The sequence below is a fragment of the Balaenoptera acutorostrata genome, chromosome 18 (assembly GCF_949987535.1).
Source record: "Balaenoptera acutorostrata chromosome 18, mBalAcu1.1, whole genome shotgun sequence".
NCBI classification, from domain to species: domain Eukaryota; kingdom Metazoa; phylum Chordata; class Mammalia; order Artiodactyla; family Balaenopteridae; genus Balaenoptera; species Balaenoptera acutorostrata.
In genome coordinates, this window is record NC_080081.1 from 50,271,493 (window position 1) to 50,415,671 (window position 144,179).

Below are 144,179 nucleotides of genomic sequence, written 5' to 3' on the forward strand. Positions count from 1 at the left end.
GGAAATACTTGCAATAATGATACATATTTTTCTAAAATTCCATTACAACAATAGTCTTTTCTGCATGTTGACTTGACTTTGATAAAAGATCCATAGTTTTAACAACTATCTGAGTTACATAACAAGACTCAATTACACCAGCTGGTATTGACTGATGTATTTAATAATGTAATAAAGATGTCAACCATGACAGAATCGGTTACTTTGATATTAGGGCAAAGTGCCATTTATTCCACAAAGTTGGCTAATAAAAATACGGCCTACTATATGATGAGACCTGTCAAGTAAATTTATGATATGCCAAATTCATAAGCTCTCAAGTATTTCTTTGGAGTTTGGCAGAACGGGCAGCCTATAGCGTGCTCTCTGTTTGTGTAAGAAACAAATACATTGAATGGAGGGTGAGCTGGCTAGTAAGTGGTCCACATTACAAGTGAGTAATTGGAAATATTTCATGTTCTATATCCATCTTTTATCAAGAATATTTTTTTTGGAGAGTTCTATATTTCACATTTAATTTTTATGTTCACTTGCAAGTTTCTCTGGTCCCACAATTCAAAGAGAGTCTGTTGAAGGGAAAATTAGAGGCTGTGATTCAGAATTCAGTGAGTCTAGTCCCTGCAGAAACTTGGCAGAGGATAGAATCAGTTCTTAGTATGCCAAATTGAGTGGCCCTGGGCCAGATGCTAATTTTGAATGCACGGCACACATCACTTTGTGTCTCGATTAAGCCATGTCTGTGACTCCCATGCAAGCCCAGCAACAGATTTTGTGCAACATATATATTAGCGTTCAGCCCATCATACATTTAATTCTAGCTTTAAACATGTAAGAGAAATCACTTCTTTTAGGCTAATAAATTCTACCTCTTTGAAAAAAAATGAATAAGGAATTTTAATTGACGTTTTGTCCATGATTCCTTATTTAAAATTTAATAATCTCAATTTTGGTCATTTCTTAAGAAAGCACATTCAAGAAGAGAGATTTAATCTTACACAAATGTAAAAATGTGATAGGAATAGCATAAGATTTTTTTCCCCTTCCACTTTCTTCTTTAGTATGTATTAGACAGAAATGTATTCATGAATGTGGATTTGTTCATTAAGCTAATTCAATCATCTTAGAGAAGACTAATAAAAACTGCGGAGCACAAAAAATTAAATGTCAGTGTGTAAAACTGGATTAAAAAGTTTTATTTGATTATCAGTATTTTCACCTTATTTGAATCATACTGCTGTTTTATCATCTGGTGACCTCACCAGAATGTTCCTGTCTGGTTTCTACGTTGGAAAAATAAAGCCGTCAGTGTATATAAGCCTTCAGAAACATGACCCTTTCCATGGAAGCAGTTTTAGCATTGTTCTTGTTTGAAGTCATTTGTAACTAAATAAATAAATAAATAAATAAATTTTTAATGTAAAAAAAATAAAGTTACTGATGTAGGTTTTTTGTTTTTTTTTGTTTTTTTAAATGGGAGTTGGAGCTACTGAGTGATAGAGAGATTAATGTACTGACCTTGACCTTGAACTGTGCCAACTTGCGCTGTTTTCAGCCAGATTAAAAAGACCACGGTGAATCAGATACAGCTGGCTCTGTGAGCTACAATAAAATATAATATTCTTGTAAATCTATTGTCTGAGAAGTATACACAAACGTCTATACTAATAAGTTTAAAAAAAAAAAAACAATATATGAGAAACGTTGACCTTTTATTCAGAGAAAAAAGTCCATTAGTTAAACGATTGATTTTGTGCTTAATTTTTTTCTCTGCAGCATTTTATTTCCTTTCTGTGTTCCTTTTTAGTTTGTTTTATGCCACTCTGAGTATTTAGTCACCATTGGATACTTAACAGAGAAAAGAGAGGAAAAGGCAAGGACCAAATTAGAAACTCTTTTTGAATTGCTGGCTCTTATTCCAGCCAATCTTCTTCTGGAGTTGGAAATAATGCTGTTTTCTTTTTTTTTTTTTTTGAATTTAGGGGAAAAAAAGAGTTTAGTGTAAATTATATTGTTATTTTACATCATGCTTGCTTCAGCCTAAGGGAAACACAAATTGAAATAAAAGAAACTTTTGAAGCACAGTATGAAAAAATCTTGTTTTCATCCAACACTGGTTGACTTTGAATGGATCTAGTCTAAATTGTGGGTACCGTGGTCATATATAATGGAGATGAGATTGGGGAGGTCTGACATCTCTTAATTTATTTATTCCACCAGTGTAATGCTAGCCACCCCCTGTTTTTATTATACCAATTTAATGCCAGCCATTTCCTGTTTTCATTAGACCATTGTAATGCTAGACTCCTACTGTTCTCATTAGTGCAGGACTGTGTAATGGCAGCCACCTCATGTTTTCATTATAACAGAGCTGTATGGTGCCAGCTGCCACTTGTTTAACTTTACTGAGAAGCATTTGACCATGGATTACATAATTTTACAAGCTAGCAGCAAACAAGGTAAAGGCATCCCAGTTTCTGGTAAAATAGTGGTAAGTGCTTAAATGACTTATCAGCTATTAATGTGCAAGGAACAGTTGTTGGTGATGACTGGGAAACTACAATAAACTGAGTAAACCTTTAAATGGTTTTGTTATTATTGTTGCTTTGTTGTGCTTTGTTGTGCTTAGAATTGTCTGTCTGACAATGACCTTCACCAAGATTTTACAAAGATGTATTGTGGCTATGTGTAGATAGATTTGTATTGTGCAGATGAGTCCATTTGCAATAATGGATAGCATTCATTGAGAGTTTTCTATGTGTCCAAAATGCTTCTAAGCTTTTTATGTCTTATCTCATTTATTCCTTACAATTACTTTAGAAGTTACTCTTGCACACATTTTGATGGATGGAAAATGCATCATTTTGCAACCTCAGATCGCTGCATTATTAACTTTACCAAATAGGGTGATTGACAGATGTGTATAAGTTGGTTGAAATGATTAAAAACCGTTGTGACTTGTAACCTGTCAGTGTTTCCTGGGAAACAAAGTCCTATCCATCTGTTAGGGGACTCTCTAAATGACTGTAATAAGTCACCTTTAAAATGGCAGCTGTCACCCTAGGATTTGAACCTTGAAGCCCCCAAAGAAAATGCATGTATATAATGATGCATGTGCTTCAATGAAAAAGGAAAGTATATCGCCAAGTTTCATGCTCTTGATCACAGAAGGTCAGAAAGCAGTGCTTTGTTACATTAGGTTGTGATCTACAATTAGCACCCCCATCTGTCTGAGGCCAATAACAGTCAGAAAAGCAGGAGTGATGTTGAAGGTTGGTAAGACATTCTATGTATACTTGTCTTTTACATTTTCCAAAATGAATATACCCTCACAATGAACTTTGTAGGGCTCAATATCACCTGTGGAAATTACCTTTATTGAACTGCAAGCACTGTAAAGACAAAGGAAGAGAGAAGATCAAAACAGAAAGTCAGTGCACTAGTCATGAGGGTCGAAAGCATCGGGGTCTTTCATGTTCTCCGGACTGCTGGGTTCGGTATTGCTAAGTGAGGATGGGTGGGTGAGAAGTTTCTTATATTCATTCTTTTCTTTAACTGTTTCTATTTCTCTCTTGTTTTGGTGTTTCATCTAAAATAGGGCAGGTGGAGTCATAACATTTGCTGTGAAATAAAATGCAAATTCCACTATGCAAATAAACCATTAGAAGGTAAATTAACTTGAACAGTAGTGGTATTTCAGTGATTATATTGCTTTTTAATATAGAAAGATTCCAGCATAAATAAAACCCAGCAAGTTTCTGTATGTGCTGGGGGGTGACTGAGTCTCACTGGAAAGAACACCTCAGAGGTTGAGGCTATGGTTTTCTCTTTCACCCCTCGAGTGCTTTTCAACATGTTCCTGGACTGTTAGTAACACTAGCATTCACTACAGTGTATACTAGCTTTAGTTTTAACACACTTAGTGCATATTTAGCCAAGTTGTACCAAATAAAATCTCAACTGTGGATTGGCTATGATAACTACTGTTTATATTAATTATCCTGTCAATGTGCAGACTTTCAACTTTGCCACTGGAGTTCCTGTCACCCTTTTAACACATTACCATTATTATTTTTAAACCAGAGTCATTTCAAGTTCAAATTCATGAAATGTGCATTGGAACCACCCACCCTGCCTTACAGATGGTAAAACAGAATATGTGTCAAGAGAAATAAAACTTTTAAGAAACCATTTGCACTCACCTTCCCCTCACCTCATTTAGAAAGTCAATCTGAAATTTTTTGGCATTCCACATATTACTCTGAAAGATTCGGGTAGAAAGATGTTTAAGAAATCAATAGAGGCATTCATTCTACAGCATCCAGACATATTCATGGTCACCTAGCTTCTGTTTAAACATTGCTATTCCTTGATCTGACACCTCCTACCACCATCACGTTTTTTAATACCTGGACCCACAAAGTCCTAATGTCATGGGAGTGACAGATTTCACATACAAGTTAAGGACAGGTGACTTGAGGTTGAAAGATAAATTGATCATATCATTTGACCTCTTATTCCACTGAGATAGTCCCAGAGGCAGACTCTTCCCTCCCTTTACAGCTGGGGAATTTTGTTTTACCTTCCCTTCTTAGGAAATCAGCTTTCAACTGCTTCAGAAGGAGTAAACAGCCATCCCAAGCAACACCTTTCCATTCCATGGAGATTCTTCCAATATATGTGTTACTGGTACCGATTAGAGTATGAGATAATACTCCTGCAAGAGACACTGGCCTGCCAATCTCCAGAGCAGAATATACCCACAAGAAATTGGAAATAAGTCCTTATGCTAAGTAATTTAGGAGAATTTCCAGAACTCCTCTCAAAACTCAGGAAGAAAACATGTCAATCCATTTAATGGTCAATGTCCATTACCCAAAACCTAATGTTGTTCACTGCTCTTTCCCTAAACACCTCCTTTCTAAGGCAGAATTTCTCAACCTGGACATTAGTGATATTTTTGACAAAATAAATCTTTGTTAGTTGGGGGGAGCACTGTATTGTGCACTGCAGGATGTTTAGTTGCTACAGATGCCAGTAGCAACCCAACTCCCCCACCTCTTAACAACCCAAATTGCCTCTATATACTGCCAAATATCCCTGGGGGGCACAACTGCCGCCAGTTGGGAACCACTAATCTAAGGCAATTATTCCTTATTTTAGTGCCTAAATAATCAATAATTTAAATCTCCTCTCTGATATGCATGGAACATTATAGAAGCATTAAGACAGTACACCTATATCAGCCTGGAGGGCCCTGGATGAGTGGACTCAGACAAAAATATTTAGAAATAGAATTATTCTGCCTAACAGAATTCACACAGATACCAGACTGGAAAAATCTGGGAATGTTAAAAAGCCACTTTTCCATGGGATGAAAATCATCCATGCTCTTGGTCTTCGCCTTTCTCTTTTGTCTCTCTTTGCCTCCTAAAGCTTCAAACATGATTACAGATTTCAAAGGAAGAATTATTTCTGGGAAGTTGGAAACATACACATAAATACTCTGCTGAGGGCTTGAAGCTGAGAATTGCAAGATTCAGCAAAGTTGGCATTGCCCCTAGATGGTTGGACCCAACCCAAGAACAAGGTGCTATTAGGCAGCATCTTATAAAGAATGGATCACCAGGCAGCAGCAAGCTGTCCTAGTGTTATTTTCCGAATTCACATTCAGCTTGGCAAGCCTTTCACAGAGCTCTCCCAGCTGGTGAGCCTAATTCAGGTATCCTCAAGTTTCTTCTTCCTTGGAATAGAAATTCACATGACACGTCATAAACTCAGCATTCAGTACAATCCCCATCTTGACCTAACCCACCTTCCCAATCCTTTCTAGTTTTCTAATCAGAAAATACTTTGACTTTATTTAAATGTTTTTGCACACACTGCCTCTCTCTCCTTCCAGAATACATTTCCTGTACATCTCTGCTGCCAAAATCCTGTCCCACCTTAAATGCTCAATTCAAATGCTGCCTTCTCCAAGAAGCTGTCACTGATTCCCTCCCCACCTCTCACTTCCTCTGCTGAAAGTACTTGCTCTCTCTCTCTTTCACTCTCATTTTTTACCCACTGCAACTTGTACTTCTTTCATAGTACCAACTACAAACTGTGTTTGTGTAAATAACTTCATTTCCCAGTATATTTTAAATTTTATAGAGACAGAGACTGCATTTTGTTAATATCTGTATGCTCCATTGTATTCAAAAACACTATACATGCTCCATAAATTAATGCTGAATTGAATTGAAATGTCACATTCTCGGGAAGGAAAATCACCAGAGAGGCCACTTCTGACCCATTCATTTATTTCTTTTTCTCCTTTGCATTAGGAACACAGATTAAATTTTAGTAGTTATCCAAAATGAAAGAAATGATGAAATATGTACAATAGTTGAATTTTCGAGGTGTTTGCGGAAAAAAGGCAGATTGAGAAATCATAAGCACATCTCAGAAGTAAGGGTCTTTTCTTATCTTCAGTCAAAGCCAAACATTTCACATGATGAGCTTTTAAAATGAGAATTTCTTAACAGATAGGAATTACTAATAACAGAGTAAGATAATTCACTTTCTTTCACTTTTTCAACTTTTCAATGAAGTAGCTAGGCACACTTGCATAAAGATTTTAACGAAGACCCTGCATGCTAACTTATTTACCACTCTTTATACTGTTACATTCTATTATGCATTTTGTCAATTTTAATGCTCCATGTAGGTTACATCTAAAAAATGGCTAATTTTCCTATAGGTTAATAAAAGCAGTTAGAACATTTTGATGAGACTATTGGGTGAAACATCACTACCTCCATAATTGATCCATAAATATGAAGACATATGGAAAATACTTATATACTGATATCTATATGAACATATCTAATGGAAAAACAAATAGATGAGAAAGACTATATAATAGTTGATGTTGAGATAAAATTATGAAATTAAGATGAGAATAAGAGACTAGTCACATGCAAGACAGTAGATAATATTATAAAAATTAATGCTATAAAGATATATGTAAAAATCTGATTTATAATGGAAAGAATAAAATACAAATTCAAAAATCTTATGTCAAAGCAAATTATTGTATTGAAGACATTGTCTTTCAACTGCAAAAGTAAGGAGGAATAATATCAAAATATGATTTAATATTGCTAAAGAGATAGTGTTGAGATATTCAGCCGATCAATAAAATGAATGAATGAATATCTCATATCATCTATTTGAAGTTAAATTTTCAAAACATAAAATAGTGCTAAAGGTACATTAAAATTTATTTCTGGACCTCTTGAAAGTCAGGTTGGTTTTCTGTATATTGGAAAGAGAGATATTTAAAAATGTATGAGTAAGCAAAATTCAGGAAGGATCAGAACACTTCGCTTTTGGTTAACCAGCCTGAAAATGATAGCAATTGCTCTTTCTCTTTTTCATCAGATCATTGAAGACGGCAGTGGTATAATATTTTATCAAATGAGGATGAGGTAAGTCATAAATAAAACAACATGTTTTTCATCCCTTAACCACATTGTTACTACTCAAATTCTGTCTTTTATTCTGTGATACTGGCTTTTGAAATGATTTGACTCTCACGCCTCTATATGTGCATATGAATCCATATATATATACGAATGTAATATTTAAATGTCCTTTCAATATTATTAGAGTTTATGTAATTATTTCTAAGAAGCCAATTAATAATCTTATTAATTTAATATATACAAAATTTTATAATATAAAGGAATTAAATAAAGTCTATGGATTTCTTCCAGGTGAGAATATACCAACTTCATGGAAAAACAAATCTTCCATAATACTGTTTCAGAATATTTTGGAGATCATACCATCAATGCTGTGAAACATTTTTATAAATGACAGTAAAAAATTGAGGACAATCTTAAGAGAGGCTCAATTCTTGTGATGTCTTTTCTTTTTCTTGGAGACTACAATCCCTATTCTCTATTTTCAAATTATTTAATGTTGTTATGAACTATTAACAAAGAGGGGATCTAAATTATATGATGTGACAGTCAATTTAAAGGGGAAGGCACATTACTGGCATAATTTAATGTTTTAGGGATGATAAATTTAATATATTAGAGAGGCAAGATATTAGATAAGGCAAGATTGCAGAATTCACAAAATCTGGAACAAATAGAAGAACTGGTCATTAAGTTCAAGTGTGGGCTTAAGGCTTCCAAGCTCATTGCTCTTGGATAAGTCCATTGACCTCCTTGAGCTTCAGAACCCTTAATTCTGTAATGCCTTGTAAATTTGTGAAAGTTCTCTGGGAATTGGAAAATTCTCTATAAAGAGAATTTATCAGTATTAATTTAGGCTTGTGTAATTATTCTTTTATTTGGCCTGCCTGATGCTATAAACCCTTAGGGAAATAAGAACAATTTTTATATAAGTAGTGTTGAACACCAATATTTTATACAAAATATCATGATAATCTGTGTAAGTTGAACAAAAAGAGGGTTCCAAACTTGGTTCTGTTTGTTTTTTGACAATCTTTGAAAAGTATTATGAAGTAATTTGACTGAGTATTGTAACTTCAGGAAACTAGATTTTGAAATATATATCATAATCAAAATATAGTTCATTAGGATGCTATAGATCACTTATAAGTTGTTCCTCTCAAAGTGAAATGTTTCATTTGTAAGACCAAAAATAGAACACTTATTCCATCTAATGGGGGAGGTCAGCCTGTGTGATACAAAATTTGTAAAATCTCACTAAAATTTTCCCTCCTTTAATCAATCTTTGTACGTAAGATACTCATTAACATCTAAAATAGTTTGAAAAAACAAAGTTACTTTTTGATAACTTTCTGAAATATTAAAAAGGGGGAACAATGAAAGAAGTTGAACCCTCTTTTATAAATATTGAGAATTTAATCCCTAGTGTACAGTGGATTATCCAGAATTATTAATGTCTAACATGAACAGAAAATGATATATTTCCTTGGTGAAACATGTGCAACCATCTCCAAAACGATCTAATAAAGAGTTTGAAGATGGTCCATCAACTTAATGATCTATTTCTCTGTGCTGTATTGATGCTAGAGTGATGTTTGAGAATTTGTTCTCTTCATATCCTACAAATGACTGTTCTCTGTGATTGTCAAATAATTGTATTTTTGAGCATATCTGTTTTAAAAAATACCAAATTTGAGGGGATTTAATAGCTCACTGACATGGAGTAAGCCTGTGATACATGTTCCACTCATGACTTCGTCCTCATTGCAGCCTGGCCAGGTAGGGTTGTTCATTTGCATGACTCCCTAATCTCTCAGCCCTGGTCAGATGGTTCAGGTGAGTCAATTAACAGCTTGTTTGACTCTCACACTTGAAAGCAATGAATGTCATGGTAGGCATATGTTTTTTTCTCTTCTTAAAAGTTAAATTATTTTTGTTATAAAAAGGTAACAGTATCCAGGCAATATAAGGTCAATTTCTATGTTAGCATATATCACCTAGGCACAAGCTATAAATTCTCTGAGGATAAAATGTAATTGGCTTAGTTCTTTGTCCCTTGGGATTCTTGAACACCACGTGACACCTCAGTGGTGCTCAATGAAAAAGAAAGACATGTTAACAAATAAATGAGCAAAATAAAGAATAGATAAGCCATTTAGTATATCCCAATAAGTCTAAACTATAAAGATCTTCTTAAATATGGAAAAGCAATGCACTCTTCTTGATTTAATTTATGTTGTCAGAAGAAAAGTTAAGTTAAAAGGAAAAAGATCGACAGGGGCAGAATATTATGTTGGTTTGTAATTTAGGAGATGCAGCTCACTGAGTGTGAGATGGCAGAGATATAGGATGTGTGGAGTAGCTGAGGGAAAATGCAAACAAGCAAGAGTAATGTGTATTAGAACTTACCTCTTTGTTTCTCCCTCCAGACTGTGACCCAGGCACCATTCCTTGTTTACTCCTGGGCATAATAGCCCAGGGAAAATACACAGTAGGAATTCAATAAACGTTTGTTGAATGGGTAGAAAGAGAGGCTTATTATTGTAAGGTGCCACAATAAACATGTACTTACTTTAAAATACCATTTACAAAATGTGGTTTCATTAGTCATGTAAGCTTATGAGAGGTCTTTTAAAAATTATTTTTCTGAAGTCATTTAGGATCTTGTACCAAATTATCTTCAAACCAATCATAAATATGAAAAGCCACTAGTAACATTAGGCTATGACTCCATGGTAGTTATCTGACTAACCAACTTACCTAAGCTATCTGAAAGCCAGGTAACCCATTCCCACTGAGGACCTAGTGACAATATTGTTAAATAAATTTTTCCAAAAGTTTATTTTACTGGCAAATAAAGAACTAGAGCACAAACAGTTGTGATACCACAGTTGCTTTCCAAAATAATTATGATCAGGGTCCCTGAGGTACGCAATGTATTAATGAATTCAAGGGAAGGCAACGCCACTATTAGTAATAGCTTTTTATTCGGAGTCCTCATTTTCCAGATAGGTCACATTAAACACAGCCATTAAACAATAGCGTTGAGATAAATCCATACAATGTATGCTGCTTTGTTGTTGTTATTCTTGTTCACCAATCACTTGGTGCAGCTAAGAACCTTATGGAGTGATGGGGCTGATACATGGGAATAGCCAACCTGCAAAACACTGGGGCCAGGAAAGTCAGACTTTATTCAGGTCTCATTCAATTATGTTTCGAATCAACACATCTTGATAGCCAAAACTCTCATTTGAATTAGTGCTCCGATAAACGCTGTGTGTTGTCAAAAGAATATAATTAGGCAGTAATGAATGGGCATATATTATGCCAAACCTCAGTCTACTTGTTGACCTCAGCAACTTCTAGTCAATTAGGCAACAAACAGCTTTTAACCTGGTGGTAATAAAGCATACTGCTCTATTACTACATGACTTTTTATGGTGTCATTTTTTAAATTGAGCAGTACCTAGATCCTTTAAAGGGAAGTCATGTTTTACAAGATCTCAGCTAATTTAGAAAAAACAAAACACGTCAATTTTCCAAACAGGAATTCAATTAATTTATGGAGTAGTGAGCCAATATTTGCATATTGCCTGCAGTAAGGATAAGTATGTCAGGTTAAGAAATAATATGAAAGCATTCTTTGAAATTGCATGATATGTCTCTTTAATGTTTACTTTGGTATAGGTATAACTAACTGATTCTCACTACTTTTAATTTTGATGAAGAGATCTTTCATCATTAACATTTAATGAAAAAATTGTTTTGTTACTGATTTTTTTTTTTAGTTCATCAGTAAACAATTTTTAGAACTTTAACTTTCTTATGAAAATTTCTATAAATTCTTTTTCTGTGCTTGACTTCAGTTATTTAAGGACCTAAAAGACAAAGTATTCAATATTATTATTCATTTTGAATGTGTGGGATTTTTTTGAGGGGTTAGTAATTGGAGGATGTGAATTAAGATAATTTTTTCACATTCTGAATTGTGATAAAAGCCCCTTGAAATATCACTGTTTGATCATGCATCACCCCTTAGAGCAAGTTGCTCCCCAAAGGGGTAATTTTGGTATCTCATAGACTTCCATGGAAGCTGAGCACCAGAGGTCTGTGGTAAAGGCAGTTGCCAGCCAAATGAATAAAAGCAAGATTCCCTCAACTCAACTATAAAAGCTTAGAGTCTTGACTGCTGAATTACCACCAACTTGTAAATAAATAATCACTACTAAATACAGATAATGTGTTAAACAGCTAACACTAGTAAATCACTGGTGACAGAGACCCTAAAGGTAATCCCTCACACATTGGCACAACCAATTCTTAAAATCTGATAGTGTTTTAATGTCTTCAGATGCATATAATAAATTGAACAACTGGTTACTCAGCATTAAGAACGTTTTAAAAATAAATCCTACTCTCTTTGTTGATTTCATTTACATACTGCCTTAGATTTTACTACTTGGCTATCTGTCTAGTAAGAGAGAGGCAACACTTGGTAAGACTAAATGGAAATCAGTTTTCCATCAAATTTCAGCTATCAAGCTAAATCAACCTGTAGTCTCCTGGCAAAAAATAACATCATATAAGAGAGACAACACATTTCATATACATAAATTGTCCAAAATATAGAGAGTCAATTAGGTTTCACATGTACAAGATCCCTTCTTTTCTGACTTAAACATTTACAAATAATAAAAACCAAGAGTAGAGCTTTGGAAAGGCTGTTACTGGGAACCAAACACAGTTCTCAAGAGAATAAGGCTGATGGGAGTTGTCCATTCTTCCCTTTCAAAGCAGTTTTGCAAACAAGGTACAGTCTAAAATCTTGAAAGCATTTGATGGAAATATTTTCAGTTGGATTTTTTGAGGTTTAAAATTACAAAGCTGAATTCACTTCAGTGCTTGTTTTTGTTTTGTTTTTATTTTTAATATAAGGATTTTATGACATTTATGTTGTTTCTACACTGGCTTGGTGGCCAGGAAAGAAGGCACAGAATTCTCCACCAGTTTGCAAATAATGCATTTTTCTGCTCCCGTGCACAAACAGCCTTTAACTCAGCACCACATTTTCTAAGGTATGGGCTGGAAACTGTTTGTCATGAAGCTGTAAAATGCAAAAATTTTTAAACGCTGAAGGAAAATGTCAATCAAGGCATTTCCCCATCTACTGCTACTTCTGCAAGTGCTAATTTTATTTTTCCCCAATTCCTGAAATTTGAGGTTTCCTAGCCTCATATGGAAGTAAGTTTGAAACATGCTAAATGTCACAAGGAAAGGTGCAACAAAATGAAGGAATAGAAGGTGTATTGTTCTCAAGGGACACCAATAAAAAGAGGCAGAAGAGCACTGAAAAAAAGGCAAACTTTTTGTTAAGACCCAGACTTCTTGTAAAACACTACACAATGCAAGTAACCAGTGCTGGTACCACACATGCATTAAAGCATTTTGCATGGTTTTGAAATATAATGGGAACACACATCTTGAACCACTTAAGATACTTTTGAGAACCAATCAACAATATGATATCTACATAGGCAGCAGCTGTATGCTATTGAAAAAACATGAAGTTTCAGGTATTGGTACAAATGTAATTCTTGTGATTTAGCATGACTTTAATAAAAGCTTCAACGAAGGACTTGCACATAACCATGACTGACGGATGTAATTTTTGACCTTTCAGTTAGCTCCATCAGCTCACTCAAACACATTTTGAACAGATTATGTACTGTAGTACTTGGTAGACTCTACATTAAACAAGAGACTTTGCTCTGAGGCACTGCTTCCAACACTCCATGGGGAAATGGAAGCAGGAAAAAACAAAACTCATAGAGTTCGACAGCTACCAAGGCAACACTTGCCATTTACAATATAAGCCCAAATATTTTTGCAACACAACTATATATTAATTTAATAAAATACACAATATAGCTCTTATACACTCAACAATTTGGCTCATATGCACTGAATCTGCAATAAATCAATAAAAATATGTCATTTGATGTAAACACATTGAATCTTCTTACATTTGCACATTTAAATGGTCATGTGATTTGTGTACGTCTAAGACATTTTCGCTTTCCTGAGCTATTTTAGTGTCCACAAATGAATAAAACATATCATTCATGTTAATTGTCTCTGAATATCATCACTCAATGGTAACTATTTTTCAGAACTTTTCTAGGTCAAATTTAAAACATATCCATCATTATTTATATGTTTGTTGGACACTAAAATGCTAAAGAGGCATTTTAAACCTTTAAATTTTCTTCTTTCATGAAGTGAATTAGTCTATGTGTGTGCAGGACAAAATGGACTATACCTTTTTACATTTAACTTTTATACGACATGAGGTGTTTTACAGATGACTCAGTTTTTAAGTTTTTTTTGACTAATGATATGGAATGTTTTCTGTGTTTGTACGTGTGGCAGGTAACTTTATACAGAAATGTTTACCACAAATATGTGTTAATGTTTGGTGTAGCTTGGACTACTGCAAGGTCTTTTCAGGACTTTCAGTAGAAGCCTGTGGTGACTGCTAGAAATTCTACCGCAGATCACAAATTATGACCCTGCTTTGTATGGGGTTTATAGGTAAACAGTTACGTCAGAATAAATCACGGAGGACAGTCTTAGGGCAATGAGAAAAAAGCTTCCATTCTCACACTGCATACCTTCCTAACAGATTGTCACAAGGTAACTCGCCTCCTCATCCTCCTTTTTCTTCTCTCCTTTTTCTTCTCTGTTTTTCTTTCCTCTTTGAACATCGTTAATTCTGTCCTAATATAAGTTTGGTCAAAACAAAGCCATTGTTATTTCTGAAAAAGAAACAGCAGTGTAAAGAACATACTTGTGGGCACTTCAGATGTTCACTAAAAGCCTTAAAGAAGCATCGGTCTTTCTTTATCCCTGTAAAATGGAGTTTTCACCAGGAGGAGTCATTTTTAAATCAACAGAAGAGACAAGAAAATGCCAATGCTTTTTTTTTTTTTTTCACTTTCTCACAGCCACAGGGTCATTTCCCCGGCAGTCCTGCAGAAGCTTGTCGATTTCTCTCACGACTTCCTCTGCATCCACCGGCTCTCTGGCCAGATCCCTGTTGGAGTGGTCAAGCTGCTCCAGGACAGCGCCCATCTCACTGGAATCCCGGCTGGCTCTTGAATGCACATCTGCGAAGACCCTTGCCATCTGCTCAGAAGCCAGGAAGGGAGGGTCTCTCGGTTGCTTGCTGGGGGACAGATACTGACTGTCAGTGGGCAAGTACTGGTTGCTCGCCTCGGCCAGAGATCCTGGCTTTGCTTCGCAACCATCCAGGGAGCCTTTCGTTGAGGTGCAAGGCTCGATGCATGCCTTGGTTGGGCTGCTTGATGCTGAGGGGACCTCTTGGAGGAGAGGGCTCAGGGCACGTTTGGCTTTTAAATAAGGTTTCACATTGGCAATGAGAATCGTGTGCTCTCGCTTGTCTTTTCCAAATGTACAAAAAGTCTTTTTCCCAGTGGGATTCACAGTTTCGTAAGTCTCAGTCTCAACATTAGCTTCAACTGTGGGTACAAAGAGATTTGTGCGGTAATCTGCATTTTCAGCCTGATTGGTTGCAGGGAACTGTGGCATCCAACACCTGTCAGAATGACCAAGCACTCGGCATTCATCTGTGCAATTAACACAGTCTTCCGGTTCTGCAAAACAAAAGAAAGGACAGCAAATCCAATCATTAGGGTTGCCTTTACAGTTCTACAAAGGCTGAGATCAGCTCTCCCTGGGTTTGCTTGACCTCTGGTCTCTAAATTAAAAAGGAAAAGAAAACAATAATTAAAACATTTCAGGATGGTTGCATAAACCTGCTGGTTGAGACAATGGTTTTATTTAAGTCTATTCTCTAGGTATTAACGAATTCCCATAGCCTGGGAAGAAGTAAAAAGTGGCCACTGGAGAATCATTCTCAGTAGAGTAGAGTATCACTGTAAACTAATCTCCTGGGGATATCAGTTAGTCTTTGTTCTGTATAACCCATCCTGGAAACAGGGAACTTCAAAAAGGATTAACAGGTTTAATTTTTCAAATCAAATAACAGCGTAAAAACTGAATCACAAACTTCCATAACAAGTCTTAAGCTGCTATTTTTTTTTTTATGTTTTATCCTTATTTTGCTTGTAATTGTTATTTTGGTGACAATCATGAAATAAAGTTTTCCTTTAAAGCCTGCTTTTCCTACTGAAGAGTAGCAAATGGAATTTTCTATCCGAGCATGTTATGAATAAGCTTGTCAAAAACTGCACATTCCTATTGTAGTAGATTTGCGTATGGATCATGTAATCAGTTTTCTTCACTTCAGCTTTTTGTTTTTGGTGTAAGTAGGTGAAAATGTATTTTGTCAACAGATATAGTTCAGAATGAATGACAAATCATGATTTCAATTCTAAATGATAATGATTTCTGTGAGAATTTTTGCTTCTCTCTTTTGTGATAAGCATGTAGATAATCTAAATAAAGTACTGTTTAACAATCACTATTTCAAAGATGCTGAACAAGAAAATATGAAAGAAAATTCCTTCATTATGACAACAGCTGCATATGTCCATGAACTCAATATTTTAAAAGATAACTTTGAACTACATCTTCCCAGTTGTCCCTTTCATCTACAAATTGTTGTCTTCCTTATGTTTAATGATCCTTTTTAAATCAGGGACCTTTTTTTCAGGAAAGGATATTTACAGTTTAACTCTATGTGATGGGAATAGAATTCCCTACTCATTTGGGAACCCTTGGGATTGCCATTTAATTGATGTGAGAGGATCTCCATAATGTATAGTGTCCTGTGTGCAAGGGAAAAAGCAGCAAATTTAATAGCACTGATAAATTTATACAATTATTTTTCAAAGTCATATACAAAATCTGAGTTTGTACTTCAAACACACAAAAAATTCATTATCCAAAAAGAAAAAAAAATAAACCACACCTTAATTTATCTCAAAAGGTTTTAGGATAGAATAATTTCCTATGAAACTAAACTCTTTTAGAAAAGAATCAAAATGGTGTTTTGACAGAACAAAAATTCTGCAGTATTTCATAGCACGTATCATTATTCACACTTGAAATGTTAAAAAGAAGTATCTAGGTGGCTTGTCTCTATTTTAATTTTGTCTTGCTTTTAAACATATATTTACCTAGGAGTGAATAAAATATGTTAAGTTTATTATGTAATGAAGGCAAGAATGCTGAAATGTAGTCTCAAACTGAACTATCTACTCACAGACTCAAATACTGTCTATGATTTGAAAGGTTGTCAGACAGATGGACACAAACAGAAGCAGAAGAATCTAGGTATTTAAAATTTTCTAGAAGCCTCCCTGTGCAGATTTAAAGTAGAGCAGAATTTAAACAACAGGATATCAGAAAAATTTAATATCAGGTATCTGTTTTCATTACCTATTCTGAAAGTGACTCTTCGATATTATGCCTGTGTCAGAAAAAAATAATACATATCATTTCATTCAACTAATTTTATCCTTCAAAAATACAGTAGAAAACTTTACTATCTATTTCACTTGGTAATATTTTTGTATCTTTTAGGTTTGTGATTTTTAAAAACTTCATTTACAACTCATACACTCTCTTTGAAAGACACTAACATAATTTTATTTTCAATATTGACTGGCCTCAATTTCAGCAATTTCGATAGCCCAGCTTTGAATGAATTCAATATGAATTTAAGAATAGAGTGAACAGGACAGAATAATGCAGATTTATGAAAGTATAACTCGACCTTGAATTTGAAACCATCAACATAAAATGATTGTTTGCACTTCACTACTGAAACTCTACAGGTTTTTTTTTACTTCACTTCATGTCACATCCTAGGGAGCAAATTTTGAGTATTGATTACAACACATTATATGCTGTTCACCTTGTGATTAGACTGTAATTTTGACAGCAGCAGTTCACAGACAGTGAAGAAAATCAAATGGACCCTTTTGTACAAGCTGCAGAAACTAAGAACATAAAATGAACTACAACTGCCAAGGGTCAAATAAGAATTTTTGAGAGAGTAGAATTATTTCTGAAGTGACATAAATAAATAGATGACTAGGTAGACACATAAAAGAGACATAGGTAGTACATAATGAATGACTAGCTAGACCAAAAAAATAGACAAAATGGAAAAAATGAAAGAAAAAGAGAGGGAAGAAAGAAACCAAAGTGAGGGGAGAGAGCGAAGGAGTGAGGGAGGAGTGAGGGAGGAGGGGCTTAAGGAAAGGGGAGTCGTATTGGGAGGATTTCTGCTATGCGCACCTTCTATTATATATTTTTTAAATCCACTCAATAAACTAAGTGTGTATAATATAGAATAATAGTGTGGAGGATTTTCTCAAGCCCTAGGACTATAAAGATAGATAATAGCTTCTTTCTGTACCTTAGGGAAAACGAATCCCGGAACAGATATGTTGAATTATGAACTATGAAAATGAAAAAGAAGCAAATTACACAGACAGCCACTATTTTCATAGATTAGATATTTGTATCAAAAAACAAATTTAGGGATCCTGGACAGAAAACAAATTTAGAGACGCTTGATCCAAGATTCATTTTTTCTTCTGGACCAATCTGGGATTACAAAGAAATTATTTACCCTCATTTTTGTCCTTTCCTTAGTATAACATGATAACCATCTCACAGAATGCACCCCTTGCCAAGAAAGATGGGATAATTCAAATGGTATATAGATGAGAGAAACTGAGAGATAGGCATATTTATATTGCAAAGTGAAAACAACTCTGAAGTCCGACAGCTAGAAATCTGGGCAGTTCTGTCTATAGAGAAGGTTTACAGTGTCTAATCTTTTAAGTGTATAATTCCCTGAAGGATCATGTGACAATCAGAAATTTAAATACTTGTTTAACATTAAGAATCATTTTCTATACTACTATAGTCACATATGACTATTATACAAGCTCCCAAGGGGAGGGATCTAAACACAGTCATCGTAATTAGTTCAATTTTGCATCTTAATTTATATGATCTTTTTCAAAAGATATAGTCACTCAAATTACTGTAAGTACTTGCAGTTCAGCTGCCACCATAAACTATACATGCACACACACACACACACACACACGTATAGATCTTTATTTGCATGTGTGTAATAAAATTGAGGTTTCTCCAGGAAATAGTCCAAACAAAATTTAAAAACTCCAATGCATGTCCAATGCATTCCTGAAAATTAAAAATCAGTAACTACCATAAGAGAAATACAGATGAATGAATAAAACACACAGGAAAGTTATATATTTATAATATAAAGATAGCAGATATACATACAACATATATATATATTTATAAATATAAAACCTTGTATATAATTTACATGTATGTATAAATCTTTTTATTTAAAATCGCCAATAAACAACCTTTTAATCTTTCCCTGTCCTGTTCAACTATGAGTGTGAAACCTCTGACTGGATAAACAACTTGACTACTGATTTTAGAATTTTATATAATTCAAGTTGATTTAGACATAAAGATGTATGAAATCTGCAAATTCATATTAACCTACAAATCTGAAAGCTCTCTCTCTTTTTCTAACCTAGATTAAACTGTTTAATAACTTAAAGATATTAGGCAAGCAAACATTTTTTGCCAAAATATACCTTCAAAGGAACAGGCATTGTGAAAGTTACATATATATGAGGAAAAAAATATTTAGGTAAAACATCAAATTATCTGTTCCCAAATTATTGGATTTTAGCGATCTTCCACAAAGGTTACCAGAACTTAATGTCCACAATGTGATTTTAACCTTGTAATGTCACTGCATCATGAAGAGTACACAGCCATTTCAAGATGGGTAAGAGGAGCCAATAATTACAATGTAGAAGATTAAAATTTGAAGTCAAAACACTATTTAAACCATCAAAGATTAACAAAGATTAAGGGGCCTCTATTGAACATAGTTATTTTGGTAAAAGTCAGGGGAAAACCCTTGCGTGTTGTGACTCGGAACTGTTCACTGCAGAGGAAACACAGTTCGAGGAGCTGGTTTGAGGAGCCAGGTCATGAAATTTCTTTAGAGTAAATCTATCTCTTTACTACAATCTGTCTCACTCTCAGGAAGGAATTTATCACAAATCAAAAGATAAGCTTATTTTCCCTGTCTTCAAAGTACTATACCACATAACCCAAAGAGAGATACTTAGAAACTAATTTGTTAACACTTAGGGAAATATTAGAAAACATAAAAGGATTTCCTCCCCTTAGTTTCATTGCCTGTTTCCTCCAGAGCCCACATATCTGTACATCTGAAAACATGCATATTATTTCTAGAATAAGAGTTTCAGATATGCATCTGATTTAATTTTTATAATGAAGAAATAAATGTCTGTGTCATAGAAATCTGAAAACCAAAATCCATTAATCAGAACATTAGTGAGGAAATTCTAAATTGCTGTGGCTGTGGGGAAGGCTATTTGAGAGAGTTTTCTGTGCTTTATGACTGTCAACAAAATGGTTTTATTTCAGCTCTGTAAATAGCTTTAAATAGGAATAGTCCTCTTCCGTTAGTGTGGTGGTTGCTCCTGTTTCTAACAGCACCTTAAAATTGGAGTTGTTTCCAAGTAGATAGCTCTATAAATGAAGTTCATTTTTTATTTGTTCTCACTTTTCTTTTGTATTTCTACTTTACCTTCTTTCACCAATTTAAGCTTTCATAACACCTAATTAGCTGTCTGGGAAAGCAGAGAGCTGGCACCCATCTATATTTATGGCTGGCCCAAATGTTCTGGAGATTAACTCTACAGAACTTAAAGTTGATGCCCATCACAGATTATCTACCAGTAAACAATGACAAGCCAAGACCTTAGACTGACAGTTCGTGTATACCAGTTTTCTACTGAAAGGTTTTAATGATGTAACCACAGCTTGCTTCACTGCCTTTTTCTTTCTTCAGTGCACACACAAACACACAATTTTACACATGTACACACACTTCCCTATGAGCACAGCAAATTATAATTAATCCAAATATATTCTAACATATCAGAGATAAAAACACCAATACTAAAATAGAAATCTCATCAGAATACAGTCCAACAAACCTCTAATAAAATGTTTCTTTCATTAAATTGACATAATTCATAACATCCTGCAAACTGACAGTTTTCTGCCATAAACAGTTCTCTCCTTTTTTGGCAATGTTGATGATTATTCACTTACTTCCCTTTACCATCCTATAAACCCCCTACACTTGTTATGATGATAGGGTGAGTCATTCCATATAAATGGCACTTTAACAATCTATATTCATTCAAATTATTCCCATTTTTGATTTCTATTTCTCATTTACTAGCATATTAGTTAAAAATAAACCTTCTGATTTCACTCTATCTGACTATGAGGGGGTAAAAACTTCACTTTCAATATTACTTCTAGAGACAGCATAGGAAAGTTGTCTCAAAACGTCTTTCTCTGTGTCGGGGAAAAAAAAAGAAACAAGTATCCTAATATTATAATTTTATCACACGCTTTTTCTTCTGCTAGTATTCATATGACAGCTAGGCTTAATTTTAGCACAATTTTTAATAATCTTGGTGTATCCCTTATTCAGGGAAGAAAAGAGAAGGGTAAGGGAAAATGTGGCATCAGAGTACAATCACTTTATTTAGCCAAGTGATCTTTCATCTATTGCCTTGTATTTCCCATTCTTCTCACTTGTGCACAGTGATCTAGGCTGTTCTACTAATCAAATAACTGATATACAAATACACAGATGTGGGATATGTTTTTGCTTCTTATATTTTTTAATGTAAGATCACGTAACTTGTTACAATATGCTCATTTGCTCATTTCATGAGGATGCTTGTTCATGTGTTGGCAGTGATATAATGATAAAACATTGGCTACTGGACTCCAGGAACTTAAAATATTTCCTAATAATTGGTCATAAGAAATCAGAATTTAGAAACATAGTTCAGGTAATAAAAATACTATGAGAGAAATGTATATATTTTTAGGTGTATGTACTGCTGATCTGGCTTCCAGAATTTACCTGACCTGTGAAATGCCATTCTATCTGCTTTTAATAGGCAGAGAGCACATTTTGAAGAGGAGGTTATTATAATGCTATCAGATAGTCAAACCATGGCATCTTTGAAATACCAATCATCTGGCGCGCAACTACATCACAAAACGCTTCTGAATGTATCGCCACAACTTCATTCAGACACCAGAAACCACTGGCCTATATCACATTCAACTGAATCCAATTGCAGCTGGGTATTTGGAGTGCTGGGAGCATTTGCACTTACTATTCAGTGCACCTGCACACCTTCGGGGATGGCTTCAAGTGTTTGTGACCCTTTGGACATAATAATAGGTCTACCAGAATGAATTTTCTGGCATAAGTACTGACAACCACAGATAATGCTCTGAGATGAAGAAAAATGAAATTAAATGGAAACATATGTTAAGGAATGAAAGCAAAAGGATATAAGGAAATCTGATACGGAAGCACCAGAAAAAAAAAAGAAAAAGTGAGAATCTAAACCATGCATTGGGAACCTATGGCACAAATATAATTGTGTCCTGTGGCACAGTGTTCTGAAATTAACATTCAAAATTTAGCTGCCACCCTTCCCCAATCTCATACTGTAGGTGCAGCCATCACCTGGGGCAGTAGCAGATGCTTAGAAGTGAAGGCACAGATAAATAGGGCCATCTCTTTCTTAACAGGTACCCTCAGAAGAACTGGCTCTGAAACTCAATTCTATACTAAATGGAACACGTTTTTGTTTCTGTTTTTATTTTTGTTTTTTTGAGAAAAGGACTCTGACATAACCTCTCAAGGAAAAACAATATAACTCAAATGTCCCACCAGAGTAAAGACAGCTCAAATTCATTGGGAGTAGTAGATGTGTGTAATTCAGCAGTTAAAGGAATTATACTCAATCATTCATAAGGTAAGAATGAACTAAACATCAACTTTGTGAATTGGAAGTTTTCAAGCAAAGGCATCTTTGAAAGAATGTTGTGGAACAGGTGTTGTGTCAAGTAAAGGTTTGTGGTAAATGAACCCATGTTTACCCACCTCTAAAATTCTCCAGTCTGGAAGGCTGTATTTCTTTACCAAGGAATTTACAGTTTCATTAGAAACTAGAAACTTGATTTGAAACCACCATAGGAGAAATAATTCATGATTAGTTACATTTTGAACTATGTTATATGAATGTCAAACAACAGAAATACAGAGAAAAGTGTAGAAAGTAATATTGTGAAAGGCTTTTTAGAAGAAGTGGTGCTTGATTTGCAATTCAAGAGATGATCAGGGTTTCAACAGACAGTGGAGAGCAGGGATAGGGTGATCTAGGTAGAGATTAGAAAGTGAAATGATTACCACACAGAAATGTGTTTCACAGGGTGATAAGAGAGCAGATTTGTAGGTCAAAAGACGTATATTGCAATGCCTAAAAATAAAGTAACATGGGAAAACCTGGCTAGAATGTAAAAGAAAATGGAAAGGCTCTGAATAAAAGACCGAATTTAGTTTAACGGGTAATGGAACACTAATATGGGTATTTGAGCAATTTATTGTACATCTCAGAAGATTCTTGAAATACTTAGGAGCTTGACTGAGCAGTATTGAACAACATTTATGAGCCTAAAAAACTGCTTGGCCACAGAGCAAGTAGTATTCAAATCAGCATTACTTCTGTTACAGGCATCTAGCGTTTTGGCTCCAACCAGGATTATCTCCAACAGAGCACAAAGGACCTGTTATGGCTCTGGCACCATCATTCCAATTCCAGTCCTACCCCATTCTGCTTGCATCTCACTCCACTTCTCCTAAACTAAAGAAAGACTTAATGTATGTTGATTCAACTGATATTGTATATTAACAATATAAATCCTGAATTTTATAGTTCTGCATTAGAAAACTATTTTTTTCTTACTATATCTACTTTATCTCCCTTCCTGCTTTCTCAAATTTGCTATTATTATTAACCAACCATAAGATTGCATATGATCACGTATCAGAAAGATTAAAGGATTCTAGAAGGCCAGAAGAGGGAAGATCTGGAAGAAAAAAGATCATTATATGTATCTAGAAGAGAAGTAATAAACACTCCTACAAGGCAAGGAACATGGCCACAAATAAGGTAGATAGATGTTGAATCTCAGAAACCTTTCAAAATTTATTCTGGATCGCAAGAAGAATAAATAATTAATGAAAATTCCTGAAAATGTTCTCCAAAATACTCATTTCTATTTTGGATAAAGATTATGCCAAAATTTTCCAATTGCATTATATACTCTAGCGTTGCTCCCTGACTCTTATTTTTTAATCTGTTTGCCTCATCAAGTTCCTTATGCCCCTGGAGGATCAAGACTCTGAGGTCCTGGTATATTCTTACATGCTCTATTCCTTGAGAATACACTCAATAGTCACACTTCTGAATTTGAACAGAATGCTACCATTGATATAAAGGAAGATGAAATTTAAATGATATCAAATACTATTGGTAATCTATAATAAGAATGACCACCCCTTACAAATTACTCAATCCATTTATGAGAGTGTAGCGTCAGTTTTCAGAATGATCCCAGGGCCTAAACAAAATTATACATAATAGCTCTCTTTTGCTATGAGATACACAGTATTTAAAGTAACATCAGATCTGTCTGTTAAATACCATATTTATATAAAATTCTGAAGTTCTCTATTTATTATTGAGGGTACCATTTTCAATAAAATAAATAAATCCTACTTGACATATATCCACTGAAACATGGAGGTCAGAATATTTTCCCCTTAAGGGAATTTTGTAAACCAGGGACACTGTTATTGAAATTAAAATCTATGTTTAAATAATCATCTCTTTATAATTTTAAATTATGAAAACAGTGACTATTCTGAAAAACCTACACCTCAGCAACTATTAAGTTTCTTTCATCTCTCCTAGGTTTCTCCTTTTGGCCTTTTTTTTTTTTTTTTTTTTTTGATTCTACTACATTGTTGGGTCAAATGTGCCAGTTTCTCTCTTTTGTTTTAAGGTAGCTGCCTCTGTATTTTATGCTTTATCTGACAGCTACCATCAACATATGAATTAATTAATAAGTCCTTGTAATTTTAGATTCTTGAAAGGGTTAATGCAGCTTCCAAAAAAGCCTGATTTGTATGCAGTGAGAAAGCTATTCTCTGGCATGCAGTAGTTAGTAAAAACTGTTTGGTTTACAAGGACAAATTTAAAATTCTAGCGACTTAAATAATACTGTGAGTTTCAGACCCAAAACTATTTAAACATACTACTATGGAGGAGATGTTTTCCTTGTGCTTTTATCGCCTGTGTAAGCTAACCCCATCTCTAATAATGACACCATTTTTGATGACATGGGTGAATGCATCTAAAATTCAAGTCATTCTCCTAGCAAAGTGGTAATTCTTAAGGAAGGTCAATGAAAACATGCCTATTAAGCTGAAATCTTTGTAAGAAGGAAGCAAGATCGTCTTACTAGTTTTTCTCTCCTGCCTGCTATCTGATCTCTGTTGGGATGTATTTCTATTTACTAGTTTAAATCCTACTGTTCACCCTGTTTCTAGCACTTGTTTGTTTTCAATTGCTAGAGACAAGTAAACAGACTCAGTATCATTTTTAGCATTCTCAGAAAACAGAGTTAATTCAGATGCAACTAATCCTCTCTAACTTATTATTTACTAATCAATGCTTGCCAATGGGATTTGGGAGTCCCAGAAGATGGATTTTTTAAAAAGATTTTAATATTATTATATTTTAATGATGTTCTGGTCTCCAAAATCTATTCATTAACTTCATAGAACTCTACTCTAGAGATAGATCTAAAGTTTCAGTTAAGTTACCTTAAATTTGATGGACATGGTTCCAAAAGAACAGATGGGTGCCTTGCTCAGATGAGTATTTTTAAAAATGTAATTTTTTTAAAGAAATAAGTAATACAAAATATGTTTTCTTTCAAGATTTAAAGCTGTGGGAAAAATATATGAAACTATACTTTTCCATAAATAATTCTTACAAAAATTACTTATATTACAATAATTAAAAAATAAACTGAGGAGAGACCTTCAAGATGGTGGAGGAGTAAGACGTGGGGATCACCTTCCTCCCCACAAATACATCAGAAATACATCTACATGGGCAACAACTCCTGGAGAATATACTGTTATGAGAGAAAAAATAAGATACTTTTATTTAGAACAATAATAGACAAATTACCACCTATTTTGTTAAATGAAGTTTTATTAGAACACGGGGCCACAGTCAGTCATTTTTTTACATATTGTCTATGGCTATGTTCATGATACAAGGGCAGAAGTGAATCTCTGCAAAAGAGATTGTATGGCCTACAAAGCCTAAAATATTTACCATCTGGACCTTTAAGAAAAAGTTTGTAGACCTCTGACTTGGGATAGATATTTTGAGTCTCAAGCTGGATCTTAATACTTTTATTTTCCCTCTTTTAGCAAGATAATATCTGTGAAAGCCAGGTGTTGAGGATTTTTAAGAATGATTTTTTTAAAATTTCCTTAAACCTCATATACCAACCAAGTTCTAAATCTGCTGGTCTATTATACGGTAGAGTTTGTTCTAATTAGAGCTAAACTATGAACCTTCTTGCTCTATGGTAGTAGGATGATGTGATTTTCTAAACCATGGTAGAGACTCATCAATAGATCTTGAAATCAATTTTCTGGTTGTAACTAAATTTTTTTAAGTGAAATAGACAAAGGTAGAAAAATAGAGAGTAAAGGCAAGATTGCTTATAAAAGCTTTGTTTCAATTTGATAACACACACACACACACACAGACACACAGACACACACACACACACACACAAGTTCTGGTTTACCATATATCGACATCAATTAGAAAATGTCTGGAAGTCATTGGTTAATGAAATATGAAGCTTGTAGCCCAAGTGTTGTGGAGCATTAAGGGTGATGGAGTTAAGTGTGACTATACTGTTCCCATCTCATCCTTAGGGACCAAAGATTGGGAGAAGGAGAAGAGTAGAGGATATTTAATGGAGGACATTGGCACCCCTTCTGATCTAGTATTCTAGAAGGAGATCTCTTTGAAGACTTCTTTGGGCAAAAAACCAAGGGCATGCCAAGGAGATTTAGAAAGGCTGTGGGTATATTCTGCATTTATTCACTTCTAAAATGACCTGGATTATTGTACTAGAGTATAGATGAGGGTTGGAGCTGAGTCTGAAGAAATATTCTTGTTTTCCCAAGGTCTGCTTTGTGTTTTACAAATTTATCCACATGATTCATGGAGGGGAGGTAGAAATATAGAGGGCCCAATATACTGTTAAGCAAATAGCCCACGATGTTCAGTTACTTTGAGACTGAAAGTAAATGGCAGAGATGTAGGTCTGACACTCCCTTTTCCCTCTCCCAAAGCCAGATGACAATAGTGATTCCCAAAATGACCAGTGTAGGGGGGAGACCTTCAAGATGGTGGAGGAGTAAGACGTGGAGTTCACCTTCCTCTTCACAGATACATCAGAAATACATCTACATGTGGAACAATTCCTATAGAACAACTACTGAACGCTGGCAGAAGACCTAAGACTTCCCAAAAGGCAACTCCCCACGTACCTGGGTAGGGCAAAAGAAAAAAGGAAAAACAGAGACAAAAGAATAGGGATGGGACCTGCACCTTGGGGAGGGAGCTGTGAAGGAGGAAAAGTTTCCACACACTAGGGAGCCCCTTCATTGACAGAGACAGCGGTGGGGGGTGGGGGCAGTGGGGGATGGGGGGCGGGAATCTTCCGAGACACGGAGGAGAGCACAGCAACAGGGGTGCAGAGGGCAAAGCAGAGAAATTCCCTCACAGAGGATCAGTGCCGACCAGCACTCACCAGCCTGAGAGCCTTGTCTACCCACCCTCCAGGCCGGGTGGGGGCTGGGAGCTGAGGCTCAGGCTTCAGAGGTCAGATCCCAGGAGAGGACTGGGGTTGGTTGCATGAACACAGCCTGAAGTGGGCTAGTGCCCCACAGCTAGCCGGGACGGAGTCCGAGAAAAAGTCTGGAACTGCCTAAGGGACAAGAGACCATTGTTCCGGGGTGTCCAAGGAGAGGGGATTCAGAGCACCACCTAAATGAGCTCCAGAGACTGGCACAAGCCACGGATATCAGTGTGGACACCAGAGACGGACATGAAATGCTAAGGCTGCTGCTGCAGCCACCAGGAAGCCTGTGTGAAAGCATAGGACACTATCTACAACTCCCCTCCTTGGAGCATGTGCATTCCACCACTGCCAGAGTGCCATGATCCAGGGACAACTTCACCAGGAGAACACACGGAGTGCCTCAGGCGGTTGCAACATCATGCCTGCCTCTGCCTCCGCAGGCTCACCCTTCATTACGTACCCCTCCCTCCCTCCAGCCTGAGTGAGCCAGAGTCCCCTAATCAGCTGCTCCTTTAACCCCATTGTGTCTGAGTGAAGAACAGATGCCCTCAAGTGACATACATGCAGAGGAGGGACCAAATACAAAGCTGAACCCCAGGAGCTGTGTGACCAAAGAAGAGAAAGGGAAATTTCTCCCAGCAGCCTCAGGAGCAGTGGATAAAATCTTCACAATCAACTTGATGTACCCAGCATCTCTGGAATACCTGAATAGACAACAAATCATCCCAAAATTGAGGCTGTGGACTGTGGGAGCAACTGTAGACTTGGGGTTTGCTTTCTATATCTAATTTGTTTCTGGTCTTATGTTTATCTTAGTTTAGTATTTAGAGTTTATTATGATTGGTAGATTTGTTTATTGATTTGGTTGCTCTCTTCCTTTTTTTTAATGTATATATATATATATTTTTTTTCCTTTTTCTCTTTTTCTGAGTGTGTATGTGTTTGCTTCTTTGTGTGATTTTGTCTGTATAGCTTTGCTTTCACCATTTGTCTTAGGGTTCTGTCTGTCTGTTTTATTTTATTTTATTTTTCTTACTATAGTTTTTAGCGCATGTTATCATTGGTGGATTTGTTTTTTTGGTTTGGCTGCTCACCTCTTTCTTTTTTCCTTTATTTATTACTTTTTAATTTTTTAATATTTAATAATATTTTTAAAATTTCTTGTTTTAAAAACTTTATTTTATATTATATTATGATTTCTTTCTTTCTTTTTTTCTCCACTTTCTTCTGAGCTGTGTGACTGACAGGGTCTTGGTGTCAGGCCTGTGCCTCTGAGGGCGGAGAGCTGAGTTCAGGACATTGATGCACCAGAGACCTCCCGGCTCCATGTAATATCAAGTGGCGAAAGCTCTCTCAGAGATCTCAATCTAAACACTAAGACCAGCTCAACTGAATGATCAGCAAGCTACAGTGCTGGACACCCTATGCCAAACAACTAGCAAGACAGGAACACAACCCCATCCATTAGCAGAGAGGCCACCTAATATCATAATAAGGTCACGGATGACCCAAAACACACCACCAGTTGGGGTCCTGCACACTAGAAAGACAAGATCCAGCCTCATTCACGAGAAATCAGGCACAGTCCCCTCCACCAGGAAGCCTACACAAGCCACTGAACCAACCTTAGCCACCGGGGGCAGACACCAAAAACAACGGGAAATACAAACGTACAGTCTGTGAAAAGGAGACCCCAAACACAGTAAGTTAAGCAAAATGAGAAGACAGAGAAACACATAGCAGATGAAGGAGAAAGGGAAAAATCCACCAGACCAAACAAATGAAGAGGAAATAGGCAGCCTACCTGAAAAAGAATTCAGAGTAATGATTGTAAAGATGATTCAAAATCATGGAATTAGAATGCAGAAAATACAAGAAACGTTTTACAAGGACCTAGAAGAACTAAAGAGCAAACAAACAATAATGCACAACACAATAAATGAAATTATAAATTCTCTAGAAGGAATCAATAGCAGAATAACTGAGGTAGAAGAATGCATAGGTGACCTGGAAGATAAAATAGTGGAAATAACTACCACAGAGAAGAATAAAGAAAAAAGAATGAAAAAAATTGAGGACAACCTTAGAGACCTCTGAGACTATATTAAACACACCAACAGAAGATAAATAGAATGGATAAACCATTAGCCAGACTCATCAAGAAAAAAAGGCAGAATACTCAAATCAATAGAATTAGAAATGAAAAAGAAGTAACAACTGACACTGCAAAAATAAAAAGGATCGTGAGAGACTACAACAAGCAACTATATGTCAAAAAAAATGGACAACCTGGAAGAAATGGACAAATTCTTAGAAAAGCACAAGTGTCCGAGACTGAACCAGGAAGAAATAGAAAATATAAGCAGACCACTTACAAGCACTTTAATTAAGACTGTGATTAAAAATCTTCCAATGAACAAAAGCACAGAACCAGATGGTTTCACAGGCGAATTCTACCAAAGATTTAGAGAAGAGCTAACACCTATCCTTTTCAAACTCTTCCAAAACATAGCAGAGAGAGGAACACTCCTAAACTCATTCTACGAGGCCAACACCGCCCTGATACGAAAACCAGACAAAGATGTTAAAAAGAAACAAAATTACAGGCCAATATCACTGATGAACATAGATGCAAAAATCCTCAACAAAATACTAGCAAACAGAATCCAACAGCACATTAAAAGGATCATACACCATGAGCAAGTGAGATTTATCCCAGGAATGCAAGAATTCTTCAATATACGCAAATCAGTCAAGGTGATAAACCATATTAATAAAATGAAGGAGAAAAACCATATGATCATCTCAATAGATGAAGAAAAAGGATTCAACAAAATTCAGCACCCATTTATGATAAAAACGCTTCAGAAAGAAGGCAAAAAGGGAACATACCTCAACATAATAAAGGCCACATATGACAAAACCACAGCCAACATCATTCTCAATTGTGCAAAACTGAAACCATTTCTCTAAGATCAGGAACAAGACAAGGTTGTCCACTCTCACCACTGTTATTCAACATAGTTTTGGAAGTTTTATCCACAGCAATCAGACAAGAACAAGAAATAAAAGGAATCCAAATTGGAAAAGAAAAAGTAAAGCTGTCACTGTTTGCACATGACATGATACTATCCATAGAGAATCCTAAAGATGCTACCAGAAAACTACTAGAGATAATCAATGAATTTAGTAAAGTAGCAGAATACAAAATTAATGCACAGAAATCTCTTGCATTCCTATACACTAATGATGAAAAATCTGAAAGAGAAATTAAAGAAACATTCCCATTTACTATTGCAATGAAAAGAATAAAATACCTAGGAATAAACCTACCTAAGGAGACAAAAGACCTATATGCAGAAAACTATAAGACACTGATGAAATTAAAGATGATACAAACAGATGGAGAGATATACCATGTTCTTGGATTGGAAGAATCAACTTTATGAAAATGACTATACTACCCAAAGCAATCTACAGATTCAGTGCAATCCCTATCAAACTACCAATGGCAGTTTTCAAAAAACTAGAACAAAATATTTCACAATTTGTATGAAAACACAAAAGACCCCCAAAAGCCAAAACAATCTTGAGAAAGAAAAACGGAGCTGTAGGAATCAGGCTCCTGGATTTCAGACTATACGACAAAGCTACAGTAATCAAGACAGTATGGTACTGGCCCCAAAACAGAAATATAGGTCAGTGGAACAGGATGGAAAAGCCCATGCACATATGGTCACCTTATTTTTGATAAAAGAGGCAAGAATACACAAGGGCAAAAAGACAGCCTCTTCAATAAGTGGTGCTGGGGAAACTGGACAGCTACACGTAAAAGAATGAAATTAGAACACTCCTTAACACCATACACAAAAATAAACTCAAAATGGATTAAATATCTAAATGTAAGGTCAGACAGTACAAAACTCTTAGAGGAAAACATAGGCAGAATACACTATAACATACATCACAGCAAGATCCTTTTTGACCCACCTCCTAGAGAAATGGAAAGAAAAACAAAAGTAAACAAATGAGACCTAATGAAACTTAAAAGCTTTTGCAAAGCAAAGGAAAACCTAAACAAGATGAAAAGACAACCCTCAGAATGGGAGAAGATATTTGCAAATGAAGCAACTGACAAAAGATTAATCTCCAAAATTTACAAGCAGCTCATGCAGCTCAATATTTAAAAAAAGCAAACAACCCAATCCAAAAATGGGCAGAAGACCTAAATAGACATTTCTCCAAAGAAGATATACAGATTTCCAGTAGTAAACACGTGAAAGAATGCTCAACATCACTAATCATTAGAGAAGTGCAAATTGAAACTACAGTGAGGTATCATCTCACACCATTCAGAATGGTCCTCATCAAAAAATCTACAAACAATAAATGCTGGAGAGGATGTGGAGAAAAGGGAACCCTCTTGCACTGTTGGTGGGAATGTAAATTGATACAGCCACTGTGGAGAACAGTATGGAGGTTCCTTAAAAAACTAAAAATAGAACTACCATACCACCCAGCAATCCCACTACTGGGCATATTCCCTGAGAAAACCATAATTCAAAAAGAGTCATGTATCACAATGTTTATTTCAGCTGTATTTACAATAGCTAGGACATGGAAGCAACCTTAGTGCCAATCGACAGATGAATGGTTAAAGAAGATGTGGCACATATATTCAATGGAATATTACTCAGCCATAAAAAGAAATGAAATTGAGTTATTTGTAGTGAGGTGGATGGACATAGAGCTTTTCATACGGAGTGAAGTAAGTCAGAAAGAGAAAAACAAATACCATATGCTAACACATATATATGGAATCTAAAAAAAAAAAAAAAAAAAAAAAAATTGGTTCTGAAGAACCTAGGGGCAAGACAGGAATAAAGACTCAGACGTAAAGAATGGACTTGAGGGGCTTCCCTGGTGGCGCAGTGGTTGAAAATCTGCCTGCCAATGCAGGGGACACGGGTTTGAACCCTGGTCTGGGAAGATCCCATATGCCGCAGATCAGCTGGGCCCATGAGCCACAATTACTGAGCCTGCGCGTCTGGATCCTGTGCTCTGCAACAGGAGAGGCCGTGATAGTGAGAGGCCCTCGCATCGCGATGAAGAGTGGCCCCCACTTGCCACAACTGGAGAAAGCCCTCGCACAGAAACAAAGACCCAGCACAGCCATATATAAATAAATAAATTAAAAAAAAAAAAAAGTGAATGGGAAAATTCCTCTTATTAAAAAAAAAAAAAAAGAATGGACTTGAGGACACGGGGAGGGGGAAGGGTAAGCTGGGACAAAATGAAAGAGTGGCATGGACATATATACACTACCAAACGTAAAATAGATAGCTAGTGGGAAGCAGCCGCATAGCACAGGGACATCAGCTTTGTGCTTTGCGACCACCTAGAGGGGTGGGATAGGGAGGACGGGAGGGAGACGCAAGAGGGAGGAGCTAGGAGGGTATATGTATATGTATAGCTGATTCACTTTGCTATAAAGCAGAAACTAACACACCATTGTAAAGCACTTATACTCCAATAAAGATGTTAAAAAAATTAAAAAAATAAACTGAATCTAAATATCCTCAGTGTGCATCTACGCACATACACAAATGATAATAAATATGTGTTTTCACCAAAAATGCCTCCTGTGAAATGAAACTTTTCTGAGAAAACTATTAAAATTGATAGTGTCCCAAAGGTTACTTTAGAATAAAATATAGGCTGTTTGAACAAAAACAATTTGGCCTTTTTCTTACTAAAACAAATCTTACCATAGCATATTGTTGCTACTATTATTACAGTTCAAAAATATATGAATAGTAGGAAACGAGAGAGTGACATTTTAATTGACATTTTAAATAAACCTGTTTTCGAAATTACTTCTCAAAAACCATTCCGCCCTTATTACCTTTACTGTGCTGTAATTTTATCAGAAGCTGGTGTTTTTTACCCTGTAAGAGTGGGTCATCTCAAGAATGAAAATTTAAGCAAAATCAATAGACTCAATATCCATGTTCTAGAGTAAATACACAGAAATGTACGTTGTAATGGGTTTTACTGGCAATGACAAGCTATTTTTCTACTAACAGCTTTAATATTTTGTAATCATTAAACACACTGAAGTATAGAAGAAATTGGGGAAAAAAGGCCGTGAAACTCACATATAGAAGGAGAGGATGTGAGGCCTTCTGGATCACCCTGCTATGTAATGTAACCGAGGGTCAAAACACTATTGTAGAAGGCTATCCTTGAATCAGAGCAAAGATAAAAAGGTGTTTTAAAAGAATATGAAGTCTATCCATACATAATGCAGTATAAACATCAAAAGGTGTCTACAGATACTTTCTTATCTTGGAGAGCACTTTCTGAGCTCTGATAACCATACCCAAAGCAAAGAACAGATAATAAAAGTAAAGTGCATCTCCCATGAGTAATAACAACAGGGAAATAAACATAAGTGTTTGAGAATTTATTTAATTTTCAGACTTGTAATCTAAACTAATCTAAAAGAAAATCCATATTGACATAACAGGGAGAATTCATCGGGATGGTCTTTTCTAATTCAGGCATGTTCTGTTTGAGTTTTTCCCTTTAAAAATATGTATGCTCAGTCTCAGAAAGAAGTGATCCTTTGTGCTGTAAAAGTCATTTTTGAGTAGCTGCTTAACAGTTCCATTATCATAATGAAAATAGTCATAATCTGGACTACTTTGGGCCTTTTTAATCTGACCCAAAGATATTTGCTAGACAATACTATCATAAAAAAAAAAAAAGCAAGTCAAATTTGTACACATTCTTTCACAGCAAATTTCTTTGTAATCTTTAGGAAAATGGCAGCAATCTTGTAATTGAACTCTAAAATTCGTTTAGAGCACTGTAGGATTTAAGTCAGTTGGAGAATGCAGAACCTGCTACTGGACACATAGTTGGGATTATAATTTGTCTGCCTGAAGGAGAGAAAACTTGAATTTGAGAAAGTATAATTCTAACCTTAAATTTTTAGATGACTTAATTTTTGAGGTTCAGATGAGTGTGTTCCTTGATCTAAGATTATCTACTATTAAAATCCAAGTTCCACTATGGAGAACAGTATGGAGGTTCCTTAAAAAAACTAAAAATAGAACTACCATACAACCCAGCAATCCCACTACTGGCCATATACCCTGAGAAAACCATAATTCAAAAAGAGTCATGTACCAAAATGTTCATTGCAGCTCTATTTACAATAGCCAGGACATGGAAGCAACCTAAGTGTCCATCATCGGATGAATGGATAAAGAAGATGTGGCACATATATACAATGGAATATTACTCAGCCATAAAAAGAAATGAAATGGAGGTATTTGTAGTGAGGTGGATGGAGTTAGAGTCTGTCATACAGAGTGAAGTAAGACAGAAAGAGAAAAACAAATACAGTATGCTAACACATATATATGGAATCTAAGGGAAAATAAAAAAGGTCATGAAGAACCTAGTGGTAAGACGGGAATAAAGACACAGACCTACTAGAGAAAGGACTTGAGGATATGGGGAGGGGGAAAGGTAAGATGTGACAAAGTGAGAGAGTGGCATGGACATATATACACTACCAAACATAAAATAGATAGCTACTGGGAAGCAGCTGCATAGCACAGGGACATCAGCTCTGTGCTTTGTGACCACCTAGAGGGGTGGGATAGAGAGGGTGAGAGGGAGGGAGATGCAAGAGGGAAGAGATATGGGAACATATGTATATGTATAACTGATTCACTTTGTTATAAAGCAGAAACTAACACACCATTGTAAAGCAATTATACTCCAATAAAGATGTTAAAAAAATAAAATAAAATAAGATAAAATACAAGTTCCATGCTAAATTAAAATTAAATTTAACTATTTGACTTGGCAAATTTCTAATAAAATATTTATTTTAATGTTTATTCATTGAATTGATAAAAATATACATGATCACAGAAGAAAATTACCTAGCTAATTACTGTAAATATGGTCATTGTGGTAAGTACTACTGCATACTGGAAAAACTACTAAGTTAGAAGTACTTGGAAAATAGAACCTTCCTGTCTGTTGGGTGGTTCTTTTATTATTAAAAACATATATATCTGTACATAATTTTACATAAAATTCCAAATACAAATGATGTGTTGTGAGATTAAGCACTTATTTTAAAAGTACACAGTCTAACATTAACTCACTGAACCATAAACGTAACAACTGTAGCTATAGAAACCACATATTTTGGAGATAGTGATTTAAACAGAAAGATATAGTTATTCTGATTATTTTATAACATACATATACAATGATTATATTATATATAATTATTATAATAATAATCAAGGAAATATATATATATATATATGTATATAAATAGAAAAAGATCACATCCAGTAAGGTCCAATAACTGAGTTCTAAATTGAAGAATTCTATGACAGCATATATGCTAATGGAAAATATTCACTAGCTTCACTAGCTTGATACTTTAAAAAACTATACAAGTTTGAAATAGTAAGGTAACTCCAATATGCCAGATAAATATCAACAAAGAAATACAACTAAAAAACAAGCATGCATACACTTATGCATGCACCCTTTGTACACATGATGAAAAAACACATCATTCTTGTACCAGATGGAAATGAATAGAAGGAGCCTAGCCTAAGAGCAAAAATCTATTTAGTGGATATTAAACAAAAAAGGCTTAATCCACCTCACAATACCTACTGGTTTTCCTGGTGCTCAGTCACAGCGCCCAGATGGCTCTGTGTTTCAAGTTGCAAGCTGGCCATAATAAAGCTCAGGTGTGTACATATATATACACACACACAGGGAGCACATGAATACACGTACACGTGCACATGAACAGAAAATGGATCTCAGATTAAGAGAGAGAAATTTTTAAGAATACACAAAATAATGGATAGAAATTTACATTATAAAAGCTAAAATGCTCTATGGGGATAAATGTTGATTTGATTTTTATAGAATTGAAAAATAAAACTTTTTCCCAACTGATTATAATTTAATGAACGTGAAATCACAACTATGTAAGAGTAATAAAGATTGTATACAGGTGTGTGTGTGTGCATGCCCTCATTGTCAAACTTCCCAGCTTACCCTCCAAAATCAGGAACAAATATAACGTTTTTGATTCTATGTATCTAAGGTCTTTGCTTTTATTTTCTCTCCAATCTCCATTCATTTCCATACAAAAATAATGCTACCTCTTCTTTTTCTGGCATGAGTAAAGCTACATAAATAAATATAACAGTGATTGCTAGATTGCTATAACATACCTGTATATTTTTCAAGCACAGCAATATATATGTGTATAAATATATATACATATATATGTGAATCTATATTAGGGTGATGTGCAAAGATTTTACAAAGTAATGTGTAAAGCAGCCTTTAAAATATTTCTGCAAAATAACACTTATCTAGTACAAAGTATAATTGCCTGTCCAAAAGGAAAAAAGAATTTGGGGACCCAGTTTCTCAGGTGAAACACAGTTCTTTAGGCTGTTGAACAGTGAAGCAGTTTGCTCTATACCCACAACATCCAAGAAAAAAAATCAATTCCGCTTTCCTGTCCCAGCCCACTTTTCATTCCATCTATTTCTTCCTTAGCATTTCCTACACAATCCCCTAAGTGAAATTAATGCAAGTGGTAGATTTTTTATATTAAATAATTAAGAATTGAGCCACTTAAACTCAATAATAAATATGAAAAAAACAATATAAATAAACATTTAGATTCTCTTTTGAACCCTTAATATTTCACAGCTTTTTCTGTTATACTAACAGTACCAATGCAGATATAATAGGATAAATTATCAATGCTTATTTACTATGCTATTTTCCCTTAAAAATAAAGTTTACAAGTTCTGCATAGATATATATGTGTACATATATATATGTTTATATACGTATATGTATATATGTATATATATAAAATGTATGTGTGTATAGTCCTCTGAGTGCCATCATCTAACAAATAAACTTCACATCAAAGAGAAGAAAGCTAGCAGTTGAAGAAATTGCTCACCTGGAGGAAGCAGATCAACAGACTGAAGTCTACTTATGATGGTGTGTAGGGTGAGGATAGCAAAGGAAAGCAAAGTCAGGAATGCTTGAAAAATAAAATATTTTAAATTAACAAATAGAAAAACCAAGTGGGAAAATAGGGCCAACTGAATGATGAATCCTCTATTGATTTCAAATTTTATATTAAAATTCTTTACATTGATCAATCCCTAAACATATGGTTTTTGGCATTTCTCCAGATAAAAAGACTTAGTCTTATTGGAAGAAGATTACTTTTTTTTGGAGTATTTCAGTTTAGATGAGATAGAAACAATGCAAATTAACTATATGAATGCCTAGGTCAATGAGGAAAATAATCTCATGATAATGATGGATTCATTTTTCCTAAATAAAATACTTTTCTTCAATAGTGAGCAGAAGATGTAAACAAGCAGGACCAAAATTAAACTCGCAAGAGAGCAAGGCTTTAATAATTTTTTTACTGCATTTTTTTTCTTCATGTTAGTTACACAATGTATATTGTCTGGAACTTGAAAACAACATACTATTTGTAATTTATTTAATGCTTTACTCAGTTGCCTATAATCATTCAATTTTTAAAAGTGCACTGACAGTATTAATGATAATTATATATATTTCTATAACAATTTCTGCTCTTTTTCCACACAGCATAAAAGAAGTTATTTAATATGACATTAGGGAAATGCAGCATGTTTTTAGTTTTGTTTTGCTTTTTCTGAACCTTAAACTAACTTAGGTATATTATGGAAGTGTATAATTGATCAATTTCTTACACTAAAAAAAGAACATTTTGCTGGTATTAATGTTATTGAAATATGCAGTGAATATTTGAAACCGATTGTTTTCTAAAAGTTCTGCCAAAAAAAATGCCTGTTGGTGAGCAAACGTTGCTTTATTTTCTAAGTAGTCTCATTTTCTTATTTTTAGCCTTTATTCAACATCTGTCATTTGCCCCTCCCCTGGAATGTAATTATGTAGAATTCCAATGTAAAACAGGTTGAGTTGTTAATAACAGGCAGCTCAATCATTTTTTCACACTGTTGCCCTGCCAATGTTTCATTTTTTTTCTTTTTTTCCCCTGGCTTCATGTTTAATTTGTGTATGTTTCTCTCCTATTTTTAAAGTATATTCCCACAACAGATGGAAACACCTGAAAATAAGTCTGCCTCTTGCACATGTTTAAATAATGCCTATTGTGATATTTAACACAGTAAAGAGAACACAGAACACACAGAGTATTTGTTTAGGGGTAAGAAAATAATTAATCTGTAAGTCATCTTGTTACTATATTCAATTTAAAATTCTGAAGAGACAATCTGGTTCTTGCTGAAGACATATGAGAAAAAGTTAGTCTACAGCCTTCATTTATTCTTATTTTGTTACCAGATTCATTTGTCTTTTATGCATTTGACATGATTCTCTTAAATTTTCAGTCCTACAGGAAACTGAACTTTTTTCTATCCTCTGACCAATTTACTATGTAAAAGGCTTTTTACATTCACTTGATAATAATCTAAACTCAGAAATCAATATCTAACATTTTTCCGGTATATTCAAAATATATCCTATATTATTGAAATAGTATAACCAAAGTCATATAACCTACATATAAGGTGTAGGTTTTTTTTTTTATTCATAAAAATACAGTTCATCCAAATTGGAGAAAAAACAGCTATAGGTTGTGCACTAGGTTGGAAATTGTCCCTCAAATATTCATGTTCACCCAGAACATATGACCTTGGAAATATGGTCCTTGCAGATGTAATTACTTACGATGAGACCATACTGGATTAGAGTGGGCTCTACTCCAAAATGTGGTGTCCTTATAAGAGAAAAAAGAGATACAGAGATAGTCACACAGGGGTAACACCATGTGAAAGTGGAAGTTAAGGTTGAAGTACTGTGTCTATGATAGTTGGCGACCACAAAAACTAGCTAGAGACAAGAAAAAGTCCTCCCCTAGAGCCATCAGAGGGCATGGCCCTGCTGACACCTTGATTTTAGATTTCTGGCCTCCAGAAATGGGAGAGAATAAATTTCTATTATTTTAAGCCACTTTGTTTATTAGTTTTGTTATGGCAGCTTTAGGAAACCACTTCTGATTCTGGTACCAGAAGTAAGGTGTTACTGTAACAAATACCTAAAGATGTGAAAGTGACTTTGGAATTGGGTGATGGATAGAAGATGGGAGAGTTTTGAGACGTGTGTATTTTTAAAAGCCTAGATTACCTTAAGGAAACTATTGGAAGAAATATGGGCATTAAAGGTGATTTTGCTGAGAGCTCAGAAAGAAGCCAGGAGAGCTCTAGAGAAAGCATCTATCATCTTAGAGGATACGTATATGGTTATCACGAACAGAATGTAGATAGGAATATAAACAGTACAATTGCTTCTTGTGAGAGCTCAGACAGAAATGTTATTGGACTCTGAAAGGCAATCCTTGTTATAAGTGGCAGAAAACCTGGCCAAATTATTATGTGCAAAGTAGAATCAATGAACTTGGATATTTAGCTGAAGAGATTTCCAAGCAAAGTATAGTAGGTGTGGCCTGGTTTCTCCTTGCTGGTTACAGTAAAATGTGAAAGGAAAAAGATTAACTGAGGAATTAAATTTTAAGCAAAAAGGAATCACCACGTGATTTAGAAAATTCGCTGCCTATCCAATAGCATGCTTTGGAAATAAGGACAAGGGTGGACAGTCATTTGCTACAGAGATTTGGTATATGGTTTATGGATGAAATCAACCATCTCAAGAGAAGTCAGGATTAGAGATGGGATGGGATTATCAAGGAAGAATCTGTGGATGCTTATCAAATGGCATGGATCCCCTCAACATCCACAGGAGATGAACAAAATTTTTGAGAATTTCATTCTAATAGAAACATTGCCAAACTGAACTGAAAGGGACAGATATGGGATGAAATGAAGGGACAATGACTCCAAGAACACAGTCACAGATGCAGGGACCAGGAAGGGTGGGCTACTGTGAGGAGGGTCAGAAAGGCTTAAAGGACAGAGCATCAAGACACAATTAAGGCCTTGAAACCTAATGGAAATTGCTCTGCTGTGCCCCCAACTTCCTTTAGACTAGTAACCCCTTATTCCTTCTATTTTCTCCTTCAGAAGGAGAATGTCTAGGTTGTGCCTCTTCCACCATTGTATTTTAGAAGCAGATAACTTGTTTTCTAGTTTGATAGGTCTGTGGAAAGAGAGGAATACTGCTCCGGGATGGACCATGCCATGCCTGATTTAGATGCTGAGATTTGGGACTACTTGAGCTGACATCTAGAAGAGATTTGAGACTTAGAGTTCATGCTGGAAAGGGTTAAGACATTGGGATGATGTTGAAAGGGGGTGAATGGATTTTGTAAATGGGATGGACATGAACTGGGGGCTAGAGGGTAGACTGGGTTAAATTATCATCCCCCCAAAATTCATGTCCACCTAGAAACTCAGAATGTAATTTTATTTAAAAATAGAATATTTGCAGATATAATTACTTAAGATGACCCTGATCCAGTGATAGTGTCCTTATAGGAAGAAAAAAAGAGACACAGAGACAGTCATACAAGGAGAACACCATATGACCATGAAGGCAGACATGGGAGTGATGTGTCTTGGACTGCCGGCAACCACAAGAAGCTAGGAAGAGTCAAGAAAGGTCCCTGCTCTAGAGCTGTAAGACCGCACAGCCCTGCTGACAGCTTGATGTTGGACTCTGCTCTCCAGAACTGTAAAAGAATTAATTTCTGCTGTTGTAAGCCACCCAGTTAGTATATTTTGTTACAAGAACCCTAGGGAACTAATACATACCATCAAAAAAACCAAACAAAAATATAAAGTACCCAGATAGCTGTCGAGAATGACAATGGGACAAATTAAAATGTAGATCCCAGAACAGTAGAACAAGATTGATATTAATAAATTAAAATGCCTTCAATATTATGGCTCATAAATAAACTAAATTTAGCATAAGAGATAAGTGCATAAGTCAATAAAATTGATGCCAGGAGTATAAGACTAAATTGAAATCACCCAGGAAAAATGTGTGTGTGTGTGTGTGTGTGTGTGTGTGTGTGTGTGTATGTAAGATTGTTCCAAATCTTACCAAAAACTTTGAAACAGAATATTTTTTTTTTAAATTCTTTCAAAATAGTAGCTCTTTGTGCTTATTTCCTAAGATTGCTAGAATTTCTCATCTCAATTTGCATTACTTTTAATTTATATGTATAATAATCACATTTTAATACCATCTGCATGGCAACTTTGCTTAAAATTTCTATGTATACTAGAGGACTATTAAACAAAATGTGTGACTGTACATATGTGCACATATGTGCATGAATAGTTGGATTAACAATGAAAAAATAAATAGTCTCTTACAAGAAAATATATCTCAATATTTGTAAATGTAGCTTCAAAACCATGCATATTTTTAGTGAGAAACTTACTATGGATAGCATGAATAGGTGATTCAAATCCACAGATACTCAACATTCTCTCAAGCCATATATTAATGTATTTTTCTACTTCTTTGGGAAATGAATATATAAACATTAAAATATTCAATTTTTATACACTTATCAAAAGGCATTTGACTGCATTTTTCATCTAGATAGAAAAAAGAAGGCAGAAATATATTTCCTTTAAGAAATATGACACTGAATTTCACTAAAATATACTGTACATTAGCAATAGGTATATGCATTATTAGCAAAGGCATTTCTTTTTAATTCAGTACACACATGCATACTGCGTTTCTTTAGGGATTTATGTTCCAAAATATTAATATTAAATCATTTTTTAGGGAATTCCCAGGCAGTCCAGTGGTTAGGACTTGACACTTTCACTGCCATGGGGCCAGGTTCCATCCCTGGTCAGGAAACTAAGGTCCCGCAAGGTGCATGGAGCAGCCAAAATAAATTTTTAAAAAGAAGGAGAATTTTAAAATATAAATAAATAAATCATTTTTATAAGGCATTTGTCTTAGTCTGTTTGGGCTGCTACAACAAATTGTTACAAACTGGGAGCTTATAAACAACAGAAATTTATTTATCACAGTTCTGGAAGCTTAGAAAAGGTCCAAGATCAAGGTACCTGCAGATTCAGAGTCTGGAGAGGACCCACCTTCTGGTTCATGGAAAGCTGTTTTTCCCCTGTGTCCTCACATGGAGGAAGTGGGCCTCCATTATAAGAGCACTAATCCCATTCACGAGGGCTCTATCCTCAAGACCTAACACCTCCTAAAGGTCCCACCTCCAAATACCATCACATTGGGGATTAGGTTTCAACACAGGAATTTTTGGGGGGGATACAAACATTCAGTCCATAGCAGCATTCTACTTCATGAAATAAATGTTTTAGAAGGGGTGAAGACTAAAAGTTATAGTTCTAGAAAGAAACTGAGTAAATTTTTCAACTGGTCTGTTGTGGAACTAACAAAGAATTTTTTTAAAATGACACATTTTATATATATACATATAAATATGTATATACATATACACGAGCATATATATGTTAGTTATTGGGTATTTATCTGCGCTTTGCAAGTGCAAAGTCTAAGTATCAATCCATCCAAGTTATATAATATCTCTCAAAGTCACTGAATCTAAGGATGTGTAAAAAGTGACATCAGTATCTTACACACAATGCAAGAAAATATCACATCAGTTTGTGATATTGTTCACTGTAGAATCTTTCTGCCATGTTATTTCAGTTTCTTTCAATGAAAAATCAATACATGCTTTTTTTGTAGCATAGCAAATTACTCCCTGTCACTTTGTTTCAAATAATGTCTTCCAAGTACCATGACTACATTTTAGGTTTCAGTGGGCTCTTAGTAGGAATTTGAGTTACCGAACCAGGCTTTACAATAGTAAACAGCTATTAAATTATTATTTTTTCCTGATATTTGGTTCTCAATCTTTATACTGACATGGACATATAATGCAAAATTAGTTTTTAAAAACAGACTTATATTATCAGAACTATAATCAAAGGGGAGAAATGCTCAATACACTTTGGGTTTCCTACAAAATTTCTGCTGACTACTGGACTGCTTTAGTGAGTAGATTTTGTAATCTGTAATGCCTACCAAAAAGTCAGGAAGGCATAATGGCCAGATAATCATCATTATCCTTGACGATGGCTAAAGGGAAAAGGGAAATCATTTAATTCATATTACTTTGATGATAAAACGAAATGGCACACTGACAAGTACAGGCTGGGTTGTGATTAAATCTCAGAGACCACAAACCTACATGGCTGAATTCTCATCCATTTAGTCTTGAAATCAGAGGACAGGTATCTAAGAGTATTAAAATATCCAACTAAAGCAGAATAAATCTTATCTGAAAATTTCTCTGTGAATTTCCCTAACTCAAAAACAATAACAATGACATTAAAAAGGAAAAGATAAGTCAGCATTCTTATGACAGAAAGCAAGCATCACTACTGAATATCCATGCAGTAGAAAATACTGAGCTTATATATATATATATATATATATATATATATATATATATATATATATATATATATATATATTCCACAATTGCACATGCGTTATGTTCTGAAAGCTTATTCATTATTCTCACTTTGGGAATTCAAAATGTATTTTACTATGTTAAAAAGTCATAATAAAATAGATTTTTAGTTTAGTTTACAAAAAACTACTAAAGTCACAGGGTGGCTGAACTATAGTACTATGAATGCTAACTCTGGCTTTAATTTGAAGTTCTAGCAATAGGTAACAATAAAATATAATAGGAAGTGGAGGAAGAACAGCTATTTCCTTCCTTCCTATACACAGAAGTGATTCCATGAAGATATATGAAACGAGTTGGTTTTATTCCAATCTCCTTTACTCTCCCTCCTTATCTTTCCTCCACTGAACACTCTTTCTCTCGTCCCTAAATTTATTAAACTTCCTTTATTTTCCCAATTGGGAAATATCACCTTGGCCAATTTACTCTCCCCGTAAGTTCACTATGCCCGCAAATTACCTATAGAATTTTCCTTCCTCAAGAGAATTCCTTTCATGCCAAGCAGTTCATACCTCATGTATGTTATACCTAAAAGCAATACAATTAAATTATATCCAAATTCATGTGACTTAATAAACTTCTAATTCTCTCAAAATTTACAAAAAAATAAGACACTTTTGCTTAACTGTTTAACAGCTTCCTGGCCAAAGAGGTTACATATTTACAAAAATGAGAACACTTATAAAACTAGTTTAAATGTCTCAATTGTGAATTTTTAATAAAAGTAAAATGGTGATATAAAAACAAATCAATTCAGAACACACAAATACACATGTGCACCTGCACACACTTGCATACATAGTTCTGCAGAGACACAGAAAAGCAATGTCACATGAGAGTCTGCCAGCAGCCCTAGTTGTGCCTGTTTCCTTTCCCCACTTTCTGAATGCAGTCAGAAGCAGGGGTTCAGGGTGTGGCAAAGACAATGAGGAAGGGAGAGTGTTCTTCCGTGTATGTGGGTCATTTTTTTTTTAAACATCTGTATTGGAGTATAATTGTTTTACAATGGTGTGTTAGTTTCTGCACAAAGTGAATCAGATATACATATACATATGTCCCCATATCTCTTCCCTCTTGCGTCTCCCTCCCTCCCTCCCTCCATACCCCACCCCTCTAGGTGGTCACAAAGCACAGAGCTGATCTCCCTGTGCTATGCGGCTGCTTCCCACTAGCCATCTATTTTACGTTTGGTAGTGTATATATGTCCATGCCACTCTCTCACTTTGTCCCAGGTTATTTATAAGTCAGAGACAACCTGTCTTGCTACACGCAGCTGCATATATACCGCTGAGCGCATTCAGTACTCAGAGAGCATAACGGAGGCTAAGAGAGAACAGTCATACCATCCCTAGGGGACTTGAAGATTTCAATCTCTAGAGCTGGATTCTTACAAGTATAAATCGTGTTTGGCAGCTGGACCATTAAGGAAGGGCAGAACTTGAATTTGGCAAAGCCTATAGCTGGATCTGAGGACTTACTACATGTGTTCCAGGTCAAATCTCTTAACTTCTATATTCTTTCACTCCCTCATCTGTAAAATGGAAATATCTTCATAGGGTTATTGTGGGTATTAAATGAGCAGATGCATGCAAAACACTTAGTTCACGAAAACCACTCAATAAATGCTACGGTTAGGTTATAACGCTACGGCAGGATTGGCAAGTCAAAGAAAGTACAATACAATTTGTACACCTCAGTTTGAATGCAGAGCCTCTTTCAAGTAAAAGCTACTCATTTGGGGACTCTGTTTTAGCATCACAAAGCAAAACATATAGTTATTGTTGCTTTTGTCTTTAATACACTCAATATAACACCCTAAATTTAAGCATATAATAAGTAAAACACATAATTTTGTGACGGTGATATTAATTTACAATTGAGGTGAAATGGTCATAAATGCACACTATTCTTTCCCTCTAGATGATTTTTGTAATGATGTAATCAGAATTCCAGAGCTGTTGATCATGTATCTCTATGCTTCTCTAACAGAAAAGTGTGTTCAAGATACACAAAACCAAAAATAGGCAAGATTCATGTTCCTGAAGGAAAATATTAATAGATGCAAAGTAATTTAAATCATTACTTCTCTGTAAAGCAAATATTATCGTAAAACAGAGAGCAAAATTACAGGTATTTTAAAATTAGAACATGAGAATCAAACACCCCTAGCAGTCATTCAATGACTCATAATTATACATTCACTGTCCTCTGCCTTTAGAGATCCTTTAATGGAAACATCTGAGAAATACCAGAAAGGTGAAGGATTTGATATGGGCCACATGCAAATTAGAAGCAGACCTTCTGGAGGTTAGAATGAATGTCCCATGTCTACAATACAAGGTTTTTTCCCCCCACCCTCCACTTTTACAATTTACATGACAAAAATCAGGGAGTCAAAAGAGATAAAGCAATCCTGTGACAAGGTAATTTAATAAACTACAGAAAAAGTGATGCTAGCTTTTGCTTTCTTTGATTTTTTTAGTAAACTAAATTCCATTTTAACAATTCTTTTCCACTAGATTTTTAATACTGGAATTAAATAATGAGGGAGGTTTACTTTTAGTTTGATCTTCTATTCATTGTTTACTTATGGTTTATTGACATTCAAAGAAATGGTGACACAAGAAAATTACATCTCATTAACTCTTAATTGAACATTGTGGAAAGAACTCTGTTTATAGAATCGCTTGGCCTCAACTTTTCCTTGGATCTAGTTCAGGTTTCCATGTGTATGACTGACTGCTCACATACAGAATGATAGTTACATTAATAAATTTATTTTATATTTTCCAAAGGTACTTGGGCAATATCAACATAACTCTAAGCAAAAGAAAGCAAATATTCACTCCTACAATCAGGCCATCTCTTAAATCAAGCATATTCATCTTAGCTTCTTTCATTGCAACTATTGTTTATATGTATACACAATCTTTGCGCAGTTTAAATCTCAAAGGAGATGTAATTATGTGTGACAATTTATATTTTAGGAATGAGAGGAATGCTAGAGATCATTCAAAAAAATGTCTTCATTTTCCAGGCAAGAAAACTGAGGTCCAGAATAGGTAGTGGCAAAACAAAAATTATTCTCCTGACCCCAAGTACAGTTCTTTTCCCACATTAGGGTATCTCTGAAAGTGATAGAGTCCACTATTAATAATTATGCCTGGACAACAGGTATGGACAGAGATTCTTTTGAGTAAACCGTGACATATGATAACCTACCCAGAAAGTAAAGAAAGGACAAGTTTAGACTCCTTTGATTTGTTCCAAGAAGGTTATTTAAAAATATGACAAAAATTTTATTTGGGATCTGTAATCAACATTTTGTCTAGATAATAATATGAATCTTTATCCTTTAAAATTGGAAAACAATTGTACATTTATTGACTGCATTAAAATATGTTTCATCCATGTACACAGAAAAATGCAGTAGAAAAATCTTTATTGCTTTTGTGAGAAACAATAGGCACCACCATGAACAAAAACAGGGGAATGTTTGAAAAAATCTGTATAAAATATTAAACTAATCAAAAAGCTTTAAATCAAATTAAAATTTATAAAAAAGTAGTAATAAAAACATGTCTTGTCAAATATCTAATAGAGAAGGCAGCTAGTAAAGAACAACATATACAAATAAAAGAAGGATAAAAAGGCATTAGAACCAGAATAAAAATGCAAGTATGCAAAGAGACGGTGTCAATTAATCATACAAAACAAAGGGAGAAATATAATGTGCAAATTTGATGAAGGAATTCTGATGGTGCTCACTTGAGTAATCAAAGAATGACAGATCAATAATTAAAATTAGATACATAGCTAAGAGAATAGTTTCTTAAAAATTCAGAAAATTAATAGGAAGAAACTTTCACCCTTTTTTATTAATTTGGGGAAGAAACAAACCAGAGATATGAATTATTCCACACACACACACACACAGACACAAACCTTAAAAATACAAATCAATGAAACATAACTACATATAGACCTCTAATATCTCTTTTGACACAGCATCAATGCCTGCAAGGGAATGCACACATTACAATTATACAAGCTGAAACCATTCAGATGTACCATGGACAGTAATTATCTAGGACACTAAAAGATCCCAGCAAAAGTTAATCTAATAAATCTGCCATTATCTCTAATACTTCAAATCTGTGCCTTGAGCTAAACAATTGTCAAAATGGAACTCTGTTTACATAGAAATGAATCAGAGTGGGGGAAAAAAGATGTCAAGGCTTTTCTAATTATTCTTTTTGCCTTTCGATTGTTGGCATAAAATGGTTAGCTGGCATATTTCATACTGATTTTCTACAAGGTGCCAAAGATCACTGTTTTTCCTCAGAAATATATGCTCTACAACATGAAGGTGGCCGCTCATTTGAGTTCTTGAGCTGTGAAAGCCGGCTTTGGCAGTGTTCAAGACATTTCTGCAAGGCAACATCTCTGATAATTTTCTCTCTATGACCTAAAAGAATCAGCTTCAGAGTGAAAGAGAATATGTAATATTTTTCAAGAGGGTCACGTTATTCAATGATTTCTGTAAAACAGATAAATTCAATTCACTACATAGTGCTCAAAATTACTAATTGAAATTGTGGAAAACATAATATGCTGTTGGTTATTTTCAATAACATGGACAGGAATAATTACCAGAACCCTGTAATCAGCATCAATTTATCAGGAAGATTAAAGCAGTATGATATTTATAATCCACTAAAGACCAATATTTGAACCTTGATTTTACTTCAAAACTGTGACTCTATACATCTATATGCTCTGTAGCCTCAATTTCTCTATCGGGTCAAAAAGAAAAGTTTGTTCCCACAAGTATCTATCTCCCAGTAATGGTACTGAAAATAAGCATATGAACAAAGGGTCTTCTGTTATTAAAAGGTAAATAAAATAAACAAAAAACCCTCTCCTCTTTTTATATGTATCCCTCTATATAGTCTCTCCAATTTTTATATAGGAAATGCAATAATTCAGTCAATTCAGAACATTTTATTGGTCTATGATGTCACAAAATACATCAGGTCAAGGTAAAAATCCACCTGATGAAAACTTTCTATACACTGTCACCCCAAAATATACATTTTACTGCTTTACCAAGATTACGGGTTTTTAGTGTCATTGAATTTAGATGCTCCATTGCTATGACTCATTTATCCATGGAAGAAACTGAAGAATATATGGAATACTAAACTTTATTTTAATATATTTAAAAGAATGATGAAAATCCAAAGTAGAATTATTATCTATTTGATTACACATAACAAAAGATATTTTAAATTCATTTAATCTGAAGTACCCCAGACTTGGAGTCTTGATTCTATGTTGATTCTGACCCCTTTTCCAACTCTCTTTGTAGACTTGAAAAAAATCACTTTTGTTTTGAGCTATAGGATGAGGATGCTAAACATATAGACTCTGTGTTTCATTTCATTATTAGTATTATATGATTTTTTTTAAAAAAAACAACATTCTAGAATATTTGGCTTTTGATACTCTGTAAGAGGATATAAAGGCAATCATTCTTTTTTTTTTTTTTTTTGGCAATCATTCTTATCACCTTGTAATTTGGTGACCACTTTTTCATAGTTCACTTTTGGTAGAAACATGTTATAATAAACCTAAATATATAGCATAGAAGATAACAGAGCTATTCATGTTAGATATATGAGACAACTAGCTTTTTAACATGATTTTCCCTATTTTGCTTGTTTGGCAAGATTTTTGCATTTTTTTCTATATAAGTTGTATATATTAGATGTTAAACATGTTAACTAACATAAATCTAAAAGATAGGTTAGGGCTTCCCTGGTGGCGCAGTGGTTGAGAATCTGCCTGCTAATGCAGGGAACACGGGTTCGAGTCCTGGTCTGGGAAGATCCCACATGCCGCGGAGCAACTAGGCCCGTGAGCCACAACTACTGAGCCTGCGCGTCTGGAGCCTGTTCTCCGCAACAAGAGAGGCCACGATAGTGAGAGGCCCGTGCACCGCGATGAAGAGTGGCCTCCACTTGCCGCAACTAGAGAAAGCCCTAGCACAGAAACGAAGACCCAACATGGTAATCAATCAATCAATCAATCAATCAATCTTAAAAAAAAAAAAAAAAAAGATAGGTTGAAAAACTAGCATATCTTCAGGAATAAAAAAAGTATCTTCGATTTCTAACACAAAACATTCATGCAAAATTTTGCTAAATTGCAGTTCTGCAATATGGCTAATATGCATAAAAATCATTTATTTCATGAATAAATAAGAACTACTCTGTATAGCCATTACCTTCTAGAAAGAGTGGAAAACCAGCCTGTATTCATGGGGTTTTCACTTAATAAAAATAAGCACATACAACTCAATGGGGAGAGAACCATCCGAAAATGTAAGCAGGTGCCTAAAAAAATGGAAGACTGTCTCCTTAAGAGATGGATTCTCCCACCTTAAAAAAAAAAAAAAAAAAATCAAATTATTGCTCTAAAAAAGTAGAATTTTAATAATAAATAGATAAATAAATGATAAAATATCACACACAAATGATTATACTTGATGCAAGTATTTCCTAATGATTTCTTCAAGTCTACTTTAAAATCCAAAAAAATTAAGAATTATTTAAACAAATAAAGTGGGCAATTATCAGTTTGTTGAGAGTGTCAATCAACTGTGAATGTGGGAGGAATTTAAATAGGTAAAAACACTGCCAACCTTCATATTTGATTCCTTTCTCATACTAACAACATAGAAAAACTTTAGCAGTTTCACTGCCATTTCGAAGGAATTTTTTTTTCCTTATCACGAATTTCAATGTACAATTCCTATCTAATCTTTATTGTTAATACTCAAAATGTGTAACATCTTATACTTTGCTTGGAATAGAGAACTGCTAACTTCCATTACCCAGTGTAAATGAGAAAAATAAATTTAAATGTCACTATTAATGCTTTGAAATATGTAGTGTATTTTGGTGGATACAGTTTAAGATAGAGTGCAAATAATTAATTCTTAGGCAATTAAAAACAGTCCAATTATTTTCATGTTTTTGTTTGCAAAAGGTATATATGTGTATTTTCTTTTGTTAAAATAATCAATTTATAGTAACATTGACATTTTCTGTTGATATTCTATTTTCATATGTTTCTCTATTCAGTTTTTATGGTTTCTTTCTTTCTTTTTTTTTTTTTTTAATTAATTAATTTATTTATTTATTTTTGGCTGTGTTGGGTCTTCCTTTCCGTGCGAGGGCTTTCTCTAGTTGCGGCAAGTGGGGGCCACTCTTCATCGCGGTGCACAGGCCTCTCACTATCGCGGCCTCTCTTGTTGCGGAGCACAGGCTCCAGACGCACAGGCTCAGTAGTTGTGGCACACGGGCTAAGTTGCTCCGCGGCATGTGGGATCTTCCCAGACCAGGACTCGAACCCGTGTCCCCTGCATTGGCAGGCAGATTCTCAACCACTGTGCCACCAGGGAAGCCCTATGGTTTCTTTCTTAAAATTTTAGGACTAAATACAATTAGTTTATATAAAATTGCAAACTTACTGTTTTGACGATGTATAAAGTAGGGAGAATCTGGCCCTCTAAAACTAAAGATTTAAATAATTTTACACAACCTGTGGTCTTCTTTTTGTATTCTAGAATCAAGATAGTATTTTCATAAAATGCTAACAGGTCTGGAAAACCAAAATAATAATTACAAATAAAATATAAAGATCAACCATCTATTCCTATTTCTTGCTAAGAACAGTTGTTATAATAACATCATATATGTATAGAGTTTAAACTGTGTTTACATACATCAATACATTAAACTTCATCTTTAAAGAAGTTGGGGCAGTTGTTATTAGTTCTGAATTTCAGAAGACAGTCCTTAAATCTAGAGTTAAAGGGACAAGTGGCAAAAATAAGCCAGAACCCAGGCTTTCTGCTTCATGTCTATTTCTTCATGAAACAAAACAGATATCTTGAGCAGACTTAAGTACAAGAATAATTGCTGAGCCATAATCTCTTCTTTGGTAACCTGAGATTTACATTTAGATTACAGAGGTTTTTATCTGGGAGGACAGTGTTGATATATGTAAAGGGTTGGATACAAAGTAGAGAAGGTGGTAAATGGCAGATATGTATCCCAATGCACTGGTCCATAATTCTTAAATTTAACCTCATTTTTCTATCCAAAATTAACCATACTGCAGAGAAGATTACTTTGATGGGAAAAATAATAATCAGCAGACTATAACTTAAAAATAGGTTATTTTCATTCAAAATAATTGTAGTAAATACAATTTCCCCTGAATACATAATTTACTTTTAGAAACCAATATTTTCCCTTCCTTTCCCTCCCTCCCCTCTTTCTTTCTTTCTTTCTTTCTTTCTTTCTTTCTTTCTTTCTTTCTTTCTTTCTTTCTTTCTTTCCTTTCTTTCTTTCTTCCTTCCTTCCTTCCTTCCTTCCTTCCTTCCTTCCTTTCTTTCTTTCTTTCTTTCTTTCTTTCTTTCTTTCTTTCTTTCTTTCTTCCTTTTCTTCTATTTGTAATCTCAACATTATCTTGTATGTTTTTACATAAAAGCCCTGCTTCTGGCAGTGTGTCAGATTCTAGGAATTAGGCTAGAATTGCTAAATAAGAGGCAATGATTTACAAACAAACTAAACCCGATTGTGTCCCTCTTTGTTATGAGTTAGTTAATTTTTTAAGATGTAAATTATCAACATACTTGGAGCCATTGTTTTATACCAGATATTCTATAATAGATAAAAGGCAACTCAACTTTCCCTTCCTTTTCATACACTTGATTTTAATGTATTTGGAAAGGAAAAACATAGTTTATTTCACTTCTTTGCAGCCAGTGGGAAACTTTTCTAAAAATTATATTCAACCGTACAATAAGACTTTCACTTACTGGAAAAAAAAGTGTGTCCTACTTAGCAGGTACACTTAGCAGTAATCAAGCGGTTAATAAAATAGAAAACACTAAAGTCTATATAGCACAAAAGGCCAATATCTTTCTAATCCACATCAGGGAATTACAGAAACATGCTGACCCAGCTCTTTCAACACACAGGGGTTGCCATCCTGATTCAGATCCTTGATTAATATACTCTAGAATGATACATCTGGCAATGGCCTACATAGGAGCTCTCTGAGGACTGGGGAAAAAATAGACTCTATTAAAATGGAGCAATTATACTACTATATATTGTTACTGTTTTTCAGTTTGCAGCCAAATTTTTTTAAAAAGTTTAAAATTTTTTAAATAATCAAACGCTGATCTCAAGAGGAGAGATTTCATTTCAGGACATGTAAAAATATAAATTTATCATTATAGATTTTATTTTAGGGACTGAAACTAGTATTAAGTGTGTTTATTCAACAATAAATGAATTCGCACAGATTTCCTTTTGGAAGGTTAAAAATTTGCTTCTAAATTCTGAGTTAGCTAATGCTTCATAACACTTTTCCTAATACTGTACATACACTTTTCATAGGATAAATCCTGGCATGTAAGAGCAAGACTGAACAGGAAGAAAGTCCTTCATTCTCATCAAAACATTTTCATATTCATTATTTATTGGATTCTAACAATTGCTCTCTATGGTAAGGATGCAAGGCATTGCTGACATAATTCTACAGATAAGAAGGTAGCTATTATAATGTAGCAATTAGATTGTGCCCTAAAATCTATTGCAGAGATAACCCTTCTCCCTCAGGCATTTTTAACAACAAACATCTTTTGCTGAGAAAACATAGCATATGACTTATATACTTGGACTGGCTTACCTACTTCTAGCATTCCCATCTTAATAATTGAGTCAACTTTTGCCACATCAAGGTAGGATTGATTTCATTTTGCATCTACCTTGATTTGGAAAAAAAACCCTTAAAACTTGGCTATAAAATATCCAAGACCTGTTGCCATCAATTATCTGGACCTCCCTGATATGCCATTCTTTATGTAGATTGCCTAAAAATAAATCACTGAATGCTGCAATATGATCTCTAAAATTTATGTATCTACAGTTTATAAATTGGAAGTATTCTTACAGACTATTTTGACTTTAATTGGTCTCTGAAGACATGGCTTGAATTGTTATAAAAGAATATTGGATATAAAACTGCAAAAACTTAATAGTTTTTTAGGTTTTCTTCTATAAATCAGGGATATATGAAACTGTGTTAGTTTTTCTCTGACATGTACACTTTCCAAAGACAATAAGAGATCACAAAATGTGAGAAAGGCAGCATAAAATACCTTATATAATTAAGAAAAGTACCATTTGACTGGAGTAAATTTCCGTATAATAGTTTAACCCTTCTTAAAAGATTTTTCTGTGTAGCTGAAATTTTTAAAATAAAGCAATTACCAATGTTGAATTATTGTGTTCCTCACCATAATATTTAAAGTAATAAATCCAAGTGCTTTTGAGCAATTTGATTTCATTCACTATTGCTGAATAAAATACACAGAATCCACTCTGATCTACCTGCAATTCCTCTAGTAATATGCTGAAACTTTAAAAAATAAAATATGAAAAAGCAATGCAAAAATTTTAGTAGGTCTGAATCTTGAAATTTGAATATTATTTGAGAAAATATGAAAGTGAATGTATGTTTCCTTTTTGAAAAAAATTACTTTAAATATTATTTCAGTTAGCAATAAGTTATCATATTGAAATAGAAAAATATGTCGATCTGTATTCCAGTGTTCACCTCTACTACTTTAAGAGCACTAGCTTTCTTGGTACCTGAAAATTGTGGAAATATCTTAAAGTGGAAGTGCTGACAACAGGCACATCCCTTGAGATGAAGCGTCAAGAACTGTAGCCTCAATTCAAGCTGCATCATGGATTTCTTTTTGGTTATGGGAAAGCTAATAAATTTGAATGACACTATTTCTTCAGCTAAAGAAATCCTTAAAGTTCTTAAAAGTATATCTGTTTATTTATGAGAGAAATGAACATAAAATAATTTGACTGTAAAATAAGTTCATATAAATTCAGACTGCATCATACAGATCACCTTACTGCCAAATATATGTTTATATATATATATATATATATGTATATATATTTTTAAATTTGAAATACTCATTTTGAAAGTGAGATTTACTTTTATAATCTCAGTTGGAAAAAATTAAAGGTTTTTTTTCTCCTCTTTGAAAATGGGTCTAAAAAGAAAACAAAATAGAAAAGTAATAATCTAGAATAAGTGAATGTTAAAATACAAGTTAACCTGTGTTCTTCCCCTCCATTCTAGATTATTTCATCTAACACTGTTATTTTTAGAGATGTTCCAAATAGATATGAAATACATACATCATTTTAGAATTCCCAGAAGTAATTATTTTATATTAAATAAAATATTATATTTAAGTAACTCTAGAAGTAGCTGAACCAGTTCATGGTTTATTTTAACTAATTTTAATAAAAGGCTTTGAAGGTCTTTTTTCAATGTAAATAAGGTTACCAAATATCAGCCTAGTTAACCTCAAAAGATATTACAATACTAAAATAGTAAAAAGTAAAAGTAAACTAATACAAATAAATTTAATTGTTGATAAACCAAGAGAGAAGCTAGTTAAAGCAACATTCAATTGATGTATGGAAATGAAAAGTGCCAGCATGCTTCCTGGGCATGACAGAGAAAGGGAGGATCTCTCATTTATTTATCCATAAAATTGCAGACAATTCAGCAATAAGCATAAAACTGTTATTCAAAGCATGAAAATGCTAAATATCAATGTCTGGATACAATAAAATAGAGGATGAAGCAAAATGATAAGAGAACATTTTATCAGTCTTCATCATGAAATATTATCAATTGAAATTAGCTTCCTGAATTTTATAAGCCTTTTAACTTCCTGTTCTCACTGGCATTTATTAAACCATAAGTCACCTTAAATAGGTTTATTTGTATTAAAATTTAATAAGCTCTAGTATATATTCAAAGAAAGTCTCATATGCATTCAAATAAAGGTTTGCCTTTAATTCAAAAATAAATTACCCTTATTAGTTGGCATAGTATTAATATGTGTATTGATTTAGGCAAAGGCAAAATATGTAAGGACAATATACTTTCACTTTGGTAGCAGCTAAAATTATTCTAGACATGCCATTTTATCTATGAATTAAATTCTAAATAATTTTTCTGTCACGGATTCCCTTTCAAACCACCCATTTTCACTTCTAAATACATAGGGAAATGTGTAAAGCTTTTCATAAAGCTATTAAACTTTTAATTGATGTGTACACATTCTACATCTATGAGTAACAAAAAAGCTAGTATTCTTATTAAAAATTAAAATGCAAATGTTGAAAACTTCAACATTTAAAAAATAATCATAGAGGAGCCAAATAGAACAATACTCTAATTTTTACTTCTCAATTTTTTATCTCTCTATTTTACTTATATTTTGATTTTCCTACACAATCACTTTTTATCCCATTATTAAAAAAAAAAAAAAAAAAAAAATTCCTGTATATTAGCCTGACCATAAATTCGTATTTGTCCTGAAAAATCTTCTCAGTAAAGTATTAAAAGTGCATTTAAATATCCCTTTCATCCTAAAAAAATGAGGCATATTGGATAGTAAATACTATGATCATCCCATTAAATTCTGTCACTAAGTGCTATTAAAATGGTTATGAATCAATGAGTGAATGAAGTTCATTTCAAATGAACAAAATGTTTGTTTCATTTTCTTTCTATTTTATTCATTTAATAGAATTTTGCTGAAATATTTACATATTTGCCCATAATTTCTCAGTATTCAATTTGAGAAACATTTTTGATTAATGATTTGGCAAATAGTCACCAAAGAATAATTAATTTATTATAACTCCAATAAGAAAGAGAAGATGAAAATTAAAAGTGTATTGCAGACATTTTTTCAGAAGATGTAGTTTTTAACTCAAATGCATTGAACTTAACTGCCTACAAAATGATTCTGCCAAAATACTGATACTGCATTTAAAAATCACAAGGGACACCATTTTCAAAGATTATATAGTTATACTATACGTGTAATGAAGGACATACAATATAGCTAGTAAGAGTATTGCAATTAGTGAACATGTTCTGGTTAGATTATTTTGAAGACTGTAGCTGGTAAGAGGTAAAGACTTCACAATTTACACATCATCACGCATAAATGATACTATTTGGATATGTATTATAAGGATTTGTATTATGGCTCATGCATTGAATCATTTTTTAGTCTACCAATGTGTATTTTCAGTTTTACTCAGAAGTCAAATTCTCTGATCAGAGATACATACTAAATATATTTCTCACCTCCTAAAAATTAATGATTTTAGTCATCTTCACTTTTTTCATTCAGTTTCAGTTGCATAATTTGATAAAACAAGGTATATTCCTTCATGAATATTATAGTAACAATTTTAGGTTTTCTAAACTGCCGTATCTAAAAATTAAAGTCTCTTATTTCATTCAATGATCTCTTTACATTCTAATTGGATAAAGAACCTTTGAACACAATCCCCTAAACTCTATTACACTAAGCTGATATTATAATAATTCTTAAAACTAATTTGTGAAAACATTTTTGCCCAAATAATACCAACAATATAATAAAAACCCAGCAGGAATATGGTTAAGATGCTGGTCTAAAAATTAAAATAATTATTTTTTCATACATGATTCTTGAAACCTAGTTAAATATGAGATATGAAAAACTAGTTATATTTCCTTCAGAATATTTCCTTTATGGATATCATGGAAAATGGACAGGTTTTGCATGTGAAAAATGTGAGAAATCTATAGCTTATTAATTTTATTTTAAATCATATAAAGTTTTATTTTTTATCAAGAACTTTAAAAAACATTTATATTCTCTGAAACAATAATTTGCTCCTAGGATCACTTCTTAAGAAAATAATAAATGATATTATTGTAAAAGTTATCTTCAACAGTATGTTGCCCATGAGATCATTGGAATAGTGCATTATTTATCAAAATATTTATAAAACATGTGTGTATGTGTATTATATACAATTTTCCCAAAATAGAATTATGCTTCAATAAAGAATTGTTCAACCAGAGTTTTGAATTTTGAGTTTAAATGCTGAGGTGAATCAGACTACTTCTTTTGAAGAAATTAAGTGATCAGGGGTTTGTTCAATATATATTGCTAGGTGTTAAGGGATATAGGTATAGATACAGATATAGACAGAAATAGAGATAGATACATTCAAAGACACCTAACGAGAAACTATGCAAATATGTTTACAAAGGTTATCTCCAGGCAAGTTTGATTATAATCTATAATTCCCACAAAAGTTTTGTATTTTACTATAAGAGAACCCTATTTTGATGATTCTTTCAATAAACAGATCATAAGCATCATCAGTAAGATAAATAAGCAGGAATTGTGTCCTCTCCATTATGGTTCTAATACTGTCCATCTACCACATTCTCTCTTCCTTATCCGACACCTCCTTTGCCTCAATCTCACCTCCTCTGCCCCAGCCGTGTTGGATTTGTGCTTTTTATTCAATACGCCAGACTAGCAGGAACTGCACTGGTCATTCTCTCTGCTTGGACTCTTCTCCAGAGAGCTACCTGGCTGTACTTCCTCATTTCCTTCATGACTCTACTGCCCCATTTTTTTCACATGGTGGCTAGAAAGCCATATTCTCCATGAGGACTCCTGTCTACTCTTTCTACAATGTGCCTGGCTTATTATAGATACTCAATAAAAACGTGTTACGTAAATGAACCTTATTGCTCAGAAATATTTATTAATATGTCATCATCCTTATCATTTAGCAACAACAGGTTTGATGAAAATTTGGGACGGTACAAATAAATTCCCTCACTAATGAATTCTTATTGCTATTACCTATGTAAAATTAATTGTATTTCTATACTGAGAAAATAATCATCAGAATTCAAGTAGAGGCTGCAAAATCAGTCTTACAGTGGCAAAAAAATTCAGTTTCCTTATGTCTGTGTATAATAGAACATTATAGGGTGGTAAGGTATATTAGAGATAATCTGGTTTGGTCCTTCCATTTATAGATAAGGCATTTAAGAACCAGCAAGTTAAGGTCAGAGCCAAAGACACAGATATGCAACTGGTATTACTACTGAACCAATACTAGAACTGAGTGTACTGATTCCTGATCTAACATCCATTATGAAGTTGTAGAAAGTTTCAAGTCTTCTGTGTATTTGATGATATATTAAAGCAACTTTATATAATATACAGCATTTCTGCAAATATTTAGGCAACTGTAACCGATAATTAAATGTCAGTAGTATTTGCAAAAATCAAAAGCAAATTTTGAATTAAAGAGAAAGATCAGCCTCAGATATAATGGTCACTAACCTTGCTCTTCCCTGACCAAAAAATAGATAAATAAATATTGTGTTATTATGTGTTGATTAGTACAAAAATGGAAACTTTATTATACTTGTATAAAAACACTTTTCCCAAAGAACTTTTAAATGCATTAACTACTTAATATATATAAAATAGATAACTAATAAGAACCTGCTGTATGAAAAAATAAAATAAAATTCAGAAAAAAAGAATAGTTAACTAATATAAAATTCTGAACTAAGTAAGTGAAAAAGCAGTATCAGCCATATTCAATATGAACCATATTGAAGCCTGAGGCAAAAGGAAAGGAAAACTTGTGTACCCCAATAAACACGATTTTGTGTATTTTTTAAATGGTGAATTTTCCCAGAACATTAAAGTAGTTGAAAAAATAATGAAAAATTGAAAAGTTGGTCTATTAAAATTCACAATATTATTTTTAATTTAAGTGTTTTATTTATACCCAAACCTAATTTATTATAATTTTACATCAGCTTAAGCTAATTCAAAATTATTCAAAATTATCCCTTGGACAGGAGAAATGATCAAATATGGTAATTCTCTCAATAAAAATTGAAATAAGTAAAAGGTATATTTTGAAAATACTACTGATGAGTTTGTGTCTATTAAAAGGAGAACATTTTTTCCTTTAGCCTCAGGCTCTAAGATGCCTCAGCATGGCATTGACCTCTAAAATTTTGATATTTTGTTCATCATGGTTTGTGCATTGAATTTTGATTTTTGAAGAGTATTCCATTCGAATATAGTTTACCTGGATTCCTGAGAATTTTGATGCCCCCTTGAATTCTATGCCTCAGGCAACTGACTCACTGACCTCACCCTGGTCCCTGCCCTGTGAAAATGTAGAAGAGAACTCTAATCCCCATATGATCCTGCAATCCCACTCCTGGGCATATATCCAGACAAAACCATAATTCAAAAAGATACATGCACCCCTATGTTCATAGCAGTACTATTTACAATAGCCAAGACATGGAAGCAACCTAAATGTCCATTGACAGATAAATGGATAAAGATGATGTGGTACATATATACAATGGAATACTACTCAGCCATAAAAAAGAATGAAATAATGCCATTTGCAGCAACATGGATGGAACTAGAGATTATCATACTAAGTGAAATAAGTCAGACAGAAAAAGGCAAACACCATATGATATTACTTATATGTGGAATCTAAAATATGACAAAAATGAACTTATTTATGAAACAGAAGCAGACTCACAGACATAGAGAAAAGACTTGGTTGCTAAGAAGGAGGGGGAGTGGGGGAGGGATGGATTGTAAGTTTGGGAATAGCAGATTCAAACTAATATATATAGAATTGATAAACAACAGGTCCTACTGTATAGCACAGGGAACTATATTCAATATCCTATAATAAACCATAATAGAAAAGAATATGAAATACATATATATGTATAACTGAATCACTTTGCTGTACAGCAGAAATTAAACACAACATTGTAAATCAACTATACTTCAATAAAAAATAAATTTTAAAAAAAGAGAAAAAAAAATGCACTAATTACCTAACTGTGCAAAAAGAGAAGCCCACAACCTCTAAAGATTTCGGAGAAAATGGAAAGGGGGTCGAGGAGTGAATGGACTAAGCTTTTTCAGCAGAGGAAAAATTTCCAAAGCTGTCTGTACCCCACTGCACTCTAAGTGATCTAAATGAACAATCTCTCTCTACACAGCATATCCTGACCAAATACTCTCACGGGATTCTAACCATCCTGATTATATTTAACCTGATTAGGGAAAATAATTTATCATGCTCCAGGATTCCCTCCCCTGAGGGAGTTCCCTCCACAGATTCAGGCTTAGACATACTAATGGTGGTATATAAGGGAACAGTGCCTCACAAGAGAGTCTGTAACCCCTCCTCTTGTGTGGACAAAAATCCCATTATTCTTTTCAGGTATTCATGGTCAAATTAGCAGTCAAATGTATACATTTTTTATCCATTTTAATCATAAAATTATGTCACACTTTACTGAATCCAAATGAAAAGCACAATACACATCAACAATGAATGTGAGCCCCCTCCCCGACCCAGAGAGCTACTGCATACCTATTCTTTCGATGAAACAATTTTAGAATTTTTGTTAATGAAGAGTTGGTTTCTTTCAATAAGAATGACCCTAAAGAGTCAGTCAAGTCTATAAAATGCAAATTTAAATCCAATTGAGATTGTGTTTAATCAAACAGTTATTTCTAATTTGAAGACTTCAAAAGGCCTACAAAAACATTCTAGGAACCTCCACTGACATCAAGGGGACCGTTCCACACAATGGGAATATGTTTCAGTGCTCCCTCTCAAGTCATTACTGGTGTTTTGTGGGTCACTTTCAAATTTGATAATTCCAACCATTTACCCTTCTGTAAAAGTTTCAGAAGTAATTTATTTGCCACTTATGAAATACAGAACATAAAATTACCTTTAATGTTCAAGGGTAGAAATGTAAATGAGAATAAAATAAAAGTTAACCACCTAAATTTTCATTTTGTCAAATGAATTTGGAATTGGAGCAATGTGCCATGCTTAGACTTCTATTATAACCATTAATTAATATTCTGAATACATAATAGAGATTACTGATTAAGAGATATCTGGCAGCTGGAAATTTTCCTATTTTACTCCTAATTCTTAGTTTATCCATTAAGAGGTTACGGTTCACTATGTGCTTTTGAGAAAATGTTAACATTTAAAATAAAAGCACAATCATTATCATGACAAAAAAAAAGTTGTGAAACAGACCACAGTGACATTCTGTGCTCAAAACCTCCAAACATTCCTTGTTCGTTGCTCAAGAGATTTCAGATTATTTAGCCATAAGACATTCCTGGAGGAAATGATTAAACTTTCCTTTAACCTTGGGAACTCAAATATATCTTCTTTTACCCTATCTAATACAACACCAGCAACTGTAGTTTCTAAGTCTAAACTACATATTACTTTCTTATTCTATATTCAGTTTATTATAGATTATTATAGATTATTATTATTATACATCGCTCCTCTAAATCACCCAGACTTTGTTTCTCTGATAGGTTTCATATCCAATAAACTGCCAAATACTGTTAATTACTTATTTGTAGTGTGTCAAATCTTTATCTTTCCATTCACACTGACCACCACATGAATTCTGCCTTTATCACTCTATAGGGAAATTACTGAATCAGATTGGTCTCCTGGAAGCCACCGCTCCCTTCCTACAATTTGTGCAGTCGTAGAAAAAGGTGTCCCTAAATGGCTACATTAATTACGTTAGGCTCCTGCCCACATATTTGGCTTCCTACTGATCATTAAAAATGCTCAAATACTTGAGTTAACATCTAAAGTTCTGCACAATTTGGTATCCTCAATTTTTTTCTTCCAAAGTTATTAATTTTTAAAATAAACTTCAAAACTTTGATCAGTTTTAGATTTACAGAAAAATTGAGAAGACACTACAGAGAGTTCCCTATATCTCACACCCAGCTGGCCTATTTTTAACATCTTACATTCATATAGTACATTTGTCACAATTAATGAACCAATATTGATACAATAAAGCCCATACTTTATTCACATTTCCTTAGTTTTTAGCTCATGTCATTTTTCTGTTCAAGGATTCCATGCAGGATATCATTCCTCAATATTTTTATCTGTTTGAAGGGAATAAAAATTACATCCTACAACTTCCACAGCTGTAGATAAGGTACATTTTTATCTCACCTAATTTTTAAAATTTACTTTCACATATTCATTTATTTTCATATGGTAGATCTAAGGTGTGTTATCAGACTAACAAAACACTTTTGTTTGTATGCTTCATTAACAAAAAGTGAAATTAGATGTTCCAAGAGCTTTGAATAACACAAACATCTACTGAGGTAAACAACAAAAGATCAGGACTTAGGTCTGTTTTGTGAATAATTTCTTTCCCTAGCCATAGGTTTGTTTTGTGAATAATTTCTTTCCCTAGTGCCATGTACAATGTCTGGCACAAATAAATATTGAATCCTTTCATGTAAACTATATTTAAGAGGATAGAAAAAATATATGCCACTTTGAATCATCAGTAATGCTTTATATATCAGTATAATTATTACTAGTTAGATTTTTCTACCTTGTCAAATATTTTTAATAGATATTGCACATTAAGAGCATAAACACAATTATAAAGGGGTGCTTAACAGTTCTAAGGGAACAAACTACTTTTACTCTCCCTTAAATAAATTAGAAGCAAATTATAGAAAACATACTAATTACTATCTATCATATCTACTTATCCTTGAAGATGTTAATAAGGATTTATATGGCAACATACTATTGACTCATTTGAATTTCAGTATGTCTGAATCAAAATAGAAATCTGAATTCTTTTTAAAGTAATTTGTGAGGCACATATGTTCTCCCCCAGACAGAGTTAATGACTGTGCTGTATTACTAAAGAAAAATTGAGTAGTTTAACATTATTGAATTGATATCAGAGAAAAAGTGGTTACATCTGAAGAAAATGATAGCAAATCACTCAAACATTGATGGTATTAACAAATGTATCGAGTGTTCAAATGAACTGATGATATGTAAGTAATAAATATACTGAAATGAATGTACGTATTTATATTCATAACACAATTCCAAAAGCAAATTAGGCGAAATAGGTGACCTCTATTCATAAGAACATATTACTCATAACCTAAAAACAAATAACTTGGATTATGGCTTTTTAAAAAGCTGCTTCTTTTATTCTTTTCAACATTCAAAAGTTTTTAAATGATGGTTAATAAAATATTGTCATGTGAACACAGAAATAATTAGGTTGTTAATGGGTTTTGAATAATCTTGTGCTAATAAATCTATGTGAAAATGCATTATTATATATTGTTGATACATTTTGTAATTTCAAGGACAAGTCTCTAGTAACCTGGTGCAATTTCCAGGCACAATTACAATACATTGGAGAAGTTAATGATATTCTAGTGGATATAGGTTAAGTGTAATTTTAAAAAAATTTAAGCTTTTGTCATTCAAATTTTGAAAATATATATACAAATATATAAACTCATGTACGTTTTCATATAAATATGTGCGGGTATAAAACAGAGAATAAATTTAATAATCAAAATATAGAAAGTCAGAGTTATGTCTCACAAAAACAAATCTAGTAGGAGATGTATTTCCTAACCTCTGGAGTTTTATGTAGCCTAGTTTTTTTTTTTAATCTCAATATGCTATAGAAGAAAAGAGGGAGCAAAAACATAGCACTGGTGTTCTCAGTAAAATTCAAGGAAGAAATCTGGAAAGTTTTGGCTTCTGGAGTGTTGGTTCTTTAATCTTTATTATTTTAAATATATGTTCTTCTTAAAGTATAAACTCAAGGGGATCTCACGTCATGCCCTGAAGTACTACACTTATCCTTCTTTTTAGTAACTATTCAATGTATGAGTACTTTCAGTTATTCCTTTACTCGGTATTGTCTATTATCACTTTTGGCAAAGCTTTCATTTTCATTATTATTTTTATCACACCTCTATTACTTTAGATGGACTTATATAAATTGACAATTTTAAAAATCAGTACATGTATGTGGCCAACAGTATCAGTATTTCACAAATAAATGAACACTCTTTGCTGGGATTCAAATCTAATTATTTTATTGCAAATGTAACTCTGGGCCCAATAATATGAAGGACACTTCTGAGCCCTGTGGAATCTTTACCTGCCTCATCTAAGGTTCTGTTGTTGAATTTACTCACAAGATAAGCTTTCATTTTACTGATTTATCTCCTGTGTTTCAAAGTAGCAATTTGCTTTACTATCTTCCTTAACATGTCAGTTTATCTACTTGCTCTAATTTTTGTATATATAGTACGATATTAATAATGGACACTCAAAAACTAACCCAAATTTACCCATCTTTCCCTCAATATTACAGTATATTTTGAGTGCCTGCAGTCACATATTTCAAATACAGCAATCATATGTTTCAAATAGATTGTACTCACTTTTTTCAGTTCTCTTTTCACCCATTCCTATTGCACCATGTACTTTGCACACTGCTTTAGCCAGCCAATACTATTAAATAGCCCAACCATATTGTTAAGACTTGATGGAAGTTTTTAACATTGAAAAATTTGATGACTGTCTCTTACTCCTTACCCAGATGTTAAGATGTTTATTCTCCAAATATTTTCATCCCAATGACTCCCTCTTATTTTCACTATCACTTAGACCGGTTACAACTTTGTTACTTCTCATGTGGCCATTGCTACTGTGAAAAAATGAAAAGACCAATGAAATTAGAGTCAGATCCCTAGGCTAAAATTTTGGCTCGGCCACATAAAAGTTCGATGACCTTAGATTGGTCATTTCTTCTGTTCAAAATGGAAATGGCAATGCCTATCTTATAAAATTATTTAAAATTGTGCATGGTAAATGAGATGATTCAATTTAAATGTGCATAATTCAATTACTGGAAGTCATTAACTGTTGGATTTGTTTCTAACTATAGTAGAACTGGCTTCTCTAAAGATTAATTCAATATCATGTTATTTATCAGATCAAAATCCTTTAACATTTATCCAATGACTTCAAGTTCCCTAAAATCTTCTTCTTAATCTGTAGTTTTAATCCTTGATAACCCTTTTTTTTAAACCAAACATTGGGAATACATTGGAGAATGAAAGTATCTCCATCGCACATGGAGCATGCAGATTCCTGAGGGAGACAAGTTAATGCAAAGAAAGCTTTCCACACTAGAAACCTCTTTCTTGAGTAAGAAAAGAAGAAACTGCAAGAAGACTTCCATGGCTGGTGTATAGTGTGCTAGTAGGAGAGTGACAAAAGGGGAGGGTTTACTGGTCAAGGTTAAAAGTCTAATTTATTTTTTTTTCAAGTACTCTGTGGAAGCCATTAAAGAGTTTTAATTGAAGTGAAATGTTTGAACTTACATCTCAAACAAGGCAGCAAGGGAAGCAGGTGACCACCTCTCCTGAGAAGGTATGGTGGTGTGAAAAAGAGGTAACCTCTGATGGGGGAATACATTAGAGGTGAACCAAAGAAGTAGACTTGGCTCGTGGTAACAATAGGACTTAATGGCACATGCTGGGATGAGGAAGAGAAGGGAAATAAGAGGAGTTCCTTTGTTTCTGACTGGAGTGACTAGGTAGATGGTGGTACCAATAACTGGAATTAGAAAGGCTGGTTGGGAGGGCTTGAGAAAGTAGAAAAAAAAATATGTTGGCAGTTTTAGGGTGGAAAAAAATGAGTTAAATGGAATATTTTCAAGTTTTTTTTTTTGCTCCATTTTAATTGAACAAAAACTTTGATCAAATACTTGGAGAACTGTGACATTTCTTAAGAATACATATGGACTACAGTGTATTACAAAATGTAGATTATGAATAAAGTGGGATTAAATTTGTGTATATAACATAACTCTAAGTAGTCTGTCATAGGTTTAAAAGTAAACTAATATTAGAGCTTAATACAGACAGCATTTAAAAAACAAAATGTATTTTATTTATTACTCAAAAATAGCAAAAGTACCTTTTTATCAAACTTAATGGAAATGAATGGGGAGATAGAACATATATCTAGAACTATCTTGTTCTCTTCTGTGTTTAACAGTGATTACACTTTAATAAAATGACCCTCACATATGAAGGTGACTTTTAGAAGTATATAGAAATTAAAGTATTTTCCAATTGGTATCAACATGTTAGCATGGCAAGTTTTGTGCCTTCTGTCCAGTGCCTAGGTTAACTGCACAATATGTAGTAATGAAATAAAGGTTATTTGGGGTAAAGGCAAATCATCTATATAAGGATCAAAAAACAATAGTCTCAGTATTAGATACTGCTGCAGAGGAAGTCACAAAGATAATAATAATAAAATAATGGCAATGAGATGACTATATATGGTACTGAAGAACTGTTCATAACTCTATTCACTTAGGCATAAATAATCACATTCAACTCTAATTTCAACCCTACTTTCAATTTAGAAATATTAGTATAACTTCCCTGTGAACTCTCCTTTGCACAGTGGTATTGAAGACTGTAAATAAGGAAATGGAACTAGAATGAAGAGAGCACAGTCATGGCATCAGGCAGACAACTGCTACACCACTGAGGGCCTAGACTACGGGCAAGTTACATCAGTTTTTTATGCTCAGATTTTTCATCTATTAAAGATAACAGCCATCTCCTCAGCTTGCCATGAGGACAAACTTGTTTAAAGGTGCTTGGTGCGGTACTTGACATAAAGTAGCTGTTCAATTTTTTTTTTTCTTTTTAATTGCCTGTAACTATTAGCTGTTCTTTTGTTATCCGATTGAATGATTCCACACAGTTTGTTATATATTTATAATCTTTTAAGGGTTTCATTAGGATTCATATTTAAGGTAGGGTTTTCAGCTCTGCTGTAAATAAAAATGAAAGAGAAAAATCAACATTGATCATACTTGACAAATACAAATAGATGGTACTTTGAACTGAGTAATCTTTCTTTTGAGTTACATTTATTGCTCAGAATGATTTCAATAAAAACTCTTGGGCTCAGCAATTAAATTACATTATAATATACAAAAATTAGAAAATATTAAACATGCCACTGCCCTTTTGAAATTTGATGAATGATCAGTCTTGGCCGTTGGGCTCCTTTGATTTCCAGTGCTCCTCTGGTATATTATTAATTGAATCTTCTAAAACAAAATTCTGATCAGTTAACTCTACTCAAAATAAAGTTTTTTAATGGTCTATATAATCAGATTCAAACTTCTTAGTATGGCATTTAAGGTATTTCATAATCTGACCCTAGTCCATTTATTTGGTCCAATTTCTCTCCATTATAACTCTACACGTCATACTCCAATAAAAATATCCATACTTTTTTGTCACTCCTGGATCATGCTATGACTTGTCATATCTCTAGCATGATCTTGGATCATGCTATTATCCCAGCTTCAAATACTCAATTCATCTGTGTCCTGTAAGTCCTACTCTACCTTCAAGACCCTATTAAAGGCACATCTAATTTATGAAGTAATTCTTTATTCATTTCTCTACCAGAATTTTATTTTTATTTATTACATATATTACAGTATTTAACAAATGGAACTATAGCTAGATGGATAGAGGAATGACAGTTTCAAAAACCAAACACCTTGAAGGCAGAGTCATATACATAGGTACTGAAATAATATGCACTGAATTAATTTATTCCTATTTTAATGGTAATGAGAGTCACTCCTGAGCAAGAGTCACAATACACTCCATGAGTAAAAAAAAAATTATCACATATATTTACTTAAGATTCAAAGTACTTTCTATTGTTTTCTAACAGTGTGGAGTAATACCTATGTACATCAGGAAGTCATTCTGCATGTATTAAAATTTTCTGAAGTTTTCTTGCCATCCTTCTTTTAAATATCTTTAAAAATGTTAGCCTGGAGGGGAAAAAGGTCAGATGTCTATATAAAGGACATTATGTAATAAACATAGTAATTAAAATTAGGAAGGAAATGGCCTGGGACAAAAATGAAACAAAATTTCATCCCTCAGTATGAATATTCAAAACCTCAAAGAAAATAAAATCCAGGGCAGATGAATCAATCTCCATGAAATATATATTTTGTTTCAAAAATATACCCTGTATCAGAGGTGGGAGTGCATTTGTTACCTGTCTGCAAATCCTAAAAGTACTACTCAAAATGTTCTTATGACATGATTAAACATTTAAATGTTCCAGGATGAAACATTTGAGTGATCTTCCAGAAGTAAATATTTATCACATTAAAATGATTACAGGGGTGATAGAATATTTTTGTCTATATTTGATTTAAGACATCCCCCACTGCAGATTTCTATTATGACTTAATAGGAAACTAGATTAAATCATTTCTCTTGTTGGTAGATAATTTTTTTTCATCATGTTACTACTGGGATCATCATCAGTATAACTAACTGTCAAGAATTTAAGGAAGGAGAAGCTCCAATATGCAAATTAAGTGAAAAATTTAAATTTCTTGTCCATTTTGAAATCCAAAAAAGTTTCAGGTCTGGAAGTTATTTTGCTACTCATTCGGTGGTAAAATTGACTTGAACTGACATGGGCTATCTATATTATTCATTTATTCCATTTAATGTGAATATTTAGACTTTTCACTACAAAACTGATCATGTGTTTCATTGTGAGTACTGGTACAGCTCCCAGTGGGGATGTTACATAATACATGGTATATGCAATACATCACCTTTCTAAAATCTGAAAAAATTTTAATTCTAGAAAACATCTATACTATAGGCCTACACATCAAAACATCAGTTTTAAAGGCTCCTTGGGAGCTATAAAATTGAAAAGTAAAAGAGGAGTTAATTTAAATATGTTAATGTATTTGGTTTGATACATTATATGTTCCTATTTCTTATTTTTTTAACAAATATAAATATGAAATAATAGCCGTATCTGTTTTTTACAGGTGTTCATCTTGCAATAGATTATCTTGGCAATTGTATGAGCTCCTCTGGCTTTTCGCGAATCTGAATGTCATTTATATAATATGTGTTTTTTGTGAAATAATGAGATTGATGAAATTTGCTTTCCATTTTATAGAGAAGATCAGAATCACCTACAATTATTTTCCCTTTGCCTCCACATCACTATTTATCTTTTCAAATTTATTTCTCCTTTCTTTCCTTTACAGAAAAAGTTTATCTTTACCTTAAAGCTAGCATCCCCATTATACTGGAATAACATCTATCTCATCCAATCCTTCAATAATTCCTCTAGGTGGATCATTTACCTTAGTATATTGATACTCAGCTACCTTGAATAATTAAAGCATTTTCCATCTGTAATACCACCTTCTTTAGCTACTTTTCCCCCCTTTCTTTCTCTTATTCATAAAAAAGAGTTTTAACATAAGAGGAAATAATTTGCACTGCAATTCACCAATGAAAATCACATTGCTGAACTTTCCTGGTGGTGCAGTGGTTAAGAATCCACCTGCCAATGCAGGGGACACGGGTTCGAGCCCTGGTCCGGGAAGATCCCACATGCCGCGGAGTAACTAAACCCATGTGACACAACTACTGAGCCTGTGCTCTAGAGCCCGCGAGCCACAACTACTGAAGCCCACACACCTAGAGCCCATGCTCCACAACAAGAGAAGTCAATGCAATGAGAAGCCCGCTCACCGCAACAAAGGGTAGCCCCTTCTCACCGCAACTAGAGAAAGCCCGCGTACAGCAACGAAGACCCAATGCAACCAAAAATAAATAGATTTATTTGAAACAAAAAATATGATTCCAAGTAAATGTTCCTTTTTTTGAAGTAGTGAGATCTGGAAGTCATACATTTAATGCCAGTGATGCCAGATTACATATTTGGGACTGTCCTCAGAACTAGTTTGTGAACCATAAAACAGAACCAAGCTCAGTATCATTTTGTTTTAAATAAAAACAGAGTTGTCCAGATTGACTTAATGAATTGATTTAATTTGGCTCTCAATTATGTTGTCTGGAAATGAAATCTAAAAACTCTTGGCTTCAGTCAAATACTTCATCTAGATGGTCTCCAGATTTTGGATTGTCACACAACATACTGATTATGTTTCATGCAGTTTGAACAATTGTTGAACTTTTCTCCTTTCCAACTTCTTACTGTTGTGTTCTGAAGGATTCTGTCCTGTACTCTATTCTCTTTTCTCCCAATAACCCCTGTTATCAGTTTACTTTAAATATGATCCCATATCAATGGCTTCTATGCTTATACCCCCCACCTCTCCTTCCATTATAAAACTAACTTTCAGTTGGCTCTTCTGTTACTCATCTAAACTCTTTTTACTTCCCAAATGCTTTCCCCATGATGACCTCACCCTGTTTTTACCATTTAGTAAACTGAACTCAGTTATCCAAATCACAATCCTAATGTTTATCACAGCAAGTTTTATACTACCTTACTGCTTTCTGAAAGTTTTCTCAAAGATCTGGTTAACTGAAGTTTTGTGCTTGTTTGTTTGTTTTTTCCCCAGCATCCTTGAATGGTAAATTTCTTTATTAAATCGATTCCTATATAGAAATAAGCATTGGTCATTTAGAGAAAATGCTAAAATTTTCAAATATTTATGTGTTAATTTAATATATGTGGTATATATTACATAAAAACTTACTTAAATGCATTAAAATGCATTAAATAATTCAAGTGCTATTCCATTTACTTGGGCATCAAATGATTTTTTTCTAAGCAATTCATTAGAATCATAAAAGTAGTGGTGTGTACTAAAACACGTTTTTAATCTTTCACTTTGTTCCATTCCTACTACCTCTTCACCACTCTAGGCCTCATTTTGCCTTGCCATGTATTACTTGCCCAGCTTCCTAATTGTATTCCCATCTCCCAAGACCTTGTCATAAAAATCATCCCTTTAAAATGAAAGTTTGAACTGCCACCTCCTGAACCTCCAAGGGCTGCCTCTCAGTGGTCCCATCATTGGGCTTCTACTTACCTCCCCAGTCTCTACCTGCCCACTCTCTCACATCACTACTCACGTGCCTCTAACAACAGCTTGCCATGCACTGCTTCCTTTCACCTATGTTTCTGAGAGTGCCCATCATCTTCCCTCTCCCAACTTCACTCTGCCAAGTAAGCCAAACATTTTTTGAAGAGTCAGCTCAGATGTGTTCTTCTCCAGGAATGTTCTTTGAGCCTCCAAATCTGGGCCAGGTTTCCATTCTCCTGACTCCATTAATACTCAGGACATATCTCTCTCTCACTGCACAAAACTCATGGTTTGTATGTCAAACTCACTTAATACAGTGTGAGCTTCTTGAGGACCCAGCCTGTGCTTTAGTGCATCTTTGTATACCGGGCACAGTCACTTATTAGAAGAAAAATTAAGTGATTGAATAAATGAATGAATGACTGAAAAATCTCTCTTGGCACCACCATTCCTCAGCACTCTAAGAAAGTATCAAGGACCCACAGGTAGCAGAGGTATAGGTGCTGTGTCCAGATTGAAGAAATATTTACATCCCAGTGCTTAGTGACAAATAATCCAGTAGTGTCAGTGTCTAACTTCTGGAATGATACATTTAATTGACCTTTTGGAGCTTTTATTCAATATATATTAAATAAATGAATATGTGAAATATTTATTCAATATATATGAAAGAATCAAGAATGAAGCTCTGAAGCTTGGCAGTTGACATCTTCAAATTAATAAGGAAAAGAAGTGCGGCAACAAATCTGAAGTACCTGTTCAGAGACTTCGAGGTCTCTATTAATGTGTCACAGAAATTACACAGAAGGATGGAAAGGGCTCTAGACAGAAAATTATAAACCTGGAACTAGTGCTACCTCTGTCACTAACTTGAAGACCCTATGGAAATCACTTAATCTGTTTTCTTATCTACACAATATGGGAATTATACTTCAAGGATTCTTACCCTAATGTTTTGTAATATGGCTTTCAAAAGAATAGAGAACCTGCAATATTAGACATGCTATTAAAGTGAAATAACAGGAAATTGCTGGGAGAAGTTTTAGACCTAATAACATTATTTTCTTACAGTTCTTAATTAACAGATGAGATGATAACTATTTTATATTTTTAGAATTTATGGACACACTCCTGCTTTCATAAAAATGTATGTAATATTAGTATAGAATTTTATTTATAAAAATGAAAAAAATTGTCATTATTTATATTATAAAAAAATACAAAAAGTAAAATCCTCTGGTTGTTTGGTAATATTTGAGAGAGTGTGTAATTCTAAGGCTGGGGAGGGTTCCCCTGCCCCAAGTATAAGGCAAAATGAGTGTCAAAAGTTTGGGAAATACTGTTCCAACATTTCCCAATCGGAATGTTTCAGGAAAAGGCATTGCTGTGCTTACTAAAAGCAAGAGAATCTCAAAATCACAGTGAGTCTATAGTAAATCATGCAACACTTGTTAGAGAGGCTTTACGATGAGCAACAAATGTGAGGGTGATAAAATCTATTTTCATGATACCAGATGCTGGATTCTGGAAGCAGATGTTTGCACACGAGAAAAAGAGATGTCATTGAAACTTTTAAAGTTAGGTGAACTATGGGACGGTTGCAAAGCCTTGTAAGCAAAAACAAAGTGAAACTGCTCACAGTTTGAGAAATATTTTGTCTAGTAAAATGTAAGGCCAGATGAATTGGGAAGGCCCTAAAAGATAGCACAGGAAGGTGATAAAATTGATATTACCCTGCTCTTGGATAGATGCAGCCTAATAAGAACTTACAGGACTTGAAAATAATATGAATTATTGGCAAATAATACAATTTCTTAAATACCACGTATGTAAATCATAAAGCAGCAGTGCCTCTAAAAATTTGTAAATGATTCCTCTCTGGCATTAAATATTCAAAGTTCCTTCCCACCCCCAATATATGGTGGTAATTTTCCATTTCCTTCCTAAGACAAATTTCCTATTAATAAGTTTATAGCAACATTTCTTTAAAAAATTATTTTCAGAGATCGCCAGATGGCTGCTGAGAGGATGGACACAGTCACCACCTTCATGTTCTTGCTTCCGCAGAAGTGGATTTGCTGTTGCCTGTTATGGGTAGGCCTGGGAAAAGACACTGCTTGATTGGAAGGTTCAGACTGCAGTAACCATAATGCAGAAGAGAAAACAGAACAGAAGCTTGAGAATATAAAAGTACTACGCTAGTACTTTTCTATTCAGGGTCAGTTCTAGGGGAAATTGCAAGGTAGGTCAAGTTTGTCTTCAGCATCCCAACCCTCTGTCTCAATAACCTCCTCCCAAATCCTGAACGTATGGCTCTACCCTCACTTCCGTGGACAAGGACCTCAACTTCCATTCTCCCATTTCCCTACTACTGCTTTCATAAATATCTCCTTCATGGTAAAGTATAGGTTGTACAAACATTAAACTGTTTCCTTTCCAGACATAATTAGAAATATGGTGAAATTGCAGTCATTATGCAGTGAATTAGGGAGGAAAATTAGAAGAAGTGGGGCTCAGAGCCTTGACAAACTCTGAGATCCTATAACAAATAATAAAGTTGTTCCAACTAGCCTAATCCTATTTTGAATATGGAGCCCACAAGCAAAATTCAAACACTGACTTAAAGAAAAAAAGGAACGACAGCAAAAAAACAATTCTTTAGCTTTAGTTTTTGTAGTCTTCTAGTCCTCTGGGAAGAGGGAAGGTAACCCTTAAGAATGCAATTTAGTTTTAAAACTGAATTCACTGGAGCAAACCTAGCTTATTTGTTATTTCCATTATTCTCAACTTTCTATTGATTATATTTTATTAGATTTTAATCAGGGATTCCATTGTGAAATGTTTTGAACCCAGAATGTAATTTAAGAAGTCAGATTTTTCTAGCAGTAGAGAGAACGGGGTAGGCACAGAATTGAATAGAATAAAATAAATTATAAGGCAATTAAATAAGATGAGAAATGAAAAATAATTTGATTGGAGCAACTCCTGAGGCTCAGAAATGTCCTGGAATCCAGTCACCAGGGAAGGGACCAACATCTGGCCCCCACGGGGCATTACATCCTGTGTTGATGATGCTTCCACTGCAATCTCTAGCACAGGCCGTCAGTACTCACGATGTACAATGCTACTCCACTAGCTTCAGAGTTCAATTCAAAGGCTTGGTTTCAGTTAATTATAAAGATATCAGAAGACTGGTTATCCTTGGAAAATTGAGAACAGTCACTCAGCTATCAATAACAAGCTCAGAAAATTGCCAGTCAGCATTTATAAAGACTGCACATTTATTATTTGGGAATCAACAGAGACTACTGAATTTTGGGGAAAGCTTATTACGTCTTTTAAAAGAAAAACAAAACACTTATTGCTAACAATCAAAATACTCTACAGGGCTTCTGATGGATAGAAATAAAGAAGTCAAAGTATAAATAGTATTCTGAGGTATAAAGAGTAAGTTACCCGCAAAAACTTTTGAAAGAGTTTTGTTCTTCATAAAACTGTATGTGACTATTCTTTACAGAAGTAACATTATTTATTTTTATTAGTTCTTGATATAAATTAGTTTTTGCCATTCCAAAATATAAAATCAGCAGAATAAGATAAAATGTATTTTGGTCAATTTTCTGTGTCATTTTCTGATAAATAATGACATATTAAATAGAAATATATATATATTATATAATATAATATATTATATAATATATATATATATATATATATATATATATATATATATATATATATATATATACCTTTCTAAGGAATTTGCTACTATGGCACCATACACACTCCAAAACATATGGATTGTTTTACCTATTATCTCCCTCTATCCCTCTCTCTCTCTCTATCTACCCACTAACCTACCTACCTACCTTTAATACTTGATGGGGAATGTATAGGGAAAAATCTAATTGACAAACAGAGAGGCAGAGAACAAAATTGAACTCAAATAGAAAATAAACTAAGTACATTCTTTGAGATTTTTTTAAATCACACTAAGAGAAGCTAAAATAACCTCTTTCTATTATAGGTTTTATTAACATAAAATCCTTAAAGTTATCTTCAGCTGTAGTGCACTACATCACACCTTCACTTAACTACTGAATCCTTTCAAATATTTTTTTCTAAAACAATGGGCAACACATACTAGTGCTGTATATTTGGGATGCTTAAACTGATGGTAGCAAAAATACACAAATATCAGGAACAGAATAAATGGAAAAAATCTAACAGCACAAAAGAGAAGAAAAACAGTAAAAATTAAGCTAATAAAATAAAATCTCAAATGGACTAAGTTATTTGCAAAGGAAAATTATTATTAGCATAGAAAGTTCCATTGAAAATATGAAGACTATTTTTAAATTGATTTTAATTTCTAAGTTAAAGAAGTATTTTAATTTAGAAATAGAACATTATTTTTCTTAATAGAGATAATTTAAACAGGGAAAGAAGCCAACTAAACTAATATAAAAATATAAAATATAATTATGCTACTGAGTTTTTAATTGAAAACTATTAAGGTACTACTATAAGTTTTTAGGACAAGCAAAAGACTGATAAACAGGTTTCTTTTTGTTTAGCCTTTGTTTTAAAGGAAATTTATTTTTGTTTTTTAGGAGATTTTTAAAGGCATTAAAAATTAGGGTTTAACATATGAAACTTGGACATGAGATAATTGTTTGAATATGGCTGTCATCTTCTTTCATCTGTAAAGAAAATTATTCTTTGTAGGTGTGCATTAAACTAATTTGGCATTGGCTATCATGATGCTTTTCAAATAAATTAACAGAGGACATTGACCAAGACAATGGCTGATTGCTTCTTCAAACACTTATTATTATTATTTTTTTTTCTGAGTAAACCATTCATTATGTGAATAGTATAAAGTGTTGGTTAAGAGGGCAGACCCTGAAGGCATGCTATTTTATTTCAAATGCTGACTTCACTACTTACAGCACAGAACACTGAGAAAATTTCTTAAGAACTATTAAATGTGAGAGTAACAGTAGTCACCTATCTATAAGTGCAGTGAAAACTAAATAGGATATTATGTTTTAACCACTGAATAATTCAATGCATATAACCTATTTTGATGTTTTCCCTCAAGGTTCGCATACATGAACTCAAGTTTTAACTTACCCTTCGATGTTTATTTGATAGCTAGTCATAGCAATGAATCAGAAAGTATATTTGAGCAAATTCTCCCATTTGGAGATAAAGTTGTACAGAAGAGACACAAATTTTGGTCATATCTAGACCTAAGATAAAATTCCAACCTGCTTGGCAGGTTAGTAAATTTCCCATAAGCTCAGTTTTCTTACATGTAAGATAAAAATGATAACTGTTTTAGAGTTTGCAGGTTAAATATGCTAATGTTGAAATGAAGTTGGCACAGTTTATGGTAAGTAGTAAAAACTCAATAAATACTAGTCTCCTCCTCTGAATCTAGATAGGTAGATAGATAGATGTATGCATAATATACATAGAAGAAAGAGAAAGAAAGAGAGAGAGAGAGAGAGAGAGAGGGATGGAGGGAGACAAAAAGATTATCTAGATGATGGAGAGAGAAAGACAGATTGGAGGTAGATAGGGAGATAGATGGCAGATAAAGGTAGATGAGAGAGGATATATGAGAGAGAGAGCCAAACAGAGAAAGGTCTCCCACCTCAACTAGTTACATACAGTTTCTTGAAGGCAGGCTTCATGTCAAATTTATTTTTGATGTTCTTGAAGAATCTAACTTTCCTTACATATTGAAAGCATTTAATAGATATTTATTAAATAAATGAATTAATGAATCAAATCTGTCGATCAATCAATGAAATACTCCTTCAAAATCATGTTTTAAAGTAGAAGTCAGTCTCTCTCCTATAAATTCAGAGATTACCTTCTAAGTATGGCTTTCAGATTCATAACTTTCTCATGTTTGTTAATAAGGATATGTGGAAACTACTTGTTTTACAGGAGATATATCTATTGGCATTCTCACACATAGACTAGCCATTATTTTATGTGTAATATTAATTAAAATATGTGTTGACCACATTTTCTTTTAAGAACAATAGCCACCTTTCTATGATATTACTTTTTGATATCAAAATAGGAAAAAAACAGCTTTTCAGTATAAACTACATTTTCAGACATATATTTCACTTCTCTATAGGGGTCTTTTTTCATTCCTATCAAATACATTGCTCAGTCAGTGGATGGAAAGGAATTAAAAAGTTAATAGTGAGAAGCAGGCTTTTTTAATTAACAAAGTTTCTCATGAAGATAGGACAATAAATGCAAACTCTTTACTTACTCTATGCAGCTTTACAAATAGTGGCCAGTGAATTACCTGTAAATCACTTTATCACATACATAGATTAGTCTGTTAGGCTATGCATTCACATATCAAGATCCAACAACCCATTACTTAAAATGTGCCTAAAATATTCATATATTATAATATTGCATAGTCAAATCCATCAAGACCACTTAAGTCACTTCAAGTAAACATTCAGATGTGCAGGAACTGTGAATATTAGATAAGTATTCAAATAGCTTTTGTTTAAAATAATTTTTAAAACAATATTGCATTGTTACGCAAAAAGTTGCTAAGACATATCTGACACTTATTACTTAGAAAAGAAGGCTTTTGTGAGGTTATCCTTAAAATAAAGCCAGCATACTTATATTTAGTGCAGAAACTTTTATATATATGTATATATATATGAATTTATTTCTGTATTGAATGTATGTGTGTGCGTGTTTGAACTCAAATTTCAACATGAATAGAGAAATTAAAAAGCATTCTATCTGCTGATGTATATGTGATAGGACTGACTGCACTAGAGGCAAAAATTTATTTTCTATGAATCACCAATCATTAAATGACTTAGAAGAATAAATGAATATGTCCATATGGCTTAAATGTAGTCTCTCATAAAAACTTAAATAAATATTAAACATATTTAAATACTATTAATATTTTGAAAACTAATATTAACTAATATAATATGCATTTGTAATTCTGAAATTCAATTTATACAACAGTTCTTTTCATTTCTTATAATTGGACATAAAAAAAGCTTATTCACAACATCTAAGTCTCACACTTAAGAGTAGCTTAATTCTCTTTGGGTAAATCATTAGTAAATATTCTATTGTGTTTGAAACAATAAAAATATCAAAATTAATTTAAAAAGGCATATCAAACTAATAAATTTAATATAGACTTTTAGAAAAAAAAATATGTATTTATGAAGAAGTATTTCTTTTTTAACTCTATCAGGGTAAACAAGTTCATGTTTATTTGATATCCAGAAAGACTTAGACATAAATCAAAAGGAGCCAGAACTCTGGCTTAGCTATTATTTGACTCTTGAAAAACTATCTTGAAGCTAAAATCCACACTAAAAATACACCAACACTGATAAGAGCTATACAGTTCCAATTGAGTTTTCATTTCACCTAAAAGCGTTGAATTTATTCATCTTAATCTGTATATTAGTATATTAAAATGTGCATATCTAGCTAACATATGCTATATATTCCTTTAATAAAATGCAAAATAGCAAAGGCTGGAAAATGTTCATAAAGATAAGTACAATCTAGTGACTTTGGCCAAGTTCTCATCTTAGGAAGATTACAGACCAAAATCCATGGCCTTCCTTTTTCTGTGGTTACTGAGGTATTGAATAATTGCTTTTTGTCTGGGGCAACCTCAGAATTTGCTGCTTCTTTTGCTATATCGTCAATGGTCCATTCCAAGGTGATAAACTACAACTCTTGTACTATGAGGTTTCTAATGATGGCTTAAGCTTTACACTTTGTAAGCATTGGAAGACTTCACTCACCTTGTTCAAGTGGCTGGCTTTTAGTTGAAGTAGTTTTCATCTTGAGTGCCTCCCTAACAGACATGTCACAGCAGGAGCCTTTGTTAGTGTCTTGGTCACTGTCAGCCTGATCACTGTCCCCGTGCCCACTGTCTCTCAGGCTGGCTCTTTCTGGGTCCTTAAACGTGGAGCTACTGAAATACATATAAAGAAAAAGAAGAGAAAGTGTTGTCTCTACGAGTTTGAATCTGAAGTGTAATCTCTAGCAAAGCAATTTTGACATGAATGCAAATGGGGAAGCTGAGAAAGTTATTTAATAGGCCTTACCTTTGAACAAACTGCTGCCTGCTGCCCATGTAATTGGGCTCTGCGGGAAAATTGTCTGTCTGCGAAAGAGAAGGAAAAAAAATACGTATAGTTGTACACTGGACAAATCTCCTGCAGAGCAACAAGATTTCCTAGTGGAAAAATGATTAATAATTCAAAAATTCCCTTAATCTTCAAATTTGTACATTTTAATTAAATTGGAAATTGCTGACATGTAATTATGTACTCAGAACAATTAAATGATTCCGGTCCACAAATTACCTGTTAAAGTAAACAATGAGCCTGTCATAACTGGCATTCTCCGTTAGTACCAGGATGGATAACACTGTCTGTGCTGTTTCATTACTTAGATATCAAGATTGAATATTTGTGGGAGGAGTGGAAAAATGACCTAATTTCTCTATATTAAAAGCGTGAATTATTTAATAATACTCATTTTTAAGCATAATTACATCATCTGCTGGGATTCTTTGCCCTTCTTGATATAACATCATTTAAAGTCATCAACTCCTCAATTAAGGGATATAAGACCTTTCCTTCAAATTTTACCAGTAACAAATACAGACATGGCGCCTATGGTCAGACTCATCTCTGTAGTACATCCTTATCTTCATCCCTACTATGGAAATTGTACTCAATAAAAGGGAAAGGGGTGTTACTTCCTGGTTATTAAAAACAAAGTGAAAGAAAAATAAGAATTAAAATGTTACTTAAAACATTGGGAGTAAAGACACTGAGAAACGAGGCTTGTTTTTGTGTTTGTTTTTGCTGCTTCCAAACTGATGTGGAGGTCTGCCAAATAGAACTGAATTCTCCTTGTACCGTAGAACAGAGTCTTTTGCGAGAAAGAGAGTAGATCTTTCATAGGTTTCCCTATACTGTACATTCATACACGTTACTTCTTCTTGCAGCTGACTCAGCGACAAAGGTTCTCCTGTTTTCTGCCTCACTTCATATCACACCATTGTGCTCTGAAGCAGCTATGGGTTCCTACAAGATCATCCAGCATGCAACTATCAGTGACACAGGAGCATGCAATTCATGAAGCAGAGGGACCAAGGTAAGGTTTAATGTAGAGCAGTATGTATTTTCCTTATAAATAAGGCTAATTTAAACTAACAGAACTCTTTTTTTTATCCCATGTAATAATTTAAATTATTTCGCTTTTTAAACTATTATTGGATAAAACATGTTAAAAGGAATAGCTTAAACTACTATCTAAGTTTCACTGTCTTTTATAAGTTGGAGGAAAGGAAAAACCCTCACAAATTTCTTAATCAATAATCTTTACTTGCTGTTGTTCAAATGACCTTTGTCAAAATAAATGCAAAGATGAAGGTAAACAAGGTAGATTAATTTCTCACTTCTAACCCACTTTAACTAGGAGTTGGTAGCAGACTTTTTTATTAACGTGTTTTTACTAATTTCCAGATTCTGTGAAGCACCTTAATTGTTTCCATAACAAACTATCTATCTTTAAGTATAACTTTATCTTCTAGTAAAAGTAATAATGGAAACCAACACCAAAAGCAAAAATGTTTGCAAAAGAGTTTTGCCAATTTTAAAAACTAAAATTACTTACTAGTTCATTTTTTTTGAATTGGTCAAAAACATGCATCAACTCATTATTGCTGTCAGTTAAAAGCTAAGCCTGAGTATCTTAGAACACTTCAGAAAAACAGAATCCAGGGTATTAAGGAGAGAGCAAAATGTAAAGTGAAAGTGTAAACTCTAGTTAGAAAATATAAGGGCTATTATAAGTAATCTTGTGATTTTAATGGCTTTGATTAGGTGGGACCTCATAGGATGTGGATCCCTATTCAGTTAGACACAGGGAGACCGACTGGGAAAACTTTTCTTCCCTTGTCCTAATAGGGACAGTATCTAAAAATGTTTGCATAATATCAAATTTCTAGGCAGTTCTTATAAAATAAGATACTTTAAGTTCCTATTGAGTGAAGAGCTGCTTTAAATTATATGTGAGTGTGTGTGCACACGTGTCTATGTATGTTTCTATCTATGTATCAGTGTGTTTGATGAGCACTGGGCGATGGTAATGCTACCAAATATTGTTCTGATGAAAGCAGAAAAACAATAGGAAGTTAGAAAAGAAGAATTTTGGAAAGGAAAGAAAGGCAGGGAGAAAGGCAAGGGAAAAATAGAAAGAGAGGAGGAAGAGAAAAACAAAAGGATATACAAAGGAGGAGAAATGAGGGTGGAGGGTGGTAAAAAAAGGCTAAAGAAAGTTGGTTTATTATTATACAATTTCACAAGGTATAATTTGAGAAGTCTGCAACTTAATCAGTAGCAGAGTATCAAGAGTTTATTAATAATGTCTGCCAGCATTCATCCATTAAAATAGGTAAGAATGTGAGAGGCTGTGTCTGTTTATAATTACCATAATGAAATAACCATTTGGCCTTTAATAAACATATGACTAATTCACTATAAAAACCACACTGGTTTTAATATAGAAAATAACAGTTTCATTATCCAGGCTCCAAGGATGTCTGAAAACTCATTTCAAATAATCTGAAATGAAATAACAGTATTTACATAGAAAAACAAACAAAAAATAGACAAAAAAGCTGAATGTATTACAGCATCATTTAATTTAGAAATATAAGGGCTTTCAGCTATTTTCCAATACTGTATTCTAAAAATCAAATTCTATCTTGTACATTTATAATTCTTAACCATTAAGTCTAGAAAGAAAGTAAAATTTGAGGTCGGACACTTGTAGATTTTTAGGTCTCAGCAGGGTAATTAAGATATTTATAACTCTTGAAAATTTTATCCTTTTCCATACAAGGATAAAATTAGAATGTTTTCCCTTCAAACACAACTTGAACACAGGAACTATTTTTTTTTTTTTTTAAAGGATTTTCTTATTTATTTATTTATTTATTTATTTATTTATTTATTTATTTTTGGCTGTGTTGGGTCTTCGGTTCGTGCGAGGGCTTTCTCCAGTTGTGGCAAGCGGGGGCCACTCTTCATCGCGGTGCGCGGGCCTCTCTCTATCGCGGCCCCTCCCGTCGCGGGGCACAGGCTCCAGACGCGCAGGCTCAGCAATTGTGGCTCACGGGCCCAGCTGCTCCGTGGCATGTGGGATCTTCCCAGACCAGGGCTCGAACCCGTGTCCCCTGCATTAGCAGGCAGATTCTCAACCACTGCGCCACCAGGGAAGCCCGAACACAGGAACTATTAACTTTTATTTTTAAAACATATCATTTGTTTATTATTTAAAAAAATGGATCCCTGGAATTGATGGCTAGTCACAAAAAATTTCTAAAGCAGACACTTTGAAATAAACTGTAGGATAGGATAATCTTTTTAATCTATTTCACTCAGAAATAAAAAGACAAATGTTTTGCTGTTTTTTAAATGATCATTTGCTCATAATGATCACTTAAATCTGAACTAACTTATAAAACTGAATGGCTCTCCTAGCTTGATTTTTTTTTTTTGTTATATTTTGGATGAAGATAAAAATTTAGATATTCTTTCCTTTGTTCAGAGAACATAAACAAATAAACAAGTAATCAAGTAAACAAACACACAAAGTGGATAAAGTCTGTATGATATGAATGGTTTCTTTGATTATTTATCTTTATGCCTTCTCTTCTAGTACTCAGAAAATTGTAGTAAATTTATAAATGATACGTGAAATCATAATTTTTATCAGCAGTAGTCAATAACAAACTATTCCTAAGATGTGCCATCTTCTACTACTTGCTCATCTATTAGGACTCTAAAAACATCATGATTTTAAAAATGAGTGTCTCTGAAAAAGACCAGAAGAAAGCACCTACTGAAGCTGAACCACGTTGCCTGAAATTGGGAAAGCTCTATTTGTGGAAGTAGATTAATTTGACATGACCACTTACATGTATCTAGAGAAGTTGATCTGAAAATGGATAGCAAAAAGAGTCAAAATAGATTTTTTTACTCTTAGAATAGTAAAAGTAGAAAAATTTAAAATATATCCAGCATTTGACAAAACTCAACATCTATTAATGATAAAAATTCTCAGCAAATAGGAATAGAAGGAAACTTCTTCAACTGAATAAAGAGCATCTATCAAAAAATAGTATAAGCAGCATCACTCTTGAAAGACTGAAAGCTTCACCACTTCTATTCACCACTGCACTGAAAGTCCTAATATGTTCAATAAGGCAAGAAAAGTAAATGAAGGACATACAAATTGGAAAAGGAGGAAAAATTTTTTTCACAATGTTGTATTCTCAGATAATAGTATTGTTCAAACAGAAAATAAGAAGGAATCAAGACAAACAAAAACAAACAAATAAAACTCAGACTGAGTAAATAAGTTAAGCAATGTTGCCATGTTCAAGGTCACCACACACAAATCAATCATATTTCTATACACTAACAATGAACTAGTTGGAAACTTAAATATCCAAAGCAATACATCTATAATATGTCCCTAAAAGTCAAATACTTAAGCAAATAGATAATTAAAAAAAATAAGTACAGAATCTGTATACTGAACATTACAGAAACTGATGGAATAAATCAAAGAAGGCCTAAATAAATGGAGAGGTATATCATGTTTATGGATTTAAAAAATTCAACATGGTAAAGACATCAATGTTCCTCAAATAATCTATACATGCAACATAATTCCATTCATATTCACTGCATGATTTTCTATAGCTATAGACAAGAGGACTCTAGAACTTAAAACAGAAAGAACTGTAATAGCCAAAATAATTCTGAAAAAGATTAAATTTGAAGGAATCACACTACCCTATTTAAAGAATTACTATGAAGCTACATAAATCAAGACAGTGTAGTATTGTCAGTGGAAAAGACACATAGATCAGTGGGACAGGAGAGACTGTTCAGAAGCCCACAGAAATATGGCCAACTAATTTTTGACAAAGTTGCAGAAGGCAATTCAATAGAAATGAACCTTGGCAATTCAACAGAAATGAACACTTTATAAAAACAAAACAAAACAAAAACTTAAAAATTCAAAATTGACCATAGATCTAAATGAAAAACATAAAACTATAAAACTTTATAAGAAAACCCTGCAGAAAATCTATGTGACCTAATGTTAGGCAGAGTTCTTAGACATGATACCAAAAGTATCATTCATAAGAAAAAAAAAAAAAAAAAAGACCAAAATTAACCCAATAATTTGGTATTTACCTTAAATAAATGAAGACTATAATCACACAGAGATTTGTACATGAATATTTCAAGAGATCTCTTTGCCAAAATTGGAATCATCCCAGATATCTTTCAATAGGTGAACAGATAGACTGTGGTACATACATACAGTGAAAAACTATTTAACAATAAAATAATGAACTACTGGTGCAACAACTTGGATGAATCTCAGAAGCATTATGTTGAGTGAAAGAAGCCAGTCTCAAAAAAATTGCAGTGTATGATTCCATTTATAAGATTTCTCAAAAAAGCAAAAATTATTATAACAAAGAATACATCAGTGGATGCCAGGGGTTAAGGTTGACTATAGAGATATAGCATGAGGAAGCTTTTTACGGTGATAGAACTGTCCTGATTGTGGTATTAGCTTCATGAAGCTATATATGAAAAAAAATAACAAAAAACAAAAACCACAGAACTCTACATTCCAAAAAAGGTTCATTTTACTGGATGCTAATAAAAAGTAATTACAAACATATATATATATATAAGGTGATCATCTACATCTCATATACACTGAGGATTTTTCTGTCTCACGGAGAATTATAAAACTACAAATTATTTCATTAGTCTCAATAAAGAGTATTTCTGAACTTTGTCTTTTAAAATTATACACAGCCAACTTTCAAAACACTATGTAGAAATCCCATATTCATTTGGACAGACTACAAATGGATTTGACATATAAAGCTCTATTTAACCACACTAACAAACCCAAGCAACACTCTATAAGACAGTCATCTTAAATATGAATTATTTAGCTCAATTTTCATATTTTTTCAAAGATGTTTTTCTTGTGTGCAGTTCTCATTTACCCAGCCATAAAATAGATACTTTAAATAAAGATTTCAGACTGCATTTATTGCAAAGAAGTAGCTTTTCCTTTCAATGCATGAAAAAATATGGCTATATCATGAAGAACTGGGAACCATCCTTAGAAATGGTGAGTTTTTTAATTTGGAGAATACCTCATGAAATCGATGCTACATTTGTAAGTTATAAGGGAATAGAATATCCTTGTAAAGACTAAAGACATTGAATATGAAATTATTAGCATCTAAGATGCACCAAAGTGTATACAGAATAGTCAAAATAATTTTACAACTTTGATGGTAAAATTAGGATAATATTATCTAAGTTGTGTGGTTTTATATTTTATATGAGATAATATATGAAAATTTCTTAGTTATAAAATACCATTCCTGTTATAACTTTAAATTTTTTTACTTTTTAATATTTTTTATTTTTTGGCTGCACATGTAGCTTGTGGGATCTTAGTTCCCCAACCAGGGATCAAACCCCAGGTCCCCTGCAGTAGAAGCACAGAGTCCCAACCACTGGACCACCAGGGAATTCCCACTTTAAAATTTTTTTTAATCTTATAAGCAGCACTGTAATGATCATGAAATAACAATAACTGGATGAAAGTCTGGTAAATTGTAAAACAATACTTGAATTTCTAATAAAAGATAACTTTGGGATGACAAAAACAAAGACCTCATCTTTTTGAGTCTCATTTCTAAAGAATTTCTAAGAAAAATATCAGAGTACTATTCTCCAAATGTATCCCTGCAAAAGGAACAGAGAAAAATATTGTGAGCATTAGGAAACTGGATTCTATAGTTATTTTTCACCATCATAGATACTGTTTAAGTAAATGATTCTAGAATTCAATCTGTGGTTAGTGCAATAACTGTGAAAAATATATGCACAATACCTCGGTTTTATTTAACAAGATTACCTTATATTTCCCATTATAGAGTCATGAGACAGTCAGGAAATTTCCTATGGAGAGAACAATTTTGACAAACCAAACAGCTCTGGCATTTCCAGAATCATTGTTGTGTAAACACAGAAGACAGTAGTTTATAAACTGCTGGCATTCTTGATATTATTTTGCTTTTCTACATCTGTTTCTTTATCAAAGAGGAGACCTTTGGGACAGAGACTCAGCAGATAAATTCATTCCACAAACACACATTTAATTCAAACCATGCACAATATAAAAAATCTAGTATTCACCAATGTAAAATTCACAGTATCTGATATTCAATCAAGAATTACAAGGCATGCAGTAAACCAGGAAAACATAACCCATGCCCAGGGTATAGCCCATCAATCAATAAAACCCATCAATCAATAAAAACAGACCCAGAGGGCTTCCCTGGTGGTGCAGTGGTTGAGAATCCGCCTGCCAATGCAGGGGACACGGGTTCGAGCCCTGGTCTGGGAAGATCCCACATGCCGTGGAGAAACTGAGTCCGTGAGCCACAACTGCTGAGCCTGTGAGTCTGGAGCCTGTGCTCCGCAACAAGAGAGGCCACGATAGTGAGAGGCCCGCGCACCGCGATGAAGAGCGGCCCCCGCTCGCCGCAACTGGGGAAAGCCCTCGCACAGAAACGAAGACCCAACACAGCCAAAAATAATAAATAAATAAATAAATTTATTAAAACAAAACAAAACAGACCCAGACATGAAAAAGATGACAGAATTAACCAATAAGGACCTTAAAATCTATTAGAATTTTGGAAATATGACCAGGAATGTAAAAGCATGACCCTGAGAGTAAGTGCCTCAAATTTTGAGCCCCAAGAACCTCCCTTGCAGTATCCTAATCTTGTGCCTAAAGGTGAGAAATAGATGGCCCAAAAGACACAAAATGAAACTTCTAAAAGTGAAAACTATAATATTTGAAATTAAAAATACAATGAATAAGACTGACAACAGATTAGACAATGAGGGACAAAAGATGTAGCATTTTGCACCAAGTTCTAGAAGCATCTGTCTCAACAATTATATATTTAATATTAAATTTCTACTTTATGTTTATCTGTATAAGCTTTATATATTTGAGTCAACATCCTGTTTATAACTTTGTAATATATAAGAGAGCAGACAGATATGTCAAATACAAAAAGGCTCTCCCAGAGGTTGCAATACAAATACGAAGAAAGCTTTCATTCTAGAGGTATTGATCTAGAATTGGAATTATTGAAGAAAAGCGAAAGTGTATATTTGACTCTTTGAAGTCATCATTAAGATAAAACTTCTCACAGACTAATTTTGGGTCGGATGTGTAGTTATGGTGTTGAATCACATCATTATAGCTTCAGTTATACTTAGATGATCAGTGTTTTCCTAATCCAGAGGAACAGGGGAGCGAAATTTTGAAAATTCCTTTGAATTAGGGAGAGAAGATTGATTGCATATATTGATGCCACTGGGTTGCAAACAAAATGAAACAAGTTGAACTTTTCCCTTAATTCAAAGGCACTGCTTTTCCCATTGATAACAGTATTCTCTTTGCAGCACTCTGAACACAAGGGAGTGTTAAGAGGTGACTAATTCACTTTAAGCTTTTTTCATAGTGACATTGCTTCTGATAGCTCTGCCTTCAACGGAATATATGTTGCGGTTCTTTCCACATTGCTGAAGTAACCAACAGCATTTTAAGCCACCACTTATAAAATTATCTGACAGCACCTATAGCTCTGAAATTTCTGAAGTGCATGAGGTATGGCAATAACTGTATTTGTCAGTGATTTTCAAAATAATACATTTTATACAAATATAGTGTGGTCCACACTTATGTTACTAAAGGTATACGAAAAAAAGTGAGAAATTCTTACCACATTTAGCAAAAACTGACATTAAGTTAAAAATGGGAGGACAAGAACAGCCATATCTTGTTAAGTGAGAATTGCAAGTCTGTTGCTCAATTCGGATGACTTAGATGCATTTTTAAAGTGATGTGGCTGTATCTGAAAACCTCTTGCAAATATTAACCCTTTTATAAATGGTACTGATAAGTTCAGTAATAACTGGTGTGCCAGAATTTCATTATGTAATCTGTGAATCTTAAAGAAAATCATCTTTGACAAGAAAGAAGAAAATCGAAATACTCAAAAGGTAAGATGAGAGCTATTTGTTATCTATAAAAGCACACAAAATAACGAATGCTGCACATTCTTTTTATATATTTGCTGAAGGTTGGAGCCCAGAGGCCACCGAGGCACCACTGAATGCTAGCTGTACTTTCCCACTAGCAACAGCAGCACATTATGCCATGAGCAGATATCTTAGGAAAATAATCCACACTTACTAGAAGACTGCTAATTTCATCATCCTTAATTAATCCATTCTCTTCAGTATGGCAAGCCTCTCCATCTCAACCCTATCCAATACCCAGTCCTCCCTTTTTCTTCCAAGTGGCGGGGGAAGTTTGGAGTTCTTTTCTGTTTTCTTGCTAACTCTTAGCCAGACATTTAGTCTTAGGAAACTCTCCTCTGCTTTCCTCCTATCATGTTCTTTTCCCATCTCTATTAAGAATGCAGAAGGATTTTCCCCCTGGAGGGAATATCTGAAACTACATTCTTTGCAGTTGGGCCTCTAAGACTAACAACTCAAAGATTATACATTGCCAATAAAAATCCATTACAAGCCTGAACTTCTGGAATGCTCCACATATGAAGAGAAAGAGTGAAAAGAGAGGGAGACAAATTAGTGACACGTTCTTTTGAATGCTCCCTTCTGCAAAATATATTTCCTTAAAATCTTATTTTATTAATTTTAAGAAACTTGCTAATAAGCATATGGAAATTTTTAAAAATTGAATTATTTAGATTCAAGCCAGTCTTTAGCCCAATTCACTTAGCTAATTTGGACATGCTTTGAAACTATACCTCACTGAATCTAAATACACGTAAATGGTATAACTGTGTCTATTCTGTACTTGGAGATTTGAAGTATGCTGGCCTACATTAGGATCTACAAAGCGGTATTATTGATATTTATTATTCATTCTTCTCAATTGCCCTAGGAGACACAATACTATTACTGTCCACATTTTTTTTAAGACTTTTTTTTAAAGGAATTCCTTTATTGTTATTATTTATTCATTTATTTATTTATTTTTGGCTGTGTTGGGTCTTCGTTTCTGTGCAAGGGCTTTCTCTAGTTGCGGCAAGCGGGGGCCACTCTTCATCGCGGTGCGCGGGCCTCTCACTATCGCGGCCTCTCTTGTTGCGGAGCACAAGCTCCAGATGCGCAGGTTCAGTAGTTGTGGCTCACGGGCCCAGTTGCTCCTTGGCATGTGGGATCTTCCCAGACCAGGGCTCGAACCCGTGTTCCCTGCATTAGCAGGCAGATTCTCAACCACTGCGCCACCAGGGAAGCCCCACATTTTTTTTAAACAGAGAAACTACAGCTGACTTTCATAGGGGTGCTTGTCGTATACCCAATTCACTGTAGAACAATAACACTTGCCAGAGACTGCCAGGACCAGTCGGTTGATATACTGCCTCTCTGAGAAATAGAAAAAAATAATGATCCATACCAATATTTTCAGAAATAAGTTAATGAGAAATTAATGTGAATTGCCTTGAAATGATCTTAAAAATTATTGTTACATACTAAGCAAAATAGTACTACTATTACCCCTAATAACAAGATGGCTCTTTATGCACTTTACCTTTCTTTTTATACTTTCACGTTAAATTATTTTAATATGCTTAATATTATATTTAACTCTAATGACTAGATTTTTCCTTTGGTCAATAACATAAAAAGGTAATAATGGTCATTTATTATCAAATATACTAATGTATACAGTAGACTTAATTGTATAATTACCATCATTATTGTCATATATTATCAATTGCCAAAATAGGCACTTCTGAACACTCACTTTTAAAGTGCAAATTTAAGGTATTACATTCAGTCGATCATCATATGAAATTCCTAAAAGACAAATAACTAATTTAAAAAGTAAATCAAACTGTATGCTTGTTATCCATTTCATCAGTTTATTTTTTTAAAATACACTAAAATTAAAAACTTTATGAATGCACTGATTTTGGTAAACACAATTCACCAGTCTTGCTCCTCAAAACATTAAATTGTTGATCAGAAGATAGTCAATTATTATTTAAATAATGATTACATTTTGCAAATGCAACAAAAAGTGATCAAGAAGATCTGTTTCTTATCTGATTTTGCATCAGCCTTCCAAGTTATCAACTATATAGGTGCATTCCAATTCTTAATAGGAGAAAAAATAGGAGGAATTCAAGGTGAAATTGAATAAATCAGAAGCTTTCTAATGTTTTCCTTCCTCTAAATCTTGATAGGCGTAGAGAATGTTTAACTCTTTATAAGTAATGATTCAGCCAACCAGATAAACAGCCAACATATTTTACAATAACTAGTATATACTTTGGGGGAATTTTGAGTCCCCAACCTTTTGCATGAGTTTCAAAGATAATTTACTAACCCTTTCCAAAAAATAAAAATTATATAAAATTATAAATTAAAAAAATAACCCTTTAGATTTGAATTTCTGGCTTAAAAACAAGAGTAATTTGAAAGCACAGTTATGAAAATTTAGGAGATAACATACAAGGAATTTGGAAGACTTGTCCTCAGAAATGAATATTAAAAAGAAAAAGAAATTCCTAAATTTGAGGAAAAATTAATTATTAATCAAATTTGTGAGCATTAGATTACTAGAATATTTTTTCATTTTCCCTCTGAAATATAAGTATCACATTTAAAATGCATGATTCAGTGGAAATAGCTATTTCAGGTTGGCATTCATACCTGAAATTAAAATAAAGTTAAGTGTCTTTACTAATGTTAACATATTTTTAAACATTAGCATAAAATGAAATATCTCTACTCTTTATCAGACTGTCACTTAATATCTAATTCAAGCATCCCCAGTTCTTTCTTTGCTTGAAGACTTTAATTCTAAGAATTTTTCTCCTCTCTTGAAAGAAGCAATGCTATCTAGAGAATCACTTCATGAGACAATAAGCCAGCATTCCTCCAATAACCGGTTTTGAAATAACAGATAATCATTTTGATTTTGTTAGAAACTATTTAAAGTCTACATAGTGCAGTTTTTTAGCAAACACTCAAATGGAAAAAAATAAGAAATATTATTAACAGTTAGTAATGACTTACAAAATTGGTTGGTGAACCCTGGCTGGCTATGGGGCTCATTCTCTGTTTTTGAAAACAAAGTTTTATTGGAACTCAGCCATGCCCTTTCATTTATATGTTGTCTATGGCTGCTTTCATGCTTCAATAGCAAAGTTGAGTAGTTGTGACAGAGACCGTACAACCCCCGAACTTTAAAATATATACTCTTTGGCCCTTCATTAAAAAAAAAAAAAAAAAAAAAAAAAAGTTGCAGGCTCCTGACTTAGAAAGATGAAGCCTCAGTTCTTAACCATATAATTAATATTTTTTTACTCTACTCACTCCTGTAGATAAAATAGTAATGAGGCATTTTTACATATGCACTAGGCTTAATTAGGTCATGGTTTAGGAAAAAAAACACGTCATTTTCATCCTCTGAAGGACATAGACTTCCTCACAGAGTATGCACTTGGAAGGTACCTGATCGAAAAACGATTTATAGTTTTAAGTGATTTAGGTTTTAGGTGATTTATAGCATGTTTATATTCAATTCCAAACAACTTAAAACTGCAGAAACAGTACCATCATGGGAACACCTAAAACAAAATGCACTCAGATGCATGAAGTTTCCTGAATTGTATTACAAGGTCCTCTAGAGTGCACTTAGAATAAGAGTAACCAATTCATTCCCAGAGAAAATAACTCTTCAGTTCTGAGAACTCTGTCTCCTGTGCTTCCTTACATATCTTAGAGGTTGATGTTGTCACAGTATTTCAACCCTTCCAAATCTATTATTTCCTTTCAGCCTCACTGGATGGGGCCATTATAATTATTTCTATTTTATGGATGGAGAAGCTGAGGCCTGTGGAATTCATGAAAGGTTAGCCGGAGGTTCCAATATGAGTAAGTAATACGAACGAGATACTTTGACTCAACATTTTGCACTCTTTCAAATAAAAAACCTGCAAGTGCTATATGATTCATCTTGCTTTTGTGTGTATTGCCCTTTGCTTTCTATTTTATTCTATTTATCATTGTCGTGTTTTACAGATTATTTTCATTCTAATCATGCTTGTTAATCAACACTCCCTACAGAGTTCTAATACCAGGTCACAGCCCCTTGAATGGCTTTATTCCTATAACTGGGCAGGTCTGAATTAAACACAAATAAAAGCAATGACGTCTACTGGACAATTTTGATTAGAATAAAAGAATCAAAGCCAGTTCTGTGATCAAATCTGAGAATCCAGGGCTGCTTCTGGAGTCTCCAAAATTTGGAAGTATTTTCACTACAAATGAAAATACTATAGGAAAAGCTACAGAACTTCTTGACACTACTGATGGTTTCCCATTTGAAAGACCCTGTGACAACATGTTGTACATAGGCTCCAGCAGAGTGGAAAACCTATGTGGAAACCTTAAAGAATTTTCTTCTAAATTGACCTGCAGTCTAGGGACTAAGTTGTATTACTTTATTGCAGCAATTTTCATGCTACAAGATGTTCCCATAATCTATAGATACCTCAATAGAAATGATATCCCAACTGGTGTGGGAGTAAAAACCCTAAACTCTGAGTCAGATGACATTAGTTCTCTATTCCTGGCAAGCTGCGGTAACATTTCTGTGCTTCAATTTTCTCACATGAAAAGAAGTGTAAATGAAATCAGGCGCTGTCAAATGTCTCTAACTTTCTAGTATTCATTGCCCTAAAACAGTTCTTTTGTGGAAAATTCTCTTCAGTTTCTACCTAGTGTGAGTTTTTCTTCCTACAGGGTCTCCCTGCATAAAAAGCACAGTTCTTAAGGAAGACTTAATAACATCTTTCCACTTCAGAGTTTACTTTGGTAGTTTAGGAATGTTTAGACATCTAGAAACCAATTTTCACAAAATAGTCTATCAAAAATCAGTCACATTTTAAAATGTCTATTTAACATTAAAGCAAAAGTGATCACTTCTGGTTCCGAGAAATCAAAATAGAAATGTACAGTAAAATACATTTGCATTCCAGGAAAATTACTTTTTTATAAGCATAAGTAATCTGGGATAAAACTATACTCTTGTACAAATGCTAACGTTGAGGCCAACTGAAATTTTGTTTTTACAGGGAGTATGTCTACATATCAGCACCCTAAAGTTTAACTGCTCCAGAATGTTTTATGTCTTTTGCTGTTAACAAAAATAATAATACCATATTAATATTTCTTCAGAATTTAGCATCGTCAATATTATTTATAAGCACAATCATATTTCATTCTTGACACTTATGACAGCCCTATGAGTAACAAATATTATTACACCTAATAAGAAAACAGAAAAAAGAAGTTAAGCAACTTGCTCTGGACTGAAAAGCAAGTTTGTTTTTTATTTTTAAACCAAGTCATTGGGAATAGAATCTCAGTGTAAAGAATCCGTCAGTCAGAGAGTAACTGATGAAATGAACTATAATAGATCCATTAATTGGCCAAGAATTTCACTATTTATATGAAACTACATCATTGACATAGAAAGATATCTATGCTACATTTATATAATTTTGAGGAAAAAGCAGCTTTAATATATTATGTTTTGTATGTACCACTTTTTAAAATTGAAATATAGTTGGCTACAGTATTGTGTAGTATAACCACTTATTGTAAAAATCTAGTTATGTGTGTGTGTGCGTGTGTGTGTGTATGTCACGTATTACTCATCCCAGCGGGGACTGGTATAACACCTCAAAATTAAACATATTAATATTTCTGTGGTAAAAAATATTGATATTAACACTAAGTGGAATAAATAAAAATTTAAAATAGCCTTAAATCTGTACAGGCTGGAGTCCTTTAGATTTCATAATTAGAGAAGGGATTGTGGATGTGAACCAAAAAAGTTAGCAATAGCTACCTCTGAGTTCTAAACTATAAGCAATTTTAACTTTTGAAATTCAACTTTACCTTCAGTCCACAAATATATAATGAGTTCTAACTATATACTGGACACTGTTTTAGGTATGGCTTTTATAGTGGAATTTTTGCAATAAGTAAGAATTCTTCTTAAAATTATGGAAAAAATATAGTCAGTATAAAAAAAATGAAAAGAGAAACTCAAAGTCACATATACTGGAAAATAACTTGAAATTATTTTAATGAATAAAACAATTTTTGCATATCAGGCTTTTGTAATAGCTGTTTTTCTCAAGAGTAAAGTATCTTCTTCTAAGAAAACTGTTGACTTGCTTAAAATCAAGCAGGAAGGGAGTAACTGGCCCTGTGGTCAAATGTAGCCAATCCACCCCTGGAGGCTGACTACAAATTCCCAGTTTGATGGTACAGTAGTTGAAATCCAAAAGACACTAGACCAGCAATGACCACACAGGTCTAGAGGCACAGTCTCAGTGGAGCAGCTTCATCTTTGGAATATGTCACACAAAAAAAATAAGGGTCCAAAAATCTTATTATTCGATACATATTTACATATCAATTGTCCTTGAAGAGCTCTTCTTTAGAGGGTACCTAATTCTATGTGGGTTTTTTGGTAGGGATTTGCATGCATATTTTATTAAAATGTACAATTATTCTTACAACTTTATTTAATGTCATTATCTGAATAATTTCTGGGTATGCCAGGCTTTCTGGACAAATATTCTCCAGTTTACCTTGACAAATACCAGTTCCTTAGCTTTTCAGAATATCTGTTTTCAGACTTGTGCAAATAAATATGGAAATTAATTTTCAGTATCTTTGGCCATGAAGAATGGTTAAGTGCCTCTCCTGGTAGAAACAGTGACTTTCTTTTATTTCCAAGTCCTTTTGATTACTTTTAGAGCTGTAAGGTTTTTTTTTTTTTTTTTTTTTTTTTTTTAAATACAATTTTTAAAGGTCACTTTCCATTTACAGTTACTACAAAATATTGGCCATATTCCCCATGTTGTACAATACATTCTTGAGCCTATTTACACCCAATAGATTGTACTCCCACCTTTATCCTGCCCCCACCCACCCACTGGTAACCACTAGTTTGTTCTCTATCTCTGAGTCTGCTTCTTTTTTGTTATATTCACTAGTTTGTTATATTTTTTAGATTCCACATATATGTGAATCATACAGTATTTATCTTTCTCTGACTTATTTCACTTAACATAATGCCTTCCAAGTCCATCCATGTTGCTGAAAATGGCAAAATTTCATTTTTTTATGGCTGAGTGGTATTCCATTGTATGTGTGTGTATATATATATAAACCACATCTTTATCCACTCATCTGTTGATGAACACTTAGGTTGCTTCCATATCTCGGCAATTTTAGATAATGCTGCTATTGACACTGGGGTGCATATATATTTTCAAATTAGTGTTTTTGGTTTTTTTTTTCAGATATATACCCAGGAGTGGAATTGCTGGGTCATAGGGTAATTATAGTCTTAGTTTTTTGAGAAACCTCCATACTGCTTTTCACAGTGGCTGCAACAATTTACACTCCCATTAACAGTGTACAAGGGTACCCTTTTCCCCACATTCTTGCCAACATGTGTTATTTGTGTTCTTTTTGATTGTAGCCATTCTGATGGGTGTGAGGTAATATCTCACTGTGGTTTTGATTTGCCTTTCCCAGATGATTAGAGATGTTAAGAATATTATGTCTCCGTATTTTGGGTCCATTAGACACACTTTTGTGTAAATATAAAACACAAAGTAGATAATTCTCCCAAAAAAGATAAAACAGCAGAAGAATTGTTCTCTTCACTGACAGTCTGTTTTCTTTTTCCTTCTTTACAAAACAGAGAATCAGGTTGTAATATATAGTTTGAAAAATAGGTTTTTCCTTTCTCTGAAGGAGCATGAGTTTATTCAAGCAGAGTCAGGTAGTTTATAAAACTATGAACTTAATATAAAAAAGACAAAGTATGAAACTCTTCCCAGTCTAATTTGATTTAAGGATCCTGATACCCTTTTTCTTGAGAGGACAGAACATCAAAAATATGAAATGGTGCACCTAGTAGCATGGTGCATAAATAGCTCAAACTGAAAGCATAACAATATGCTCTCCATTTATTACTGCAGAACCTATAAATAAGCATAATGAAAATCATGACACATTATTACATTATTCTGTATTGCCTCTATTCATTAAAAAAAAGGATGAGTGCATTTAAAATAAGTTCACATGTCAAATGACATGCAAGGCCTTGCAACTGAGATAATGCTGAAAGGAATATTTGTAAAGGGCAGATGCATGGTCTTATATGGCTTATCAAGATTACGATAGAAGTATGAGAAATCCGAGTAGTAATTGCTTCACACCAAAGTGGTGGTAGCATAGTATCTAAAACTTTTACATCATTCACCTGCACCATGTGTGTTCTAATATTATGGTCAATAAAAAAACAAACAAACAAACAAAAAAAAAACATTGAAAAGCTTTAGAGAAAAGTTTCCCTGTCAATGAGCCCTTAAATGGATTCTTTTTTCAGTTTCCATGTTAATTTAACATACGAGATTATTTTAACAGTGCTGGCTTGTAAATAAGGAAGATCCGAATCCTATTAATGGAACTATGCTGCCAAAATAATCAGCTTCATACTTAACAAGTTTCCAAGTATTTGGAAAAGCTGTGAAATGGGATTATAAGGTTAAGCTGTGTACATCTGGCTCATCACTATATAAACATTTCAGAAATCTGATCTCATAGGCTGAAGAAACACCCATCTAATCATGATTCTTTTCCAAGTTACATGGACTTCAGTGAGCAGAGCAGTACACAAACGCTGACAAGAAATCATGATCAATTTGCATAATGTATTTCTCCTGTTAGGCATATAATTTTGTCATATATCACCCTTCTGAGTGAAGACATAAGAAATATTTTAGGAGGGTTCTGTGGTATCATACTTATGTTGGTGAAAGGGGTTGGGGAGTGCCCAAATTTTTGAAATTAAGAATAATCACCTGTAATACTAAATACTGCTTTTTTTCTTATGTCATGGTAAGTAATTTTCGTGTAATTGGATGTTGTAACTATAAACGTAGTGTAATATAGATCCAGAGAATAATTAATGAGAAGCAGGAGTTCGGGAATAAAACAGCAGTAAAAAGTTCGCCAGTCCTTCTAGTTAATAGAAACCTTAAGTTGAACATTAGTTGCTTTAACCAGATTCAGGATTAAATAACTATGCTGATGCTTTGTCAAATACACACCAGCCCATTAAGCCTGATTTTATTTTTTGAAATTTTGTTCAAAAAGATAATTGGGTTAAAAATGTACTGAATATGGTTCTATCAAATTAACTTCAAATGTCCAACTTGAAAACATTAGGCTTTGGAACGGTGATCCAAAATGGCAGCTAAAGGTCAATGAATCAAATTTCCAATTACATTTCCTGGGAGCAGATAGGTGCAATAAAACCTAATGATTGAATTTTAAATGCTTTCATGCACCTTTTATCTGTTTCCCAACATGTTGATTCTACCTTAATGCTCTAACAAGATAGGTTTATTACAATTAACCAACTGAAATAATATCTCCTTTTTCCAATTATTTATATCATATTACCTGGGGATATTGAATTAGAGCTTCTTTCCTTCTCCAACCCCTAGTGCCTTTCCATCACCATCCCACGCTTTCACCAAACAAAATCCAAACTATAATATCATTAAATAACAGATGTGTCCTTGGAGATTTAATTTCTCTAGTTAAACGATGAGTATTTAAATAAAGCTGAAGTTCACTGAGGCTTAATGGAAAATTTCAAATGAAAATAATTTTAATGAATTTGTTGATGAAGTTTAACTATAGATTTCCCTTCCTTATGTTATGAACTGATATGTTAGTCTATTTCTCTGACCTGCATAGGCATAAATATATGAAGAAGATTTATCCAGAAGTAAAAAACTAACCATTCTATTTTCGGGAGTGGCAGATGGAGGATACTTTCTCTACTCTATCTCAATAGAGAACACTCTTGCCTGAAGAACAAAAAGAGGGAGTCATGTACAGAGGTTTATTTTATTGTTTTTACACAAAAAAGAACATCAATAATTTACTTCTTAAAATATATACTCAAGTCTAGATTAAGGGAAATCCAAGAAGCTTTTTAGTTTTAACTAAATAAATATGTTTCTTGTCTATTAAATGCATTTTAATAATGTTAAGCATAATACTATCAATCCAACCCATCTGAAATCGAACCCACCCCATATAGCTCCACTATGTAAAATAACTATATAATCTCAAGTCCAAATGTGCATGTAGTCAAGCTCTCCGTATCCTCAGGTTACACATCCTCAGATTCAACCAATCTCAGACAGAAAGTATTTGGGGAAAAAAAAAAATTCCAGAAAGTTCCAAAGAGCAAAACTTTAATTTGCTGCAAGCTGGCAACTATTTACCTAGCATTTACATTGTATTTAGAACTATTTACATAGCATTTACATTGCATTTGGTATTGTGAGTAATCTAGAGATAATTTAAAGTATATGTGAGGATGTGTGTAGGTTATATGCAAATACTATGCCATTTTACATAAGGGACTTGAGCATCTTTGGATTTTGGAATCCACGGAGGTCCTAGAACATATCCCCCACAGATACTGAGGGAAAACTCTATAGTTAAATATTAATCTGGTGATAAATACTACCATGGTCTCAATCAACTTATATATCTACATTCTTTTAAAATATTTAAGTTATATACTAATGTGCAAGGTTCTTAAGGTATCCCTGTAAAAATAAATTTTCTGAATAGATATCACAGAAAACAGACCAGAGGGCAAAAATAGGAAAAAAAGAATTAGAACAGGTCAGTATAAGACATAAATAATAATTCCTTTCCATCTGCTTCACTCAAATTTTATGTTTTGATGATACTTTTCAGCTATATAAACAACTTTTGAAAACTTTAAGCAGATGATACATGTGTTTAGATTATACGGTTTTATGTGAAGACTAAACCCATGAAAACTAGTATATCTGCAAAACATTCACATTCTACGAACATTATCTGGAAGCCACCTTTCCAGAAGATTTCTCAGCTGTATTCTTTTTCTAAAAAAAAAAAAAAAAAAAAAAAAAAAACAAAAAAAACACATGTATGATAGTTCATGAACAAGCACATTCTGAGAAAGAATTAAAATTCAGACAGATTATGAAGTATTACAGGTCCAGCTTCTGATCCACTATGTCTAAAAGAATATCTTCCCCAGATACACAGGCCTCTTGTAGTGCCATGAAACCAAGACCCACCCTGGTTTTCCTTCTGGAGAGAGCAGCTCTGACTGCTGATGGGCTTTCTTTCCCCAAAATGCCAAATATTCCAGGTTGAATTTACAGATGAACTTGAACTATAATGTTTAGATAATTGTGGATATATATGTCTCCATTGAGAACTTGTTATTTGTAGGCTAATCTTACATAATATTTGACACTATTAGTTTAATCTTTCCAAAAGTTCTTCTCTTCTTTATAAATGATAATTGACAATGAATCCTAAACTTCTTAAATTTATATTTCTATGCTCCTTTCTATTGTTTTTTTTTTTTTTTTTTTTTTTTCCCCATCATTTTGAATCTCAGCTATTCTGGCAAATGAGGATAATTAAATTTTGAATATGGTTTGAAAGCTCATTCTGCTTGAAGCCGTTATTCTACCAAGCCTCCTTATCATTTGACTTGAATTTTGCTATCAAAATTTAAAATTCAGATAAATAGTAATTAAGTCCTATAATAGCTTAAAAGTAGTAAAGTATTTCAATTAAGAGCTCTTTAAATTATTTCATTACTTATTCTTGAATTAATGATTATGGATTGAACAACTTTTCAGGTTGGGAATGTATTTTAAATAACAATACTGAAATGGGAAAATACTGTTTACATGAACATGTAGTTTATGTTTCCCCAAAATGTGCACTGAAATTTCATATTACCTACGCAAGATAGATTCTGAAATTTCAAGAAAAGTTTTGTAAGTTGAGTTTGTATTATTACATACATTTGATAACTGCCCATGGTGATTTTCTTTTCCCATCATCAAATGGCAAATTTCTGGTACCAAAGTGATTAAATCATAAAAAAAAATACAAATAAATTTATTTGTCAACAAATACAAATAAATGTAATCAAAATTACTATTTATGGTTTATCTATAATTTCATTAAAAATTCATATAAAAATAAGTGTATATCTTATGAAGTCTCTATAAATATAATTATCTTAAAATTAATTAAAACAGAAAAAAGGATCACATTAGTTTCTTAATTTACTAGAGATGTGTGATTTTCAAAGCCTTAATGTAACACCTGAATTGCATAGTTTCAATATTTTATTAACCATACCAAGGAACAGAACAAAGATGAAAGATACTCTCTTACCAACACTATTTCTCTTGATACAATGTAAATATATTTATGGATATATATATGGATTTACATATATACACATAAATATAAACACACTCTGCAAAGATTGATGTTCATAATTGTGAACCTTGATCACTTGTTTTTTTCCATGAATTGGTAATATTATCAATAGAAATGTATAGGAATTTTCATTGTAGTTATTAAAAAGGTAACAACTATAAATAAAAATTATCAAATAGGCCACCTTCAAATAAATTATTTAGCAACAGATCCTTATTTCAGCATGTTTCTGTATGTAATATCTTAGGTTTGACCTTAGTAATTTCTAATTCTGAATCCAAGCTCTGGCTCATATCTGATCAGTGATCACAGGACATTACAAATAGTTCATATTTTAAGTGTCCACTATGCAATAGAAACCATGCTAGGTTCTCTCAACTATAACGACAAGCAAGATGGATGTGGTCACTGTCCTCAAGCATTCTCCTATCTAGACCGCTTTGTGACAAATTAACTTTACTAATAAAGAGTTACAACACTGACCCAGAGGTTTAAAACTGTTCAGACTTAATAACATTATTTTGTGTGTAGATCAATTAGATCTTTATTAAGAATAGGGACGCAGATGTAAAGAACGGACGTGTGGACACAGCAGGGAGAAGGGAGGGTGGAATGAATTGGGAGATTGGGATTGACATATATACACTACCATGTGTAAAACAGATAGCTAGTGGGAACCTGCTGTATAGTGCAGGGAGCTCAGGTTGGTGCTCTGTGGTGACCTAGATGGGTGGGATGGTGGGGGGAGGGAGGTTCGAGAGGGAGGAGATATATATATACATATAGCTGATTCACTTTGTTGTACAGCAGAAACTAACAGCATTATAAAGCAACTATACCCCAATTAAAAAAAAAAAAAAAAAGGATAGAGTTAACATATCACAATCAAAAGAAGGAATGAATGGAAATTGATAGAATGTTAAATCTCGTTAGCCATCCAGCCTCAATATATTTTTATTGTCGCTCCTTAAAATTCTTATGCATTAAGTAGCTTTAGGATCAAGCACAGAATTAAAATACTTCCATCCACTTCTGTTGACTAGATATTATTTTATAGTTCAAAAGAGTGCACTTTTCTTTTTGCCTGCTAGTCTAAGTCCTGCTTTCTCAACACTGTCAAATGGTCCTACTACCATTTACTTCAAACTTAACCAGACAACAGAGGAGTGCGATGGAAAATATTATCTACTCCTTTGCTGAGGCGTTACATGTCAACTTTTCACCTAAGGCAAAATTTAATGGCTGACTTGTGGATCTTCATTTCTAGAGATTTACTATGGAAACACTGACATAACCTTTAACCAGAGCAAATAGAGCCACTCTAATAAGCAGGCAACACCAAACCTAAAACTGCACGAGGAACAGAAAGATCCTGGCCGGAATTAATCTGCCATTTTCACACATCTGCCCAAGCATTGTAATTGCAAAAATTTACTCTAAGACTGCTGAGACTCATAGTAATTATGTTTCTTTTTTTTAAATAGAAATAGCCACAGGTGGTAACAAATAGCGTTTTGAGATAGGGAACTGGGCATGCATTCTAACCCAAATAACTATGTAATTGCCTTAATTATAAAAAAAAAAAAAAATCATGGAAAGTCTATTGCTCAAAATCAGAAAATAAAATGTTTCAAATGTATTTCCTGTCATTTAGTTTCTCCCAACTTAGCCATTTTGCTTCATTTGTTGGTATTAGCACATCTGATATCAGGGCCACACTGCAGAGTAAGCTTTTGTCAATAACCCTTATCTTGCCTGTGAGTGGGATTTGTTTAGTAGGATAGTTCTCTTATTTCCTGCCTTATTATTATCCAGGAATAAATAGTAGCTTTCCTAGAAGTTCAGGATCTGGAAATGTAGCTAATAATTACTATCAGTGCATCTGCCAACACTAAAAGTGCAAGGTTATAAACTATTTTTTCAATATATGTGTTGTATTAAAATATTTCCTATTTTTCATACAATATCTACTCTCAGTCATCCTGTGTCTTTATCTACATTTAGGTTCATGCATTAGCACCAACATATTTTCATAGTTCCTAAAATTACAAATGCATTCCATGCATATACCATGCCAAGTAAGAGTCAACTGTATCTCCAAAATTTCTCATTAATCAGAAATTTCTGATTTAATCAATGAAGATTAAAATAAGAGAGTAAAGGTTGGCTTAAAATAAAAAGAAAAAACAATTCATTAATGTTACACAAGGTCATGCAAAGCTAAAATAATAATAAAAATAAAGAAATCAAGTGTCTTGCCTTCAAATTATGTGAAGGCAAGTTTGCATGTAATCTTTAATTCTGTCTTAATGGGAATGTTAGTAATGATAGATGGTTGATTTCTCTTTCATTTTGCATGACTTATAACTCCTCTTATTCACATTCTTAATGCAATAAGTTAATTTGGATAAACTATTTTAAAATAGAGGCAAAACTGCCAAAGCAAAATAGAGAGAATTTTGTGCCTCAAGAAGACATGGTAATAGAATTCACCAATATTTAGATAATCTTCTGGGCTTTTGCTGATAGAACTATTGAAATCAAAGCAAATTATTTGTCAAATTTCCAAATTTCAGAAAACTTTTGTGCCTCATATTTATATAAAGATGTATCACTAAGCAATTATCAAGTTTGAAATGGAAAATATCCCCTTTTAAAGTTAAGTCCTGTTTTTCCAAATACTAAAGGATAACATTGTTTCCTAGTAAGTTTTGCTAAGATTTTAAACATATTATTTCTCAAGCATTCTAACTTCTTACTGTTACCTCATCTACTGAAATGGGGACATCAGTAAAAGCGCATTTTGGTCACTTTACACTGTGGTTAGATAATCCTTCTCATGGTAATTATAGGTGAATTGCCTTTATAAATATCAGCTCTGCATATGCAATTGCTCTGGTGTTGTGGAAAAATAGCAAAAGTCTACAAAATATTCAGTCCTAAAATAATCTCAGTATATTCTGGTAAAATATTCTGTGGTAAATGAAATGAAGAGCTTTCAGCAAAGGTATTTATATTGGGGTCTGTGAAGAGAAAAGGAATTAATATATCTTGAGAGTGAAAACTATAACTTTAGTTTTCAAAACTGATACAAGTGTTCGTACTGCAAATAAATAAAAATTTAAGAATTTTTCTAAGACATTGATTGTCTAAAATTGGATTATAAAAATAAAAAAAAAGAAATTTTGACCCCGTGAACATGTCTGCCTACAATAAAATATTTGTAGTGTTTCTGCATCATAAAAGAAAGATATCAAAATTTAGGATATATGTATATATTTCAATTTGAGTTTTATTGAATTGGAGGACATAAAAATTCTGGGTATAAGTACAACCCAATCATTGCTTAGCAATGATTATTAAGTATTCAGGTAGAAATATTGTAAAGAAGTATACCAATTGATGACTTATGCTTAAATTACATTTTTAAAAAGTTACCACTAAATGAAGCTGAAGAAAACATACCTAAGCACCACAGTTGTTGGAAAGAAATTAGTTGAGTCACCTAAGTTAAATCTGTTATTTAAACATATATATGCCATCAAAATAGCATTAGAAAATTTGAGAACATAAAGTCATTATCTACATTAAGTATTAATATAATTTACAAACATGTATCTAGTGTTTCTTAAAAACAGTATATATCTACAAAACAATTATGAATATATAGCTTTGAAAACTTGAAATAGACTTTTAATGCTCACACTTTCATGTTTTACAAAGGCTGCTTTTAGCTGATAAAGGAAGTAAACAAGAAATTGTCCTTTAAATGATCCCTTTAATGTGTGCCACTAATTAAAAATCAATCAAAAACATCACAAGTCTAAAAAACAATAAATATTGTTTGGACAGGGTGTATTCTACCAAACAGAGGCTTACAAAGATGATAGTCATCTTTACTTTGTCCATTTTTCATTCAATACAAATATGGTTTATGACCATTTCACTGAATAGAAACATAAAGAAAATAACTCAAGCCTTTAAATATTTCAGAATGTCTGAAATAAAATGCATTTCTAATACCATTAAATTATTTTAATATATTCCATTCCCCTAATCAGACCAAAGTCTATTTATGTAGATTAGTTACATCTAAAGTCTAATTTATCCAACCTGTATTTATCCTTTGATCACAAAGCTTGTTAACTTAAATGGTCTTTTATTGTTATGATTCGTTTTCCCATAATTATGCTGTTTAACTGCCTTATTTTTTGAATAAATATATGCAAACGTGCCAATCATATTTAGTACATTTATGCTAGATGCTCAATGAACTGTAAGAGTCATTTCACTACAATAAAGCTCCCTGGAATATATCCTGGGCAGAGCCTACAAATACCAGTAATCAGAATGTCACTAGGACCAGAACAAATAGAAGTGTGTCACATGTATATCAATAGATTTTCTCAAACACTGTCTGAAACCAATTTTACAGTCTCTCACTGGAAGACCATGGGACACACAAGTGAAAAATGCCACCTACACTGCCGCAACTTTGCATTTGTATTTTGTTACTTTTTTTTTTGCTTTACCTTAAAAAATATTGAATTTATACTTCTGTAGTAGCAAGGAGGTGAGAGCAGGCTTCTGCTTAGTCACTGTAGGGAATGTTGATGTCATTAAGGACTCCTTTATTATAGATACTTTATTTCAGGAGACCGAAGGATAGCAATATATCACCATCAAAGCTACTGGTGAAAGCTATGACTAACTGTAAAATACTGTGTGCCACTGAAGGGAATTCTTGTCAGCGTCTCCTCTGCTAAAATAGGTTGACAATAGATAAGTGTAGATCTGATGAAGATTTAAAAGTGTTTTGTAGGTGGGTGGCAGAAGTCACACTATCTTCAAATTGATAGGCAAAATGACCTTGACACTATTCTCAAATATACAAATATACAGTCATTGATTGAAGGAATTCAATAGAAAAAAAAAACCCAAAAACTTTCCCTAATGGCTTTACTAAAATATGGCTTTAAGATAATGCCCTGTGGGATTTCTTAAACAGAAGCATCACTGAAGGGAATACATTCTGGAGCAATGACTAATATCATAATTAGTAGGTGCATTTGTAAGAATTGAGTGTATTGCAAGACTTCTCAGCATAGGGGTGTTAAGCTTCACGTCCAGACTGGCATGAGCTCAGTTCTAGTGGCTTCACCTTCGTCCTGTTGTTTCATCATCAGACTCCTGGCATATATTCTCACAGTGCCTCCAGCCATCTCACCATCCTCACCAAAGAATCAGAAACTTGCATGAATTTTTTTTTCTCTTAATCTACATAAACTCCAACCTATTGTCCACTGAAGATCAGGTGTTCCTTAATTGCTCTGGAATAACTAGCTCTACTTTAAGGAAATTCAAAATGTTTGAAGCTTTAAAACAGTGAGTCATCAAGTTTTAAAATATTTTCAAAGAAAAATACAGGTTTGAGTTCATCCTTAATAAGAGAAAAACTACCTTTGAACTAAAAATGTATAAAAATGGGCTAATATTTGTGCTTGAGTATTTATGTGCATTATACTGAAAATATAAAGACATATACATACGTATACACATATGTTAATTTTGCCAGGAAGTTTGATTCCTCACATTTTCATAAATATGAGCAGAGATGACCTTCACTGCAGTAAATGCATGTAAACCTTTATTAATCTTAAAAATTTTTTAATACTTTCTTAACTTACATCTTTTATAGATATATTTTACTGTATTATATTGCACAAGGAGCAATAACAGTGTAAAATTTGAAACCTGACAATGGTAGTGAAACATGATAAAGTATAAACACTGTATTTTTCAACAATATTAAATATTTATCTGGAGATTTTTAAGGTGTTTCTCTTTTAAAATATGTATATTTCTTAGTTCTTTAAGGGATGATATTTGGGATTATTTTAAGAATAATTCATTTATTTTAACCTCATATGTAAATGTGTATCTGTGTACCATGAAACAGTGAATAATATGCATTATAATATCAACTTTATAAAGAAAAGTTTCTAGAAAATATGTTTTTATTTTATTTAATTTTTGGGTGTGGCTTGATCGATATAGTTACAGGCAATAGATAATGTTTTAGAACATGTACATTTTTTTTCTTGACTAAAAAATATGTTCAAGAAGTTGAGATAGGAATTTTAGGGCATACCTTTCTATGATCTGATATTTTTCATGATCGCACACAGCCTTAAATAATGTGATGAGGCCAAGAATAAAATTTCAAAGTCATCCGTGCAGATTTCTATATGACAATATTTATTGATATTATAAAATTCAGTCATAGAATTCAAGTAAAATTATAGAACTCACTAAAAGACCTTAAGTAAAATTAAAAATCATCTTACTCTTACATTTTTAAAAGACTGATAAAGATGTAAGGATAAGACTGTAAGGATGATAAAGTACTACCTAGCTAATATTTTGAGAATTGTATTGAAAACTAAAAACTAATCGGTAAAGAAGTTAATACCTCATGAGTAGTTAGATCAACTAATATTAAAAATGAGATTCTCAGGTTTCTAACTCATAGAGTAAAAAAGTTATGCATTTTGTGTTTTCATATTATTATGAAATAGAGAAATGCACAGAGATTTACATTGCAGCTGAGATTTTCATGGGTGCACACAAAACTAAGAATAAAAATAATATATTAAGAATGATTATAATAATTTGGATTTTAAACTCTTCTCCAAAGAAACTCAAACCACTTTAATTGTTATCTTTTTAGTTAAACTTACCTCCACTTTATTTGTACTACTTTTAATATATGGTAAAACAGAAATATATGTTTTATGATTGTGTATTCATGTTAATTTGAAGTAGAAATTAATCCTATCTTTTTAAAAATTTAAAAAAAAAAGAAGAGTGGACAAGATAGTGCTGGAGGCATGCAGTAAGAAAAGGATATCCCCTTCCTTCTCAGCCCACCAAACCCCTAGAAATAGAGATGCATATCAAGTTTATGTAAATAAATGCATGTAATTAATCAAACTGTGCCATATTGGAATAACACGGTAAAAACGCTTTAAAATCGTAAATGAAAAAATTGTTCACACACTTTGTGTTTGTTACTGAAATCACTAACATACTAGAGTATGAATTTTTGAAGATCATGGTCTTGAAAACTCATCTGAGTCCCAAGCCAAGAATCTCTTGTATTAGAGAAGTAGGAACAAGGCAGACAATGGTTAATGTTGCTAGGAAAGACTTTCTTTCACATTTTCATTCTAAAATACTGAGTTTATTGTTTACACTATGATACTTTAGCCCTCTATTCCTCAATCTCATTTTTATATATTTGTATTGATTATAAGTATTATCATGTGTTTAATTTGCTTTTATTGAAAAGGCCATCTAGGTATATCAAAAGGATTTCCTCTTCCAGCATAAAAAATCTAAAGTCAACCAAAATGTGAATCTTTTAAAACTGAACTGTAAAACACTGTGTAAGAATGTATTCCTTTTAAAAATTTATTTCAATAGATCTTATTCTGCTGGCTCAATATATTTTCTTCTATGACAGCATATTAAAATGACTACATTTTACGTGCTACAAAAAAAAAAAAAAAATCTGAAAATACAGATGTTCCAACAAAACTGGAAATTCTCCCACCAGTGAGAAGTCCCCAGCCTCCTCCCTCTTCTCAGCATGACCTTCATTGAAAACACCTGTTGAAAAGTTACCCCGGGACAAATAATTCTTGATAAACCACGATTAGAAGTTACTCGTGACAATTAGTAATGACCTCTACTTGATTTCAGATTCTCATATTAACCTGTGAAATAATTCACATGGAAATTGCTCCTATGAAGAGTGCTTTTATAAATTTGGTAGTATTTGCCTTACCTATCACAAAATCTGTGTTCCTATTTTTCACAAATCACTTTTGTAGCTTTAAAATAAATAAAATATCTCATTATAACAAAGCTATATTATGATTCACACTACTGAGGATATTTTAATCACTAGTCAATTGTTTAAACACTTCACAGACTGACTTTACTTGGGCTGAGAAACTTGAAGAAAATCTGCCATAAAATACTTTCTCCTGAACCACTGTTTCTACACCAGTTTACATGACTGTTCTGTATCCATTTTCATTAAAAATACTCTTATGCCCCCAAACCTATATATCTTAATCTTAAAATTTTAGACCCTGCGATTCACACAAAATCTTTTGAGAAATTTGAATTTGAGCTGTAACATTAGTCTTTTAAGTCTTAAAGTTCCTGTTTCATATCACCACTCTTTACCATTCTATCTCAAAACAATTATGATATTATTTTCATTCCATCAATAGAAATACACTGGGAATATTCTAAACAGCACCCAAGATGCTGGAAAATAAAGATAAACCAGACCTAGTAGCTGCCAGCCCAGTTGCACTGTGAATTAAAATTCTTCCTTCAGAAATATACATGAGATTAATAGTGTGTTTCCTCAGCAGGCTGTGTTAAATAAACACACACTAATAAATGCACTTGAAACAAGAATATGGGATCCCTGAACACTTTAATTTGAGCATCTTACGTCAGCACAAAGTGCAGCACACTAGTTTTAAAAAAAAGAAAGACAGCAAGGTCACTGTAGTCAGTTTACTCTGTTCTTCATAATAGGCACTGAGAAAAACCTGACACATTTAAAAGGAAATTAACATACTAGGAATTTAAAAGGCACCCCTTATAGGACAACAAAAACTCAATAGAAAAAAAAAAAAAAAAAAAGAGCTTGTTTTAACATTTTATATTGAGGATATTTCCAGGGCAGAAGCAATATGGGCAACTGAGCCACTATGGAAACAATTTCAAGAACTTAAACATTTTCTGTGTCTTTATGGAATGAATTAAGATTCCAGAAGAAAGGGAATAGCAAGGAAGTTTGTCTCCTTTGTTTGCTGTTTAAACTCTCTCTCTCCCTTTGTGTGTGTGTGTGTGTGTGTGTGTGTGTGTGTGAGATTTGCTTTGGCTCAAGTTTTACTGCTAATGAGAGGAATCATCATCATCCATCACTTGGGCAATGACCAGCTTCAAGAACAGTATGGTGTAAACACTGTATAGGGACCCCTGTCCCTCAAAACCTCCTGGATACTTCTATTCAACATTGTTCCTCACTAATCTGACCAGGAATCAGGCTTGCTGAGAATTCTACTGCACAAACTTCATTTTTACTGCACCCTGAATAAGAATTCAACTCATAGTACTTGAAGTGGAAGATTAAGCATTAACCCTCTGTGATATCTTTTTAACTTTCAATGGTAAAAATATAAGAAAGGTATATAACAAATGTGTATTTATAAAATGACTGCAAAAGATCTATATATATATATTTTAACATATATCCCTCTAAAGAAATTATCATAAATACCAGTTTTACACACTCATAGACTTTCATAGAAACTACAGTTTTTATGGGAGGAATATCTTGTTCAGTTTTATATAGACCTCCAAAAAATCATGATCACTGGTGTGTAGTAAACACTGTAAAAAGTGGGATTTAATACTACAGTGGATACTCTAGTATTCGGTAGCGTCAAGTATGAGTCTGTTTTACAAGGACATTACCCTATTATAAGAAAATGTTCTGCTGAGTTTTAGTATTTGTTACACTTATGTTAAAAAGTATAAGATTATGAAATTGTACTACTCTGTTTTAATAATAAAAACAGTATTTGCTTTTTCAAAGCACAAAACTGTGAACAAATTATTTTCATTTGCCCCAGACTAATCTTCCTCCCAAAATGTCACTTTTAGTTAAACTCAATTTTGAATTTCAAGTATTGCTCATCCAGAGTAACTTGTAGCAATATGCATTCATAATAAGCAAAAATTACATTTTTTTCATAACACAACTCAACATGTGAAAAAAAGAAACTAGGTAGTAACTAGACACAGCATAGTCACCTGCTGTTGTTAGAGTCTAGTGTCCATGCTGGGTCAGTTTTTTTCATATACCAATAACTTTAAATTATACTATCTAATATATATTAAATATCACTTAGATATACTGAAAATACTCAGTATGCAAACTAAATGCATCCTTGAATTCTTTTTGGCACAAGTGCCTTTAGTGCAACTTTACATCCTGTTTTCAATAACACAGAGTGAGTACACCCCTCTAGTGTACTCTGTTCATCCCTCAATGACTCCAAGGAAGAAGACCAGGAAAAAATCACAGGACAAAATAAATATAAACTTTTCATAGATAGATACTAGTCATTATCTAGAGCCTATATTTTTTCAAACTTTTGAAAGATCTTCAGAGCATAATTCACATTTCCAAACCTTAAGCTACACTAATGCATTGTGCTACAGTTTCAGCTGAAGAATAAATGAGATTCATGAGCACTTTTAAATATAAAACACTTTTTAAATATAAAAACTGATATTTTTCCGGGGGTGGGGAGTGAAACCTTAGCTCAAATTGATTCAGGCTCTGGAATTCTGACCGGTTGCTATGTTGTGCTTCAAGTAATTTACTTCTTAATATTGGGGTATACATTTCTTTCTTTTGCCATCAGATTTTTTTTAATGAAATAAAAAAATGTTAAAGTCAATTAACTGAAACAATTTTTTTCTCTCTCTAGTAATCTGTTTTGGAGAGAAATGCAGACCAACAAATAAAGTAAAATAAACTATGACATACTGAACCCTGGTAACATTTTAAAACCTATAAAAATAAACTTTAAAAATGCAAAAGTAAGACATTTACATCTTGTGGATTTTTGACTATTTAAATGGGAGGAGTTATGTATAGAATATGTTGTACACGCAGTGGCAAAAGTGTAAATCCTTTTCATTTAAAGAAGTTCCCTTCTCACTGCTGCTAGCAGTGTGGCTAAGTCCTGTTCCAAAGGTTTCAGGACAGCTCCAAAACCAGCAAAATGTGAAGTCCCAGTTATGCTAAAAGTCTCCTACCTGAATTATGGACATCCGAGTGGCCGGGGTCTCGCTTGCATTAGTCCCTTGTCCGGTGAAGCTGGTGTGGCAGCCCGCGTGCCCCTGAGGGACAGTCAGGTTGTTGGAGGACGGTTTGAGATACATCACCTCCGACCGGGGCGAGCTGAGGGGCAGGCGGGTCTGGTAGTCGAAGTACATGGGGGAGGTAGCCAGGGAGGGGCTGCTCACCACGTTCATGACGTTCATGGCGTTCCTCTCTTCCACCTCGCTCTGTACCAGCATGATATCATTTTTGTTGATCTTCTTTTTCTTGCCCTTGCCCCCGCCCAGCTGCGGGTGGCTGTACTCTGCGATGCGGCAGTTGTAAGTGCGGATCTCCTTGTTCTCGCGCTTGCACTTGACGGCGATGGTGATCATGGCCGCTAGGAGGATGATGGAGATAGTGCTCAGAGTCACTATGAGCGGCAGCGACATGTCCCAGTGGCGCTGTTCGCCGTTCACCCGGGGAACCCCCTCGGGCAAAGAGCCGCTCACCGAGCGGATGATGAGCTTGGCCACCGCCGACAGAGTGGGCTTGCCGTGGTCAGTCACCTTCACTACCAGCTCCACCACCGGCGTCACGTCCTCCCAGAAAGGGTGCAGCGTGCGGATCTCGCCGCTGGATGGATCGATTTCAAACAGGTGGTCGTCATTACCGTCTACGATCTCGTAGGTGAGGCGCCCGCTCTCGCCGAAGTCGCTATCAAGGGCGCGTACGGTGCTCACCAGGTAGCCTAGCCCGGCGTTGCGAGGCACCTGCAGTTCAGCCGTGTCGTTCTGCAGCGTTGGCAGCACGATCACCGGAGCGTTGTCATTCACGTCTAGCACTGTCACCCTCACAGTGGCGTTGCTCTCCAAGTGCGCGGGCGCCCCAGAGTCTTTAGCAAGCACCTTGAACTCAAAAGCCTTGGTCTGCTCGTAGTTAAAGGAGCGCAGGGCGTAGATGGCCCCGTTGGTGGGGTTAACAGACACATAGGTGTAGATGGACACGTCGCCGATGTGCGAGGGCAGGATGGAGTAGGACACTGTGCCGTTTTGGCCCAGGTCAGGGTCCTGGGCAAGCACCGAGCCCAGGTACTCTCCTGGGATGTTGTTCTCGTGCACCTGCAGCACATAGAGTCCCTTGGTGAAGCGAGGCGGGTTGTCATTCTCGTCCAGAATCTTGACTGCGAACGACTTGGTGGAGTTGAGTGGAGGCGAGCCCCCGTCCCGTGCCACGATTGTCACGTTGTACTCGTCCTGTGTCTCGCGGTCCAACGGGCGGTCAGTCACCACCGTGTAGAAGTTGTCGTAGTTCTCCTCAAGTTTGAACGGCACGGAACCTCCCGGCCCGCCCAGGCCGCCGCCGCCGCCCGCCCCTCCTCCGCCCAGGACCCTGCACTGCAGCTGTCCGTTCTTGCCCGAGTCTCGGTCAGTGACCCGCACCAGAGCGATGACGGTGCCGGGCGGAGCGGCCTCGCTCAGCGCCCCCTGGCGCACGGAGACAAAACCAATGGACGGAGCGTTGTCGTTGCGGTCGATGAGCTTGACAGTGACCTTGCAGTGGGCCGGGATGGGGTTGGGACCCAGGTCTCGAGCCTGCACGTCGATCTCCAGCATCCCATTCTCCTCATAGTCTAGGTTGCCCTTGACACGAATCAGGCCGGTCTTGGGGTCGATGGAGAAGAGCTCCCGCACGCGGTCGGGCACATAGCTGCTGAAAGAGTAGAGCACTTCGCCGTTGGGACCCTCGTCGGCGTCGGTGGCATTCAGATCAATGACCACGGTGCCCAGCGGGGCGTTCTCGGGCAACTCCACCAGGTAGGAGGGCGCCTCAAAGACGGGGCTGTTGTCGTTAGAGTCAATCACCTTCACGTTGATTTGCACGGTGGCCGAGCGCGGCGGCTCGCCGCCATCCAGAGCGGTCAGCACGAGCGTGTGGTGGTTCTGCTGCTCGCGGTCCAGTGCCTTCTGGATAACCAACTCTGGAAACTTGGTGCCGTCGCCGCGGGACTTGACGTCCAGCGCGAAGAGGCCGTGGTCGTCGCGCGTAAGCAGATAGGTGCGGAGCCCGTTCTCGCCCGCGTCGGGGTCATGCGCACTGGTGAGGGGGAAGCGGGTGCCGGGGGCCGCGTTCTCTGAGATGTCCATCTCAATCTGGTCCGACGGGAAGGAGGGAGCATTGTCGTTGATGTCCTGGATCTCTACCTTGATCATGCAGATCTCCTTGTCGTTGGCAAACACCTCGAGGGACAGCTGGCACTTGGCGTTGTGGCGGCACAGGGACTCGCGGTCGATGCGCTGCTTCGTGTAGAGGAGTCCGCTGTCGGCTTCCACGTCCAGCAGGTGCGGCGCCGAGTTCTCCAACACCCGGTAGCTACCCGACTTGCTTCGCCCGCCGCCACCGCCGCCTCGCTCTGCGGGAGGAAGCCCTGGCTGCAGTCGAGCATCCTTGCCGATGTTGCCGATCACCGTGCCGGCCCCTTGCTCCTCCGGCACGGAGTAGTTCAGGTTTTTGAGCGTCAGGGCAGGGGCCCATAGGAGGAAACAGCAACAGATGGAAAGGTACATCCCAGACCGGTGGGGTGTTGGCAGGAGCAGCCGGACTGGAGGGGCGAGTGGATGGGCGCGCGCCAGCTTGGGGCCCAGGCGCAGCGTGCGCCCCCGACGCAAGCCACAAGTCTATGGATCCTTCCTTCCTTCCGCTCCCGGGCTGCGACACCCGGCGGTCTCTCCTTATTCCCCTCAAGTTCCCTGAACCTGTTGATCTACAGCATCCGCACTGGGCGAGAAGCAGCGGTGCAGCAGAGCTGCAGGGGCACTGAGCAAGGCGGCGGCTCCCTGCAGCAGGGGGCGAGCCCGGAGCTTTGTCTCTCCCGCCCGGACTTCGGGCGACTGAAACTTGAGTGATGAGACCAGGGATAAAAAGGAAATCGCGTTTGGGAAGGATGATAATGAGCTAAAGAATCCGTAGGTCTTCTTCGCTCCCGCTAGGGCGCTGCAAATCCACTCCAGCTTTTTGCCTCCGGAATACTCTTCACATCGGGTGGGGGAGGGAGCGGGGAGGTGTGTCTCTAGGCAGATCAGAAAGTGAAATCCTTACTTGTTTCTCCTCTCCTGTGATGAAATTGTTGGGAATGAGGAACAACGAAGAGAGAGTCAGATATATTTTGAAGCTTCGAAATAGCCGGAGCCCTGTGAATTATCTGCTTGCTTCGCGAGTTGGTCTGTTTTCAGGCGGTGTTTCGCTGCATTTAGAGATCTAATCTTGCATTGCTGGCTGAGACAGCGGTGGCGGCAGGCTGCATCTCCCAGCCAAGGATATATATATATTTTTTTTCCTCTCTCTCTCTCTCTCCTTTCCGAGCAGCCGAAGGGAGGGGAGGAAATGCAGCGCAAAGAACTACTGTCCCGATTTGTAGTTTCCTCCCTCCACGAGGCTCCTCCCTCTCTTCCTCGGAAAAGGCTCTCCCCCAAGTCAAGAAAGCCACAGCCTGATCAGCATTTGCGGTTTGAGTCTACTGGGAGGGGAAAAAATGTATAGATGTATCTCCGCCTCTGTTGGTAGAACACACTCTGTGATTTCTCTACGCTGAGCCAGTAGCCGCCGCTACCATCCCATTCTCTCCCCACGAGCAAGGACTTCTCTCGATGCAGTTTAATTCCAGTTTGCTTTTCTTCCCAGGCGAAAGGAAATCAACAGGCAACTCGTGGTTGGATGTGCAGATCTGAAGGGGAAGGGAGAGGCGGGATAAAAAACAAGGGGGAGCCACCCTCCCAGTCCTCGCACACACACTCTCCCTGTCTCTCGCTAGAAGGGAAACAGTCTCTGCATTCACAGGGCTGGGCTGTCAAGTGCCTCTCTTTTCTTTCTATTCAGCATCTCCTTCCAATGGCCCTGCCTCCCAGTCCTCTTCATCTAGAAAGGAAAACCTTGGCGAGGAATAAAAGTGGTGAATATTTGAAGCGAATAAAGTGCGGGCTTTTTTTTTCTTTCTTAAATTTTTTCTATAGTAGGAGGAGTGAGCTGGATGAAAGGAACGCATCAAGGTTTGGCGTGATGCATTCTGCAGTCTCGCTCTCGCAGTCTCTCTGGGCGACTCGCGAGGGCAGCGGGCGAGGAGCTGCGGCCGCGGCGGTCCAGCCAGGGGAGCCCTCCCCGGGTAGCTACCGCCCAGGGGATGATAGGCACGGGTCTGTCTACACACTATTTCGGGTTGTTGAGGCGCCTCGACAAATGGGAATGACACATCCAGAAATGCAGGTGTTCCGATCTGCCGGATGAGTCAGAAGTAGCGGAACGAATCGTATTCACTCTCGCCTCATGTTCCTCCCTTCACAGACATTAGTCGTGGCTTCTTCCTAACGCTTTCTCTGACTCACTCTACAGAAAGAAAAGCCAGATTCATGTTTTGGAGAAAAAGAAAAAGCGAGAGAAAGGGAGGGAGGAAAGGAGGGAGGTGAAGCTGAATCCAGCAGCACTTTTACTCTACCTCTTTCTGCCGGAGTCCGAGGCTCTGGATAGCAAGGCGTCTGTCTTGCAAGGTGTATTTATTTAAAAACCAAAACCAAAACCAAAAACAAAACAAAACAACGACAAAAAAGCCTTCCCTTTTTTGTTAGGCGTAAGGAACCCCCAAATCTTTCAGAGTCTTGGGGGAAAAAAGAAAAAAAAAATCTGGATTACAGTGACTGTTCACAGCTTAGCCCCGCATCATATTTCACGATTTTCCTCTCAATGTTCTCTATTAACAAAGTCCAGCACCGGTGTGCGTAGTTAATTGTGCAGTCCGTTGTGGAGGTTTTTGTTTTTGTTTTTTGTTTGTTTTGTTTTTTGGGGGGGTTTCCTCCTTTTTTGTCACGGGTGGTCTCTTTCAATCTGGTGCCTGTCACGATCAGCTCACAGCCTGCGAAAGACGTACGGATTTCAAAGCAAATATATCCATCTCCGCAAGCAAAGCATCGGTGGAAATGAAAGGTGAAAATTCAACAGTTGGAGTAACGTCTCCCCAGCCGCCCTCCGCGCTGCCGCATCTGCGGGGCTCGCAGTCCCTGCTTTCTCCCCAGCGCCTCTTGCTGACTGACTCTATTCACCTCACGCCGCCGCTTAAACATTGATACTGATTTCCTGCCAGCCAATCTGCGCGAGGAGCAAGGCTCTGCCTCCTCGGCCCGCGCCCAATGGAAGGCGGAGGAGAGACTGGCGGGGGCGGAGCCCGGAGCCCCAGAGCTTCAGAGCCATTGATTAGATCAGTTTGGTGGGAGAGCAGCCGGGCTAGCCGAGCCCCTTGCGTGCTGCGGCGGCTGCGCCCAGGGCCTCGCCGCAGGGTCTCCCGAGTCTTTAAGTACCGGGAGAAACGCCTCCACCGTCTTCCTCTGGAAAAGAGAGAATTAAAAAAAAAAAAAAAAAGTCTGGCAGCGATTTATTTATTGTTTTATCCGATGTACACGGAAACCGGAATCGCAGCGAGCTTGCAGAATAGGGTAGCTGCGGTCTTCCTGATGGGTTTCTGTACACACACATACACGCGCGCGCTCGCGCGCGCGCGCGCACCATACACTCACTCACACCAAGGGAGGCGCAGATCTTCTGCCTGCGCATGGACCCATCTAAATGAGGTGCAGAGGGATGTGTGTGTATGTATGTGGGGTGTGTGTGTGTGTGTTTCTGAGGCGGGGTGTGTGTGTTGTGTATTTCAGTGAGTGTGTGTAAATGCGAGGGTGCTAGCGCGCCCGCTTCTGCCCCGCACTGGTGCAAACACACCGCAAGCAACAGCAATAAATATGTAACTTTCTTTATCCTCGGAGAAAAATCAGCTGTCCCCAGGCACCGCGGCAAGGAAAGTCACTTGATTATACAGTGTTTCAGAAGAAAGCAAAAGCCCAGTGAAAGAGAGGCCGTGTCTCCCCAGAGGAAAAGCGCCTCTCCTTTAAGGAGAAAGGCTTACCGTCAATTAAAGCTTTGTAGCTTGTTAAAACTCAAATCTGGCTAAATAATACCAGAGCTTTACCGTTTTCAGTCGCCAGCATTCTCAGCCCAGATTCAAAGTAAAGCGGACATCCATACACGCACTCATAATAGTTTTCGAGGGGTTTTGTTTACCTCGATCTTATTATCAAAGGTCCATATGGAAATGTGAATGTTATATCCTTAAGATCAAATAAGTGTTGATGACCACATCTGCCAAAGCTTCTTTGCGTAGAAACTGAATCATAACCATGAAGACCGATCAGTGGGAGATCTGTTAAGATTCATGCTTTCTAACTTGGTAGATACCGATAACGCACCTTAATAAAGAAAGAAAAAAAAAAAAGATTCATGCTTTCTAAGTAATACCACCACCACTACCACCACACACGTACACACACACACACACACACACACACACACACACAAAGAGAGAGAGAGAGAGAGAGAGAGAGAGAGAGAGAGACTCCTGATTCATCTACTTCTGCAGTTCTTAATCTCAGAGATTCTTTCTCCCCAAACTATTATCACAAACATCCACAAGAGATGACTGCTTTGTTCGTGATCCAGCCATTCTGGGAAAGAACGCAAAGAAAATTGAAGTATTGAAATAGAAAAGGTGAGTGTTTTGATTGCTAGAGTATTGATCGCTATTCATAAATACTGAAGTAAAGTTGCCATTTATAACTTGTGAATGACTAACGTATAAGTCTGTAACATAAATCATTCAAAATTCAAGGAAAATCGAATCCAGACCAATTACAAGAAAGTTCTGATGATTGTTGTTAGGATAATTGCTTAAAGATTCAGGTAAAGGAGCTATTTATTTCCCAGAGGATTCAATGAGATAACCTACAGTCTGAATTTGCAGTGTGATCTGGATCCAAAATTCACCACTCCCTTAAGAGACTATATTTAACAGTTTAAAAATTCAAAGAGGTGCTCTTTACAGCCAGACCTTCAAATCGTAAAATGTCTTTATATTTTTTAAATAGTTTGTCATGCACATACTTTTGCTAAACAGGGGAGCTAGAGCTTTGTTGACATCTGGGTTGTTTTGCTGAGTGGGTGCCTAACCGCACTGTCGCATGAAACCTCACCATTACATTTCTCAGGCAGGGGTTAGTATCTCTGTCCTAATGCATGTACCTTGAAATCTGAAGTGTAGAGGCTTTAAAAGCAGCGGTTAACTTAAATCAAGAGTAGAGAACGCACACTCATTTTTAATCATTACTTTTAAATTTTTTACATTTATTTTTGGCTGTGTTGCGTCTTCGTTGCTGTGCGTGGGCTTTCTCTAGTTGCGGGAGCGGGGGCTTCTCATTGGGGTAGCTTCTCTTGCAGAGCACGGGCTCTAGGCCCTCGGGCTTCAGTAACTGTGGCACACGGGCTCAGTAGTTGTGGCGCACAGACTTAGTTGCTCTGCGGCATGTGGTATCTTCCTGGACGAAGGCTGGAACCCATGTCCCCTGCATTGGCAGGCAGATTCTTAACCACTGCACCACCAGGGAAGCCCCTCATTATTTTTTAAATATGAAAAATCTATGATTTTTATTTTTGCAATACATACTAATTCAAGGAAAGTCATAAAATACCCTTACCTGAGGTTTACAATAGAGCAAAAACAAAAGGATGAAAACTTCCAAAGAAAAGGTAATATGGCTTATTGATTATTCTTAATTAGAAGTGCTGTTATACAAACGAGGGGAAAACCACAGTGTCTAAGAAGAGACCAATGAGAGATATGAAACACATACTCATAGACATCAATTTGCCCACCACCCCTCCAGAGTAATTATAACACCTCCTCCTAGTGTATATAGAGAGAACTACCATGATTATGGTGAATACCCCAGGGTTTCAGCCAAGGGGAGCAAAACAGAACTACTACTACATATTAGATACCTTACTCATATATTAATTTGAAGTATTGAGTTCTGTTGTTAAAGATCGACATGTACCCACAATAATTAATTTTAATCTTTATGTCTCATCCTTATTTCACTTTTAAAGGAAATGAAATCAGCTTCCAATTGTTTGACTTCCCTTTAGCCAGACACAATATTTAAAACTGTAATCACTCCTAATTTGTAACCCTTTCTTAAATTCTATTTTTCCCCAAACAATTTTTCTGTTTAAGATACCATTTTTGAGTAATTTCTTTTTAACTATTCTTAAAATATTGAGCTCAATTTTTTAAAAAAGAGTTGATATAAATATTGTTAAACAGTTCAAAGATCCTACTGGTTTTTATACCATAGTAGGCTATGGACATAAGAGTTCTAGCTGAGGAATCCAGAGGACCACAGAGTTGAGTGTGGCTCACGATACCTAGAATCTCATATTTCTAAGAAAAGACTGGTTGATAATCATGAGTTGTAATTATAAATGATAGTCTCAACCTTAAACCAAAATTATATTATTCCTTTATTATTATACATATATTGAACATCCAAAAATCTTGTGTGATTCCATCAAAATATAAATGTATGCACACTCATTGAGAAAAAGTACTGAGAAATACTCATACAAACATAACATTATTTCATTAATAAGATATTATGCTACTCTAGGTGAGTTTTAAAATAAATTGATTATGTTGGAACAGCTTCAAACAGAGAAGTATTAAGGTCTATTTTTATAGACTGATAAAGGCTGATTAATGCTGTTACATTAAATCAATAATTGAATATCATTAATAATCTTAAAATGCTATTTTATGACTTTTTTGTTATATAAGGTATTTAATTTGGCCTCTGAGAGACTCTTTAAAATTCATATTGACTAGCTGTAGTTGTAGTTCCAAGAGATTATGCATGTAGTCCCGAGAGTTTATGTATGTAGCCAAAATGGTAGCAGTTATAACATTCTTCCAAAACTTGTCCTGTTTGTTGTATTCTTGAATTCAATAAGATACAGTTCCTAAGAGAAATTTCTGTTGCTGATATTTTCAACACAGACACTGTTTATATGACTGAAAAATTCTCTCTCCACTATTTCCTTTTCCATCATCTTTACCATTATTTCACTACTTGATTTCATATATTTTTATTTAACAGAGAATTTTTCAAAAATAACTTTAACAGCTAAATGTTTTAGATGTAATATGTATCAAAGGTTGCCATATCATATTTAAATCCACAGGTGAAGGATAGTGTTTCATTCACGTCTAGTTCTAGTTCCCATTGTCTTTCAGAGATATTTGAGGCTCACTTCTAACACACAGCTATTAGCCACCTGCTGACTTTTAATCAAAGATTTCCCTTTTAAAAATGACAAATTCACACTTCTAACAGGACATTCCCTAAAACATATCTTTCCCCTTTATGATAAATATGAATTTTAATAAAGTAATGTAAATTAACTATAAGTTTTAAGTTTCAGGGGAAATTGTTTATAATTAAAAATATTTTTGAGAACTAAATCTCTCCTATATAACAACTAAGAAAAAGTGTAAACTATATCCATAAATAAACAGTATATTAAATTAAATTTTAATTTTTTCTCATTTTTATTAAAATTATTAAATCTTGTTATTAAAAAATATTTATCAGGAAATGATATATTTCAAGTCCCTTCTATATGATATGTATGTTATGTTACAATATAACATGTTCATATACATGTTCCCTCCTTCCACACATAGGAAGTGAGTTCCCAATGAACAGTCAAAATTAAATACAGGATTAGCCCTACAAAAACATGGAAGTTCTATTAATTTGAAATTCACACAGTAAATAAACTAAATTTCCAACTGGTGCTATGTATTATAAATATATGTAAATCGGAAGGAAACACTCATAAATTAGTCACCAATGATCAACTTTTGAACTGGGACACATATCAGGATGTTTATTTTAAAATATTGAAAGTTATGCTAGAAATAGTTCTGCTTGCAACATATTTTTTTCCCCCCACCGGATAATATGTTCCAGACTTTTCTTATCACTAATTCTCATCTCATTTTTGTGTGTGTGTTTGTGTATGTGTCTCCAAAGGTGGAAAATCAGTGAGGTAATCACTTAAAGATTTCAACAATTTAATTGATTGCATACACTATTTGTTTGGTTTTTGTTGTCTTTTAGCAAAAAACAAATAAACTAATAAAAATACCAAGTACTAGAGTAAAAAAAAATTAAAAATTAAAAAAAATAAAATAAAATATTGAGACAAATTTAAGAGGTAATTTAAAATTTTTATATTTAAGTTTTAAAGTTGAAAATTATTTGGTGTGGTTTAAACAAACTGTGTGCGTGTAATTGTGTGTAGAGTACCTGAGAGTTAGGCCATGCAGAAACAGGAATTATCAGACTAAAAAATGTTACATTGTATCTAATGTATTAGCATATATTAAAAGGGGGAGTTGGATTGCATTGTAAAAAATGTAATTCTGAGAAAAATTATCTTGAGTTTCATAAATTTCAAATGGCATATTTATATCTTCTCCTGCTTTAGCCAGGAATAAAATGGTTCAATTAATTATGAAACCTCAACTCTCCTGCCCCATAAGAAGTTGCATGCTAGCTCCCCCTTGTGGCCACTTCGACAATAAAAAAGACAGGTATTTATTTTGGAAATTCCCTTCATTAAAGAACAAAGATAGATTTGTTCAATTTTTGTATACTAGTTTTCAAAACAAATGGAAAGTTTTTGAATGAAATGGTTAATTTATAGATGTGATGGGTGGATTGTTAAAATAAATTGACTGAAGCTGGAAACAAAAATAATAAGTATTTCATGCATGGTGCAGCAATCCCATTACTTCTTATAGTTAAGCATGTTAGGACAATTCTAAAACTGAGAGACCAGCCCTTGGAGGGAACCCGGGCAATTTGATTCAGTAGGTGGCACTCTTTCCTCAGAGTCAGTTTTGCTGTGATGACCTGAAGTGATGTTTCAAAAAGCTATGTCATTGGAGGTCCTGCCTTTCAGGTGAGGCAAAACTCAAAAGATTATAATCATTTATGGTTATAACAGGTCAGGCATTTCCTTCCATTATTCTGAGGTATTTAAACATCCTGTTGTATAGCTATCACACAGAGATCAATGAGAAGAATAGAATATATGAGAAGTACACTGAGCTCTTCAGAAAGCAAATAAGTGCTCTACAAATCCTCTGTATTTTAATTATCATCATAATCATTAACCCTCCCACGTCTCAGCAACAAGGTCTTACTTGGATAATTATGATCTACTTATGTAAATGCCTCTTTTCAGTGAGCTAGGCATATTATTTCCTCTTATCTTTTAAATATTCGGAGCAGTTCAATTGAAAATCAAGCACTGTTAAACAGCTATTGTCTGTCACCCTGGAAATAGCAGACTTTTGTTTTAGGTAGGACACCTTTGTTTAGTTTTTCCCTCCTAAATATAGATAAACAAGTACACATCCAATAAAATTATTTATGCTCTTACTCAGGTGGTGTTTCTGAAATCATGTTAAACGTTAAGTAAGAGGAATCACTGGGATGAATCATCTTTAAAATTACCATGGCTGCGTTGATTTTTGGAGCTGCTGAAACCTAATTTCTAACATCAGATTCCCAGAGAGTGTCCACATCTTTCTGAGTCAGTGTTAACTGTTTCTAGAAAAGATGAGAGAAAAAAAGGCCATGGTCACTTACAAACTGCCAATACTAAAATAGAAATATAATGATGTGCAATATTTTAATTAAACATTGAACAACTTAAATCCAACTTCGGCAGTAAATGAGTAATATATCTTTATTTCTCACTAAAATTGGTTATCACAGTGTAAGTTTGTTATGTGACAACCATAAATATAGTATTAAACAAAAGGAATTTAAATGCTTGAGTACTCATTTAAATATTGGCCAACTCATCTTAGAAAATGTACTGATTAAATTCTTGAATGTATTGGCTATAATAATTAGATGAGTTGAGATTATATATATATATTTTTCTTTCTAAATGATTTGATTGAGGCATAGGAACCAGAGAAAAGCATAAAAAAATAAAGAATTTAAAATTATTGCACTGTTCAGCCATTTATACAAATATAAATTAACAGTATTCTGAAGGTGTATCAATAAGGTACAGTGTTACTTAAACTCTTTTGTGACAAGGATACTTTTGAGAATCTGCTGAATGCTATAGAACCCCTTTCCAATAAGTTTGATGGTGATCCATAAATTTGGTTTGTACAAATATTTTCACAAACACTTGTAGGAATTTTATATATGTGATTAGCAAACTCACTGTGTACAAATACTGAAATAATTCTGTTTTGGAAAAAGATCCAAAAGCAGCTTTGCTCTGCTAAAATTAAAATTTTAAGAGAGGTGAGATGAGTTTATGTGATGCACTGCACTATATGAGATATATTTTAATAATTGAAAAATCCATTTTTTAAAGGCAAAAGCTTCCTGTACTTTGATCAGAAGCCTCATTTGCAGTGGAAAGCTTAATTGATTATAACTATTGTGATACAAGTGAATCTCACAAGCAGCAGGGAAGTAACAGGTTGCCTAGGGAGCAGGCTCTTCATTTTACTACTCAGGTTTAGCAACCAAAAGGCCATTGAGATATAGAGATCTTTCTCACTCTGACTGGTGAAAGATGGACATATAATTCTGTCTAGTTAGAGGTAAAAGGCACTGTTTCTGTGAACAGGCAAAAGCAGTCAGAGAAGGGCATGTACATAGTGAGGATTTAAAAGTTTATTTTATGACAGCCCTTTCAACAAGTATAAATTAACAGTATTCCAAAAGTGGTCACTAGACTGTTGAATCATGGGCCCTTCCAAGAATTTGCTGAATGCTTTAGAACTGATTTCCAGTACATTTGTATATAAAAACATGCACTGAAAATAGAACAGAATTTTTAAGGGAGCATTTACGAATAAGCAACGCATGGAATTCCTTGTGCTCCATGGACTCCAGATTAGAAGACTCTTGAGCACTGCAGACAGCATAGTGTGTCACTCCAAGTAGTTTCGGTTAAGAATGAAAACACTCAAGAAAAGGTAATCAAAGTACTTTGTTTGAAATGCACACATACTTTAAAAGAAAGAAATATTTCTGATTAATCCAAGTCTAAAATCTTGTTTAATTGGAAATATTAGTTTCAAAGTGAATTGGTGACATATGCAGATGTCACTTATCCCTCCCTTGCTTCAAACCTTGCTAAAATGTCATTGAAAATTCATTAGAAAAATAAAGAAAAAATAAAGAAAATTGTGCATCATGTGGAAAGGGCAATGATGACATATTTGAATAATGAGGAGTGTTTTATGGATAAAGTTGAGATGGAACTAGATGGAAAGAAACTTCTCAAATTTTAGCTCCCCAGAGCCACTTCCCTGGGAATAAGAGATTTAGGAAAAATATAAATATCTTATACACTGGAGAGAAGAAGCCAAAAGAGTAGGCTGTGGGGAGAGGGTGGTTGCATATTTTGTTTTATCAGTAGTTCTGGGATGTGCAACAGATGACTGAGCCTTTACTTTTGTCTGGATCTGATCAAAATCTGGGGATCTGATCATTCTCTTGGGGAAACTGTCTTTACCCTCAATCATCTCCCTCTTTGAAGGTGAACAGGGTAAGTGTATTATCCTGAAAGATAGGTACTGAGGAAGGCAGTTTCAGGACCACATTCAGCAAGCATATATTCTCTTGTGAAGTGGAATTAATGCAGAAAGTCTTTCCAAAATTTTAGTTTATATTCTCAAAAATATTTTAGGGGATAGTGAATCCAAGAAACTTGAAGAGGTAGCCATGAAAGGGAAATAGTATAAAATTTGAAAAGTCACAACCACAAAATATAAAACTACAGTAGGTACAGTCAACAGCAGAAATAATATTGCAGAAAAAAATGTAGAGAAATACATGAAAAAAATCAGATATTTTTCTGTAACTCAGAGGAAAGGGGCCCATGGAGAGAAATGAAATCAGAGAAAACTAAATACAAAGACAGGTGCAGGGTATCCATTAACAGAACACAATAATAAATAACAGAACTTGTAAAAGAGAGAACAGAATAGAATGGGAAAACAAGGAAGATCTATAACCATAAAAATATGAGGGAAAAAGTTTGGGGGTAAACAAAAACCCAGTTTTGTTAATTAAAATAGCTTATTGACTACCAAGCAAAATGTAGAAGCCAACACAGAAATAGTCCTTTAATTTTTGAATTTCAAGGATGATGAAAAAATATTGTTAAGTGTTATCTCCAAGTGATGTTCTCCCGTGCTGCTCTGGGTGGGCTCCACCCTGTGGGCTAAGAGAGCAAATGAGTAGCAGCTGCTACATTTGTTCAAGTTCCAAACCCACTGGTCAACATAAGGGTGGGCTTCTGCTATTTCTAGGATAAGTGACATTTTCGGAGAGCAAGTTGATGGGAAGAGGAGCAAGACAGCATGGAAAACAGAATTCCTTGACTTGTAGGCAAATATTGTAGCTAAATGGTAGTAGAAAACACAACTCTACAGCATCCCAGAAGCTATTCAGCATTTGGACGCAATTTAAGTTTTTACAAATGATATACATTTCTCTCCTCATGACTTCCTTTTATTACACAGGCTCATTCTACACTCCTCTCTGTAACCAGGAGTGACTCTTCAGTCTTGAATAAAACCTTGACTCCATATACTCATACTCGCTGTCCTGCATTCTTGCTTCTTCCCTCCTGTACCAGAGTAAATGGGCAATTTCCACATTCTGCATGTTTCTTCTCCTTATTTTGTTTCTCTTTCTGTAAGTTTAGCTAAACAATACAGTGCTTTCCTGATTTTACTAAATGAATTCTTTTTATTTCTAGTAACTCACTTTGTTGCATTTTTTTTCCTCCTACAAAATAGATTCTTCTTCTAAATTTCTCATTCTAACAATACTACATATTTAATACAGAACTTCTGACTCCTTCAAATCAAAAAAAAAAAAATCATCTCACAAGAGACCAAAAAAAACTGTAGAAGTGATATTAAAGAACAATCTACAAATGCAGAAATATAATTCATTCATTGATTTAGCAAACGAGATGTACATTTTAGGTTCTGGAATCGTAATAGTGAAAAAGGCAGACAAGTAAAGTCCTTTGTCCAAGATTTAGGGTTGTTGGTCAAATTCACTTCTGTGTGACTGTGAGAATGAGGTCTCCATTTCCTTGCTAGTGTCAGCCAAGAGTTTTTCTCAGTTCCCTAAGACTGTCTGCATTCCTTGTCAAATTGCTCTCTCCATCTTTAAAGTAGCAAAGCCAGCTTCTTCTCAAGCTTTGAATCTCTCTGACTTCCTCTTTTGCAGCATCTCTTTTGCCTCCAGCTGGAGAAAATCCTCTGCTTTTAAGGACTCATGTTAGATTGAGTCCACTCAAATAATTCAGACAACCTCCCCAAATTAAAGTCTGTAACCTTATTTACACCTGTGAAGTCCCCTTTCTCACATACTGTAACATATTTTCAGATTCCAGGGATTAGGATGTGAACATCTTTGGGAAGAGCATTTTGCCAAAGGGATTTATACAATGGGGTTAGATAAATAATTTACAGAACAGCTGTATGTTAGCATTCTACTCAAAAGTTAGCATAAGAAAAAGTAATAAAATAGAACAACACAAAAACTTACATTAAACAGCATTTAATAAGACAGTATATATAATATTACAACTTTCTTAAAACTTGTATATACACATTTGTACATAAAATTAAGTGGGGAGATAGGCATTTTTGTCTGGGTGGTTGGGGGGTGGGTGACTTCTTACTATCATCAATTTTATAAATTTTCTATTATGAAGACATAATAATTTATGTTAAAGAAAATGCATTAATAACCTGGTAGTACCATTTCCCCTCACCAGTGTCTTAATTTCAATCACTTCATTCTCTCTCATATACACAATATTAATTTCCATGTTTGCTTTTGTTCTTCTTCCCACCTGGCAAGTCTTTTACTTACAGAGATCACTCTGTTTTCCAAAACACTGGAGTTCCACAAGAAGCAATTGATTGCTTGTAATTACTTTCTTTTGTTTTCTATTGTTACATTCTTCATAATTTATCCTCCAAGTAGAAAAGCATGATCTTTGGGGTAGGTTCATGACTAATATTGCATTTTATTTTAGTGTGTTGTTGGGAAACCAGTCAACATTAAAGAGAAGAATTAATTTATAGGTACATGAAATAAGAAGCCATTGACTTGTTATGCTGTAACATAATATTTTAAAGGGGAAAGATTTATTAGTACCTTCCACTTTTATTTTTGTGACTTTAGTCTTCAGATAAGGCATCCTAATTGTTATGTCTCAATATTGTTGTATGTGTAAGGTCCAATATTTGATAGGTTTCTTTAATGAATCAATTAGACGAGTGCCACATTAATAAAATACTATTTTTTCTTATAAATGTGTGGATTAAATTATTGAAACTCAAAGTTGTCTTCATTTCTGTCCTATTAAATACACCTATCATTCATCTTGATGGGTTTAAGATATCTATGACAAAAGAACTAAGCAAAGCTAGTTGCTTGATGTACTCTTAGTGAGCATTTTCAACAAAAACATTAATAAATAAATTTATTCAACAAAACATTCATTCATAAATATAACCAAAGTGAATAATAAAATACATAGGATCATTGGCAGTCTTAAATGTGCCTAAAAGTTTCTGAGAGCCTTGGTGTGGTGTAGGGCTGGTCTGTTCAGCATAGGCTGCATCATTAATGATCTTGAAAGTGTTACTAGGAGATTTTGCTTTCATCTTGTCCAGTAGGCAAATCAGTTAACTTCCCAGAGACTAAATTTTATCATCTCAGAAATACTAGTAAAATATCTGATGTTCCTCCTTCCCAAATTTTTGAGGACCAGATGATATTTGGGAAGGATTTTACTAACTCTAAAAAACTGTTGTCACAACTATTACAGTATTAGACCATTTTGTAGCTAAATTATAACAAAAACGGGTATAGTGAGCATTTAAGAATTATATTTGTTTTAAAATACCGTATGCTAACACATATATATGGAATCTAAAAAAAAAAAAAAAAAAAATGCTCATGAAGAACCTAAGGGCAAGATGGGAATAAAGACACAGACCTACTAGAGAATGAACTTGAGGATATGGGGAGGGGCAAGGGTAAGCTGAGACAAAGTGAGAGAGTGGCATGGACATATATACACTACCAAATGTAAAATAGATAGCTAGTGGGAAGCAGCCGCATAGAACAGGTAGATCAGCTCAGTGCTTTGTGACCACCTAGAGGGGTGGGATAGGGAGGGTGGGAGGGAGACAGAAGAGGGAGGAGATATGCGGATATATGTATATGTATAGCTGATTCACTTTGTTATAAAGCAGAAACTAACACACCATTGTAAGGCAATTATACTCCAATAAAGATGTTAAAAAAAATTATATTTGTTTTAAAAATACAGAATTTTGTTTATTTATGATTACTAATCTCTTGACCATCCTACATGCCATTTGTTCTCAAATGTTCCAAATGTTTAGAAATGTGCTTTCTAGGTCGATATTTTATTTGATTAATATACTAAATGTTTTACATATTTGAAATTAACTGGCTTTTGATTTATATGTTTATCGGTAAATAGCTAACTAGGTCATATTTTTACTTTTGTTTACTTTTTCATTTATTTGCTCCTGAATGTGTAGAAGTATAAACACAACTGTAAAGAGCACAGATAAGCTCTCAAAATGTTACAGGCATTTTACCCAAACATCTGTCAAGTAAAAGGTTAGAATTTTCACTTTTAGAAGAAAAACATATACCAATTAGCAGCAATATTCTGTTGCTTATTGCATGATTTTGGGGTGTGTGTGGGGGGGGAAATTGACATGCTTCTTGATTATGTGAGGGCATTTCTACATGGGGCTTTCTCTGCGGAATGTCTACAAGTTGATTCAAAAGATAACTTCTACACTTTATTTGGATATTTAACACATAGACATTTATCTTCAGCATGTAATTTGGACTATATACTGGGCATGTTGCCAAAATTTTTCAGTTAAATTAATTAATAATAACCTTACATATTCCAAAACACTAGTGGATACAGTTTTTCTGAATTTGTAAAGAGAAATGCTATTAGAAATCCCATGATGCATAACATATTTGAGGTTATGATAGTATTTTTAGATGTCACTAAAATTCTTATAGATATCTAATGTCAGAAAACTGCTGAATAGTAAAATTTCTAATTTTTTTTAGTAAGAAAGGTTTTAATTATTTAGATTAGAATTAAAATATAATTTGAAAAATATTCTACATTTGTGTGTTTTATATGAAACAGTATTTAGTACAAAATAATAGTAATATAAAATTTTTCAAAATGTGGTTCAGTCATAGTATTTATAAAAGCAGCAACACCCTACCACATAGGTAAGATATACCACATAGGTAGGGTGTGTATGTAATTACTGTACTAATCACTCTTTTATATAATTTATTTTTCTCCCAGTAATGATAAATCAAGCACACCTTTCCATACTAAAACTTTAAGCTTTTGAATAAATATGTAGGGTTTCATTTTGTAGACACATAATCATGTGTCTAACTAATTCTCTCTTAATAGATATATAGATTTCTTTTTATGTTTTATTTTAAAATATTGAAATTTACACAATTATTAATATATTTTTCTATACATGTGGAAATATTTTCACATAAAATTAATTTATGAGAAGTTAATTAGCTATGTCCAAATAAATACATATTTTAATAATGAATAGATTTAAGGTACTAGAAAGTTAAGGGAACTATAGTCTTCACAAATGTCAATGTCATAAAAGACAAAGAAAGGCTTTGGAAATAATTCAGATTAAAGCAGACTAAAGAAACATGACAATTAATTGTAATACCTGATTCTAGACAGAATCCTGTTCTTTTTAAAAATGCTATAAAGGGCATTACTGGATAAAGTGACAAAATTGGAATACACATAGTCGATCAGATAAAAGAAGTATCAATGTTACATGTTTTCATGCCAATAACTGTACTTGGGGTTATGTAAGGCAATATTCTTATTTTGAGAAAATATACATTAAAATATTTAGAAGTAAATGGCTATGGTATATAAAACTTACTTTCAAATGATTCAGAAAGAAAAGTATGTGTGTATACACAGAGTCATATGTATATACAGATATGCTTATATAGATGCATATGATTGTGCCATATAGAGAAGAAGATGAGAGAGACAGAAAGAGAAAGCAAATGGGGCAAAACGTTTACAAAAGGTAAATCTAGTAAAGGATTTATAGGTGCTCTTTGTACTACTCTTATTGTTGCAACATTTCTGTAAGTTTGAAATTATTTCCAAGTAAAAATTTATAAAAAATCAATAGACATTTACAAATGGCTCTCACAAAAGCAGGGCAAACTGTTCCTGTTCCTCTTTTGTCTGCCTTCCCTCTTTAAACAGCATTTACCACTTTCCTCACTCTGTCTTCCACTCTGTTTCCTTGTTTCCTTCCTTGCTTCCATTGGCAAAAATCCATAAGGCAAACTCAAACTTAAAAATAGTTATTATTAATACATAACATTACAATAGCAAAACCTGGTTGATCTATTATCATCAAATGATTAATGTCAACATCACTAATAAAGGGACAAATAGATATTGTGTGCTATGCATTGGTATGCAATAAAATGAAACAACATCTCTGCTATCCTTGCTGAAAATACTTGAGGAAACATTGGAAAAAACCAAAATAGGAGGCTGTGGTAATCAGAATAATGGCCTCCACAAAGATGTCCATACCCCCAGAATATCAGTATGTTTGGGTACATGGCAAAGGAGAATTAAGTTTACAAATGGAATAAAGGTTGCTAATCAGATGACCTTGAGATGGAGGGATTATCCTGGATTATTTCAATGGTACCAATGTAATTATAAGGGTCCTTAGAAGTGAAAAAAGGAGCCAACAGAGAGAGAATCATAGAAGCAGCAGTATGTGGGAAGACTTAGCCCAATGTTGCTGACTTCAAAGATGGGGGAATGGGACCACAAGCCAAGAAATGAGAGTGGCTTCTAACTCAAAAAAAAAAAAAAAAAAAAAAAAAAAAAAAAAAAAAAGAAAAGGAAAAGCACTCTTTCCTAGAGCTTCTAGGAGGAGACACAGTCAGGTTGGCACCTTGATTTTAGCCTAGTGAGACCTATTTGGTTCTGACCTCTAGCACTGTAAAATACTATTATAAATTTGTGTTTCTTTAAGCCTTTAAGCTTGTGGCAATTTGTTACAGTGGCAATAAGAAAGTCATACAAATAAATCTAAGAAGTGACTGACCTGTAATATTCAAACATGCCAAATTTGGGAAAGTGAAGGAGAAATTGAAAGACTGTTCCCAGTTCAAAGACAGTGACACATAACTGGGTTCTATAATGATTCCAGATTGGATCTTTTACTACAGAGGACTTTACTGGGAAACCTGGGCTTGCTGGATGAAGGATACATGAAAGTCCTTTGCATTATTTTTACAGTTATTCTTTACATTTGAAACTGTCAACATCTATAGACATAAAGCAGGACCAAATTAGAATCTCACCACAGTATATGCACTGTCTATTTCTGTGTATCTTCCCATTAGTGGATATTATCAAATATTTTTCTCAGTTGACAAACTGACAAATTAAAAATAATTTGATAATTAATATAATTTATATTTTTATTTATAAAGGCATGCACTTCTAAAGATTAATTGTATGCTTGATTTTTAGGAAGCTTTTCTTTTATTAGTAAAAACTTTTGTCTGTGTAAGACTGAGTACCTTGATAAAGCAGCAAACCACAGCTTAAGTCAAATGCTCTGCTTATACAACAATAAATATATTACATTAAATAAATAAATCTATTGAGCTTAAAAACATGAAATAAATGTAGGAAAAGTTTAAAGGGTTCAAAAATAAGTTTTTTAACTTAAATATATGTTGAAGTGCACTTATTCACTTTTTAAGGCTAAAATGAAACATTTCTTCCTCAATTGAAAATTGGGGGTTAAATTGTAACTTTCTGGGTCTACCAGGCTCATTTTTATTTTTATTTATATATTTACATTTGGAGGAGAAGATAATGACAAATATGATATTAACTAGAACTTGTATTCTATCTTTCAGTTCATAAAACACTTTTATGCTTATTTTAATTATGCAATTCTCTTCTAAAATAGGTATGTCAGAAATTTTCATTCTCATTTTTCAAAGAGGAAACTGAGGATCAGAGACATCAAATAACTTTCCCAGGGTCACAGAGCTATCAGATATATAATGAAAGGATTCATGACATTTTGAATCTATTTTATTTTACTCACTGTGTATTAATAACATAAAACTGGGAATATTAGATGAGGCAGCTGAGCTTTGCATTTGAGGGTGAAGGTTACAAAGCAAGGTTTCCTCAGTTTGAATCCTGTTTCCACCATTTACTTGTGTTACTGCAGGCCATTTTCTTATTCTGTCTGTGCCTGTGTGTTAAGTAGTTAATGAGCTATTAGATGTAAAAGTCTGATACAAGTCTTGACAAGTAATAAGTGACAAATAAATGTTTTTATTATTACTATTATTGTAATATAAAATAAAAGTAAATGGTATTGATCTAATGAAATAAATCAAATCAACACTATTGGGAACAAAAACAGCTCATGATGATATTTCAATATTAAATCAGCTACTGAATGCAAATTACCTAGCCCAGGAGTTGTAATAATAAATTCAGTGTTTATCATCATCATCATCATTATCATAATCATAATCATCCTATAAGGAAAAGGTACATGACATGGCCTAATATGTCAAATCAATATAAAGGAAAAATTTACATGCACAGAGTGCTATTTAGATTTCTACTTTCTGTTTTCCAAGGCCAAAAACCAAAAAGCCCCAATTCTATTTTTTTATTGAAGTATAGCTGATTTACAATATTATATTACTTTCGGGTGTACAACATAGTGATTCAATATTTTTTAGATTATACTCCATTTAAAGTTATTACAAAATAATGGCTATATTTCCCTGTGCTGTATAATATATACTTGTTTCTTATTTATTTTGTACATGGTAGTTTGTGTCTCTTTAATCCCAAACTCCTATCTCACCTCTCCCCAATTCCCTCTCCCCACTAGTAACCCCAAATTTGTTCTCTATATCTGTGAGTCCATTACTGTTTTGTTGTATACATTCATTTTTGTTTTTAGATTCCATATATAAATGATAACATAAAGTGTCTTTCTCTTTCTGCCTTATTTCACTATGCATAATACTCTCTAGGTCCAGCCATGTTGTTGAAAATAGTAGAATTTCATTATTTTTATGGCTGAGTAATATTACATTTTGTATATATGACATCTTCTTTATTCACTCATCTGTTGATAGATACTAAAGTTACTTCCATATCTTAGTTATTGTAAATAATGCTGGTATGAACTTTGGAGTGCATGTATCTTTTTGAGTTAGTTTTTTTTTTTTTTTTTTTTTTTTTTTTTTTCATTTTCTTCAGATATATACCCAGCAGTGGAAATGCTGGATCATATAATAGTTCTATTTTCAGATTCTTGAGGAACATCCATACTGTTTTTCATAGTGGCTGCCCCAATTTACAACCCCACCAACAGTGTAATAGTATTCCCCTTTCTCCACATTCTCCCAAAATTTGTTATTTGTAGGTTTTTTGATGATAGCCATTTTGACAGGTATGAGAGGATATCTCATTGTGGTTTTGATTTGCATCTCTCTGATGATTAGCAATGTTGTCATTCATGTGCCTGTTGGCCAACTGCATATCTTCTTTAGGAGAATGTCTATTAAGATTTTCTAACCATGTTTTAATTGGGTTCTTTTTTCTATGATATTGAGTTGTATGAGCTGTTCATGTATTTTGGTTATTAACCTCTTGTCAGTCATATCATTTCAAAATATTGTCTCCAAGTTAGTAGGTTGTCTTTTCATTTTGTCAATGGTTTATTCTGCAGTGCAAAACCTTTTACGTTTAACAAGGTCCCAATTCTTTTCACAGGTGATGTTAATTTCATCATTTGAAAGATGCTTTTAAAATTAAATCCAGAAATGCATTTGTTTTCTTGTACATTCATCCCTTGGTATCCAGTGGGGATAGGTTCCAGGACCTCCACAGACATCAGAATCAGTGGATTCTCAAGTCCCTTATATAAAATGGAGTAGTATTTGCATATAACCTATGCACATCCTTCAGTATTCCTTAAATAATTTCTAGATTAATTATAATACCTAATACAATGTAAATGCTATGCATGTGGTTGTAAACACAATATAAATGTCATGTAAATAGTTCCTGGCATGCAGTAAATTCAAGTTTTGCAGTTTGGAATTTTCTAGTATTTTTTGTAATATTTTCCATTCTTGGTTGGTTGAATCCATGGATGTGAAACCCAGGACTAAAGCTAAAGCTTGGACTCTGTCAACATTTGCCTCAATTCTATGCTGAATTCTCCTCTGCTCAGTCCCCTTCATTAATATGCATGTGCCCTTAGCTTAAAACTTCGCTAATTTTGCTGTTCAGGGAGACACTGCTTCGGAAAAGATTCCCTGTGTTCTCCTTTCTTGTTGCAAGCATTCTACTCTTTGCCTTGGTTGTGTCTCTTGACTCAACACCCACCAAGAGGTGAACCAGTTTTTCAAATAACAATACCCGTGTTTGTATCTCAGCTCAAGCAAGTGCTAGATGTTTGATCTTGGGCAAGTTACTTTAATGTTTCTGTACTTCCATTTCCTCAACTATAAAATGGAGATAATAGAAATATCTACTTTAGGGTGCTGTAATGACATTAAATGAGTCTATGATAGATGATATAACACATGATCCAGTTCAGTGCTGGTGTCATAGGAATTGCATTTGGAAGAAGCCTAATATTTTTTAAAATCCTGGTATTTAAGATATAATAATTAACAAGGACTCATTGGAGTCCAAAGTGAGCAATAGAAGAAACTGACAAACTATTATTAGTGTCATCTCCACCTCTTCACAAAATGCTCATTTTAAGTAAAATGTGAAACAAATCATCTGACCAAGAAGACCTTAACATTCCCCTCAGCTTGAGTAAACTGCAGACAGACTTGTTCCTGACTCCAGGCCTCTGACTTTTCATAGGGTATTTGAGTTTAGTCTTTCTCCCTTATTGCAAGGTCTTTAATAAAGTCTCATTGCCTGTTTAACTGATCTAGTAGAATTTTTCTTATCACAGGAACTGTCTCCAGAATTAGAGAATTTATTACATTATTATGTATAAAAGAATTATAATAGTCTGTTAAGTTTTCAAAGAAGAAAGCCATCAAAATTCAATAAGAATTTATATTTATATTTTCATTTTCCTTAGATAGTTATCAATTTTGACACCGTATGTTAAATACTTGACAGCATTAATTTTTGAATCATTTTATGATGTCTTTCAGCTTGCTTTATTGTTTCAATTATCCTTATGAAGTTAATTTCATTTTTTACTGAAGTGTCAGCTCCACAAATTTTAGCAAACTGCTTCACTCATATGTATCATGCATATAAATGACTTGATGCTATAGTTTAAGATGTGTTATGATAATAATCAAGAGCTTAATTCTACTTTAAGATGAAGACTCAAGACAGCATTTCTATTTCTTTAGTCATTAGCTTGATCTTAGAATAAAAAATAATTTATGAGATAACAAATGATCATAAGTACAACAGCTTGCTGTTAAAGTCTCAGTTACAATTTATATGGTTTTAATCAATATAATAAAAGGTGTTTACATATTCTATTTTTATATTCATGTGGTAACTGTACAAAATAAGTTTTTTTATTTAAAGTGTAGATGTTGTCACTAATTATTAGAGAAATGCAAATCAAAACTACAATGATGTATTACCTCACACCTGTCAGAATGGCCATCATTAAACAATCTACAAATAAATTCTGTAGAGGTTGTGGAGAAAAAGGAACCCTCCTGCACTGTTAGTGAGAATGTAAATTGGTGCAGCCACTATGGAGGAGAATATGGAGGTTCCTTAAAAAACTAAAAATAGAGTTACCATATGATACAGCAATCCCACCTCTGGGCATATATCCAGAGAAAACTATAATTTGAAAGATATATGCATCCCTATGTTCATAGCAGCACTATTTACAGTAGCCAAGACATGGAAATAACCTAAGTGTCCATCGACAGATGAACAGGTAAAGATGTGGTGTATATATATATATATATATATATATATATATATATATATATACACACACACACATGTAATGAAACATTACTCAGCCATAAAAAAGAATGAAATAATACCATTTGCAGCAACATGGATGGACTTAGAGATTATCATACTAAGTGAAGTAAGTTAGACAGAGGAAGACAAATATCATATGATATCACTTATATGTGGAATCTAAAATATGACACAAATGAACATATCTACAAAACAGAAACAGACTCACAGATACAGAGAACAGATTGGTGGTTGTCAAGTGTGGGGGGGTGGGGGGGGGATAAACTGGGAGTTTGGGATTAGCAGATGAAAACTATTGTATATAGGATGGATAAACAACAAGGTCCTACTGTATAGTGCAGGTGACTATATTCACTATCTTGTGATTAAATCATAATGTTCTAATTCTGTGAAATATGCCATTGGTGATTTGATAGGGATTGCATTGAATCTGTAGATTGCTTTGGGTAGTATAGTAATTTTCACAATATTGATTCTTCCAATCCAAGAACATGGTATATCTCTCCATCTGTTTGTGTCATCTTTGGTTTCTTTCATAAGTATCTTATAGTTTTCTGAGTACAGGTCTTTTGCCTCCTTAGGTAGGTTTATTCCTAGGTATTTTATTCTTTTGATGCAATGGAAATGGGATTGTTTCCTTAATTTCTCTTTCTGATCTTTTGTCGTTAGTGTATAGGAATACGAGAGATTTCTGTGTATTAATTCTGTATCCTGCAACTTTACCAAATTCACTTATTTATTTATTGGCCGCACCACATGGCTTGCGGGTCCTTAGTTCCTTGACCAGGGATCGAACCTGGGGATCAAATTCAGGCCCAGAAGTGAAAGCACCAAGTTCTAACCTCTGGACAGCCAGGGAATTCACCTATACCTATTTTTTAATGATTTAATTAAAATAATACATTTTCTATGTCCAAACTTAGGAGAACTGTAATTAAATCTAACACTATGATCACAAAATAAATAAATGTAATGGAAAGCATATATAAAACTGAATTAACAATCAGTGGTTTCAATATGCAATAAAAGACACTATATCTTACAATATGAGAAGTATTAAAAAAAAGTTGGAATTTAAAAAAATCACTTAGATTTTTAAATATTTCTAAATATAAGCACAAAATATGTCATAGTAATTTGACCCAAAATTGCATTTTTCTCACAACTTTTCTATTGAATTTATAAGAAAAAAGTTACTCTCTTTAATTTCAACTTCAAAAAATAGTTGGTCCAAAATATCCTTGTTAACAGATTTTTAATAAATCATAGGTAAATTTACTTGACTTTCTATTTTTTAGCTGGTATGTTATTCAATGAAAAAGAAGGCTTCCAATTATAGTGGCAAAAGGAGAAAAACAATCAATATAAAAATATAGCTTAAGAATAATTTTCAAATTTTAAGCAAACCATAGGCATTTTATATAATTTGCAGGTGTCATTTTAGAGAGACAATAGACTGTGTATGCAATTACATTCCGTTTTCAGACAACAGTTTGCAATCAGGAGAATCTGTGATGAGGTTTAATCAAAGATTAGAACTTTTTAATTAAATAGGGCCTTTTGTGACTAGTCATTTGACATTAATTACTGTTTTACTTGGATTCTTTTTGATTTGTAAAGGGCCCTGAGTACTGAAAAAAATTATATCGCATCACAGAAATTGTTGATAATTAAAATAAAAGCTTGTCTTCCTCAGCCCATCACACATCTTAAAAAGGAACATCATTTTAAATGTTAAATGGCTGCCTTAGATAAACAGACTAGAGGGCGTTAAAGGAAAAATAACAGATGGCATGTCAAGCCAGTTGCTTTGGATGGGCAGTTCGAAAGTTGTTAATTGTAATGATTTATAAGCTCTTTTAAAATATTCAGCCACACTTTTAGGGACTAACTAATGGTAGGAGATATATGCACAGTTCTAAAAGCCCAAGACCTTTATGGGAAACATAAACCAAACTCAAAAAAACACCACTGCAATGAATAAAGGTCATCAATCAAACTTAATGCTAAAACAGAATGTTCAAATAATATTTTTTATTTGTAGACTCATGGAGAATAAAATGAAAGTTGAGACTATTTTTGTAAGATGATGACTCTAAGTGCAACATTCATCTCTCTGTGATTCAGAGTATAGTATATGCAAGGGGTAATCAAAATAAAAGGATTTAATATCAATGAACTAATTTGTTTTAAAACAATTTTAGAAAAAAAGAACATACATATAAAGGTAATTTTAAAAACAATGATGTTCTGTGTTTATGTAAGATACAGTGATTTAACTTGTTCAGACATAGAAACCAAATTATTTTTCCAGTTGGGATAAGAGAATCACATATTTCCCTATGGTGATTGCCTTGTAATGGAGGGCATTCAATTTTAGTACAACTTGCCTTAGGTTAGGATTAGGGTCTGTGGGCAGAGTAAAACTAATTGGCCTGAACATGGATGTCACCCATGTCCTCAGCTTCATTAGCAGTATGCGCTAACCAACTAAGTTAAATAGACATGGTAATCATAAAACAGAACTTTAAAAATACATGGTTGTATGAACAAAAGATATGCACTACTGAGCATGGAACATGTTGCAATTAATTTTGCCTTTATTAGACCATGTGTAAAAGCTAGTCAGCTAAAATATGTTTGATATAATTGTACTTAAGTAACTTAAAGATAATAATCTCTCACAATAGTAGAAACTATTTAAATAATATCAATAATTCAGGCCACTTCAATTTCCATTAAAATAAAAATTATAAATATAAATTCATAGGAGGAGATAATCTATGTTGCCTGTAGATGTATATTTATTTAGACTTTTTATAAGCTAACACTTCCAGTTCGTATATTATGCTATTTTCATGTCCAATGGAGACTTAATATGAAAACATTCAAGAGTGGTAATTAATTGCTCATAATGGTAAATAGCTTGAGGGTGGTGTGGAGATTTTATTGACCTCACTCCTCTCTTCTCCAGTACTGGAATAAAGTAATCTGGCACCACGGCTAAGGACAGCAGTTACAGTTCCAAATTTTCCAAGATAAATAGGAAAATTGACTATGACATGATTATATACCCCAAATGTCACTAAAACTGAAATTATAGCCTGGGTTTCCTAGCAAGCTGCAGAATTAAAGAATTGCAAAATTAAGAGAATAGAACTAGAACTTTACTTTACAGTTGTTGATAATAATTATTTATTTATTGCTGACTTTTACTAGACAGTTTATTATGTATCATGTCATTTAGTCCTCCCAACAAAATAGATGATTATCCCCATTTTACAAATGAGAAATGTAGAGAGGCTAAAAAACTTCCCAAGATGACACAGTTCGTAATGGACTAGTTAATGTTTAAATCATAGTCATATCTGGAAAACAAATCTAAGGTTTAAAAATAAGATTAGAAAAAGTTTAGGTTTGAATGGTCCATTTGGTATTTTAATAAGTAGATTCCATTTCTCTTAAACTTTGATATATCACAGAAGATATGAAAGGCTAGATAGAAAAATATTGGGCAAAAAGAAGAAATGTGGGGATAAAACAGGCACGGGAAATGTTTTAACATTGAAGTCCCACAAGTGAGACCAAGGATTCCTCCCCTGAGTATCCACCTGTGTATTTAAGCATAATCTGTCCTGCCCAACCTTTGCTTCAGTACTTCCTGGTTAACCTTAGCCCTTGGGATTCACTTTGGCTTTTGTCCAAGTATCAGAATCAAGGATGTTCTCTCAAATCTCTCTTTCTCTCACTCACATAAACAAAAATACTTCTGGAAAAGCCAAGCCTCTTGGTCTTCTTTCACCCTTAAATAACCCCACAACTCAATTTGGTTAAATATAGACCCCAAAACATAAGAAATTCTATATCCTTTTATCTTCATGTCAATCCTGCTGTCTCGATTCCTCCTCTAGGTCTCACAAGCTCCCAAAGCAAGTTCCCCTTGTTTAAACAAAATCAAAGATTTTTACATTGGGCTTCCCTGGTGGCGCAGTGGTTGAGAATCTGCCTGCCAATGCAGGGGACACCGGTTCGAGTCCTGGTCTAGGAAGATCCCACATGCCGCGGAGCAACTAGGCCTGTGAGCCACAATTACTGAGCCTGCGCGTCTGGAGCCTGTGCTCCGCAACAAGAGAGGCCGCGATAGTGAGAGGTCCGCGTACCGCGATGAAGAGCGGCCCCCACTTGCCGCAACTAGAGAAAGCCCTTGCACAGAAAGGAAGACCCAACACAGCCATAAATAAATAAATAATTACCATTTAAAAAAAAAAAAAAAAGATTTTACATTAATACTCCATAAGATCACATCCCTCTCCATAACTATTTTCGGAATATTTGTGTTCTTCTGCTGTGCTAGAAACACAGTTCATGGGTCTCTCCAAGGTCCTCTTGAACGCTACCTTGAGAAACTAAGAGACAAGATGAGCAAAGTCTCAACAAAAATGCCTATTCAGTATATCAATTCTCGGACTCCTCTTGTCTGTACCTAATCCATAGTGCAATATTTAGTCTTGGAGTGAGGACTTCTTTATTTCTGTTCTAAGTAAAAGGAATAAAGCCAGAGCTTTCTATGACAGGAACAATCTTTGGCATGGCATTAGTCAGACCAAGGTTGGAACCTAAGAAAAATTCTTTATCTTGGTGTCATACTTTACTATTTCTCTTTTTTATTAATCAAACCAGGAGAATGATGATGACCTTAAACTTTCTCTTACTTTACTCCCCAACAAACAAAGAAAATCTAAAAGATAAGAATAATTGAAGTTTAAAAGAAAATCTGATTTCATACTCCTGAGAAGACATTGATATTTTAAGCTTAAGATTTAATTCTATTCCTTGTACCCATGAAAGACAGGCTCAAACCTAACTGAAGCATAAGATTTAGCACATCAAACATGAAAGAGTTAAAATTGCAATTCATGGGTTGTACTGCATTTAAAAGAAAGCTGCTAAATTTTTTCATTTAATGTTTTTTAAACTCAAATATATCTCATTAAGGACAATTAAATATAAAATCAATAATTATTATAAGAAGCTAGTTTACAACTGAAATAATTATTTTCCCATTAGAAGACATATTTGGGAAGACTATAAAAGTAAAACTATATTTGGTATTCTCTGCATTGTTTATTTTCCCATAGAAAGCCTATCAGTTAAAATGAATTTTAACCTTCTCCATTTCTCCCAGAGAACATTTAATTCATATTCTTTAGGCTTTTTGAGACTGGCTCCCCATACTGATGAAGAAATTATTGTTTTTATAATATTTACTAAGGCCTAGTTACTGAACCTTTCTCAAGGACATTTCATTTGTTTTTAATGTGTAAATCTCTGAGAATCATTTTGGGAAAAAAGGCAGCCAAAAATATTAATATATACAGTTAATTATATAGTTTAATGAATTCAAATTAAGTCATAATATATTATATTAAATACAATGCATGTGACGAATAGGAATTAAAAAGGTCATGACATCTAAGAATAGTAGGACCAAGAACTTGAATACTAATGGATCAAGAATATCCTGTATGAAATATTACTTTATATTTTACTCTCAGTCCCAGATTTTTTCTTTTCAAATTGACTGTTCTCAAAACTACTCAAAAAAGTCAGCAATATGATTTTATAATGTTCTGTGATGTCAAGAAGGTATGAGATTATGTTATACATTAAAATGTGCTATTTTCAGAAATAATTAGCTAAATCATAATGTTCTGAACATTAATTATCTGAAAATGTGCCCAGTAAGCTATAATTTAAGAACAGCTTCTTGACTATCTTTCAATATCTTGACAGCCATTGAAACACGTTGCTCAGACTATGTTGACTCATCTAATGGAAAGAACCACTACTTAGATGGTTGCCTCAGAATAGTTACCTAAAAAAGGTGTATGTAGAACTGTGGTAGCTGAAGCTACCATATGGTCCACATGACTTTTTTGGTCTCTTCCAACCTGTGGAGGTTGTCACCACTGAGTAATAAAGAAAGAAACATTATCTTCTAAACTTTGCTCCATGATCCTTCTGTTGTATGACTGGATAATTTCTAATGTGTGTTTTTAGTGATACAGAACCTTGCTACATATATTAATTTTTTCTTCAAAATTGCTTTCCACAAACTTACTATGTTAATAACAGACTAATTGGTGTTTATTGCTCTATTCATAAATACAGTTTGGTAATATATATTTTAAACATTCCAAATTACTGTCCCTGTGATGATACTCTTTTCCAGTTTTCTTTGTTGATTTCTCCTCTTGGCATAGTGGTATGAGTGTGGACTCCAGAGATAGTACCTTGGTCAAAGTCTGGGTCTACTCTTCCTAGCTATATTGATCTTGGAGAAGTTATTTACACTCTCTGTGGCTTGAATTCTTCATCTGTAAAATGTGAATATTAATATTAGCAATATTATAAATGACAATTCTTGTTACCCAATTTATAAAGAAGGAAGCCAGATCTCACAGAGTTGATGTCATTTAGCTGAAATCAAAAATAACTGGTGTAAAGTGATACATTTAGAGTCAATAACTAGTAAGTAGCAAAATCAGGATTTGAATACAAAAGGAACAATTTTTTCCTTC

General features: G+C 34.2%; 1 protein-coding gene across 2 annotated transcripts; it reads right to left on the reverse strand.

The window, feature by feature from the left end:
* Window positions 1–10,434: 10,434 nt before the first annotated feature.
* Window positions 10,435–115,022, reverse strand: PCDH17 (protocadherin 17). 2 transcript variants are annotated; one of them, XM_007186774.3, is made up of 4 exons: window positions 112,434–115,022; window positions 80,007–80,065; window positions 79,701–79,873; window positions 10,435–15,142 (listed from the first exon to the last, which is right to left on the reverse strand). In XM_007186774.3, exons 1-4 carry the CDS (start codon window positions 115,002–115,004, stop codon window positions 14,460–14,462), a joined length of 3,486 nt encoding a protein of 1,161 aa, XP_007186836.2. In that variant the 5' UTR covers window positions 115,005–115,022; the 3' UTR covers window positions 10,435–14,459. The 2 variants fall into 2 exon arrangements, with proteins under 2 accessions (XP_007186836.2, XP_057388496.1); XM_057532513.1 differs by having other exon boundaries at window positions 79,701–79,870; window positions 112,434–115,019.
* Window positions 115,023–144,179: the final 29,157 nt, after the last annotated feature.

Bases quoted from the DNA above. Each gene is read 5' to 3' on its own strand.
- PCDH17 (XM_007186774.3), bottom strand. From the start codon at position 115,004: ATGTACCTTTCCATCTGTTGCTGTTTCCTCCTATGGGCCCCTGCCCTG. The intron at 80,066-112,433 runs GTAGGAGACTTT...TCTCTTTCGCAG, and splicing joins CTCGGATGTCCATAATTCAG to ACAGACAATTTTCCCGCAGA. The intron at 79,874-80,006 runs GTAAGGCCTATT...TATGTATTTCAG, and splicing joins AGGCAGCAGTTTGTTCAAAG to TAGCTCCACGTTTAAGGACC.